Below are 123,276 nucleotides of genomic sequence, written 5' to 3'. Positions count from 1 at the left end.
TCTTTGAGCTTCAGGTACTTGAAGAGCTTGTGCTTCACAGTACTGTCAAGATTAGGTGAAGCCAGCAGAAGAGGGGGCTTTTGAGTCCTTTACACCTTAAGGATTAAAATCACAACTTTACAACTTGGGATGATTCTGCAAGATGAGTCTGTGTCTATTGGGATTTCTGCCTGGAAAATGATGAAACACTATTTCCTGGGCTGTACACCATTTAGCCTGTCCTCAGCCAGCAGAGCACTGGCTGGCTGTGTGTGTTCCACCACGTAATTAGGTGGATGTTCTCACCATCCATGGTGGTGGATGTGAAACCAGCATCTAGTGCTGATTCTGGCTTTCAGGCCACAAGCACTGGCTAAAGAAAAGAGAGTGGTGCATGCAATCCTTAGGGATTGCCTCTAACACCATGTTGGGTCATGGTATTACTTAAAAGTTCCTGTAGCAACAGAATTGTCTAATGCTGCACTCAGATGAGGGAGGTTTCATAAAACAGTGCTGACATTACAAATACAGAAACTGAAGTTCCAGTGTGCCCTGAAAATTGCAGAGGTTTTGAGTAGAGCTGCTGGATTTGGGGCCAGTGTATTAAAAGGTGGGTGACTTTGCCAGCAAACTGATATACAGCGAGCCATGTGGACATGCCTTTACATGCCATGACCAGTGCAATTCATAAGAAGGGGGCCAAGTTGAACCTGGAGTTTTCAGAAACTGTCTGTTTGGCCATGAAGGAGAGAGCTCAGCATGCTGGATCACTTCAGCATGAAGTAAGTTCTAAAGTTTCAGCTTCTCTTTACAGGATGCATGATATCATCTGGCTGCTCACATTGTCCATACTGATCTCCAGTTTCTTGTGATTTCTTGGACTGGTGACAGTGCCCTGTTGCTGACTCCACAGCCTCCATTTATCCTGGCACTTGGCATGGAGTTGGGGATCTGAGAGAAATCATGCCCATGAACTTCATGCTGGAATCCTACATGCCCCAGCTTGTATATTCAGCAATAGCAAAGAGTTGGTATCTTTGGATCCTTGATTCCGTACACAGCCACTTGCTCTGAGGTGTATCATGATGTGCTGCTTGGAAAAATGCATTTTTGTACATTCAGTTCCTCTGTTCAGCTTTCTTTGCTTCAGTTGTGGAACTACAAAAAATGAATTTCTTCAGGTACCTAAATAAGAAAATGGGGAAATGATGCTTGATTTGGATAAGGTCTGTTCTTACTTTCATAGTGCAATGGCTGAGTTGGTCAGTTGAACCAAGCTGTAATTCCTGGCTCTCATAGTGAATGAATTATTACATTTCGTATGGTTTGAGCTGTTCTGCTACCATCTTGTGTCTGACTGACCTGGCACATGAGCACAGAAAGAGTTTGAATGTTTGATTAGAGGACCTCCAAAAGGGGAACACTTATGGAAAACAGCTAAGCTGACCAGAACCTCAGCTTGTCTTGGCATCAGCTGTACTGTGCAGAATCTAAGATTTAGAATCTTCCTCTTAAACTCCTTGGTTTTCTCATTAAATGTGTGAGAGACACTAATCTCTGCTTTCCAGAGCATGAAACTTGATTGTAGGAGAGGAGGTGTTACTGCATGAATGTGTTCATTTTTAGACATATTTTGCTGCAACTTCTTTGCAGTAAAACAAAACAGCTGTAACTGAAGTTTACCCAAAATTCCCGATGAGCCATTTCCAGCTACCCTTCTGCAGGAATGGAGTGCTACAAAGTGTGTTGGGGCGTGGGCAGCTGCACACAGGGTTGGAAGTGGGGAGTGAGGCTGACAGCCAAGCCTCTCCACCTTGGTACAAAGCTGCAATGAATACAGGCAAAGGAAGCGGATCTCTTGCAATGTATGGAGAAATTGGGATGGTGAAACTGGAATTGGCCTAAGATTGTTCCAGAGTTTTCTCTGAGGCACATGAAGACCAGAGTGAGTTTAGGTGGTTTTGGGGGGAGTGACTCTGCATGGCCAAAACCAAATTCTTCTCACCCTCTTGAGGCAATTTTCTGCTAAGCGGTGAGTATGTTGGTCCATACCAGCTCCTTATTTTAGGGATTTGTGATAACATAATACTGAAGGCCTGTAAACCCATGCAATTTTCTGAGTAATTTTAGAAATCTCATATCTTACCAGAAGGAACAGCTGTTTGGGGCTTTCTTGTGCTCCAGTAGCTGAAGTGTGAGGTTGCCTTGAGATAAGATAGTGCTGCTTTTACAGCAATGGGTGAAGAAATGCAAGGATGTAAAATTCCCTGCAGTCCTCTTGGAGGAGGATGAAAGTAGCTGTGGGGGTTTCAGGTTTGTCTGAAGAAGTGGCTTGCTGAACAGAAGCTGGCTTAGATTTGCAGTGGACTTTATTGCTGGTGTGGAAAAGGCTCAGACCACCACTTAAGGAAAATTGGCAGCCTCTTCTTGTCTGTGACTAGAGCAGTCAGCAGGGGTATTCAGCCTTCTCTCTCCTAGGCCCTTTTATATTGGGAACAACATTCAATACACTGCTAGCAATTGTCTACATTGTTGAAACCGAAAATTACAGGCCAAAAATGTTGCCCTGGTGTCTTCTAGTAAGACATTGAATGGTTGCCTTTGTGCTCACCCATTGAGAGCATCTCACTGACTGCTGTCTTCTGTGCTGACCACTGCTGTCCTGTTTCCTTCTGCTCACTCATTTCCTGTCCATCTTCTGTTCTTTCTCTCCATCTTATTCCCCATCCTAAAGAGCCTGTGGACTCTCTGTGTCCAGATGTTGCATAGCCCCATGCACAATGGGGCCCTGTTTCAAGATGGGAGCTCCTAATGCTACCGCGTATTGCTGTTAAAAACCGAGGGCTGTTACAGACAGGGCTGTCAGGGTGGAGGGACTGGGCAGCTCCTGGCTGTTCTTCTAATGGATCTTTCCGGCTTTAGAAGACTCCAATGACATCCTGGTGTGCCGCGCTCCCTTGCCTCAGCTCCGTGCTCCGAAGCCTTGCTGCCCGGCAGCTTTCCTGGCCGAGCCATGCTGCCCCGGCCCTGGGGTGCTCGGGTGCCCCCTCGGTGCGGGGACAGTCGCCCTGCGGCAGCTCTGGTGTCCCGGCAGAGCCCGACTGCGGCTGATGGCCACCAGAGGGGGACCGGCAGCTCCCTTTAACAGTGGCCAACTTCAGCCCTCTCGAAACCGTGCAGTTTGACTCACGATTGTCTGAGTTTGTTGTTTCGATTTTGTTTTATCTTTTTTTTTGTTGTTGTTGTTGTCCAGCAGACCTCTTAATCTAGCGAACAAGTTGGCTGGTAGAGTCTCTTGCTGAGCTTCTAATCCCCAAACTGGGGTGTGTGAGAAGTGAGCATCTAGAGAGCATCTGCTGGTTCTGCACATGTCCCTGTTGCACCATCCCCCTTGCGCTTTTGTTTTCCAACAGGCAACACATTTAAAATGCATGAAATGAAGTTGGATTTACATATGTATTATTAAGCTGCAGCATTCTCTCAGGAGATTCAGCACAAATAGCTTAGTAAGAGTAATGTGCTTAATATGAATAAACACCAGCAGTAACACTAACCAGATTAGATGTGCTCCCTCAGGCTTTGAGACACAGGTTAGTCACCAGTATGTGAGGAGAGAGGGACTTTTAATGTGTGGACCAGGAAAGCAGAATTGAGCTGGTGCACAGAAAGAGCTGATATTCTCTTTTTAGGACTCATTACAGCATAATGGACTTTTTAAAATTAACTGCAGGCACCTCTAGCCTTTCCAGAGAACCTGGGAGAGTGGAAGCTGCGGTGAGTTTAGATGGGTTGCAGTAAGTGACTGGAACAGTGCAGTAGCTCTGGAACAGGAGGGAAAAAGGACCCTGTTACCACCCTCATGGGGGGCACTGTCCTGAGGTGGCCCCTGCACAGGCCAGTGCTTTCCTTGGATACTCTTTGCATCAGGTTGTTTTTGAGTAGAGGTGGCTTGGGCCAGCTAACCTTACACTCAGCAGTCTGTGGTGTCAGTAACCTGTTGGTAGCGCCTTTGGAAAGTGTCTAAGAATGTCTTTCTAGGAGCTGGCTCTGCTGTGCCTCATCCCCTGTGGTTCCTCCTCCTGGGCAGGACTGAGCTTCATTTCAAGTTTGAAGGGGCAGAATGTCAGAGGAGCTGTGTAACAAAGACATTACTGAGGTGAAATGCTCTTGATGCTATGGAGCCAATTCAGGCCTGAAGCTCTGCCCTGGACAGGGCTGCTCCCAGCAGTGCAAGGAGCAGAGGGAAAGGCACCAGGTCAACAATAGGGCTGGAAGGTGGTAAAGAGTCATGGGACTGGTGATACTGGACTCAAGAGGCATCTTTGGATTCTAGTGCAGAAATGCTTCTGGGCTAGAAGGTACCTGGACCTTCTGACTGCATTTCTCAGCAGGATCCCTGATTCTTAAGTGCTCAGTTTAGTGCTGGAGGTTTAGAATTGCATGAGCAGGTAGCCCATGGAGATGGGGAGAGGAGAAGAGTTTGATATGAGGTTATGGTGTGGAAGTTTATAAGAGCCTGAAGGAAACACACCACTTCTCGTGCCTTTGTCTTGTTGAACAAGGTCAAAGTGACAGCCAGCAGGGATTGAAAGGCAAAAAGCACGTGGCTAATCAAAACTGTCTGCCCCACATATATACTGAGGAAAGCCTGAGCTTTCCTGCCTATCCTCCTAGGGGCAGATAAAAGAGTGTGACATGCGTGTGGATAATGAAAACATCCATGGCTAAATAAGATTTAAAGCAAATAAACATTCCTGCTTCAGGGCCAAAACCTGTCTCTGACAGACAGAAGTTAGAAAGGAGGTATTTTTATGCTTTTCTTGAAGCTGTCCACTGTCCTGTGCTGGATGCTGACCAGGAGGAGTGCTTGGTACCTGGTGGCCCTAGGCAGGAAGAAGAAGGTAGAATCTGCTTTAATCCTGTCATATATATTGGGCTAATTAGGCTTGAGTCAATTTAATACACGAGTATGGAGCAGGCATATCCTTCACAAAACTGGGTGTTAATGTCTTTCCAGAAAACCCCCTCCCATCTAGGGGAGGGCCACCCTCAGCATCCTCTAAGAGGGACTACATGGAGAACTGGTTCATCCTCCTGCCCTGTGGTCCCAGTGCAGCACTTACCATGTTCCCAGTGGATGTATCACCAAATATGGTGAGAAGTCTTTGACATGTTTCCAGAGTGTCTAGGAGTCTGCTGTTAGTCAAATTTCAGTATTGTTGCTCTGTTTGCTGGATAGCTTATTTCCTCTTCACTCTCTGAATTGTTGTAGGGGTGTGGGGTGATGACAAAGCCTGAGCCTGGAAGAGAGCTGTGTTGTGGCACTGCATCAGGGAGTCCCACACCTGTGCTCTTACATGTCCTGGTGCTGGCAGATTCATGGCAAGCGGCGTGCACTGCTCCATGAGGCCAGCACCTGCCCCATGCCGTTCTTGAGCTGTGAAGCCTGCTTGCAGATAAAAGAGTACTTTGGTCCTCTGTGCTCCAGCCTAGCACAGGTGTGAGGAGAAGGAGGGTTGTCTCCTGAAGCTCATCCTTGGTGAGCCCCATGGAGAGGTGGGTGCAGCTGTAGTCCTTCTCTGCCTCCTCACCTTCCTGCCTCTCCCTGCATCTCATCCTCTGCCTTTTTCTCTTCCAGTATTGCTCCTTCCACTCTGTTTGCCAACATGGCAGTGGAGAAGACGAAGTACCCTGATGAACTCTGGCTTGGCCTTCTCCCATCTGCCCAGGGAGAGCACTCTCCCCAGTCTTCTCTGCTTTTTGCCTTTCTAATCAGTCATGGTCATTTACCCTGGCACTGTTTGGCAGGGGCTGTACCTTGGCATCATGAGCAGCCAGGGTCAGCTGTCAGCCTCTGAGCCATGAGTCTAATGCAACAGAACAGATGTAGGTATTTTTTCCAAGTTTTTCCTGGGCAGCAGGATTAAAGTCTCTTTTCTCAGCTGGGGTCCCTGGTGTAGTCACTTCCCTCTGTGTTACACAACACCCTATTAAGAAGAACAGCACAAACATGTTCATTGGGATCCCTTCCCCCAACCCTACAGGGCCAAGGAACAAAGGCAAGGGAGGTTTCCAAAGGCTGAGAAGCTGTCTGGTCCAGGAGCCCTGGGATAATCTTGCCCAGCTATGCCCCTGTGAAAGGGCCCTGCCTCTCTCTGCTGTTCTCCATCCTTGTGCTGCCAGAAGTAAGAGGGAACACAGAGGGTGGTGGTGGTGGCTGTAGGCAAACTTGAGTGACTACCAATGCAGGGAGAAACGATTGTGGCAGCAGCATCCCTGCCAGGCCTGGTGTCTGCCCATCCCACTGAACTGGAGGCTTCTGAGAGTGTGTGTGTGTGCATGAGTACCAAGCAAACAACAGCACACGATGAGAAACCCCAAGGGGTTTCTTGGTGCTAGCAAGGCAGAAGAGGAAGGTGCAGTCCATGGTCTAGACTTGCTTGAGTTCAAAGGTGTCATGTCCTGAGACAATCTGTGTCTTCTGATTATAAAAGCACTGAGAGAGCTTGCTGGAAATGGAGGCAGTGTGCTCTCCATAGATGATCCTGAAGTGGCTGGCCACAGAGAGGGACTGCAGGCACCCTTGGTGAGCAGGAGAGGGCTTCCCCAGCAGCCCAAAGGGAGCAGTCAGGTCCATGTGAGCACACAGGATCTGCTGTTTGTGTGCACCAATTACTTGCTTTAGCGACAAAAGACCATAAATGAACAAGAGAGTTAATTAGGTCTGCAGCAGGCGAGGTCTGGAAGCCTGTAGAGCTGAGAAATTTGGAAAGGGCTCAAAGGCTCAGGGGGAGGAGAAGGCCCTGGAGCTCTGGGTAGCAAAGGTTCTGCTGGTTTTTCCCCTCAGAGAGCACCAAGAAAAAACATCTCTGACCTGAAGGATGGTCCCCAGGAGGGAGAGAGACCAGCTCCTGGCAGCATCTGTTTCTTCAGGCCTCCAATGAAGGCCTTAAACAGCTTGTTAATTCACTGCTTTGTACAGCTGCAGACCCTTCATCATTGCAAGCAAGCCTCCAGGCAGCGTGTGCAGTTGTGAGCCAGCTCCTTCACCGTGGCACTCTGTACACTGAGGGATCCAGTGAGCTGTCAGCAGGGCTGGGGGGCACACTGCAGCTGTCTGGCCCATGTCTAGTAAAATACTCACAGCAGGTCCTTTCCATCTGCTTTAGCCCAGGAGTGACCCTTGCAAACCTCCAGTCCCTTGCAGCCGCCTCAGCAGATGGTGGGAAGGCAGATGGAAAGAGAAATCCCTGAAGCTTTAGCAATAGAAAAATCTGACCTTGTGATACCTCTCACCCCACCACCCACAGGTGCTGGGTTCTTGCAGTGCCACCTTAACGCCCTGAGCCATGGTCTCTGTGTTCCTCCTCCCACCCCCTTGGAGCACCTCCTGCTCCCTTCTCTGGACCTCAGTGGAGGCTCTGGATGGCATCCAGCCGGAAGAAAGCCTGCCCTAGCTCTGCAAGCAGTGGGAAGGGGCAGCCATGTTATGAGAGAAGTTCACAGCATGAGGAGATCTGATGTGCTCTAGGTGATGTCTTCTTGGGATCTCAGGGTTTATGATTTGGGGCTGAGGGTGTTCAGCTGTAGTGAATCACTGCAAACCACTTTGAGCAGCTGGTCTTGACTACCCCCTATTGTACCCTGGATGCATAAAATCTGCTTTGGGAGTGGGGCAGAGGGTCCTTTCTCTATCTGCAAATGTGGGGACTGCAGGAGTTCAAGGAGGTGAAATGGGACACTTGGCCTGTGGGAGCAGTGGAAGAAGTTGCAGCTCAGCAAGGGTGCTGGGGACAGCTGAGTTGTGTATTGCCTGCCAGACTGCACCAGCTGCTCTGGAATCAGGACTCAAACCCAGGCTTGGTCACTGTTCCAGACTTTTCCTTCACCTCATTTGTTAGTGCTTCAGATGCAAATTCAGTGGCCGGTATGTGGAGCCTTGGTTGGTTTGCAGGGCTCCTGTCCAGCTGCCCTCATTCAATCTGCTTCCCTGGTGGGCCTGGCTGGATGTGAGCACTGCAAAGGTCTTGGAGGGAATGTGTGCGGCATCCAGGCTATTGTGCTATCACCTAGCTCTCTGTGTAGTGGCAGTGGCTGGCTTGGACAGAGGACAGGCCCTTCCCATAACACCAGCAGTGTCAATCCAAGTACAACACAGAGGTGGAAGGTTTGCTCTGCAGAGGCTGTTCACCCCACCTCACATCAGTACAGCACAGACAGCTCACGAGAGATGACCCTTCTTCCTGCAAAATAGCTTGTGCAAGCAGTGTGGACAAGGAGCAAGAAACAGACTGAAAAGAAATAGCAGGATAATGGAGAAAAGCTTGGAAAGGTCTCCAGGCCTGCAAGTACAAAGATGTCCAGGGGCCGTGTAGAGGGGCTCCACTGTAGTGTTTGGTACCATGCCCAGCCTGAAGCTCTAGCACCATTTAGCAGGCTGGACCAGCCTTGGCCTCAGTCTTGTTTGGCTGGAGGAAGCAGTTGTCATCATGTCCCAAGTACAGTATCATCATTGCTTTTTAATTCCTCCAATGAGGTGTTGCAAACAGATATACATGTGTTGTAACTGTAGTTTGGAATTAGACTTGTCTCTGGGGGCAGGCAGTGATAAGTGTTAAGAGCTGTTTGGTTCCCAAACTGGTGTTTCTGAACTGGTTTCTAACAAGAGCAGAAGGCATAAAGCTGGGGAGAGGCTGTGCTCCCCACCAGAAAAACCCTGTGGTTGGGGAAGGGATGCTAAGCTGGCGATGCCCTCCCAGCAGCTGGGGTTAATAACCACTCTAGGGTCGTTGGAAGTGTTACCTGACAGCTGCTAATTGGGTTTGCCCTTGTTCAGTGCCTGCCCCTGGGGTTTCCTTGGCAGATGCATGGGCAGGTCTGGGTCTGTGGACATGGGACCCCTGTGGGAGGAGGCTGCTGTGATAAATGCCCATTGGTGAAAAAGAGGATAAGGGGTAGGAGGAGAAAGTTGCCAAAGCTTTAACTCCAGTGGGTGCAGAGATTCAGCCTGGTTCAGACCTGCTGGCAGGCAGGGAAGGGTCCTTGGCCAGCCAGGGTGTTAACAAGCCAGAGGTGAGCTTGGGTGAACAGGACATCAGGACATGTTGCATAAGTCAGACTTAAAGTCCCAGAGAAAGACTCCGGGGAGATAAAATGTCTTAAGTGCCATCAGCTCTGCAGAGATAATGAGAACCAGAAAACAGCAGGAGGTAAAATGGCACAGACCTGTAAAAACAGGCTTGTGGGCCTGGGATCATTGTGGCTCTGTTCTGGCTGCAGGGGCTGGAAGGGAGAGTGGCTGTGGGGTAGTCTGGTGTTTATGGAGGGGCTGAAGAGTTAATCCTCCTAAATCTTAGAGGCAATCAACTCTGAAAGAAGAAAGTCTTCCTCCCAAGTGATGCCCCCTGCTCCCCACCCCTGCTTCTTCAGTTGTCTTGAACAGAAAGCAAGAAACCAGGGAAACAGCAAGGGCTGGATCTGCTGTTACTGCGTTTGCATGGTCAGGGAGACCATGGCCTCTCGGCCAGCCTGGGGGTTGAGGGAGCCCCTTGGGACTGGAGCCAGCAAATGAAGCTAAAAGCATGAGTGGGTCCACAGTATCACATCCCTAAGAGGGGCACCTCCACCTCCTCTGATGGTGACCAAACCCATTACAGCAAAGTTGGTGGATGAGCACCTGTGTTAGAGATCAGAAAAGAGTTAACAATGCTGGAACAAATTGCCCAGGGGGGCTGTGGAGCCTCCATCCTTAGAGGGGTTCAAAAACTCAGTTGAATGTGAGTCCAGCATCCTGGCCTGAACTCTGGCCCTTCTCCAGAGGTCACATCCCACCTCAACCAGTCTGTGGGTGTGTGGGAGAGCACCAGGGAATGATCTCCACTACCAGGACAACCTGCTTGCTTGGCTGTGGCTGAGAGTTCATAGCTGGCTGAGGCAAGGACTGCAGGAACTTTTTTCTCCTTACCTCCACTGTGAAACCAGAGTGATGGAGTCCTTCACCACACCCCTGCCTGTGCCAGTCCCTGCAGGGCTATGGTGAGACCTGCAGGGCAGGAGCACTCCAGGGCACAGCAGAGGGCTTTTGGAAGCCATCTCAGCTGGGCCCCACAGTGTAAAACTGACTTGGTTCCACGCTCCCACTGGGAGGCAGGGCTGTAAGGCAGCTGTGGAAGTTAGGCACCACCTGGCTGTCTTTGGCATTAGGCCTGAGCGGGTGAGGGCAGGCTTATTTCACGAAACAGTGATGAAGTATCTGCAGGGGGTTTGTTTTCCTAGCTGCCTCCTTGCTGGTGCCCTGAAGGCCTGTGGTAAAGGACAGATGCTTGCACTTACACCTGTGCCTCAGGTGCGTGCCTTCCTCTGCCCACAAAGTGTTCCCAGGCTTGAGAGAAGCTCTGTGTTGGCTGTGAGATCTCAGGCTGGATTAAGTGGCAAAGGCAAATCCTCAGCTTTGGGAAGAGCACACTTGACCTTTGCCTTTACAGGGTTATGCTCTCCCTTGGGAGGAAGTGTTGGCTCAGCTGCTAAACAAAGTGCTGGCTGTCGTGAGCAGGACCTGCTGCCTCAGGGAGGGAGGGCCTGGGCTGGGGGTCAGATTTATAGTCCGGGGGGAGGAGGAGACAACACACCCATTGACCTATAAGCTTAGAGGTGACCAGCTCAATTTAATGAGAAATGTGAAGTTATGCTGCCTCCTCTCTCAGTAAAAATACACCATCTGGAATGGTCTGGGCAGATGGGCCCACTGGCACATGCAGAAGCAAAAGGGAATTTTGCTTGGCAAGATCCAAATGATATTTTGAATCCCATTACCTTATTTTCCAACCTGTTCTCTGTTATGTCTTGCAGTGCCTCTTAACCTGAATTCCTTCTAGCAACTTTGTAGGTTCTCAAGTCCCATGGAAGAAGTACCAAGTAGCAGAACTGGGCCCTGGCATGGACTGCAGACAATGTTGCATGTGCTCAGTGGTAGGAGCAGCTAAACATGATGCTTCCCCCTAAGCAGTGACCTGTGTACAGCTCTCACATTCATTCAGGTGCTTTCTCCTGCCCTTTGTTCTATGCAATGTGGCTCACTCTAGCACCAGAGGGCCTAGCAAGGTATATGGGCAAACACAGAGTGGGTGTGTGGGGTGGTTTCTTTTCCACTTTCCCCCAAATTTTTAAAACAAACAAATAAAGGCACAGAAATTGACTGAGTGCAAAGCGCCATAGAAATGCATTTGTATCTTCATCACTACAGGTACGCTGTTTGAAGGTTTGGGGTTACCCCTGACATTCACACCTTTCTCTATCCCCAGGCTCCTCCATTAAATCCTCTTGAATTTGGAACCACTTTGAATTAGTGACTCTAAAGAGGTAGTACAATATTACTGAGAGCATGTGAGTTTGGGAGGGAAGATATTTCCTGGGGTGGAGCTGATGGAAGAATCGATGTTTGCCTGTTGAAGATTGCAATGCAAGTTGTTTTCCACTACCGTCTGTATGGCAGATTACCTTTGTCAAGTGAGCAGTTTGCTTTATCTCTCTCTTTGAGTGACCACATTCACACCTTCCTCGGGAGGGGACCTCCGCTGATAACGGACTATTGAATATCAGTGCATGACTGATAAGAACTATAACATCCCATTGTGAGATGCTCCACCCAGAGGGAGGAGCCAAGCACTGCTACCCAGATATAATCCAGGAGTTTTTGACACCAGCACAGCTTTCTCCATGGGATTCCCCAGAGAAACAGCAGCTGCCTCTCCTTCCACTGGATCTTCAGAGAAAGACTACATCCTTCTCTACAGATCCCCCTTGCTCCAACAGAACCACACCTGATACTTCAGAGGACTGCAGCCACATTTTCAATTGGACTACCACCAACATCCTGACCCACAGGGTGTCAGGTTGGGTTCTGACTCTGTCAGTGTTGTTCTAGTTTACTGCATTGTTTATTTTATCCTTTATTTTTTTTCTTTTCCCTATTAAAGAACTGTTATTTCCTGCTCCCATATTTTTGCCTGAGAGCCCCTTAATTTAAAATTTATAGCAATTCGGAGGGGTGGGGAGGGTTTACATTCCCCATTTTCAGGGGAGGCTCAGGGCTTCCTTAGCAGACTCCTGTCTTTCTAAACCAAGACATTGCCCCAGTCTCCAAATAGCTCAGTGGTCTCCAACAGTGCTCAGCCACTATGTTGGAAGAGTTGGTTTCTCTGTCAGGGGTGATGGGAGCCTAGAGTGGTAGTCAGCACTGCAGGACAGGAATGTTGCCTTCACCTGCAGGTGGACTGTCAAACTGGGAGGAGACGAGAGGATTGTTAATCAGTTGCTGATTTTCTTTGGCCCAGACCATCTGGAGATCTTGTGGGAAGCAGCCACCACACTACCAAAGCTCTCCTGCAGGCTGGGGCTAGAGCTACCTCCTGCCCTGTCAGCTTTACAGGTTGTGTGTGTCTCTTGCCTCTGTCACTCACACCCCAAAGTATCAGCTGCGTTTCTCTTGGTGTGGGATGACTGGAAAGAGACCAAAATCTGTAGAGTGTGTTACTGAACACTTATGTGGGAGGTCTGCTGTTAGCACCAGTGTGAGTACTGCACATCTGAGAAACAAATACGATGAGAGGGGCTGCACACATGAAACACTCAGGGCAGTGGGGCCTGTTCCTCCTTTAGATCTGCTTGGTGCTGACAAACCCATTAGTGGCAGCTTGGTGCTGCTGCTGAGCAGGACTTTGCTGGGAGAAAAAGCCCTGGAGCCTGTTGGCAGCTGAACTTTGCACAGGGCCAGGCTGGTGGAGTCAGTTACCCCCTCCCAAACCATATGGTGCAGATTCACAATCAATTTTCTGAGCACGTGGAGATTCTGGGAGACATTTGGCTGCAGTCTAGGCTTCGTGTAGCTGCGTCAGCAGGTTCTGGGGTGGGAAGGGCATGGATTTCTCTTCCCTGTTTCCTTCCTAGAGCCTTGCTGATACAGCTTCCTGGACCACTAGTGACAGGAAGGGGCAGTTCAGTTTCTAGAGGAAGGTGGGAGGGAGGAGAGGCTCAGCCCAACCTGCATGAGGCGTGAGAAGGGCACCAAACCATCCTTGTAGCCCAGCTGCTTCCTCCACTAAAGCGACCAGACGGAGTTTCTGCCGTACTCAGACTGTTTGGAAACATGTTGATAAACTTCCAAATGTCTATTTTACAATCCAGATGTGCTAGTCTTGGCTGTAAACCCTCATCTGAAGAACAGGTGTGCTATAATGTTTCTAGCAGTGGCTCTAAAGCCAGCTGGAGGCTTGAACTGAGCAGGGGCCAAGGGGCTGATGCCATATAGGATATGGATACTAGGGCAGGGACAGGTGAGGCAGAGAGCTGTAGGTCAGCTGTAGTTCACATCAACTCAGAGTCAGACTGTGAGGGAAGAAAGGGACAAGCCAGAATATCCCTCAGCCCCCAGGCTCTGCTTAGCAGCACTGGAGCTGCCACTGAAGAGGCTGCCCTGCTTGTATGGGCAACACAGATGCATCCCTGGGGTGCATTGGCCTTAGTTTGATCTGTCCTAGTAGAGGAGGCACAGGGCTGGAGCTGGCCACCAGGCTCTGTGATTTCTCTTGACATCCCCAGGAGCTCTATGGTCTGGGAGGCACTGCAGGTCAGAGCCCCTCCCTGCTGGCATTGCCATGAGAACTGAAATAAGTGGGGCAGCTGCTTCCTTGGGCCAAACTTCACATGCACTTTTGTCCTGAAAAGCAGGTGCTCCTTCTGGGCTGGGAAAGGTGTCTTGCTGGGCCTGCATCTGGTTTCCGAAAGCTGCGCTGAGGAGAAGCACAGTTCCAGTGGAAGGACTGGTGGCAGCCGTGGGCTGCCAGAGAGGGGCACCAGTTCTCTGGAGTGGGGAGGACAGCCAGCCCTAGGGGCAGGCTGACAGGATGAGGCAGGGCACAAGATGCTGGTACCAAGTCACTCAGTTACACAAGGTGCCTGTGAACTTAGACATGAGGTCTGTGCTCACAGCCTATTGTTCTTCTCCCCAGGTCCCCAAACTTGCTCTCACATGGGATTTTAGCTTCACTGTTACCTCTCAGGGAATTTGTGTAGCCTAAAGCTTTTGTCAGTGATGTTCACACCCTGCAGAGCTCCCACAGATCCAGCCAAACGTGCAGGGAAGAAGAGCCTGACTGAGAGCAACCTGCCATAGGAGCAGCTGCCTTTGCTAAAAGTGGGCAGCAAGGTTGGGGTGACTCAGGCCAGGGGTCCCATCTCCTGGTGGAACAGGAAACCAAAGTGGCATTGAGAGGGATCCCCAGAGACAGCACTTTTCCTGCCACCTGGGGTGGCCCTGGCCATGCCCTGTGCCCAGCCAGGAGCATTCAGCATCCCAGTGTCCCTTACAGTGGGCATAAGGCTAGCTAGTACTGTTGCTTCATTTTCATCTGCTCCCAGATTGCACTCCTGGCTGGGGAAGAACTTTCCTGCCCTGTAGCCCTGCCTGCCTTCCTTCCTCCTGATCCTCTGCAGCAGGAGCTGCCCACAGAGCACCCAGCTTGCACTGACTCAAAGCAGGCAGTTCTGACCTGATGGTGATGATGCAGGGATGTTACCCAGAAATATCAGGAGCTCCCCAGCTCCTTCAGTCCTGCCACCCTCCAGGAGCTTCCCTTGGCTCAAGGATGCAGAGGGCCTGGCTCTGGGAGGGAGGAAGGAGAGGGTCTCTCCCACGTCGATGGTGCCAGCTGCCTTCCTCAGCTGCCACCTCTGCTGTCAGGGCTTGCGAGCCTTCAGAGAAAGCAGGTGGGCCCTGTGCTCTTGGCACTGCCTTGGGCTTGAGCTGTGCAGGTCTTCCTTGCCTGCTTAGATGGGCTGAAACGGGGAAAGTGAGAGGGTGGGAAGGCCTGAAAATGCATGCCAGAGCTGAGCACAGAGGTAATCACCATCACCAGAGAACATTGTCCCTGCTTTTGTCTTTAGCTCCAAACTCCTCTGGGAGAGGTAGGAGAATTATGAATGCCATCTCTTTAATCATGTTATGGACTTCTGTGCCTGGCACGGCCCCTGTCTAGGTGGGAAGTGGATGCTTCCCCATCTCAAGCGCCTTGCATTTCTCAGAAGATTATGACCTGACGTGGTGTGGTAAGAAAGGAGGCTTTGCTCATCTTCTCTGCAGCTGATCTGCATTTATCTCTTTATTAGACTCCCATTCATCATTATTCTTATTTCCTGTAAGAGTGTGGGTCCTTTCTTAAGGCTCTGTGCCACACCTACATGTAGTCACCACCTGACAGTAGTCAGCATGGCGGCTAGTGAGGGAGACTCGTGGAGCTGTGATGTCACCAGAGAGCTGAATTCCCAGCCTGTGAAGTCATAGCTGGGAAATTGGGTACTCAGCCTAATCCCAATAATTACCCAATGGGACTGTAAAGTGTCAATGCCTTAGTCTCCTGCATGATGACTATTTAAGCTGTAACACATGCCACCTAATAATTGCCACTTTTTTCAGTTTCCTAAGATTCACTTATTAATAAGCTATTAAACATCCCCTTGAAATCATTGCATTGTAAAGAGCTGAGGTCACAGCTCACACAGTGATTGCAGTGCCCAAACTGGTAGGAAAGCACCTAAAATCCTGTGATGGGTGTGAGTCCACAATCTCAGGATGGCAGAGTAATCAAACTAATATGCAGATATAACATCACCCCCACCAATCATTCTTATTTCAGGATCTACCATCATCAGTTTTACTCTGTAATGCCAAGCTGAAGAACTTGAAGTCCAAGGTCCTCATGCCCTGGGCAGCCACAATGAGGTTCTTAAGGAAGGAACAGCAACCTGAAAGAAACTAATTGCTTTTTAGGAAGATTGCTTTGGAATCAGAAGTAGGAATGAAACCACTTTAACCACAAACACTCTGTAGAATTCAAAGTTTGATTCAGGTTTGTTTTTTTCTGATCTTTTTGTTGTTAAGAAGTTCAGCATGGGAGGAATTTCTCAGGAAGAGCTGCTTTCTCACAGTCTGGGCATTGCCTGGTTTCTTCTGTCCTCACTGCTGGATCAGCTGATTTGTATCTCTTATATTTTCTACAAGTTGTGGTTTTGTTCAGAAGTGCTGCCTGTGAAGTTGTACCAGACACCAGGAAGGGAAACTTTTCACTTAGGGGAGCACCTCAGGCTCCCTGCATACCCTCAAGCTGCAGTTCCTGCTTCCCTGTTCCCTTCCAGTCTGTGACAGGCTGATGTTCAATAGCTGCTGCAGGAACAGCCTCCTGGCATTGAGACCCCAGTGAAAAGGGGAAGAGAAGGTTGTGGTAATTCACTATCAGGCCACTTTCCACTGTTTTCAGCAGTGCCCTGACCTCCCAAGAAGAGGATCACAACCCATAAAAATGGCAAGATGTTCTGCTTCCTTCTTCCCTTTCCCTTTCCTTCCTTAGTGAGGACAGCTGACAAATGAGTGGTGCAGCTGAAGTCCCCATCTGGCTGATGTCCTGAGCAGGCTTATTCCACAGGGAACATGTGATGGGATGGATTTCCTGGTCAGGGCAGCCTCTGTGCTCTTAGGGCACAATCAGGCTTTCCTGATTTTCAGGCCCCGTTCACTGCCACGTGCAGTTCCAGCCACAGGTATTGAAGAAGCAGAGAGGCCAGAACAGCCTGTTGGGAAGAGGGAAGATTGCAGTCAGATGATTTCAAACAGGACTTCATTAATTATAAATGAACAGACTCCCTTGAGCTGCTGTAGCTCTGCATGAGTCACATTTGAACTGAGCATTCTTTTTTTTCTCCTAAGGAGTTGCCAAACGGGCTCTAAACAGTGTGATGGATAAATAAGGAACCAGCTGTGCTCTGCAGCCAGCCCAGCCAGGGCCTTTCTACAGCAGTAGCCCACAGCAATCTCCTCTCTGCCTCACTCTGCACTCCCATCCCTTGGGTTTTGCCACCTGATCATTCTCTCCAGGTTTCTTTTTCCTAGTGGCACATCTTTGTGTTCTCCTGTAACCTCTTTCTCAGCATGTGGTCTCAGCCCTTGGCAATGCATGGACACATGCTTAGACAACAGCATGCGCAGTAAATCCAGGTGTAGGACACCAGCTGCCTGGTCTGTGCCTCGATCTCAGAGACTGCCCTGGTTAAATGAAAGCAGAAGGAATAGTAAAACCAGCAAGTCTTCAGACAAGGAACTGGACAATTTCTCTTCTGTTTTCTGACAACAAACCACAGCTCACACAGCTCTCAGCTGCCTGCTGGTGGCCTCCTCCCAGGGAGAAGCCAAGATGTCCCCAAGGCTCTGAGGGATGCACCATGAGTGTGTGGAGGAGGCTGAAGGGCCAGGCTGTGTGTCTGGCTGTAGTGCCTTGTCTGTTGGCTGGGAATGTCTACTTCCCTGGGTGCCCATAAATATGGGTGTGCTGAGCTGTGTGTGTCTCATGGCAAAGGCAATGGGGGGACATGCTGTCCATGGAGGGTTTGCTGGCTGTGTTTGCAAATTCAGAAGCTGCTTTTCCTGCCTTTCTGATACCCATGGTTACAGAGATCCTCTCCAGAGATCTCTCTGTATTGCTGCCTTGAAATTGTTTCTCTGTCCATCTCCCCACAGCTGCCATGTTCTCCCTCCTGGTGTGAGATGGCTCTTTTCAGAGAAGCTGTGAGTTCTACCTCTACAAGGCTGTCTCCACACCCTGATTTTTAAGCCAGTGAGCCCAGCCAACCTTCCCCTGCCCTTGAGCCCTGAGCAATGGGAGCACTCCTTCCTCTGTGGGAGCTGCAGGCAGCTTCTGAATCCATGGAATGTGTCCCATCTGCAGTGTGTTACGGGTGTGCTCTCAGCAGAGGAAGAGGCACATGTGGGCTGTGAACCCTTCTGAAGAGGAAGAAAAGGGGCTAATTAATCGAAGCGATACAGTGCCAGGAGCCACATCTGGGGGCCAACTGGCCCTGGAAGCATGGCTCCCAGGTGTTAGCACCCCAAGGGAATTGGGCAGAGCTGGTGTGGACCCAATGGGTGGGGTAATGGAGGTGTGAGGGGGCCTAGCACAGAGGGGGCCCCATCAGCACAGTCTGGAAGAGTCCCTTCTCCCTGTCCTTCGAGAGGGCTCAAGATGATGTGACTTATGCTCGTCCTTCCAGGTCACAGCCCGCTGTGACCCCTCTGCCTTTGGCCCTGTGGCTTTGATGCTCAGCTGCCCAAGCACCCCACCCAGCCTGCCACAGACAGAGCAGGTGAGAAGTGTCATCAATGCAGGCCACACTTGCTCTTCTTCTCTGCAGGGTCTGATGAGCCCCTTGCTTTCTGAACTGGCTGCCTCATTCAGCTCAGTGCCCTGGCCCTAGAAAGCATGGACTTGTAGGAGTGCTGCAACTGTGTCTGCCTTCGGACTCTCTCGGGTGCCATTTCTGTCACCTAGAAGGTCACATGGTGACCCAGAGGTGCCCTGTGCTCCCTGCTGCTGGGGGCTGGGCTCTCACACCCTGCTTGCCAGCTTATTGCCCCATCCTCACTCTGCTGCTGCTGATTTCTCTTCCCAAGTGTGGGCTTGACCTCAGAAGCAAGCAGCCCAACCATCCACACTCTGCCTGGGTGAGTTCCTGAGCAATGAGGTATTTCATGTTTGACTGCTGAGCCCCCACTGTGCTGCATGCTGAAGCCCAACCTGCACTAGGACTCCCCACACCCCATCCTTCCCCTTTTCTCATGGGTTTGGTTTTGGGAATGGCCAAATATGAGCCATGGAGCACCTGCACATAACCCCTGTGCCCTCAGTTCCTTGTGCCAGACAGCCTCAGGTGGGGGGACTGGGGGCACTGCCCTCAGCTGGCCCCTGTTCTGCTGCAGCACTGCCGTGGGATCAAATGGCAGCAGCACATCCCTGAAAAGCTAAGGAGTGTTTGCCTGTGAGAGGCAGCAAGGAGCTCAGTGTCCAGCTCCAGGGGGTTACTGTAAACACAGAGCTAAGCTTATTTGAGGAGGGATGCCAGCTCCCTGGGCCAGGCTCCACCACAGCCAGGGGCAGCTCAAAGAGGTGCCAGGGGGCTGTTGATGGCTCTCTTTGCACATCTCATTGCTCAGCCCCATCAGGGGGCACAAGCCCCTGGAGCCCCACTACCATTGGTGCCCCAAGTGCAGGCTCCTGTGCACATGTTGTCCCCTGGGGATGCTGAAGTCATCTTCTTCTGTGGGGTGATCCAACACCTCTGGGAAGGAGGAATCCAGTTGTACCCCCTGTTCTGGGGTCTCCTGTTCTGCCTTTGAGCACTGCCCTGGCTCTTGGCTGTTTTGTTTACGGCTTTGTTTATGGCATTGATAATTTTCTCATGTCAGGTTTAGGCACAAGCATTCTTTCCACTGCTGCATAAGAAAGTAATTAGGTGAGGATGGAAAGGACATTCTTCTTCCTCAGAACAAAGAAACAAGCCACGGCTGTTAGTGGGCATTGCTTATGACATCCACTGCCATGCAAACCCCTGCCCAAGTGACTGTCCCTGCCCTGACAGGACAGAGAGGTAAACTGATTGCATCCCAGGAAGTGCCAAAGCACCCTCTGAAATTTCTGCCTGCCCTTCAGCTGCCAGCACCAAGGTAAAGCCTGAACCCACTCTGCCCATTATTCTGGTCACACTTGCTCACCTCTGGTTGCCTCCCATCTCCCCCACTTGCCATCCCCAGCCAGAAGGAATGTGGTGAGGTCCTGCTCCATTCCAGACCCAGCATGCTTTCAGGGGGATTCACTCCCTGAGCTTTTGCCCCTTTCCCAGCTCCTCTGCATGCTGGAGGGTAGGCAGCAATGCTCCTATCCCAAGAAGGAGGTGTCTGTGGTCTGAGAGAGTGTAAAAGTCCAGGGGCAATGAGAAGAAGGGAGGTGGAACCACTGGTTTCAAATAGGAGAGGCTTGAGGAGCACAGCTGCTGGAGGCTGGAGAGACAGAACTGAGTGAGCTGGACAGACTCCTCTGCCACAAAGCTGTTGGAAAGCAGACAGCTTGGTGAGGACCAGGGAAGGCAGCACCTGTAGTAGGAGGCTGAAGGGAGAGGAGCATCAGTGGGATGGGGCTGTAACAGGCTGGGGGAGCAGTGGGCACAGAAGAGGAACCAGTAGTCCTATATTGCAGTCACCCCACAGATCAAAAGGAACTAAAGAAATCAGATAAAATCATAGACTGATATGACAATTTGCCTTTTAAACCCAGTGGCTGAGCTGCAGCAGCTGGCTGAAGCAGCTCCTACCCTGCAAGCTGCTGGAAGATGTAAAGGTGCCCCTGAAGGATCACTCTGTGCACACAGAGTTCCTTGTGTTCTCCTGCAGACATCCAGCTGCTGCACTCAGGGTCACCACAGGACCCACTGCAGGCACATAATCCAGTGTACCTCCTTCCTGTGAGCATTTCCAGTGCCCTAATATGTCTCTTTGCATGTAGAGATGCAGCAAGAAGCCTTTAGTCACCCACTAAGGTAACCAGTGCTTCTGTGGGTTGGAATGAGCCCACCCCAAATAAAGGACAGTGTCTGCAGTGCGAGGATTTGCTCCTTACCCAAGATGGCCAAGAGCAGCAGAGATCTGCAGAGATGTGGCAGAGCACAAGGTTAAGCTGATGTGTGTGGCTGAAAAGGGATTTGTGCCCCTGTTCTCCCTCCTGCTACTCTTCTCTCAGTCTTGCTCAGCACATATAAAGCAAAGCAGTCATTTTAAGTCCTCCCTCGACCTTTTGGTGCTCAAGCAGAGGCAAATGGGGGAGAAGGATAGGCATCTACTCTAAGCTCCTGGAATATGTCTCCTGAAAGATCTCTTAAGTTGAAGGACCTGGAGCTTATAGGTGTGTCCTTTTCAAGCCTGAACTTAGACAAGAAGGATTATAAAACCCTGAATGGGTCGAGAGGATCTAAGAGCTCTGGAGCCAGCATGGGACACCCAGCAAGGCTCTTCCCATTGCCGTGCCTTTCTCCTGGCAGATGCGATCCAGAACAGCGAGAGGGCTAGCGGTGCTGATGCAGCTCCAGAAGTCCCCAGATGCTGAGGGGCAGCGGTGTATTCTTCTGGCATCCGTGTTTTCTGCTCCGTGCTCTCAAAGCCGGGGTGGCTCCACCTTTCCTGAGCGCTCCCAGCTGCGGCGGGCCCGGCGGGTCGCTGCGGACCGGGCGGGCTGCGGGGGCTGCACGCCAGTGCCGGGCCGGCGGCGGCCGGGGCTCCCTGGCCAGGCAGGGGTTAAGGCTTCTCTGTTGTAGTTTGTTTCCCTTTGCCAAAGTGGGTGTTGCTGGAATGTCTCCTCTCCTAAGAAGGGGGGCTGAGCCGTGTCCTCTGGAGAGGGGGGATGTCAGCATCAAAAAGACACAAAGGGGGAGGTTTCCAAAAATAAAACCCTCCATCCCCTCCAGGCGCTGCCAGTGCCAGAGGCAGGCGCGAAGGTGCTTGGAGCTGCCTGCGGGAGCGCGGGATCTCGCTGGCAGCCCGGAGAGCAGGACCGGCCGCCCTTCTCCTCTTCCTCCTCCTGCGGGGGCCGCCCGGCAGCCCTCTCCCCAGCTCAGCACTGCTCTCTGCGCCCCCGGCCCCGGTGGGCGGCAAGTCCCGTCGGAGTCCCGGAACGGGATGGGGCGGTGAGCGGGGGCGGAGAGCCGGCGGTCCCCGCTGCCCCGCGCCCGCCGGGGATGCCTGCCGGGCTCTGAGCGCTCCGCACCGCCCGTCTCCCCTCGCCACCGGCTGACACCATGCGGGGCGCTGCCGCCAGCCTCCTCCCGCTCACCTTCGCCGTCCTCCTGGGCTTCGCCCGCTGCCGGCCGGACTCGGCGGCCAGGCTGGAGCCGGGGGCCGGGGGAGCGGCGCGGCTGCGGAGCCGGGGGGCTGCCCTGGGGGCGGCGGGCACGGCGAACGGCCCGTCCCCAGCGTCCCGGTCCCCTCCACCGTCACGGCCCCTCCCCGCAGCCCTCCACGTGGATCGCGGCTCCGCGGCCGCCGCGGGGAGCCCGAGCGGTGCCGACGGCCGGAGGCAGCGTCCCGACCGCGGGCTGCCCGCGCCGCGGGGCCAAGCGGGAGATGCCGGGCTCGGTCCCGGCGCGGGGCAGAGGAACCGGCAGGACTCCTCCCGCCAGCGGCAGGGCAGCGGGCTGAAGGCGCGAGTGGTGCCCCGGGCGAAGGAGCCAAGCGGCAGAGGGAGGATGGCGGGGTAAGTGCTGCGGCCGGGGGGATCCTGCCGGGGGTGCGCAGCGTGAGCCCCGGTGGTCCTGGCGCTGGGAGCCCCGGACGGAGGGGCAGGGTCCCATCCCGCGCCCCGTGTGCTTCCCCTTTTCCATCCCACGGGCGCTCCCGGCGCTGCCACGTCCCCCGCGGGATGGCGGGCAGTGCTCCCCCGGGACCGGGTCCGAGCGGCGCAGTGGGAGCCCGCTGGGTGCTCGCTGTCCTGCGGCGCGTCTGTCCCGCTCTGGCGGCCGCGCCGCTGCAGCCACTCGTGGGTGCCTGTGTGTGTCGGTGTGCACGCAGGCGGGGCGCGTTCCCGAGTGTGCGTGGGCCGCCGGGCCGCCGCCTGCCAGGCGTGGGGCTGCGTGCTTCCGGCGTGCTGGGATGCCGTGCCCTGTGGCAGGCCGGGCTCCGGCCGGCAGCCAGCTGCGCGGCAGCGGCAGCGTCCCCGCTGCCCTCCGGAGCTGCCCTGGGAGGCCTGCACGGTGGGGGACTCCCGAGGGGGATCCAGTATGATTGAGGTGGTGGAGGAGCTGAAGGGGCTTGCTTGGCTCTGCGGGACGGAGCGTGTCTGCTGCCGCTCTTGCTGCAGGTACCTGGCCTCTTGGCTCCTTCCTCCCATAATGGGCCCCTTGTAAGCACTCCACGCCGCAGCTTCCCATGGCTTGAGTTGGCTCAGCCGAAGGAGGCTTCCTATGACTTGCCTGGCAGGGCTGCTTCCAGCTCCAGCCTCTGGCTGCAGCCCTGAGGAGGTGGAGGGGATATCGTATGGCGGAGCCAGCTGCTCCATCGTGAGGGGAGCCTGCCGTTTGTGCAGGGCTGATGGACTCCTCAGCCCGGGGCCCCTTCCTCGGCAGTTCGCCCGCTGCTCCCCCGTGGCTGATGCCCTCGGAGATCAGCTCCTTTGCCACTTGGGCAGGGCTGCCAAACCATCGCGCTGGAGTTTGACCAGCCCGTGTGGTACTGTGTGTGTCTGCTCTTACGTGAGCCTTGCTAGGGGGACTGTGGGGGCAGGCTCTGGGTTACAGCCCTCTGGCATGGGCAGAAATGTCTTCTTCTAACATCTGGTGGGGAGCTTCGCTAGAATACAAAAGGTCTGTCTCTGGGTTTTCTCTCTCCCATACTCATCTCCTTGTAAAGTTTAGAGACAGAAATGTTTTCTGTGCCACTCTGTGTGCTTTCCTTCAACACATCCACAGAAGCACCAAGTTCACTCTACTTCTATTATGTTTGATACATAAAGTATCACTAGCAGCTAGGCATGTAGGTTCTGAGCTTACCCAGCTCATTATCTTGGCTTGTCAGCCACCCAGAGACGGAGTCTTGGGAAGATTCACTTCTGCTCAGTCAGATTTGGAAACATTTTTGGGCTCAGAAAGATTTTATCCTTTCTGCAGTTGGAATGTTGTCAGTGTTGCTTTGGGATCATGTAGCAGTTTGGTTGAATTGGAGTCATCTGATACCCAGCATGTTTGTTTTCAGACTGCAGCTGCCTCTGGTGACAACAGCTGGCCTGTGCTGCTGTCAGGAGCTGAGGGCAGCCCCAAGGTTCACACTGTGCTCGGAAGAGCCCTGAACCTTTTTGCAAGTAGCTTTCATCCCTTAATCCAGAGTGTAAACAGGGACGCTTGGTCCAGCACTTACACAGTTTACCTGTTATTATCTATATCTGAGTGTGCCACTGCCTCCAAGCTCAAAGTAAGGAAGAGCTGTGTCCTAGTGCTGTGTTTCTCATGCAGGCTCTGCTGCACTTTCTGCCTCTGCTCTGCACTGGAAGATCAAAGCTGGGGATACAGAGCTTTCTGCAGTCCCCAAGAGCTTCAGTTCTGCAAAGTCTCTGTAATGGCTTTCTGTCTGTTCTGGACTCCAAAGCATCACTTTGAAGCTTCTCTATAACTTACTGTCTTTGGAGCTTAAGAGGAAGCCTAGCTGAAACAACTGTCCATGAGTAACCTCATGGTGCTGCTCCTCATGGAAAGCTAGCTGCTGCTGCTGCCTCCAGCCACTCTGGGAGCCTCTGCCCTTCCACCTCATCCATCTTCTTACACCCCTTGCTGCACTAGACACATTTTCATCCAGGAAACTCAGGGCCCCTAGAAAACTTCAGTTTGTGATGTTTCATTTTTTGCCAGGTGGGATATTTTCTGTTTTGTTATTTACACTGAACTCCTGCTAGTCTCTGGTATGACAACCTTCATTTTCCCTTACTCAGGTAACTTTGCAGGCACACTAAACCCTAGTACTATTTATTTATACAATTATTTTGGCTAAAAATCACAACTCCTGCATGTGTTGCCTTTCCAGATTCCCAAGTGAGAGCTCTCTGCTGGTACCTTCAGGGGCCCTGCAGAGTTCTGTGGTTGAAAAAACACTTTTATTGGCACTCTGTGTTTTTCTAGATAATTATTTTCTCACCTTGTCTGATAGCTTCATACCCAAGGTTGAGTTTCTTTCCTGGGGACTCTTTGGATGCCATCCTGCTCAGTCTCTCTCTGACCTCTCTGACCTTTTTGCAGGTGTGACTTGTACAAACAATTTCATGAACGCATCCAACTTCAAGACTTGCAAGAGCTGGGTTTTAGTATTTTTCCCAAAAGATTCACTGTGAGGTGACTTTTGATATCCCTACAAACATCACAGAAATTTACTGACTTCTGACACTGAGTGAAGAAAACAGTCCAGCCCTGAAAACAACACTGCTTTGCTCTGCTCAGCTTAACATCCCAGTTTCTCCAGCTCCCCTGACTAGAAGGATTTTCCTCTTGAGTGTTGTGGGGTAGGGTAGCAGTGACACATGCCAGCTGTGACTGTATCTGTGTGCTGGATGCATCCCGAATTTGGGCTGGCCAGTCCTGCTGTGAGGACACTGTGGGCACCTCCCTCTACATCAGTGTCCCTTCGGATGTGTCCCCTCTTGTTCTTCTGCCCCATGGCTGGGAGGGTGGGTCACAGTGATGAGGAAGGTGGATAATGGGAGAGTAATCTGGGGAAGCCTCTAGTTCTGGTACCTGCCTGGACACTTTCAAGGGGCATGTGAAGCTTCCCAGGTAGCAGGCAAAGAGTCCCAGACTCATTCTTTCTCCCTCCCATTTTCTTTTTGGGCATTCTACACCCCAGTCCACATTTTATTGCTGTTGTAGACACCATCTGTGGCTGTGTAATCCTGCTTTACCCAGGCTTTGTGGCATATAGGTTCTTGCTGCAATGTGTTTATAGGATTGCTCAGGAGTGGAGGCAGTTAAATGCTGGTGTGGACTTGGCAGAGAGTTTTCAGTGACTCATCGATGCCAACAGCCTTTTGCTAATGTTCTTCACTGGGTCTGACTGCAAATATTTCATAGGCATTTGGATGAAGTTCACTTTCCTGCAGTAGAAAGGCAGACCTGATGATCTAATGGTCCCTCTGGCCTCCTGTGAGGATGCTGTACATTATCTGAATGGAGTCAGCATATCTGGCAGCACAGAGTTCTGTGTGAAGCTGAAAGATGATGCATAGATTGCTATTAAAATAAGAGGTGGAAAAAAGGCTTCTGAATGCTTCAGAAACAGCATGTGATCATTGCTGTAAAAGCCATGATCTTACTACTGTTTTCTTGTTTTCCTTCCCCCTGCTGCCTGTTATGGTTGCTTGGTCTTGTTTAAGATAACACTGCAAGATCTTGCAGGCTGTTCCCATCCTGGGTACCTCTGCAGCCTGAGTCTGATCCTGTTGGTGGCCTCTGGCTGCAGCAGCAAAGGAGGGGATGAGGGAGTGGCTTGCAGCAGCTCCTTTGCTCAAGTCCAAGGCTGTGCCAGTGCATCCAGTCAGGGCTATGAATGGTTCTTCTGAGCACAGGGAGGCTTCATGGCACTGGCTTCAGCTCTGTGGGGAGTTTCAAGGAGCTGTCTCTCCCAGAAAATGAGCAAGTGGGTGAATAGTGCTTGGGAGCTCCTGTACACCAAGCTCAACATGCCAGGGATTGTACCTGGGCATGGCCTCAGGGTGTACCTGGTACTTGGTGAATAGTGCTTGGGAGCTCCTGTACACCAAGCTCAACATGCCAGGGATTGTACCTGGGCATGGCCTCAGGGTGTACCTGGTACTTGAGGCAGAGGCTGGGGTGTGGATCCAGTGCCCCACTCTGCATTTTCCCAGAAAAGTACTGAGTTGTGCCTTAGGGCTTTCTCTGGTACTGTGGCTGTTTAGCTGTCTGAGCTATTCAGTGCCCTTTCTGTTCAAAAAGGGGGAACTGGCTATTGGAAATGGTCTCTGTCTGCTTTGGTCTGAGCTGGACTGGGAACTATTTTGGAAGGTGCTAAGTAGCCCATGAGCCCTGAAGCAGCACAGTGTTACAAGAAATCAGGCTCCGTGCCTTTGAATGTTCTCAGCAATGTTTCATTTTGCAGGATATGTGCTAGTTGACCTGACCCTTAGGAAGGCAAATACATTATTAAAATCTTCCACTGGTAAGGAGACAGAGATAGGAAATACTGATTGTTTGCTGCAGGCTTGTTTTGGCATCAGTGTTAGGGCTGGGATGAGGGCATCCCATGGAATGTGACCAATATGAGGTTCAGTGGAGCTTCAGTTTGCAAGACCCATGTGAGGACATGTCCTCCCTTCTGCTTTGACAGTTGAGTTTCTTTCCACCTGGGAGAGCTGCTGACCCCTCCACATGCCCATTCATCCTCTGGTCTCCGTGCAGCCCAGGCTGCCCTGGATGAGGGTGTGAGCCATGCTCCCATTTCCTTTCTGCTCTGCTTCCTGTTCCAAGGAGTGGGCGAGCAGGAGAAAACCTGCTCAGGCAGCTGCTGAATGCTTCAAAGTTCCGATCCTGGCTCTGGCTTGTGCCATTGTTAGGTCTCCAGGGGCTCGGTGTGTCACTCACAGCACCCTGCAGCTCCTCTTGCCGGGCAGTTCTGCCCGATGCCTTGGAAGTGCTTGTTCCCTGTGCCATGAGGGGTGACCAGAGGCTGCTCAGTGTCTGCAGGTAGCTCCTCAGGAGACACCCCCATTGTGGTGACACCAGACCTGGAGGGACCCTGCCACTTGTTTGTTCTCCAGAAGCAGCACTGGATGGAGTGGCCAAGGGCTGGGCTTGCCCCACAGGGGCCTCGTGCTTGAGCCACATCTTTGCCTGAAGTGTCTGTGGTGTCATGTGCAGCAGGACAAATGGATGTGGAAGCCACCACTCTCTCTCAAGCACCATCCCACAATGTTGTAAACATGCCATGCTCCTTAAATTTAATGGGATTAATTCTGAATTCTTTGCAAGGCAGTGCAAACCCCATGGTGTTCAAACCAGGCAAATGACAACAAAATACTTGAAGTAGAACCAGAAGTGCTCAAGAATGGGTCCCATGCAGCAAAGCTCCCATAGCTATTTTCTTGCAGCTGATACTCTTGCTTACCTGTGCCTCATGCTCTGTGAGGTCCTGCTCACTAGGCTTTCATCAGAAAATAGCTGTGGTTCTTCTCTACTCTCCAGTGCTACCTACATGTTGTTCCTTCCAGCTGCTCATTTCCAGCGTAGGAGATCCTCCCTGCCTCCATCTGTTCCCATTCTCTCATCCAAGACCTTATGGTAGGAAGGAACATTTCCATCCAGGAAATGTTCTGCCCCTGAGGGCCCCCCTGCCAGGCTGTCCTCCCTCCAGGAGCATTGCCCTGGTTGGTGCTGGCATCAACACCAACCCCTTCCCCTGGGGCTGGCAGCTCATGTCTGGGGTTGGCAGTGACACAGAGTGGCTCTGTTCAGGAGAGATTTGTGCTGAACCCAACAGGGGTTTCATGACTCCAGGAGTGGCCTTGTCTGCTCAGGCTTGGGCCCCTGTCTATTTGAGCCTTGGACCTTTTTTCCTATGACTGCTGGCTTGGTGTTGGCATTGAGAGCAGCTATTTTGCCCACAAGAAACATGATTTTCTGGATAAGTTGAGGTGGGAAAGGGCAAGGGCTTTGCTCACTGAAGAGACTGAATATGACTTATGAGGTGTGTTTCACCTGTGCCAAAGGAAGAATGGGAGCTGTGACGGTCTAAGCAAAGCTGCTTATGTTGCTGCTTGGAGTAGAGTCCCTCTCAGGACCTTAATTATCCAAAGACCTGCTCCAGCTCAATAGTTTTCTCTTTTTGCTGATCAGGACACTTGAAAATGTTTAAGGCTTTGTGAGCTCTTATGCAGTAAATAAAGGAAGGGTTGTTTTTTTTTTTAATGGATGCTTTCTGAGGATGTCTTAAGGAAGAGACTCATACATCTCTTTGAGTTGACAGACAAAATGCTGGAAATTGGTGGTTTTGCCCAGCCAGAGTACATATGAGTTTGTGTTAGAATTACTTTGGCTTGTTCTGCTTGCAGGAAGTTGCACCAAGGGAATTTAAGTGCTTTCTCCCTATAAAAATCTGCCCGGATTAATACAACATTAATCCTGAAGGACTAGGTAACACTTTTAGATGATGTGTCTTCTCAGACCACTTCCCTTTCCCACATGGAGCAATTGTACCTCTGCAGGCAGCTTCATTTGGGAACACCAGAACAATCCTTGGCATACCTGCCACCCACTGTCCTTGGCTCTCCTAAAATGTGAGCCCCACAGCTCGAGCCCTGGCACTTCTGGAGTCCCATCTCAGGCCATGTGGATGCAGGAGTCAGGAGGATGCCAGTTTAGAGCAGGATCTTCCTCTGACCCTGCTGTGTTCATGTTAAAGTCAACCCAGAAGACAAATGTGCATGTTTCTGTGGTTCCTGTAAATTCTGTCAGCAGCTCTGACTGCCTTGTCCAGCATTAGAAATAAACCATACTTTCCACTTCTTTCCCAGAGGATTTCCAGAGCTTTCTGGCTATTTCTAAGTTTCTATCTTTTGACAACTGTTCTTTCTCATCTACCTCAACATGCAAAGGTTACCTATTTCTAAAATCTTCCCTCCATGATGATTAATTCTCTTGGAGAGCACCCTGGAACTTGTTATTCCTTCTCATTATAGACACTTAAATATGATGTGACCAGAGGAAGCAGCATTAGCTGCCTGTTTGGGCATTGCAGAGCACCCCTGAGATGCCCAGCACTGTCTGTGATAGCTGTATGTTGACAGCCATCCCTACCTGAAAACAGACAAGAAAGGAGAGGTGGGGATGATGTCATTTATGTAAGGGCAGTCAAAAAGTAACTGCAGCTAAATCCTGGATTCAACACTCATGGAAATGATTTCAGCATCTTGGAATTAGTGTAGCTCTGTGCACATCAGGTGGACACAAATTTCATAGCACCAGAGAGTCCTCAGTGCCCTGGTTCACTGCACTAGAGACAGATCACAAAGGCAGGACTGGGGTGCTTGCAAAGGGAGAGCAAGCTGGGGAGCATCCCAGAGTGTGGCTTCTGACATGCCATCCCTGCCAGGGCAGGGCTGGGCGATGAACAGCAGCAGGCAGCAGCAGTTAGGTGGAGAATGAAGTGTTCTCCTTGGCTGGAGCAGCTCAGGACATTGGCAGGGGCAAGATACTATGACCAAAGTTGAAATTGGGCCCAATTTACACCCCAATACCATGAAGAACCATGAGATCTTTAATGATCTGTGGCTGCTGGCCTCCAATTGCTCTCAGGAGGAAAATGGTTCCTCTGAGTACTGTGCCAGGAATCCAGTAAAATGCCAGTTCAAAAGGGAGCTCCTCTCTCAGGGATAGCTCACACTGCAGCATTCACAATCCTTGGGGGTTTCTTTTCCAAACACTTAAACAACTCAGCCCTTGTCCCATTGGTTTTGATCTCAGCTGCTGGTCCATCTGGAAGGAAATATCAGATGCTGCAGGAAATAATTTTGTGGGTGACTCAGAGGTGATGGCTGCAGCAAGACCTCAGCTTCCCCCTCTCCTAACCACACTGCTTTGTCTCTCTGCTTAGGCCAAACGTCTGTGGCAGACAGTGTTGCCCAGGATGGACCACAGCTCCAGGCACAAACCGCTGCATCAAACGTGAGTATGACAGTCTCAGCCAGTGCAAGTCTGAGAATGCACCTCTAAAAAGTGCTTGAATACTTCTGTGACCCCACACACTCCCCATGCACTGTGCCAGGGCAGGAGATAAATCCTGGGGTCTGTGGACGCAGTTCCAAAGCCTTGCTGTGGGAATGCCAGGCTATAGGTCAGCTCTTCCTGTCTGCCAGCAAAGCTGGAGTAGAGTAATTATGGTTTTATTTCATTATTGTTATTAGTGTCCATCCATGGCAGGATCTTGTTGGGGCAGGGCATTGCAGGGCCAATTTATGGTGCGCGCTAGCCATGTGTGAGTTTTGAGCCTTGGGCTCCCACTTGTCCTGCTTGGAGCCAAGACGGGTCTGTGAGAGTTCCAGCAGCTGGGAACTGGCAGACTGGGGCAGTGCTCATGTGGGTGAGCATTGCTGATGCTGAGTGGGGAATCAGGGCTGCAAATTATCTGAGTGCTATTAACAAAAGCAATTAATGGGTTTGGCACAAGGGCTGGGATGGGTGGGGCTGGAGCCTGGGGTGCCTAAGATGGCAGTGAGGCGCAGGGAGCTCCTGCAGTGCAAAACTGCCTGGCCAGGACCCTCCTGCCTACCCACAGAGGAAGCATGAAGTGCTCTGCTCACCCAGGCAGCCCTGGTACGGCCCTGTGGGCTGTGGCCATTGTGGGCTCCCTGGTACAGCCCTGGAAGAGAAGATGTTTGGGTAAGCACCAGTGCATTGCCCGCCAGAGACAAGTGAGCTGCCGCCTCCATCCTCAATAGCTCCTCAGCTCTGACCAGCCCCTGTGTGACCCCTGTCCCTGAACAGCAGGACTGCGCCAGCAGCTCATCCGTGGGCTTTGCCAGGCCCTGCTGGCCCCGGGCACCTGCCCGGTCCCGGGGAGGTGCAGGGCTGCCTGTGGCTCCCTGTCAGCTCTGGGGGCAGGAGCGCAGGCCGGGGGGAACGCCCAGCCCAGAACAGCGACAGCATCTGCCTTTACTGTGGCGGCAGCAGCAGCTGCCCAGATGTGAGGCAGGGAAGGAGGCTCAGCTTTGTTTGCCGCGGGATCTCACGGCCGTGCTGGGGTGAGTGCATTAGCGATCCTGTTTGGGAGCAGGGGGCCAAGGGCTGACTCACCTCCCTTCTCCCTCTCCCCCACGCGACAGAAGCCAAACGGTAGAGAGCGTGCTGTGCTGCCAGACAGTGTCTGTAAACACAGCGCGGGCCAGCCGTGGCAGCATCTTTCTCTCATTAGGGATTTTGGTAGGAGCAGTGGATCTGGGCTTGCAGCCACGCAGGCTGCCTGGTGATTGCTCAGGTGCTGAGCCCTTGTTCCCAAGGATTCATTAAAAGGACAGTGTCAACATGATCAGGCCTGACAGTGTCCCCATGACCAGGGACGGGAAAGCTCAGCCAGGACTTCGGTGGAGACTGGTGGTGTGTAAACATAATTTAATTCCCAGCTACCTCCTTCCCTGAGCTTTTCTGGTGGACTTCAAGCTGCTGGAGACATACAGCTGATTTTAAAGCTGCCAAGGCAAGCTGGACAGCCCATCCCCATTAAGTTTCTGCACTGTAATGCTGTTTAATGTCTATTCCCATGGTCTTTGATATGTGGCACATCAAGGAAGTCAGTGGGGTAGAAATGCAGCCAGAGAGAACCTCTTAAGAGTGATGAAACATGTAAGAATTAGTATTCAGGTGTTGGACAGATACTTGGTTTTCAAGGATTTGAGCCTTGAGGTACAGGACAGAGGACATGTCAAATTGTTGCCATAATCTACTTCCTCTCACCTACCAAGGGCGGTGGTTTCTTCCTCACCCATGCTTTTGTAGGCACATTATTCTTTCAGTATCCCTGCATATGACTTAACTCTAGCCTTAGGGAAGTGTCTCTCTGTATGTTTCAGATTTGAGAACCAAAGTTGCAGTGAGGACTTGTAGAATTTTCAGACAGTCTGTGACTGGGAAGATAAAAAGAGAAAATATCTTTCCCTGGAACAACAGCATCTCCTGGGAAAGTGGAAATGAGCTAAGGGAGTTTAGGAGGAAGACCTTGCCTATTTGCAGATATCCCTGTGACCTCTGCCCGCAGGCTGCCAGGTGATCCCATTGAGCTGCATACAGGGGCTGTATGCCGTGAGGCTCCAGAGGTCCTCTCACAGAAGGGGCCTTTAGGGATAGTGAGCTGCATCTGAATGTAGGCCTGAAGGGTTCAACCTCCTGCCTGTTTAACTTTGTTCTGGAGTGAGACTCTGGCCATTATGTTCTTAGTTTGGTGGAGAAGAAACCTGTATGCACAAGTAGCCAGATGCCCCCTTGCACTGCCCACATTTTCGGGGCTGCAGTGGCTGCAGCGTACACTTGTCAGTAATTTAGCTGCTGCCTATTAGCTCATCATGCTCAGCCTCCCCATGTTAGTTTATCAGCCTCCACTTTCATCAGCATTATTCATGATGGTTCTTTGCTGCTTCCAGAGATATTATCCTAGGCTGGGAATGCAGCATGAGCTTTTTTCCTGACATGAATATTTTCAAGTTTAAAAGAAACATTTTTAATCAGTGTGTCAGGAAGGACTAAATAAACTAATGCACTTTCCAATCTTCTACAGATGGTCTTGCAGTTAAGATGGTGAATAAAGGTGCAGGGATTCCAAGCTGAGTCTCTGGCTCTGCTGTGGCCTCACAGCGTGACTTCAGACAGTCCCATTAGCATCCCTGGGGCTTTTCCACATCTGCAAAATGACATTCACATGCCTCTTCATTTGTTTTTCTTCTGAGCGGTGGCTATAGGGTTTTTTGAACCCTGGCTGTTCGTCACTGAAGTTGTGTTTTCTCTCTGTTATTCCTGCATTGCTGTTGGGCTACCTCCCTGTCACTCTGCACAGATCTCACTTGTGGTAAACTGTCCATCCCTTCTGGATGTGCTCCCACAGTCAGAGCTATAAGTTAGAACTGAGCTTAGGTACATAACTTTTCCATGAGAGAGTGGACTGAATAACCCCAGTGGTACAAGTCCTTCAGCACCTTCTCAGTTTTCCTATGGAGACCCTAGCTGATGGACAGGTTCCCCTTTATTTTAAATGGAACTGCACAGGAGCTGCTTACAGTAAAGATCTACATCACTCTCCTAGATGAAAAGCATGAGCAGAGCTTCAGGGACTCAGTTATTGAATGTTACCTTGCATGTCATTGCTCAACCCTGGGCCAGGTGTGCCTGCAGAGCAAAGCAAGGCTGAACTTGGTGGCATTCCCCTCTGGCAGGCCTGGCTGGGTGGTCAGAGTCATGCCACAGTCATCCCTGCTGTGTGACCTTGGTGGGAAAGCTTACCTCATGCACTAAAGACTAGACTTGATCTGTGAGGGCACTGCTAGATGTTCTTGAACAAACTACATTTTCTAGTAGTGATACTTCAGCAGTGCTCCAAGTCTTATTCTTTTATTAAGAGTTTTGAGATGACTATTTTTGTTTCCCCTAATCCCCAGCTCCTGGAAGAGGTGATTACGTGAGACTCCAGTGAGAAGACACGAGTGCCTGTCATCTTTAGAGAAACTGTTTATAGTACCCCAAGCTGGGGAGCAACACCTCAAAGTAACCCCTGAGGTCAGAAAACAGAAAGCAAAGAGAAAGATTTCAAATATATACGTGTATTTTAACCATCTTGTTTCTTCTGCTAATGTTATGGTTTGGGGGGCCTGACTGGTGATTTCACACACTTGTAACTGGCAGTGCTGCCACTGACTGATCTGCTCTCCTTATATTGCATAGCTGAACTGGGTGAAAACCAACAAATTTTAAAGCTCTTTCAGCTTCTCCCTGAGTCTGTAAAGGCAACTAGGAAGGGGATTAATCCTAGAGCTGAAATATTTCAGCTAGGGCAGCTCCCCATTCATCCTGCTTGAAGAGACCAGAAGACTAATCCCATTCCCTTCTTCCTCTTCTCTATGTAAACTGCCTTAGGGGCTTTTTAGAGTGCCTGGTCACTTATCAGCACTTTCCTGCTGAAGGGTACAGTCTAAGGTGACTCTGTTGGTGGGAGAGGTTGTGAGAACTGCTGTGGTTCCAGGTCCCAGCATCGTGGCTCTGCAGTATTTCAGCATGTGAAGTGGTTGTTTTCAATGGCAGGCTTCCTGGGCTGATGGCCTTTGTTAAAAAGCAGGCATTTATTGGGAGATAACAGTAGGGACTGGCAGCTTATTTAAATCACAGCTGAGTTTTGTATTATAAATTACATCAACTTCTGGAGTGCCAGACTTCCCAGAGACGCTTAATTCCTGCCTGACTAGGACCTTGTCCCTGTTCCAGGGACTGCAGTGTTGGCTGATTTATTTTACTGGGAGATTTCATCAAAACCTCTGGCTTTAACCTATACAGCCTTACGTGACTTGGGGTCTCCTTCTCCTTGAGATCTTCCTCTCTTCCTGAGTGTTAACATAGTAATAAACATCACATGAAGCATTCCAGTGAACATATCCTTGATCTAGTTAGGAAAAGCTGATGGCAGGCTAGTTTTGGGATGAGGGAAAAGTTGTGGGGGCTATGCTGCTGTGAAAGGAATTCAAGTGTTGCATAAGGACTTCTCTCACTTGATGACAGCAGGATGATGTGTGGATGGCACACAAGGAACGAGCTGTCTGTATGTTTGTTGTCCAGAAGCAGTGTTTCTCACAGGCACAATTGTATCTCACAGGAGTGGAGAGCACAGCCAGAAGGGGAGGGACATGCTCTTGAAAACCCTGCAGCTGTGTGCAAAGGTGGTGAGATGCCCCTGCAGTCTCCCTGGGGCAATCCTGGGAGAGGCGGTGGCTTCATGGGTTGAAACCCATTCACAGGGTTTCCATGTGGCTGGAGTTTAGTGTTCACCTTGTGTTGTTCAGCAAGGTTTTATTACCCTTTGACCAGCTGGCACCTTCTTTCTTTGAAGGACAACACTGTTTTCCAGTGCCTTTTCAATTACCCTTGCTCAGAACAATGAGCCCAGTTCTACTGAAGCAATCTGTGGATTCCTGGCTGCTGCTGCCTGGGTCATAAACCCAATTTGGCATCTGTTGACTTGGGAAGTGTTAGGGTCCTGTGTATAATTAATAGCACTTTCCTCCCGGGGCGCAAACTGAAGCTGATGTGTTGTAATTAGGAACACACAGGCTCAGAGGTTGATTTAGGCATAAGGTTAATGAACTGTAAGTCCCCATAGCAGTGGAGGAATTTGGGTGACTCCAAAATCAGCTGTGGAAGGAAAGCTGGAAAGCACTGAAGGGGACAGGCCAGGGACACTGTGCAAATCAGACCCCAAAACAGACTAAAGGTAACATGCAATCCCTTGCTTTGTGAATTAGGACCTATTCCTGTCCAGAGCACTCTGGACAGGAATAGGTAATGCGGGCAATGCTGGCAGCCATGTGCTCTCTGAACAGGCCATGCTGCTCATTTCTGAACTTTCTGAAATGAGCCTTGCTGGAGAAGAGCTCTGCAGAGACCAGTGTGGAGAATAGAGGTGACCTTGTGTTAGGGGCTGACAGCAGTTGTAACACCAAGGCTGTGCAGGTCACCTGCCTGTAGAGATGAGATGGGACTGTCCCGGTTGTGCTGCCCCAGCTGGGTGTCACCACCATGGGGCTCAAGTCCTGTGTCCACTAACTGCCTTTCTGTGTCTCCTCAGCTGTCTGCGACCCGCCATGCCAGAACAAGGGCTCCTGCAGCCGCCCCCAGGTCTGTACCTGTCGCTCAGGCTTCCAGGGCTCCCGCTGTGAAGAAGTTGTTCCTGAGCAGGAGTACCACCCGCCTGGTGCCGCTGCTGCTGCCTTCCAGCCCCCCACAGGCTCCCTCCGGAGGAGGACCAGCACAATAGGGCGGGATGCCTCCCCGCACGGGGCTCAGGCGCCCATCCCACGGCACGTCCCAGCTGTGTAAGTCTAACCTGAGTCCCGGCATCATGCTCTGCCCAGCCCTCAGGCAAATAACACCTTGGTCAGCTGGGCCACAGCCTCTGCTTCAGGAGACCAGGCAACTTGGCTCTTGATGAACACTCCTCCATAAGCTGTGGTAGCTGACATAAGGGGCTCAGGTCCTGCTGTCCCTCCAAGGGACTCAGTTTGTTTCCAGCACTTTGTCACAGTTCCCTGGCTACACAGGAATGAGACGGGCTAATGATGATCCCGTGAGGAAGGAGAACTGTGAAGGTCATCAGTTTGCCCTTGTCCTGTTGGTGAATAGCCTTCATGGTAGCAGCAGGGTGGACAGAGGAGTAGTGGGTAAATCTCTTTCCCAAGAGGATATGTTTAGAGCAATATATCCAGGTAGTATCCACAGAAGAGAACATCTGAGGTGTGCTTGTAGGTGCTGGTATTAGCAAAACCATGACCCTCAGAGATGTCTCCTGGCAGACTCTAGCAATTATTGAGCCATTTATTCTGTATTTCTGAGTAATTTTGCTTTGGTTTGGGTCATTTTGGTACTCAGGAGGATGCCTGCATATTGGGTACAGAAGCAAAGGTGTCGCTGCTGGAGCTCAGAGGTCCATGCAGGAGGGAGTGTGAGGAGTGTGTTAAGCTCAGGATGACAACTGTGGCATCATCTGGTCTTTTCAGAGAGGAAGGACCTAGTGCTTCAGTGCACCTGCCTCAGATCAATGCTGAGATGCTCCTGTACCTGAGCTGCCACTGCTTCACAAAACTTTGTGTTTTGTGACATCCTGCTGGAGCTGTAGCTGTTTTTACTGAATGAGGCAGTAAACATGGCAGAGGTGTCTTTCCCTAATAAGCACTGCTACCGTGCCAGCAACTCTTTGGGGATGGAGCATTGAGAGTCGTGCCTGCTACAATAACCCACACATATTATTTGTTTGGGGTTTTTTAGACCATCTCCACTTCTCTGTAAGAGTCCATGAATGTGGGAGCAAATTGTTAGACTGCATCACCCCTAAAGGCCCCTGTGTTTCTTGGAGCAGTTCACTCAATTGCTGGGCCAGAAAGACTGGTTTTGTTGGTAGCCACTAAAGCAGAGAATTTTCTCCTGGCTTCCAGCAGGAGCCCCTCAGTCACAGTCAGGAAGACATTACAGCAAATTACAGGTGCTTAACCAGGATGTAACTTCAGTTTTTCCTTTACCTTCCCTGAACTTTTGGCTTTCTCTGTCAACATCACTTTGAGCTGCCTGAGGAGAGGGCAATTTGGCCTTTGCTTTTCTATTTTCCTGCAGTTGTTTCCAAGGTTCCCATTGCCCCTACAGTAGTGCCTGCCTTTCTGTCTCTTTTGAAGCAGAGGCAATGCACGGGCTGGAGACAATTCTAGACCCTTGGCTGTCAACAAGTTTGGAGAGGCTCAAATGATTGGCAAAGATTTTACTGGCGCCAAGTAGTTCACTGAAGCTGACATATCTTGGTGTCCAAATGGAAGACTATCTGATAGAAACCAAATTCAGGAAAGGCAGAGGTGATGCTGGCAGGGAGAGGTGGGCAAGCCCCTGTCATTGCTGCTCCAAGAGAGGCTTGCTGCCCAAGTGAGCACGCAGCCCTCTCATGTGCCTGTAATCCTGGGCATTGCTGATGAGCTTCCCTGTGGTGATGACCTCCTCCTACCCCTCTGTGCTACCACTCTGTGAGGAGGGCCTGGAGGGGAGGGAGAGCAGAGTCCTTGGAGATACAGCACCTGTTGAAGGCTTTCCCTGTAGGGAACATGACCCCAGGCTCCGCACAGAGGACGGAGGGCTGTGCAGGCACTGGCAGAGCATTCTTGCCCAGTCAGTCAGACATAGCAGCCAGTGATCACTGAGCTGGGATTGCTGAATGCCCAGCTGCCCAACGTACCTTAAATCCTCTGGCACTATCCCAAGGAAACAGGACTCCATGAAGGACAGTGCTCTGCTTTTCCTCCTTATCTGTCCACGAAGGCCATAGGATGTCACCTTCATCCCATGCTTCAGCAAGAGAATCTGACTATTGTCCTTTGCAATGGCCATAGGTAGGACACCAGGACATGTCCACCACTGACTGCCTTCTGGAGATGTCCTGAAGGATTTGCTGAGGCTGCTGTGTGCCTCTCCAAGAGGGAGTTGTCACCACCCCTGAGTGCTGTGCTGCCCAGGCAATGTTTACCAGGCCTGCTTTGCAGGCAGGTGGAGGGCTGCCTGCACCCTGGCACTGGTCTGCATTTAAATGCCTCTCTTCAGCCCCTGGGTGTTCTTCTATAGAATTCAGTCACTTGGATTTTTTCTGTGGTCTGTGGAACTTATAACATGGTGTGGTACTGCATAACTTAAAAGCCTTGTTGCTGTTAGAAGAGTTATTTTCCAAAAGTTTTTGACTGTCCCTTTCAGCATGCCAACTTCTGGGCTAGCTGCAGAGCCTGTAAGAGTGAGCATCTGCAGCCAAAGGCATGGTCTTGGCCATGCCCTCCCATTGCTTCACTTGTTGGTCCCCACCTGATCTCTGGGTGAGTTGGCTCAGTTCAGCAAACCAGCAAAAAAAATGAACACAGCAAAACCAAAGATAATTTTCTGCCAGTTCAGTGGACTAAATTGTCTTATTGGAAGATCATGAGACCAAAAGAATTGGACAGAACTGTAAGTCTAGCAGTGGAGGGGAGGAAAGGAGGGGTGGGAAAGTCACTTCTCTAGGCTGGTTATTTGTCTCATGAAACCACACTCTTAGACTTGTCTGAACTTGCAGTGACAACATCATCTCTTTCCACTGAAGTACTTTCTGTGCTTTTGCATGAAGCTTTCTTCATACAGCTCGGCTGTAGCAGCAAAAGCAAGAAGTTTGTCTTAAAAGAGCTAGGTAGTGGTTGTTCATGTTTGCAGGTATGAGGATTGGTTTTTAGGCTCTGCAAACTCAGAGCTGCATTCACTGGAGTTCAGTTCACTGTCAAGTGTGAGAGGAGCAGCTTGGCTTGTCAGGTCCATGGTCTGCTCCAGGGTGAGGGTGGGTTGTGCTGGTGGACACTGACTTTTTCTAGTCAGCCTGGCGTGATTTCACAGGAGCTGGCTTACTTGTCTGATTTGTCAATGAGGAAGAGGTAGAAGAAGTTCTTGAATGGTTCAGTGGATGGAGGACACTGGTGATTCTAGGTCAGTATTGTGAGAAGACTCTGAGGACAAATACCCAGTCCCCAGCCTCCCTGTACATTTGCTTACAAGCAGGAGTTAAACAAAAGTAGGAGCTTATAGACATCTAAGCCTTGTCTTGCTGTTCCAAGACAGGAACTCAATCCTCATATGAGTAAATTTGCGTTCTCTTTTTGTTTATTTGCATCTATATTGGCTTTACTTGTCTTTGTTTGTACAGAGCTAACTATCAGAAGCTCTGAAGCCATGCACTAGAACAGTACTACATTAGATTCCCTATAAACATGTAACAAAACCCATGGATCCTCCACAGAGATCTGGTCTCTAAGAAGTAATTGGGCTGCTTTTGGTTTCAATTACCAATTGAAGACTCTTCAATTTGAAGTGAGTCTTCAGAGAGAGAGTTAAGAGAGCAGCCAGCTGAATTAGTTAGGAACTGCCTGGACCAAAATTTTCCCCACTTACCTGAGTGATGGGACTGCTTTAAAATTATTTCTTGTCCTTATCTAGTTGGACTTGCTGCTTACCATGACTGTACCTTCATTGTGGGGAGTAACCTGGTCTGGAGGTAGGAAATTTTGGGGAGTCTGTAGGAGCCCATTAAGTGTTGGTGAAGAGCATGACCAGATAGGTGCCTATTTTCATGGTTCTGCTTCTGGTATGTACATGCTTCTGGTTCTCCTTCAGGCCCTCCAGAGCCACAGTAGCCTTCTGTGAGAGCCCAGGAAGCACAGCTGGGACAGCAGAGATGTTACTGTCAGTCTTCTACCCTCAGGTATCTCCTCACCCTTGGTGAGAACTGGCAGCTCCTTGAGCAGCAGGGCTGTACCAGTCATATGCAACTGGTTGTACTGGCTGGTTGGTGTTTTCACCTGTCAGATGTGAGGGCTGGTGAGTGGACCTGTGGGCATTCCCACTGTAGCTGTCATAGACCCTTTTCTGGGTGTGCTGGCAGTCTTGGGAAGATGTGGATTGAAGGTCAGCTTGAATGTTGTCTGAGCACAGGCATCAGTGCTGTGGAGTTACTTGTAGCCCTCAGTATTTCTGTTTGGAGAGGTACTGGGTAAGAACCACTCCATCCTGGGCTGGCCTCCATGGTGTGCATTCTCTCTTCTTCCTGGGACTAAAGAAGAAGATGTATTCGGTCTTACTTGAGCTCAACCCTTGCCCAGGCAAGGACAAGGCTAGGAGAAGGGCAGCTCTGGGTCTGCTTTGCTGACACCAGAGCTGGTGATGCTCCTCCAGCTGTCATCCCTGGAAGTACAGGCTAAGCAATGAGTACCACTTCCCAAGTCCCTTCAGCAGCCTGTGGCTCAGTGCAGATTTGGAGTCAGGTGTCTGAGGGAGCCTGTGGAGACTTGTTAGCTGCTGCAGAAGCTGAGAGGGCCCCATTCTGTGCTGGGTGGAACAGCAAGTGCTCTGGAGAGCAAAATCCTGGGGGTGTTAGAGGCCCTCCCAGCATGGACTAGCTGCAAACCCTCCCTCTTCTTGATCTCAGGCTGAATCTCTGCCTGGAGAAGCAAAGCCCTGATGGATGATTGTGCGGGTGGAGTTGCACCTCAGCCAGAAGCCGAGCTAAATGGAAACAGCTTTGTTTTCCTAAGGCTGGAGTATCAGCAGAATTCATGTTTATTTAGCAGGGAGTGGAGAGGGTTTGTTCCCTTGCCCCTTACCCTCAGGATGGCTGACCAGATGCCTTTGACTCTGGGCAGTGTGTGTGGAGGGTCCTGTTGCTGCCCCTGAGAAGGCCCCTTGTGCCAGGAGTGTTGTGCATAAATCTGTAGCCAGCATCTGTGCAAGGGGGCTGTGCTGCCTGGATGGGAGGTGTGTGCTGGGTGATGGCTGCTTGCAGAGCAAGGCATCCTTCCTCTGGGAAGAGAAGCAGAGATGTCTGGGACCTGCAAAGCATTCCCCCAGTGATGCAGGCAAGGGAAAAGGACATAGCTGTGGTGTAAGGTGCTGAGACATTGTGCAGACAGCTTAATGCAGCTAAGCTCTTGAGGGCAGGGCGCTTCCTCTGAGAGGGTTCTGTTTAGGCAAGGCAGTTGCTGGGAGCTGCCTGGTGTTTTCAGGATGGAAAAGGAAGAAGGCTGAGTTGCAACATGCCTGGCCCAGTGATTTCTGATCTCAGAGTCTCCTCTGCAGCACCCTGGAGGAGACATCTCCTCCCTTCCTGATGAGAGGAAGTGCTGTATGCAGCCCTTGAGGAGCTGTAGCAAGCGCTCCTGGCCTGGGAACACTGGGAACCTCATGCCAGCACGCAGGCTCTGCCAAAATCTCTGTTCTCTCTCCTGGAAGCAAAGGATTAGAACAGCAGGGAGCAAACAGATGGGAGGATCTTGAGTGGGTGGCAGAGGTTGCTGGATGGAGAAAGTGTATTTCCCCGCATTTGAAAATTGTTCTCTTTCATTTGAAAATCCTGTCCTGGTGGTAGTCAAATGTCAAGCATGATCCTTTGCAAAGGGGAGTGGAGCCCATGGATGGATCCAAAGCTGTCTGCCCTGGGGTCACCACTTAAACCACGACATTGAGAACTGTGGCTTGGCAAAATCAGCTTGATGAGCTTGTTGTCATTGAGGACTAGCAGATAGAACAAAAAGTTCACTGCAAGGTCACTTGCTTTTTAAAGACGCTGCTCCAAACAGAGGCAGATTTGTCTTAATTGTTAAAGCAGGATCTGGAGCCTCCTGTCTTGCCAGCTTTGAACTTTCCACATTCATGAGAAAAAGGGGAACTTGCTTACTGCCTTACTTGGGCTGCTGACGAGTGTCCAGGACTGTTTGTCCACCATATGTCTAGCACTAGCAGGAGGTCTGTACTAGCTACATACTTACTGAATGCATCTTTGCTCTTCTGCTCACTTATGACTGTCACTCACTCCACATTTACGAGTGTTACAATTTATTAATATCCGAATATCAGAGAAAAAAAAAAGCCAGCCCTTGATGAGAAGCATCCCCCTGTTTAAGTGCATTCCTGTGGCATAGGCTGTGGCAGCTTTCCCACTTCATTTGGTATGGGACCAGCCCAGGAGATCCATAGTACACAATGTTGAATTCCCGGGTAGAACACCGGTGCCAGCCTTGTGCCACTACAGTGTCTATGCTTGTCACTTGAATGGCATATTTTCTTGGTGCAGATAAGCCCTAACTGCAGCTTTCTAAGGTGCTTCCCTTTGGCAGTATGGTTTTTACAAGGTGGCCAAACATTTACATTCCTTGATCCAAAGCTAACTTTGAGTAGATATCTGAGACATTGTTAAAAAAATTGAAACTAAAAAGCCAGTGCCACTCCGGGTGAGAATATGTGAAAAGGAAAATATGTCACTCAGGACAATGAGATCTCCATAAGCTCCAGATCTAGGCCCCTTTCCTGCTTTGACATAGTCAAAAGGCCTTGGCAAGCTGGATGAGAAGCCTAAAGGAAAAACTCAAGCTACTCAAGAGGAGTGTAAATGCCATTTTTCTTATATTAAAAAACCCCTCCTATTTTTAAATTACATGATATACCTTCTCTAGTCTGGCACCAGATTCAGTTGCTTTATTTTCTAGTGTTTTAAAGCTGTCAGCACCCCTCTGGTTTATATTTTTTATGTATTTACTTTCTGGGGGGTTGCATACCCTTCAGAGCAGCAGGAGAATAGCTGGCTTTCAGGCCCCTTTTCAAAACTCCAAATATGGTCTTTACATTAGACCTGGTTTTTCTGCACCTCCTTGGGAGCCATTCCTATAGCTTAATGCAGCCTTTAGGCAGTTCAAATGCACTTTTCCTTCTAACTGAGAGTGCTGCTACTGTCAGCTCGATCTGAGACTCCATGCAAGACAGCAGGGTGCAGGGCAAATACATTGTACATGTGGTAGGTAAGGTAGTACAGAAAATCCAGTTTATAGCCTATTTTATATACTATACATATATCATTTGGGACATTTATGACAATACAATTTATATAGCAGTTGTATAAAAAAGAAAGTTGTTAGAAGAGCACTAAGGCCACATGATCAAATGCTGAGAAGACTTTTCCTAATGCCTGAATTTGGATTGCCATCTATCTTGCTTTCAGCTTCCTTGTGCCTGTGGATTGCTGCAGTTTCTCATACCTGACTGTGTGTTGCCTTTTTTGGTTTCAACTGGTACTTCACTAAAATCAAAGCTGCTCTCTTTAGTTGCGAATGTTTCACATAAATCACCAGTGCTAGCAGGAAACAAGGGATTAATTGAAGCTGATTTGATACAAGAAGTGGTTGAAATGAAGATCTAAAAGTCTCCATATAAAATCTACTTGTTCTCTTTTCCTTTCTTCAGAAGCATCCGGAGAAATGCTGCCCTGAGTTCTTGGTGCTTGGTGGGATTGGTACCTTGCTCTCCACACCACCTCATTTTTTTTTCCACCTGTGTGAAGGCTCTCATTTAGGCAGAAACTAAACATCTAGGAAGGAATTAAGAAGACATTCAGGCTGGAAAAATCTTATCTGCTGAATTAGTGCTGAAGGAAAAATATCCTCTATGGAAGGAAGAAATCTGGAAGGAGAGGCTAAGATTTTTCAGGGTAGAAGTGAAAAGCAAATTAGTCAATGGAGGGTAATGCATGTGGTGCATACCAGGGACTGACGGTGCTTAGGACCCAAGTCAGATGAGTTTTTTTCCCTGCACACCCTGGGCTCCTGCTCTGAGTCAAGGTATTCTTTATTGCCAGAAAAGATCTTGACAAATTGGAAAGAATTCTGAGGGAGGGAGGGAGCTGAGGGGAACGGTTAACAGACCCACATCTGCAAAACTGAGCCAAGTGTTGGCCTTGGAGGATGAGGAACATACTTGGAGGCTGAGGCTATCAGGATGGGGCAGAGTGTATCAGGTTGCCTGTAGCCTTGGCAGGGTGGCCATGGTAATATTTCAATGGTATGGCTTTCTAAAAAGCAGTGTGCCAAACTATTCCAGGGATGTAATGACAGGTTGATAATGACACTGGAGCTTTGCCTTCTCCATGACTTTGGAGCTCTGCTGTTGCAGAAGTGGAGTCCAGGCGCTGCCAAAGCAGGTGCAGGGCTCCACATCCCTTCTCAATGAGGAGTCTGGGAAACCTGTTCCTCCCTTATAGTCCTTGGTGTGGGTGCTGAGGACTATGTGAGAGAGGTCTAGAGCAGACTGATGGTCACGGTACTCCTGAAGTCACTGGCTTTGCCATCAGGCATCATGCTGACATGGCCAGGAGTGTTCCTGGTTCCCAGACACCCGCTAGCCATTTGGCTAGTGAGCACGTGGAGGGATGGAGCCAGCGCAGAGCAGTACAGACTAAAAATCACTGGGGTGCTCATTCCCTGATCCTCAGCAGGGATGAGACTTCAAGAGTGAATAGCAAAGGTTACATCCCAGCTCAGCTCTCATGGATTGAGTGCTGCAGGTGCAGGAATCCTGTGTGTGGCTGAGGATGGAGCAATGTGAGAAGACCTAACAACACTGAGGTAATAGATCCAAAGGCCAGGACATCCTGCTGGGTGTTTAACCATGATTTTAGCTTAAAATATGTCTTAGATCTACAGCGTTCCCAGGATGAGTGGGAGACCACCTGCTGTAGATGAAAAGCCTTCACTTCTTCAGATGAGAGCACTACACACATCTCTTCACGTTCTTGCTCTCATGCTGTGTGCGTGTGTTCAGCCACAAGCTCCTCACCCCCCTCACATGCCTGGGATGAGAGAGGCATTTCCAGCCCTCTCTGTGTCCTGTGTAGAGCAGTGGGCAGGCAGCTGGCTCCCCCCACTCCCAGGGGTGCATGTGGGTGCGAGGATGAATAGGCTAAAGTGTTTTCTCAGGGCTTTGAAGCTGGCAGCCTAGTGAAGGGGGTGGGTGTTGCTAGTCAACAAGATAGAAATGAAACTCAAATGTGCTTGTTTTCTCACTGTTTTATGGGGGAGATGAGTGACCTCCCTGCAGCCAGTGTTGAGCTTTTCTCTGGCTGATGCCTCTGTAGCAGGTTTCATTAGATGGCAGCCAGGCCCTCAGCTCACAGCTGTTGTGTCTTATGGAAATAGAGGGCTCTTTGAGATGGAGATCTGTGTGCTGTGTACAAGCACAGGTTGATGTGTTGTCCTCTCCTCTTGTATGCCATTGCCCTAAACACAGATCCTTCCCTGCCAGGTAGGACCCTGTACTGGGGAGCGTGGGGAGTAGGAGAGGGGCAGAGGAGGCCTTGCTGTGGTTCGTGGGGGGTTGAACCTCAGTGGGGTGGTCATAGTGTGTGACTGACAGCCCATTGTGTGACTGACAGCCCCTCGTGTGACTGACAGCCCAGCTCTGGCTGTGACAGCAGCTTGTGCCAGGGTTTGTGGTGGAGCACAGGCTGTGGCCATGCGTGATGGCTGCAGTGAGATGGTGACACTGATGGAGACCTGTGTGTGATGCCAGCTGTTAGGATGCTTCTGTGCCTCGAATCACTAAGGTGTGAGACTGCCTGTGTGACTGTGTTTGGCAGCAGTGCTGTGCCTGTTGATTGTGCTGCTCAGCACCAGCCCCTCCATGCAGCAGGGGAGCCAACTGAGGCAGTTTCTCACTGTTTCAGCCCAAAGGAACGTGCAGCTGAGCACCACAGGCCAGCCTGGGCAGTTCTGCCAGAGAGGTGGTAGCTTGCCTGGTCTCCCTCACCATCTAAATTCCTGTTTTAGTCTATGGAATGTTCAAGATATGGCCCAAATATGGCATTTGTAATCAAGTAACCTGGCATGGTTCCTCTGTTGGCTCCACTTGGAGCTCAGAGCAGTTGCAGGCTGCATTTTTATTTTTGGCTTTGGCCTGCACTTCAGCTCTGGAGACAAGCAGATTGCAGACAGCTCTTTATCACATTTGGCATTTGAAAATCATTATTCTGGCCATTTAATGGGTCAGCACTAAGTTCTGATGGATGCACAGTCTGCAGCTCCTGGTGACCACCTGATGCCATGTCCTTGAGCAGGGCATGTTTCTGCAGCCTCGCTGGGCCAGGCAGGTGCTGTTCCCATGCTTGGAGAGTTGGACTTCTTCCAGGGAGTCAGTTGCTCACTGCCTAATACATGAGAGCAAAGAAGAGCATTCAACAGAGTGGCAGGTGGCATGTGTGGCACATGTGGCAAAGGAAGGGCATTTAATGTCAGCAGAGAGCTGTGTGGAGGCATGTGAGCAGCCACTTTGGCTAAGGAGAAAATTGGATCCCGAGAGACTGGTTAAAAAGGACTTGTTAGTTGTTTGTGAGCTTAGAGGGGTTCAGTTACGTATATGGTATCTGGCAATTCCTGAACAGATAAAATTAGAGTTCACGGCCCTCTGTCTCTCTGTTCTAACACAGTACATGGCAGGCTGGGAGCCAGCTAGGATGGCTCTGCAGCACTGGCACTGCTTTGGGGGCCTGAAGAAGGAAGATGCCAAGGTGGTGGTGGTAGAGTCTGAGCTTGGTGGCATGAAGCAGACAACTGGTGACTCTGCTGCCCCATGGACTTGCATATCTGCTGCTACAGTTTGTAGTGAGAGATTCAGAGAAATCTTGGCCAGCCACTGGCACATATGTCAAGTGGAGCAGGCAGCTGGAGTTACCCCCGCAACACGGCACAGGTGAGAGCCCAAAATAAGCCATGTGGGCTCTGTGAGAGCTTCTTCATCACTGTGGTACAGGATAGGGCTGGCACCTGGGTGCTGGACTGACATGACTCTTGGCATGTGCCAGTGACGGAATATAATGTGCATCAGGGAGCCTGACACATGTTCCTGGCCCTGCAGCTCCACTTTGTGAGTGCTGTTTGTGCCCTCCCACACAAAGGGTGTCATCAGTGACACTCTGCCAACAGTAGCTCTAGAGGTCTTGAAGGGGAAGAAAGATTTGGATGACTTGCCCCTTGATGCCCCTGTGATGGTCCAGGTGCCAGTGTCATCTTGCATGGCATCTGGCTGTAGGTGCCTGTGGACCTGGCCCAAAGGCACTGAGCAGTCATTCTTGTGGCTTTCATGGTACATAGATTCTGCTTGGCTCTCCCAAGAGGGTCTTATGCATGTGGAGGCTGGCAACTGCTGCTGTGCAGGAGAACTTCCCTTGCCTTCCATCAAATGCCGGGGAGCGGAACTCCCTCATTTGAATGGGAGGTACCAGGGCTGAAGACACCAGCAGGAGGGACAGCAGGCAGGCTTCAGTGGTATTTCTGCTGCCCCTGGAGATAATAAGCTGAGCCAGGATTTATGGACCTAATGTAGGTGAAGTCAGGTACCTTGTATGGTGTGGCTTTCCCCCTCCTCCCAGAGTCTTAGCAGAGCTGTCTTCCTTGTCATGTTTGTGAGCTAATTGATAATAAACTGGAGTGCTCTCTAAGCAATGCCTCTCCTGTGCCTGAGCCCTGAATCCTTTCTGCCTGCTGAGGAACCTATATGGAATCCAAGAAAGGGGAAGTTTCTGGTTTGCAGTCAATTTACTCCTTTCCAAGGCTGGCTGCTTCTCTTTCCCCCACAGACACAGATGCTGGTGTTAAGGCTGCCCATTCTTCTGTTATGCTTTAGTGGAAAATCAGCAACTGCTGAGCATTACAAAGGGGGAAGTGAATCACTGATTTTGGTCCCTGTGGCCCCAAGCAGGGAGGGCATCTTGCCAGAGGGACAGGCAGATGGACAAGACAGACACCAAGTATATTGTTCAGCATTTAGAATCCAGGGGAGAACCTGCCTGTTGCCCTGGCAGGTTATCAGGGGCTGAGCTGACTCAGTCCCTGTCCTGGCTGAGCCCACTCATGTTGGAAGTGCACATGCAGGCTGCAGTCTGGAGTAGCTGGGGTGCTCTTACCAGTGGCTGCCCTCCATGGAACTCTGCTCCCAGCCCACGGGCAGCACGTGTCCTTTCTGGGTACCTGGAGGCAGCAACTGCATCCCAAGCAGCAAGCTGGTTATATTTGGAGAGATGGAGCTTGTTGGGCCCTGAGATGGGGTTTTCTGGACCCTGGGAAGATAGTTTCTTCTCTGAGAGCTGCTTATCTTCAGATTTGTTTTGGCCAGTGCTATTGTTGCCCTTCTGAGAATTGCTCCTTAGGTCTCAATAGTCGCTGTCATTTCTCCCTGATGTTCAGCATGAACATCAGATTTGTTTCCAGCTGGAAGAGTAAATTTCCAATCCTCATCTCTCCTGCCCTTTCCTTGTCTGGGGTTAGTGCCCCTCCCTGCTGACCACACTGCCCAGGACTCACTCTCTCCACAGTGCCTCAAGCCATCCACCCTGCTGTGGTCTGTCAGGCTTTGGCTGGGGAGAGGGTGAGGCAGGCTGGATGAAAAACCAGTAATACTCTTGTGGTACTTGGCTCTGCATTTCTTTTACACAAATAGCAAAAAACCCCACCGTTTCCCAGCTCACTAGCACTCTGGCCAAAGTCAACAGCTGCACGAAGAGCAGCCGATAGAAGCTAAATCCAGGAAAGACTGAGGTGTTGCTGCTGGGGAGAGGGAAGTGCTTTGAAGAGTTTGCCACCTTTGCCTCCAGCTCCAAGGAGGATGCCTGGTGTTAAGTCACTAAGAGAACAGTTTGCCCACCTGTACTCCCTCTGGCTTTTGCTTACCCAGAGAACTGTGATCACCAGAAGTGATCTGAGATTTGAAAATAGTTTCTATATACAGTGGGTTAGGAAAATAGTATTGTTTTCCACATACCTCAGTCTCAGTGATTTAGACTTGGTTATTGTGACTCTGCTTATCTAATCTTGAAATTGCAGGCTTTAAAAAAACCCTGTGGTTGATTCAGAAAACAGAGGTCTTCCTATCCATCTGTGCAGTTTCTGGGAGTCTGCCAGCTCAGTCCTCAGTGGAGTGACAGGAAATCACTCACCTGCTCTGTTCGGAGAACGGGCACCTTGTAGGTTCATCTGGGACTAGCAGCAGAGCCACGATATCCAGAGCATACAATATTTTTGTACCTTCTCTACACTGCTAAGACTAAAGTAAATGTAGAGCAGGGTGCAAGTAGTACCCAAATTCATTGAAAATAAAAGGTTTACACACGAAATGCTGTGGTGATGTGTGGGATTACTTGCTGAATGAAATACAAGTGTTATTTGGGTCCTGCAGGGATATGTAGCACTAGAATGTAGGGGACTAGACCTCCCTTAGTTCTCTTGACTTCTAGCACGTGTCCTCAGGATTACAGAGAATCCAGGCCATTGACCTGCACCTCAGAATAGGGCTTGTTGGATAGCTTTGAACTCTTGCAGATGTGAGTTAGTCTGTCTGCACAGCTCCCTCCCATCCCAAATCTCTTAATTTTGATAAGCACCCAATACCTATAGGTGTTTCCATGTGAGGGTGACTGAGGTCTCTCAGGTGGACCTTTCAGCTGGTAGAAATCAGCAGGAGCGCTCACACCATGCTCCTGGAAGGAGAACTCTGCTCCCTCTGCCTTCCCTCCTTGCCCCATGTTCTGTCCTGGACCACTGCCTCTGTGAGCTCCAGAGGTGGGGGCTACAGGACAGCCCAGCAGGAGAGGGGTCCTAGGAGTCTGCATGCTGATTTTGCCCTGCAGGCTGTGCCTGACACAGAGAAAGTTGTCAGCAGCTCTGATGGATGAAGAGCAGGCAGTTGTCTGTAAAAGAAGAGACCGCTGCCTCTTTGCAGAGATGTGTGCTGGCCATGTGCCTGGCTGAAGGAGTGGAAGGGAGTGATTCCATGTTGAGGGAGGCTGTAAGACTGAATGAATATGAGGCCCTGGGACTTTTGGTGACTGGAACATAGTGCTTGAAGTGTCAAACTTCTCTGCCTCTTCATTGCCTCTTCTCAAGCAGGTGGAGGCATGGAGCATGGTAACACAAGCTCCACACTGCTGTTTTGGAGCTACCCCATCTGTTTCCCATCCTCACTCTGCCCCCTAGGACAGCCACACAGCTGAGACAACCTGTGGCAGTGCAGATCCCTGGGAACTGGCCAAGCTCTGGCCCTATGTTTATTAGGATCCATCAAGTGGATAGGGATTGCTAATGGCTTCTGATCAGATCTGTACTGCTGTGGTGAGCTCAGGTGTATTTCCTGAGACACTTCAAGCAAGCCAGTCCCTGTCTGCCCAGCATGGACAGACTCTGAAGGTTTGGAGGGAAAAACTCTGTTTTGTTTTCCCTGACCATGAGCCAGCTGCTCAGCATGACAAATTGAGATGGAAAGTGCCTTTTGCCATTGACTTCTGTAGCCCAGGCTTGAATGGTATTACTCAACTCAGTCCACAAATCCCAGTGCTCATCTGCCTAGAATAGAACCAAATAAACAAATTAATTCAAAGCAAATCTGACCCCCCCACCTCCTCCCGACTTCAACTCACGCTGGAATGCTTTGCCAATGAGATCTCAGAAGGATGACTTTTCCTCAAGTGTTGCAAACCATAATGTTCCTACTCTGTTTTTCCTTTGTGAAGTTGGCACTGCCCCTTGTAGTAAGGTCATGTAATCCCTCCTTATTGGGAACTGAAATGCTAATGATTATTTTATTTAAAACCCTTCACATGTTGTTGTTACGGGGTTTTGTGGATTTTGTTACAAAATTTGGTAATCCTGGGAATGACAAGAGATGTTCCTAAAGACAAAGGGTGAAGTTCCTTCAGGCAGTGTGTAGAGCCCAGCCAAGCTCTGCCACTTGCACACAGCATGCTCCCTTTTCTCAAGGGTAGATGTGATGTGTGGGTTTTTAAGCAGAAGAGCTAATATTTCCCTGTGTTATGCTACCTGTCACCTTCACCCAGTGACTCTTCAGATCCCAGGGCCAGCAGTAGGACAGTCACTGGTGTTTGGGGGAATGCACTTCTTTTCCTCAGGGTGCTTCCATCTCTGCAGGAAAAGACCTTGGAGTCCCAGCCATGTTCACCCATAGGACTGTGCTTGGGGTCTCTTGCTGGAGATCAGAGAACAAATGTGCCTGAGCTTCCCAGGCTTGGTAGCTCCTCCCTAGCCTCCCTAGAGTTCCATATGGCTTTTCCTTTGTCACTGACAAAACTAGCAGTAGCACACCAGGTGACAGAGCAGCACATAACAGGCATCAGAAATTCCTTTTCTGGCTGCAGGGCTGAATTAGTAGCTCAGAAATGTGTGAGCAGGCCATGCCTGGCTGCCCTGGCCATCTGGGGTAGGTGGTACTCTGCAGAATCTCAGGGGAGCTTCTGAAAGGGACTGAGGCAGAACTGAAATAAGGTTCACTTCTCTTTAATTATTCTGGCTAGCCTTGCTGATTATTGAAAAACAAGCATTATTTGCTGTCCTCATCTCGATCTTGATTTTAACAAGACAAGAATTATTTTTGTCAGCACACTCTCCTCTCCTGAAGGCATGTATTGGGAGTTTGGGAATCCACCACTGAGGTTTTTGCACAAGGAAGAGATCTGTACTGCTGCAGGTAGGCATGCTTTCTAGTAAGGAATCATTTGGCTTCAGTTTGCAGATGTTGTCAACTCTTTACACCTGGTATTTTGTTCCTGTGGAGAAACCTGTGCCCTCTAATATGAGCACCTCCTCTTTATCCTAAATTGAAGAGATTGAATAGTTTAGGTTTCTTACAGGAAGGCATTTTCACCAGCCCCCCAGTTATTTATGTAATCTTTTTTTCCTGTGTTCTCTCCATATTTTTGACATCCCTTAGAAGATGTGACATATTTTACATCACAGCTAGGATGATAGTATAGCATGTATACACCCTCCTGTGATGAGAACGTGTAGGGAGGCAAAAATACCTCCCTGTTCCTGCAGTGTTTCAATGTCCTAATGTCAGGGCATTGAACTGACAGTTCGTATTTAATTGCTTGTCATTAGCCCTGAAATCTTTTCTGAATTGCTGTTTTCCAGGATCATCTCCAACTATCTGCAGCTGCTGCCTGCATTCCTTCTTCCTAGAAGTGTAATCCTGCATTTGGCTCTATTAAAATCCCATGTTGCTTGGATGTATTTACCCTCCACAGAGATCCAAACTGCTCTGTGTGATTGCTCTGTTCTCATCACAATACACCACATTGCAAATTTTTGTGTCAGCAGCGCACATTATCAATGTCGATTGTATGTTTATTTAGAAATAAAAATATTTATTTCCAGATGAAATTCTTGAATCATGCCAGGCCTCATACTGATCACCCTGGAACCCATCTAATTCCCTCCCCAGTGACAACTACTTCTTGTGTTCTGTTTCACAGCCAGTTTGTTATTAATTTTGCATGTGCCTGATTGACATCATACTGCCTGTTTATTTTTTATTGAAATAGCATAGGCTCTCAGATGGTTGGTGTGCATGTGTCTAATTCTATCAAATTATGAAAATGGACTCCTTTGACAAGAGTGGTTCTTCACAGACCTCCTTGACTCAACATCACTTTGTATTCCTTTTGTTTAGTTCCCAGATAACTGACCTGTGTGTCATCTTTTCCATTGTTCAGGGCTGATTTTGGGCTTGCTGGCTGACAGTTACCTTGTGTGTTGTTCTTGACCTGCTTGAATACCAGCACAGCATGAGCTCCCTTTCCATCTCCCCAGATCTTATTGTTATTCCAAGCTATCCAAGGAATGTCTGCACGGCAGAGCTGCTGTCAGCCAGTTCTCATTGAATCACCCAGTCCTGTTTGGTTTAGAAATTTGCCTTTCCTGTAGACAACTGTAACACATCTCCTGTGCTGACTGTGACAGGGAAGCTGGTAAAAACCACAGAATGGGATAGGCCTCTCTGGGCACTTCAGTGGGAAGTGCCACTCTTTGCCTCAGCCACTTCATCAGAGATGGAGGTGTTGGACAGGGCATGCAGACGAGTTGTCAGTGCTGAGGTTCAGTTACAGAGGCATCCAAGGCTGCGACTTTCAAAGAAACCCAAGGAGCGTGTGGGCAGCCAACTTGTTTTGGCCATTGGCTGTACCAAGCCTTTTTCCTTGCAGGTAGTGCAGGTGAGAGTGAAATGCTTTTGTTGGAAAGCAGAGTACCCTCTTGGAGGCTTAGTGCTGCAGTCAGTAAAAGGAAATGGGAGCAAGTGCAGTAGATCAAGATCTTTAACACAAGGAGCTCTGCCTTGTGGCCTACATGGCTTTATAAAAGTGTGTGTATGAGATGTGACCTTGAGAGCTGGATGGCTTCTCTGTGCTTAGTCCCCCAAGAGTACCAAAAGCCGTAAATGCAGTTAGTGCAGAAAGTTGTAACTGCTCTTACAGACTTCAGTTCTTGGTCATTCTCTCTTGTTTGTGACTCTCATGGGCCAAGTTTTGTGTATTTGCTTGGTCTGGCCTCTTCTCTGACTGTCTTATGGTTTTAGTGCTTGTTTGGGGCTGGGAAGGCAGGTCCTGAGAAAACTCCCACCATAAGAACAAGTGTATTTGGAGCTGCTTATGTTTGCTATGGTCAAGGAACAGACCTTGAGTGTGATGGGCAGGCAGAGGTTCTTCAAGGCAGCCAGAGCATCCCTGTGGAAGGACAGCCTGATGTGATGGTACAGAGAGGGTGTCTTGGTGAATACCGTGTCCTGCCAGGCTCGGGACATGGGGCATTGTTCCTAGAGGGAAACAGTGTGCCATGGTGATGACTGAAAGTAGGAGAGGAGTGGGATCCTGCACAGGTGGATGAATCTCTGTGTCCAGTGGCAGCTCAGGCAGCTTGGCAGTGGAGGTTGCTGCTACATTGGTGGACAGGCACTGTTGGGTTAGTGCAGTCACTTGTGAGGCATATTGGTGCATTTTTTCTCTTCCACAGGATTCAGAGCAGAATTGGCTCTCCTGTCTCCCCTCAGCACACAGGGTCCTCAAGGACTGTGCGGCGCTACCCAGCCAGCAATGGCCAGCTCACCTCTAATGCACTCCCCAACGGGAATGGACACGAGCAGAGCAGACCTGGCCCACACGCTGTTTCCCAGGAGCACACATTGTCTGCAAAAGGTAAGGTCTGTAGGGCTGTCACTCTTTTGGGTCTTCTTGGGGTCATGGGAAAGGGCAACACTGTAACTGGGGTTTCCCAAGAAACCATGGATTCCCAGGACTATGCTGCTCAGTGGAATGAAAAGGGAAGGTCAGCATGGGCATTGCTGGGCTTGGCAAAGAAAGGGGCCCTACTGAAGGAGGACACATCAGGGAAGCAAAATGCTGATGGCTTGAGACAGGAGCCAGAGGATGTAGGAATCCATAAAGTTAGAGGGTTTCAGGTTTGTGGGAAAACAGACAGGCCTCAGTGCAGCAGAGCTATGGATATTGCTGATGCATCTTGTTAAGCTGTAGCAAAGACGTGAGGAATAGAACAATAGAGCTATGTATTAGCGATTCAGAATAACTTTCTAAGTTGCAAAAAGTTTCTATAGCAAGGTTGAAATTATGAATAAGGTTTTATGCTTTGTCTCCTTATAAATGAACAAGCAAGTATTGTTTTAACCCCAGCTACATGTGTTTATGTTGATTAGATAGAATCACTGTCAATATGCTTTCTCTCTGTGTAATTAGCTAAGATGAGTATTTGGTGACTTGTAACAAGTAAGTTTCTTTGGCTTGCTGCCTAGATGTGAACTGTCAAGATCTTTGCATAGGCAAAACTATGTATTATAAAGATTCTGGAAAATAAACGGTTCCGACACATCCACAGTAGTCCCGTCCCGTTCGTGCTTGTATATAAACTGCCAGCGCAGAGGATATGACAATTGCATCTCAGAGATGTTGAACATCACCCCAGCCCCAAAGGGGAATTGCCTCAGTCTGTAGGAATGGTGTCTCCCAGCTCACTCCTCAGTCTGAGCAGCTCTCAAGGTCAGATTGTGCAACCAGCATCTATTTCTTCCCTTTGGCTGCTGCCTTGATGCCTTCTGACATGAGCAGGGATTAGGCCAGGCTGCTGGGACATGCAGATGCTGAGCCCAATGCTTTCCCAGCTAGGACAGATGCCAGTTGTCTTCTGAAGCTTGGTTCCCTCCTGAAGCTGTGATTCCCCGAAGAGGCACCTCAGCCCCTATGAGTAGGGCCATGAACCTGACTTAAACTGTAATCTGAAAGTGGGCATTGAAACAGGGAGCAGGGTGAGCACAGCAAGGGCAACACACGATTGTCCCATTGGAGTGGGATGGAAGGCTCTGGTGTCAAGACAGCTGGTTACGCAACAGTTCTGTCTGTTGACCATTTCTCACAAGTCCCAAAGAGCTCTGAGTGTGATTTCCCATCATATGGCAGGATGGTGAGGGACCAGAAGAGGACCATAGATAGCTGCATGAGGTCATTGTCGCTTGTAGGGTGACAATGGTTTTCTTGAGACCTGATGCTCTCTCTTCTGAATGCCAGTGTGTTTATGTGAGAAGACTTCCAGTGGTTTAAGAGCAGCCAGTCTTCTGGCTACTGATGTGGCTGGAGAAAGAATATTGCTTAAAGTGGAAAAACTCCCTTTATGATGAAGTTAGTGCATGAGTGTCCCTTCACATCTGCTCATTTAGAGTTATGCCACTCTAAATGAGCAGAACATGCTGCTTGCCATTGCTCATGTGTTGACCAACTCTTACAGCTGCTGGAGCAGAAAACAGGCTGGAGTGAGCAGGGGAAAAGAGAGACAGAATCACAGAATTGCAGAGTCAGCTAGGTTGGAAAAGATCTTTAAGATCATTGAGTCGAATCAATGATGTAACACCACTTGTCAGCTAGGCAATGGCACTAAGTGCCACATCCAGTCTTTTCTTAAACACCTCCAGGGACGGTGAGTCCACCAGCTTGGGGAGGGACATAAATCCCTCTTTGCACTGGGAATGCTTTGGAGTTTGAGCTGCGAATGAGAGCTTGAGCTGCAAATAACAGCTCCCCTGGCCTGGAGATGCTGTTTCCACTTAGCACTCTTTTTCTTTTACAGGGGCCAACCTGACAGAGAAGATTAGGAAGATAAAAATTGTCTTCACACCCACCATCTGCAAACAGACGTGCCAGAGTGGGCGCTGCTACAACAGCTGCGAGAAAGGAGACACCACCACTCTCTACAGCCAAGGGGGGCAGGACCACGATCCCAAATCTGGCTTCCGCATCTGTGAGCACCCCCATGTCCTCCACCTACCTTCTTGCCTGTCTCCCCACTCTATCTTCCTGCTTTTCCTGACTCTACAGACCAAGGGCTTGGGCTGCTGTAGGGAGGGGAAGAGATGGCTACTCTCAGCGCCTTGGAAGGTGTCTTCTGGGATCTTTGGGGCTTACTCTCTCTCTGGGGGAGGAAGAGAGACTTTGCCTCATTGCTCTCTTTCCTGGGCAAGCAGATCCTGTTTCCATCTCACCCTGGGTAGAGGGGATGTATGTGTTTGAGTTAGGCCTGCAGCCAAGCCTCACCACCTCCTTCTTCTCAGAGCCAGCTCACTGCTTTAGTTGGCATCCAGTCTTGGGGCTGACTTTCATCACCTAATTTCCTCCTGTTCTCTCCTTTCACTCACGTGGCAGCCAGGAGAGCTGGCTGCAGGTTGCAAACTGTTCTTATAAACAGGGCTTGCTGAAACCACTGCTCACCCTTCAGAGCCACTGGGATTGCTCATCAAGTCACTGGGATATCCAGCTGTGGGTTGGTCACATTGTCGTGGAGCGAGCTGGTGGGAGAAACATGCTGGACTTGCTGGGACTTGTCCTTTGAGTGCCTCTGTATCACTCAAATTCTTCTACTGAGAGAATGAAAAGTCTTGCTGCTGTGGACACTGATGGAAGATTGTGTTCACAGAAATTTCTGCCCAGGTCCCAGTTCAAACATGTGTCTCCTCCCCTTAAAGCGGGTGCTGGACTTGAGCAAATGAGCTTGAAATGGGATGGGTGTTCATCCCCTGGGATGAACCTAACAAGCCATCCAGGAATGTGGAGCAGCAGTGTCTCATACTGAAATGAGTCAGGATAATCTGTCATGGAATCCCATGTGAGATCCCATTGAGAACTGCTCTGGGTTGCTCCAAGCATGATGAGGTCAGAAAGGACATGACTCTGGTTTCATCTGTGCATGCTTTTTCTGAGCCTGTGCAGATGAATTGCTCCTGATTATTTTGTCCCACTCCACGCTTCTCCCACATGAACTGCTGGCAGGGCCAGGGCTGGATGTGAGACAGGCTCTGAGGATGTGGCTCTCTGCCTGTTCTGTCTGCCTCTCCCATCCTGCTGAGTTCCCTTCTGGGCTAGGAGTAAAAACCCTGCCAAGTGGGGAGGGGGTGATGCAGAAGGGAAGAAATTGGGCAGACTTGGCTACATATGGCTGCCACGGCTCCTGACCCACTCGAAGAGGTCCTGCTGTGTCAGCAACACCACCTTGGCAGCTCCCCAGGACATGGGTGCCCCAGCCTGGCTGTGGCCCCAGAGCCCAAGGGAGATTCATCTTATTCAAGCCATGCCTCCAGTTGTGAGCAGAGCTTGGGGAAGATGGTGCTGCCCAGCAGGGACCTGAACCTGCCTCCAGGCTGCAAGTGCTGACCCCAGCCCAGTGCTGGACCTGGTCCTTGGGACATCATGGGGTTAGTGCTGTCCAGGTGCAGCTGCCTGGCATCCCCCAGCTGCCCTTGGCTAGAGCCAGTGTCTCAGTTTCTCCTCTAAGCAGACTCTTGTTGCAGTGTGTTGCAATAGACTCTCTTTGCCTTGCAGACTTCTGTCAGATCCCCTGCCTGAATGGAGGGCGCTGTGTGGGCCGGGATGAATGCTGGTGCCCCTCCAACTCCACGGGGAAGTTTTGCCACCTGCCAGCTCCCTCTTTGGAAAAGAAGCAAGGAGGAAGAGGCCCAAAGACCCCAGCTGACAGCTCCATGAGGCACTCCACATATACCCTGCCCTTGTCCAACCAGCTTGGTGAGCATGGCCAATGGCTCCAGACTCCTCATTTTACTCCTACTTGTGTGCTCCTCAGATCTTTTCTAACAGGCCTGAGGAAGCCACTACCTCCTTGTGCCTGTGGTTTCAGGCCAGGTTGTTAGACAGGAGGTTTCCCTAGTTTCTTGTGGAGATTTTGGTAGGTTTGTCCTCTTTTTAGGCCAGAGAAATATTTTCTCTTAGATGCAGTCTTCCTCTAGATTTCCTGGTGGGCTCAGTCTACCTCTCCTCCCATTTGACTTTGTTCATGATGATACTCTTTTGGTGCCAAATTGTTGCCAGATTGTCACAAATGTGGTGTAAACTCATCTTCCAGCTTCCCTAAACCCTTCTCTGGTGAACGTCCACATCAACCACCCTCCAGAAGCCATTGTGCAAATTCACCAGGTGGCCAGAGTACGGGGTGATGCAGAGGCGTCGGAGGAGAACAGTGTGGAGGCAGTCCTGGTGCCTCGGCTGGCTGCTGTGCCCTGGTACACGTATTCCCATGGGAATGGGAACAGCATTGCCACTGAGAGCAGACAGCAACAGCAGAGAGCCCCAGGGCTGCTCGGGAGGTGCTTTCGGGAGGCTTTCCATGGGCAGGTAAGAGGACATCTTCAAGAATTGGTGTATTTCTTGTTCTGGGGTAGGGGAGCGTTGGCTTTTGGGGTATAGGGAGTGGCTTTATTCTGTGAAGCTGTTCAGCATCAGCATGGGCATCATGCAGGTGCCATGGGCGCAGGCAGCAATGTGTTACTACTTGGGAAGAAAAAATTTCCTTGATTTGATCCAACAGAGAGACCTCACTGCCTTGCCCTGACCAGGCTGTGCCCTGGGGCAGCACAGCCCAGACTTGATGGCTTTCACACACAGTCTGGTTTTAAAAGGGTGCCCTATTTATAGCAACATTTACAGCCATGCTCTGCGATTATTGTAGGAAACGTATAAAACATAGGAAAATTCCTTTCCCTCTCAGACGATAAATGGAAGTCTGATTTCCATGGAACCATGCCTTCCTGGAGAGCTCAACTGGGGCTTGGGAAGCAAATGCACGTGAGGGACTTTCTCACCTCTGTCCCACAGTCATCGTAATTTCTTATTTTGTCTTTCCCCATATGTTTCTCTTGCGTCACTGGAAAAGCATTGGAGGTTTTTGGCACCCACAGGAACACCTGTGAGCTCTCCCAGAGCAGTTTGTGCTCAGAGAGACCCCCAGCCTGGCAGTCGGGGACTCAGCCCTGTCCCCACTGCTCGCCAGCCTTTTTAGGGGGGCTGCTCCCAGTTCCCATCCCATCCTTCAGTCACTCCCATCCAAGTCGTTTCTAGCAGGAAATATTCTTAGCCATTCTCTAGTGCAAAAAGAGAGGAGATCAGGACCTGGGGCTGGAAAAGCCCTGCTTCTCTGTGGAGGGATGGCAGTGCTGCGACCTTAGGAGCAGAGGATGATGACGCACAGAGATGCTTATGGATGCCTGGAAAGGCTGTAAGAGATGCTCTAGGGGCGGCAGGGGGTACCCTTGCTGTGCTCACAGCTCACCCAGCTGGGGTAATGCCGTGCCTGGGAGGGGGTGAGGAGCTGGGCGGGGAGTGCTGCCTCTCCCGCCCGCCTGCCGCGGCCGAGCGCTCGGTATGCAGCGCTGGGCAGGCGGCCACGCGTGCCTGGGCAGGCGCCAGCTCCAGCCTGCGGCCCAGCGGCTCCGCTCCGATGGGGGAGCCTGTAGTCCAGAGGGCCTTGCCGACACTGGGGGGAAAGAGAGACTCGTTCAGCAGAGGAAAGCGCCTGACAACAAGCTCCCTGCCGGGCTGGAGTAGTGCACCCGTTTCACAGGCTAATCAGCCAGGCAAGGGGCTGATTCTGGGGCTTTGCCAGGTGATATAATCTCTGGTTCATCTCTGCTCTGTTTGATGGCCCCTTCCCCTCTGAAGGGTGCAATCAAGGGAGGTTCTGTCTGCACAACTTTTTACTATCTTAATCCACATCCCTGGTACCTCTGTGTCCCAGTACGGAGCTGTGCCAAGAGGGCCGTGCCAGCCTCTGACCCCAGACAGCTGTTCCCTGTGCTGCCTCTGCTGCTGTCCTACCAGCTGGGCACATGTTTCCTCTGCATCCCACAGAAGCCTGATCTGCTCCTCTCTCCGCAGTGCACCAACCCCCTGCCAGGGCTAACCAAGCTGGAGGATTGCTGTGGCAGTGTGGGCCTCTTTTGGGGCATGGACCAGTGCCTGGCCTGTCCCCCCCGGCCAGGTGAGTACTGCTGCTGGCCAGGAGCTGGGACAGCGTGAGGGACAGCCTGCACCCTCGCTGAGCAAAGAAAAAGGGCTGCCTCATGTAGCTGAGGCAGGCAGCAGAGCTGTGGGTCTTGATACATGGCTCTCCTTGGCCCAAGGTCCTCAGGGATAGGCAGCATGTCCCAGGGGAGTGCAGGGTCATGCCAGCTGCTGCCCCAGCCCACCAGGGAACCGTGCTCTGGGTTGGGTGCTGGGCCCAGGCTTGTGTGCCCAGTGGTTCCCACCATGCTAGCTCCGTTCAGAGGGAGAAACGAGAAAAAAGCAGCCATGGTTTTAGGAGGTGCAGTTCTAGGTTGGAGAAGGAGGCTGCAGACTTGGCCCTCTAGAGTTACAGGCTTGCTCTGGGCCCAACACGGGTTTGGCAGGGGCTCTGGAAATAACACTACATCAAACAATTGGCAGGAGCACACCCAGGGTCTGTTCCAGGGGCATGGGCGTCCAGCTCCATTTCTGCTGCACTTGGGAGCTGGACAGACTGATCTAGCAGGAGATGGGGATTCCTCATCTGCTCTGCTCAGGGTGCTTTATGATAAACATGGCCCCTTGAAGCACGGTCACATCCTGTGTTGTGGTGGAGAAGCCATACAGGAGGACTCCTGGCTGGAGAGGGGCAGTCCTGTGGGCACAATGGCTCCAGCATCCAGTGCTGACTGGGTGTGGTGCAGGGCAAGGTGCACTCACCTGGTGGAATGTGGGCAGGGAGCTGCTCACCTCTTCCCTGCCTGTCTGCCTGCCTGCCCCCTTTCATTGCTGCTGCCTGCTCAATCACATCCCTTCACTGGATCAAAGAACTAAAGAAAACAGACCCCATGGTTCAGGAGACTTTGGACTTCTGAAGTACAGTGATCCAAAGTATCAGGTTTTGCAAACAAGTGTGGTACTGGTGACTTCTAGCTCTGCTCAGAGTTTTTCCTGCTCGCTTACACACACATTCCCAAGAGCTGAATTTGTGTCTCATTATCCTCCCTCAATTCGATTCCTACTCAGCCAGGGGTAGGGCTGACTGGAGCCAAATTCCTTGCAATCACAGACGAGGTTGTCAGCATCCTGGAACCCAGTCCAGATCTTAGGAGCTCTGATTGCTGTCATCTTCCCAAGCTTCATGGCTGTGCTGTGGCTTTGGCCATGCTACTTCTTGCCTGACCTTACCCATGTGCCAGCCCCAAAAAAGTCTTGGGCATTTGTGGTATGGGGGTGACCCCAGGGTCTGCAGGTTCAGTGCAGACAAGGAAATGCCCCACACAGGCCTCAGCCCCTCTTCTTTGTCCCTGGCCTTCTTAACCCCAGTCATGGCCTTCTCTTTCCCATTCCACAGCAGTCTCCCTGTTTCTCACCTGTCTTTCTGTCACCCCTCCATTAGAAAGTGGGGGGGGGTGCTTAATACTTCAGTTGGGCTGCAGACTGCTGCAAAAACTCCGCACCTCCTTTCTCTTTCTCCATGCCAGGATGCAAGGTGCTTGCGGAGAATGCAGCCAGAGCTGCAGCAGGGATTTGATCTACTGGACTTGGAGCTTCAAAATGTGTCTAAGTACAGACTTCTAAGATGTGAAAATAGACACAAAATACTCCCATGTGCTCCTTGCAGTCAGCCAACCAAATGCACTTAAGACATGCTCCTAGCTGCCAGCAGGCTCCACAGCTCACAGCTCAGTGCATGCTCTGTGTCCCAGCAGCAGTTGCAACTCAAGGCAAGTTGTCACTGCTGGTTTTCACTGAGTGGAAAGGTGCTTGTTTGGCTTTGTTTTCAGACTAATTCCAGGGTGCTGTGAAAAATGTATCCATGTGGGTCTTTTATATTCCTGTGCCACAAGAAATTCCCTCTGGTTTTGGATGATAAAATTCCTCCTTGGAGACTTAATGGGTCTTATGATTTTGGCAGGAATTCAGGCTAGTTGAAGGAGCCATTTTCATCCTGTTCAATGGTATACAAGTATCTTGCTGCTTTGGCCACCTCTGGTGTAAGGAGCTGTAAGGTAGACATGATGGAGGCAGCTTAAGAGAGCCCGGGATTGTGGAGTGAGAAGCCCAGGTAGATGGCATCCCTTTCTCTGGCATGTTGTCTTCATACATAAGATAGCTGACCCTAGAGTGGAGTCAGCAAAACAGATCTTTCTCAGTGACCTTACTTCTGTAACAGAGCTGCCAAGCACTGTGACCTGTCATTGCCTTGTGCCTTGTCTGCCTGGGTTTCCAGTTCCATGCCAGTGTGAAAGCATTGTTCCATGTACTTCCTGCCTGTAGACCACATCCCACACTCACATTCCTTTTGCCTTCTGGTCTTGCTGGCCTGTATTGTGCTCACTCAAAGTCACTGGGCTGTAGTTCAGTGATGTGGTGTCTCGTGCACAGAGATAACATGTCCAGTGTATGTTTCCAGCTTTCTTCTTAGCATTGTGCTCTTCAGAGACAACTCCTTGCTCTCATGAGTGCCAGGGAAGCATGCAGCAGAGCAGACTTGACAGCATTGGGAATTTAATTCCAGCAACTAGAGACAGAAATGGCAGAAGCTAGTTCAGTGTAAACACTTACAAACGTACAGAAGTGCAGCCAGGCAAGAGCTAGACAAATGGGGAACTTGTTTGGATTGACTGTCTGCCCGAGACACTGATTGTTAGTAGAGTCTGGATACGTCCGGATGTCTCCATCGTCTGCAGCTTTCATGTTTGGTACGTGTTTGTGTGCGGAGAGACATCAGAGAAGATGAATAGGAGGCAGGCATCTGTCCGAGCAAACTTACCATGACCAAGCCTCGCTATTTTTTATGTTTTATGCTCAGCATCAGAAAAGCCAAGGCACTCAGATGCTTTGTCTGCGTCCTAATGAGACCATGTTAAAAACTGAGTTCAAAATTAAAGGTTGACCTAGCCAGGAGTGTCTCTGTAGTGAGTGCTACTTTAGTCTTAGCTATTTCCTTAGGCCATGCTGAGGCTGTGTGGTTTGCTGCTGGGGGGCTGTACATTTTTTTGTATTGTTAAGTGTCACACATTGTTAAGTGTCTTCAGAGAAGCGGGCGCAGAGGTGGGTGTTCCAGCAGGCTATAGTAGAAGTTCCTGGGAGCTCATGCAAGTGAGAACTAAAGATAGGACCCCCATGGCATGTCAGAGTCAGCCTGGGAGAAGGGGGAGAGCCAAGGGCTTGCTCCATGAGCTGTTGGACCAAAGGCTGGTTGTTGCTGATCCATGAGAGAAAGAGATGAGCCAGAGACAGGGCCCTGGAGCGTGGCAGGATGCCTGCATGCTGTCATGCAGCTGCAGTCCTTCAGCTCTGGCCAGAATTTGGTGGATGAAATGTGTAGTGTTGCAAGATAGGATAAATCAGGTGGAGACATTCAGTGACCTTCTGGGTCTTCAGTACTTGGAGAAAGCAATGGAGCACACACTGAAAGGCTAGAACAGAAGGGTAGGGGCAAACAGGAACTGGAAAGTAAAACCTGAAGGAGACTGACAGTAGGAAAAGAGAATTAGAGGCTGATGAAGCAGCTGAAGTAGAAACACGAGGATGTGACTGAAAGGGAACCCAGGAACAAGCACAGTAGCTGAGCAGTGCTGGTGAGGAGCCTGCACTGAAGCAATGTTCTGTCCTGTGGCAAGCTCGGGAGGTGGGGCTAGTAGCAGGTGTACTGCTGGGCACAGCTACTCCTGCTTACCTCCAGACCATGTGTTATTTTGGGGGATACAATGGTCTCTGGAAAGAACATGTTGGAACAATATTAAGAGATGGTCTGTAGAAATTAAACCCAATGACACTGGAGCTACAGGTTGACACATACCCCATTGCAGGTGTGGATTTGGATACTGGTTTTCCCAAAGCCTTGGCCCTTCTCAGGCACATGGGGGTAAAGGAAACTGGTAGCAGAGTTCTGTCCAGAGGGTATCACAGCCCTGCTCTTCTACCTTCTCCCTGTCCGTGAGACCACACACCTCTGGAACCAGCAGCATTCGAGGAAAACCCATATCAGTGAACACCATCTGCACTGCTGCCAGAAGCTACAAGTCTCACCCTTCTGTGCAAATGACAGACTTTCTGGGTTCAGGAATAAACCTGCATTTTCTAGGTCCTGATTTTTCAGTGCCCCCAGTCCCTTATTTCCAGCTACAGTCAGCCTGAGCATGGGCTGGGCTGTGCACCCACTCATTGTGCTCACTGCAGATCTTCCTGGGCTGCTTTCTCTCTTCCTATGGGTTTTAACTGCATTAAGAAACAAGTCTTTGAAGGCTATTGTTTTGTTTTTATTCCCACTCCATGTGTTTTTTCAAGTTTTTTGTCCTAGAGAAAAATCTGAATTTCACTGGAAAGTTGGATCTTGTAATGTCTGGCTTGGCACCCGCAGCACTCCCCTAACAGACCTCCCACTGTGAGAGGGGTGGCAGCTCACCCATGGAGCCGTCATGTCAGAAACGCCAAGTGGCTCTGCAAGCCTCCCCTGTGCTGTGCCTGCAGGCATTGAACAGCCACAGGCAGCCCCTTGGAAGTCAACCCCCTGCTCTGCTCCTGGGAACAGATGGGGTAGGATACAAGGAAAAAATCCCTGGATATATGGGAAGGAGGCTACAGAGGCCACTGTTACCATGTGCTACAGGGAGTCTGTGTGGAACAGTAAAGAAAGGCTGGAGGTGGGGAAAGAAGCTGAAACCTCTGCAAGGTCATGCCAGTACCACAGAAAGCAATGTTTAACCTGGGAAGGCACAGCATTTTCAGGAGTGCTTTGTTCTGCACAGTGCTTATTTTGCTCATCATTCACTTGTTGTAGCAGCACGCAGCAGCACAGTGTTACAAAACTAGGGCTTTTTAGGTACAAGGCATCTTCTTGGAGTTGGAAGCACCTTGGGAGCAGGATAAGGATCTTTCTGTTGAAACAGTAAATGGCAAAAAGGAATTATCAGAGTCTTTTTCCTTCAAGCATCTTTTGCACCTTGAAGATCTTTACTGATCATGAGTAGAGACAGAGGATTGTGTTTTGTATCACACATGTAGCACTGGTGCATGCCCTCCCCACCACTACTATCATAACTCTTGTTGGGGCATTGGAGAAAGTCCTGCTGGAGCCTCCTTACAACAAACCATCCAAAGAGCATTCATGACAGACCTGGACAGAAGGATTTGTCTCTTTCTCTCGTGTCCATTCTGCCTTAGAACTCAGCTGATCCCCACAGCCACAGCCTAACTTCTTGCTGTGGCACCTCTAACACATCTCCAGAGGCTGCTGTAGGGCCCAAACTGCTCTGCACTTCTGCCAGTGAGCTCAGCAGCTCATGTCCCCTGTGCAGTGGAGGCTGATCTCCTCTGCTTCACGCTAAACCAGGCTGAGGCTTGACTGAGTCCACCAGCCCCATTTCTCCAGGTGTCATGAGACCATTCACTCCAGCTCCTTTCACCTCCCAGGACTAGCAGAGGTGCCACAGCGACCCTCAAGGTTTGTCAGTGAGTTGATGTCTTTAGTATGGTAGATAGAAAGAGTCAAAATAAATGGGCTAGCTTTCAGGAAATGGGCATTTCCTCACTTCTCATCTGACCACAGGCTTGCTTCTTCCCCTTTTAACAGAGTGGTATTGTATGGACTAATGTAATGTAATATCTCATCCAACAAACATTGTCTCACTTCACACCCTTGTGCCTACCACCGCTAGAAGTTTTCCACTTCACCATCACCCTGAGCTTCTCCAGACAATGTTTAGGCAGCCAGAGCTGTTGGGTAAAGTCTCTTCTCCTAGGAAGTGATGAAAAATTAGCCTAATTGCTTAAAGACTATCCCACTAGGTGACAAAATACCTCTGCCCAATTTCCATTTATTCATTTCCTTTCATATTATGATCTATTTGAGTATTTTTCTAGCTGGGGACAAGGATGCTGGTGGGAGTCCTGGGCTGTGTCTGTTTCACACTCACCTCCTTTCTGAGCCTGTGAGCTTATTGCATGCATGCTCCTTTGTATGAGCCCCTACTGATCCCTGACAAGGATGCCTGGTACCTGCAGAGCTTGCAGAGAGATAGAGGAAGCCATGAGAGCCAAGAGGGACTCCTAATGTGCAGCTTCCTGGTGACCACATTGGTTTGGCACATTGTCCTCAGGGCTGAAATGCCCAGGAGGCAAGGTTCTGAAATCACACTCTTGAATCAGGAACCAGGGCTCCCTGCCCTCAGCAAGCCTGAAATCTGTCTGCCTGACAGATGCAACTCAGCTGCTCCATCCCTAGCCTTAGGCTCTGGGAGAACCCTTCTTGGAGAGAGTGTAGACAGACACAGGAGACTGGGGCCCCTTCAGCTCTGGATGCAACAGATTTCTGCCCTCTCTGATCATCAGATTAGCTTTTTCCTTTTGGTGGGTTCCAGAGGAATAGCCTCCCAACAGCTGCATGAGAGAAGGTTGGATGCTGATCGCCTTTGCAGGAAACCTAGGTGTCCTAGGTTGTTTTTTTCAGGAGGTTTTGGCCATCTCTGTTGCCCAACCACATCTGAGTGTGTGGAAGGAAATAGTCCTCTACTCAAGAAACCAAGCACAAAGCTGAGAGATAATAGCTTATATCTTCCTGCAGCCACACACTGTCTTCCCTTGTGGACAGATCCTGGCAGCCTCCATCCAATACTACAAAACTCTCTTGGTTCTCCTCTTGGTACAGAGAGATCTGCTCACATTACATTACAATTATTCTTTCCAGGGAACATGGGTTTCTTTGCAGAGTTAAGACGTTTGTCCATAGCTTCACAAGTGATTTGCTGAAGTAGAGAGGTTTCTCCAAACTGGAGTTTGGTAAGTGCTAAGGTGGCACAGACCTGCAACTCATCTGCCCACCACTGGCATTTTCTGCCTTGCCCTCTCCCCAGCAGCATCTGTTGGAGGGATGCTGCAGGATCTGTTTCTCTGCAAACTTTTCAGAGGGGAGCATGGCTCTGACACGTCATCACTGTTTGATCTCCAGCACGCTTGGCTTCTGCTCAGAGGGCTTGCACATAACAATGGTGCTTCATTTGAGTGTCTGTTATCACATTGTGCTGAGGTTGACAGATGCTTCCAAGCACAGTTAATGCCTGTCGGCAGCCTCGAGCCCACAAGCTATGGTGTGGGAGGACCTGAAATCCCACTGGGCTACTCAGCCTGGAGCCCATAAGCCAGAGGTTTCTTTACCTTCCCAGAAGGTTGGAAAGGTACCCTGGGATTCCCAGTATCACCAGGAGCTCCCTCGTCCCTAACATCCAGATATTTGTTAACACCTGCTGCCTACAATTAATGACTAAACTGTAGAAGATAGAAGGATTTTTTTGTCTTTATCCTTCACTCAGTTGCTGAGGATCAATGTACACATGGAAAACCTTGAAGCTTCATTTAATATACCTGAGAAAATCAGGTTTTCTGTTCTCCTTCCTGGTACAGGCTGGTAATGATGTGTTCTCCTGTCTTTTAAGCACCTTTGTCTTAGGAGGCTGGTCTCTAACTTTTGCCTTAGAAGAACTGTCCTAGAATGGCTTTAAATTGCTTTATAGAGTTCAAGTGTTCAGGAGAAAGAGTTATGGACATGCCTGCTCTCTGCTCCCAGAATGTGGTCTTAAACTTTGCAGGCTCTTGCCAAGCATCTCCAGCTGTAAGGATGGTCTCAGTTTGTCCCTGGTTCTTGAAGTTGCAGTGTGTAAGGGATCTGCCAGATCCTTGATATGGCTATTGCCATGGAGGGCGTTCTATGTATGACACCAAGGAGTGAGCTACTGATGCCAGGCAGGAGAAATTAAGAGTGGTTGGAATATGCCCGGGCAGTCTCTTAGCTGTTGCATGCACTCCTTGTTCCCAAGCAAAAGATCCAGAAAATTTACAAGAAACCCCACCCTGGGAAAATCCCAACCTTAGGCAAAGTACCCTTCTTCCTACCCCACCCCACTACATTCTTACTCACTTCCCAACCCATCCACTCAGATTCCCTTTTCCTTGCTCCAAAATTCAGTGCCTAAATTTGACTTCCTAGGAATTTATGGGCCACATTTTACTTACCTTTAAAAAATTTGGAGAGGTTTAATTGTGCGTGTTACAGAACATTTCGAAACCCACAAAACTATTTAAAGCAGAAATCTGAATTTTTCTTTGATGAAAGGGATTGGAGCAGGAAATCACATGCAGTATAAAAAGAAATGTAATAAACAGGGCCTGAGTTGTTATTTCAGCAGCTTGTCAAGGACCTCAGCCATTCCTTTCACTCTGATCTCTTTGTCATGTGCCACCTGGCTATCCAAACTGACCTAGAAGGAGACAAAGTGACATAGTGGTAGATATGAGGCACAGGCAGCACCTCTGGGTCACCAGATTGGCACTTGCCAAGAAGCAGAAGACACTGCATGAATAACGTGGCTGCTCTTACCTTTCCCTCTGCCCTGGGAGTCATCAGAAGCCCACCCAAGGCAGGCCTAGGGACCCTTTCCCCTCTGAAGGAAGGCAGAGAAGGGAGGGCACTGGTGGCTGGCTCTAGTGCCAGTGTCCCACACTGTTTGCTTTTTTCCCCAGCACACCCTGTGATTGAGAATGGACAGGTGGAGTGTCCCCAGGGATACAAGAGGTTGAACCGGAGCCATTGCCAAGGTAAGAATGCTGCTTTCATCCGTCTCTCTCCTTCTCACATCCACTGCTAGAGCTGAAATTATCTACACAAAATACATTTATCTAAATCCCTGGTATAGCTCTGCAAAGAATGTGACTTATAAAAATCTCCATGTTCTCATCAAGAATGAAAGAAAACCAGGTAACACAGGACTATGTGACTGCTGACAAGCACAGTGAGCACACAGCTGGGCCAGTACAAGGAAACTCCCCTGTTAAGTCCTACTGACCCAGTAAGGACCTGTGTTTATGCTCTGTTAAGTGTGAGTGTAAAAACACTTCTTCCATGGTCTGAAGCAACAGAAATTCTGTTTCTTAAAAATATTTGTGAAGGTTATCAGCTTGTTCATTTGTTCATTTACAAGTAGGATAGTGCCAATTTGAATATTTACAAGTGGGAGAGTGCCATAAAAGTGATGCCTTCTGTTCTGACTGTGTCACTTGTTCATGCTGCTAGGCTCCCCTGCCTGCCCCATGCTGACAGGATTGATCCATTTCTCACTTCTGTGGTCCCTCAGTTCCATATTAGGAAGGCACCAATTTCTCCCCTTTTCTCTCTTATTCATGTTTATTTGTCATTTCTTGGACCTGCACTGTGTTTTTCTGTCCTCTGACTAAAGAGGAATTTTATTGTTCCCTTCTCGTGATCCCCGAAAAGCTGAGAGGTGTCATCTCACAGATGCAACAGGGAGCAAACCCAGGGCTGGCAGTCCAATGACTCATCTCTTTTAGCTGGGACTTTCCACCATGCTTACTTAATTAATGATTCAACCTGCCCACATTGTCCTGAGGGAGAACTTTTAACAACATAACAACTATGCAGCTTGGTGCTCAGATCTCATCCCTTATGTGGCCACAGACAGTGCTGTGATTATGAGGAGCTACCCAGAGACATAAAATACAAGTTGGAGGAACAGAGCAGCTGGAGGGACTCGTGTCAGAAAGCAGAGATCTGCAGTGCCTGCTCTGGATTTCTGTCCCCTGTGGATCAGGGAGGAGCAGAGGGAGATGACAGTGTGGATTTGGCTAGGAAGATGTTTTTGCACAGGAAAAAGCATGAACCAGAGATTTGTGCCTCTGGATACTTCTTTGTAAGCTGGACTGGAGAAGTTCTGTTCTTCAGACACTACTGCTTCAAGGTGCTATTCCCATCTCTACTGTTGCAGCAGAACATGTGTCAGGAAGCCTTAGCACCTCACTTCAGGGCCCAGAGTGAGCAATTTGGTGGACAGATGTAGGAGAGGCTACATGGGGTCTTCTTTTGCCAGCCCACGTAGGAGGGGAGACTACCTGGCTTTGTGGGCTATTGTTAAAGAACTGTGACTGGAGGAGGACCCTGGCAGAAGCCCACTTTGCTCTGTTCAGTATGGACAGAAAGGGTTTTCTCTAGTGCCTTCCAGAAGAGGAAGGTACTAGAGGATTTGGCTGCACTACACTGTGCAGCAAAATCCTACTCCTCCTTCCTTCTGCAGATCCCTGTAGCATTGGTACCCCTGATTGACGTAACTTCTGGCCTGGTCTTCATGGCCCCTGTATGTTTCACCTGTGTATGGAGCATCTGGTGGGATGAATGGAGGAGTTTAAGAGCAGGGGACTAGAAAGGACCTCTAGGTCATTAAGTCTGAACTTCAGCTGTCATTGCTGGCTGTGTGCCTCACAAGACAGCCCCCTCCACCAAGTAGTAGTGCTTTGGCTCTGAGGAATAAGGCAATGCTGTGAATGCTGTTCCTGAGTCTTCCACCCCATCCATCTTGAAACAGTCCCTAGAGCACCACTGGGACTGCCCTGTGTGTTTGGCCTAGCATCATGTTGGCATTTCTTGGTCTTGGCAGCTCAGAGCTGTCCTGTGAGCAGTGGGTCCTGAACTCTCTCACTGATGGCTTTCACCTCTTAGCTTGCAGTATATGTTCCTGTGGTTTGTCTCAGGGTGGTGCTGAGGTTGCTCCCAGTCCTGCTGCTCTGTGTTTCATCCAGCTCTTCCTGCTCTGCTTGTGCCTCCTAACACAGCACCTTTCATCAGCATTCTGACTTTTTTGGGCCAAGCTCTTTAGTGAAGATAGAAGGCTACATTATTCCATGAAGACACCTTCCTCCTTACTCTTCATCTGAAAACTGCCCTCAGCTCCCCTTAATGCACTTTTTGCCAATCCCTGTCTTCTCTGGCTTAGCTCATACATTCATACATGCTGCTGTAGGAAAGCCTTTACTGCAGACCAAATGGATGACCCCAATGGTGTTTCCCTAGGATAAACCCAGCTTCCTTCCCAAAGACTGTGTCTGATGAGTGCTGAGTCAGCGGCAGAGGCAGAACTTGAGGCAGGGCTTGAATGTGATGACTTCACACTTGCTCACCCTGTTCTTAGAAGAAGGTACAGTGAGCCACAGCCTGGCCCACCACCCCTCTGCCTCTGGATGGGATCTGTCAATGCCCTCCCTGCATGCTGGCACCGAGTTTCTCAACAAGGATCTTCTGTGGATGATAGCTCTATGGAAGCAGTACCAGGAATCGGGAGAAAGGACAGGACTCACCTTTCCTGGCTTGCAAACAGCCATGATAATAGTGACCCTGACAGAGTGGCTCACCATAGGGGCCACATCTGTTTTCCACAAGGACCAAAAAGCAGAGCAGTCATCAACAAGCCATCCTGCAGCTGCAGCAAGCAAGCTCTGCAGATGTGGGACTAGTGTCACCACAGAGGTCCCCACTGTGCTGCTTGGTGTAGAGGCTGCCTCAGACACCAGCCCAGCTGAGACCCCTTTGGTTCACAGCACCTGAATGGGAGGCATTGCGTAGGGAGTTTAGTTCACCCTCAGCTTCTTCACATCTCACAAGGTTCTCTTCTCTCCACAGATATCAATGAGTGCCTGATGCAGGGCCTCTGCAAAGATGCCGAGTGTATGAACACCCGTGGCAGCTTCCGGTGTACCTGCAAGCCTGGAAGCATGCTAGACCCATCCCGTAGCCATTGCGTCTGTAAGTGCTCCAGGGAACCCCTTAGTCTGGGGAGGGACCTGAGCAGGACCCCATGGCTGAGTGGAAGCCACAGCATGCTTGACATCTCCTTTGAGTGTACCTGAGCTGGGTTGTTCTGCACTTGTGTGCACAATGAGTCCCAGCCATGCATTATCATTCTCCATGGACATTGCATGATCCCTGAAGGGGCTGAAGAGAATGTGCATGTGGTGTGGCAGCAGAGGACACAGGCCCCTGGGATGAGAGAACTCCCACATGAGCTGGATTTTTTGGGGATGACACTGCTGGGGTAAAGGCCCAATGGTTGATGGCCAGGGGGTGTCCTGGAGAGAAGACAGGGCAGCCCTCGGGCAGGCTGGGAGGCACAAGCAGAGAAAGAGCCAGTGGGGAGAGCTGAGTGTTCCCCATTGTCCCTTTGAGAGCTCGGGCACCTCCGGCCCTGACATGCTGTTTGTTTCAGCGGACAAGGCGGTGTCGATGGAGCAGGGGCTGTGCTACCGCTCGGCAGCCGGAGGCGTGTGCACCCTGCCCCTCCCGCACCGCATCACCCAGCAGATCTGCTGCTGCAGCCGCGTCGGCAAGGGCTGGGGCGACAGCTGCCAGGAGTGCCCCACACCCGGCTCAGGTGAGGTGGGCCTGCTTCAGCTCTGCTCTGGTTACACTGGGGGTGGGGTTTGCCTGGACACAGACTGGGGTGGGGGTTTGCCTGGACACAGACAGCTGCAGGACCCAGAGCTGAGCAGCGCAAATGCTGTCCTGGGAGATGGGTACAGAACCCAGGAAGCAGACCTGGATAATACTGGGAAGATGGAGAAGTCCCTGATGGGAAACCACCCTGTACCAGAGGGAGAACACGGCCATGTATGTGCTTGGCTTTATTCAACAGCCCTTTTCTGTCCTACATCTTTTGCTGGGAAGAAAGACAGGTGAGGATGAGTTTGAGTATCTCACCATGGGATTGGGTGGAAGGAAAAGCACAAAAATCCTGAGGGACCGGAAAAATGTTCAGGTGGTTTGTGCAGAATATCTTGAGTGCTGTGCAGAGTGCTCAGTGCTGAGGTACTCCAGGTTTGCTTTTATCTGCTCCCTTGCTCAGCTTAGACCTTCCTGTGGCATGACCTCTTTGTAGCAGTACTGACCATGGGAAAGGATTTCGTTTTGGGGGTCTGGGAATGCCTGTGAGAAACCCACCCTGCTCTGTGAACACATTCCTGACGCTTGAAGCATCCACCCACTGCAATCAAGATGTGTTTCTTTAAGAATTTAACCCTTAGAAATTACAGAAAAGTATAAGACTGGGGAAACTGGCACCCGCACTCACATACATGCCTGCCCATCTTCACTCCTTTATGCCACTGTCCCACTATCATGTCTGGCTATGGTAAGCCAGGTGATCCCTCCACCAGCCTCCAACCTCTGCTTTCTAAAGTTTTGATTTGATTTTCCTTCACAGAGGCCTTCAAGGAAATTTGCCCAGCAGGACATGGCTACACTTACTCCAGCTCTGATATCCGACTGTCAATGAGGAAAGCAGAGACAGAGGAGCTGCCCCTCAGCTTAGAAGAGCAAGGGGAGAACAGCAACTGGACTCTGGACTGGACAGTGAGGAGACAGCAACTGCAGGACAGCCTGCGTGGCAGGATCCTGGAGACATTCCTCTACCCTGGCACCTCAGCAAGACAGGGTAGTGTGGGGTCTCCTGCTTAAAGCTGCTCCATCTGGGCCCCTAGCAAGGGTGGAAAACTTCTCAGGTCCTGTCATATACCATGGATGGACCTCTGGCTGCAAAGGGCTCCCTGCATCAGTATGACTGTAGTGTTCCTGAGGCATGAGGCACTAGGTCTTCAGGTCTTTGGAAAGAAGGTTGAGTATTTCAGGTTCCTGCAACTGCATCTTTGCAGTTGGTGTTGACTGGCCAGGCTGCCTCCACCAGGACCTCAGGCCTGAGTGGCAAGCCTAGGACTCTAGTCCTTGGGCTTCTGTCCAGCCCAGCTGGAGGGCAGTGTGACCAACTCCTTGTGCCAGTATTTGCTGGAGCAGTTGTTTCTGGGGTCTGCACAGTGCCAGGAGCCCAGGTGTGTTGGCTTTGGGAACAGGCTCTTGCAGACAAATGTGAGGGACTGAATGGCAGTGTCTTAGAGGTGGGATGTAGTTAGGGAAGTCAGGGTTTGAGGAGGATGCCTGTATGTCTTCTCTCTACTCAGCATGCACTGTTTCCTTTTCCAGGTGAAATTTCTCCTGCTATGCAGGTGAGTGAAGTTTGTCTTGCTACAGCTCAATACATCTGTGGTAGCTGGATGGGCTGGAAGGGGGATGTCATTCAAATTAACTAAAGAGTGGAGATTTAGATTAGGTATTAGGAAGAAGGTCTTTACTGTGAGGGTGGTGAGACAGTGGAACAGATTGCCCAGAGCAATTGTGGATGCCCCAGCGCAGGAAGTTTTCAAGACCAAATTGGATGGGGCTCTGAGCAACCTGGTCTAGTAGAAGGTGTCCTTACCCATGGCAGGGGGATGGAACTAGATGATCTTTAAGGTCCCTTCCAACCCTAAACATCCTATGATTCTATTCCTGCTTACACTCTTTTACTGTTCAGCCAGGCAGGTATGGGAGTTGTGGCTCCAGCCGTGTCTACACTGCCTCTCACAGGGACTGAAGCTCTAGATGGGAGGGGTTATCCATGATGAACTCAGTCCTAAAGAGTAAAAGGGTGAATTACAGCAAGGATCTATCCCACTATAAAAGGACATCAAGAAGAATTTTGGTTTGACATTCTGGTCTATGCTGCATATTCAAGTTTGCTCTGCTTTCACTAACTTCAGTTAATATCAGCTGTACTTACACAGCTGAGGTGTGGGCACTCACTGTCAGACTGGCCTGGCTGTAGGGCTGATGGGGAGCAGGGTAAGAGGAACTGTTGTAGTCAGCTTTAGGCATGCTTCTCTCATGGAGCCCAGTGCCCTGCTCAAGCCCAGCACACCCTGTGTTGAGGCGGGTGCAGCAGAAACACCACTGGAGCAGTCAGGGCAGGAGTCTCCAACACTGGCGGTGTGAATTCACCCTGTCTGATGGAAGCAGTCTGGGGACTGATTTTCTGCTAGGCTCTCCTAGGGCTGTGTGACTTCATTTGAGTCCCATTTGAAAAATGTGTGCCTCTTGATCCGTGCTGTCAGTAGAGGTTTGGCCATATCTCTCCTGAGCATATCTCTCTGTGCCCTCTTGCTGTATCAGCTCATCCTCAGACATATGCAGCGCCTCTGAGGGAAGGGACAGTGCTGCCATTGTCTCTGCTTCATAAACATGAAGTGACTCGGCTCAAGTACCTGTGAAAAATCTCAAGACAGGGCAGAAATTTGAACCAAAGCTTCCAATATGAAGTCCGGAACTTATATTGTTCAGTTGCCTGTTTTCTTCATCCATTGTGGAAAGCTCCATGGAGCAGGGATTTGGGACTCAGGTTGTGCTCCAGCATTTCCTTTGGCAGCCATAGGTTTGCTTGGAGGGGATGCTGAGAAAGAGCTTCTACCACAAAACACCCTTCTGGTAAGGGACCCCTGCTGAGGCTGGTCAAAGCAGCAGCTGTCCTCAGCCCTCCAGAGCTGCTGGTGACAGGGGCAATATTTACCGTGACTGTATGACCTTCCTGGCCACCTTGAGGAGATGCCTGCCTGGTAGCAGTGCCCTGGTCTCACCTGCACAGCTTCGGGCCACAGCCCCTCTGTGGGTGGCCCTCGGGGCATGGTCTGAAGCTGTTTTGCCCAGGATGACAGGCTCAGGACAGAGCAGCCCTGCCAAATGCACCCAGCTGGGGCAGCTTCTCCTCCTAGGATGGCGGTCTGGGGGAGAAATATGAGGCATGAGGTGGGTGGGAAAATGTCACAGGGGTGCTGCATCCCAGTTCCATGCACACGAATCCTATGTTTCTGTCTCTCAGGGAACTGCTGATGCCACTGCAGAGCCTGCCGTGCGCAGAGGTGAGTGCCAGGCTGGTGGGAGGGCAAGGCACGTGTGGGGAAGAGAATAGGGCAGTGAGGAAAGTGGGGAGACTGCCAGCTCATGCCATGCCCCGAGGCCACCCTTCTCTTCATGGCAGCCCCCAGTGCAGGGCAGGACAGGCTCCAGGCTGGGCTGGCGGTGGGCAGCAGGGAGGACCCCATCACACTGGGTGGCTGATGTGGGGCTATTGGAATGTGGGGAGGTGATGAATATCCAGCAAGGTGAAGGAGGCTGTGTTAAATAATAAGATGATAGAGTTGCAATCACCCTGCAGCCTCTTCTGATGTTCTTTTTTGGTGCTGTGGTTGCCAGGACAGCCAGCACAGGTAAATCTTGGGTTAGCATCTCTGCCTGGGATCAGGTAGCTTGACTTGCCTCTTTTCTTCTTCCACAGCAGAGGAAGAGGAGTTCTGGCATGGTCCTCACCAGCCTGGCCCCACTCCCACCTGGGATGCTGCTGCTCCAACACAGGTGCCAGCAGGTGAGTGTGTGTCCACCGGTCATGGGGATTTCCTGCCACAGCCCCTCTATGCCTGGTACTACAGTGAAATTATGTCCTAAGTTCTGCCCAGGGGCTCTCTCCCTTAACCAGTCTGTTTATCTGCCCACATGCCTCCTTGACTTCCCAAAGAAAAGTCCCTGACCTGCCCACTCTTGTCCCAGCCTGGGCCCAGCTGCTGCCGGCCGTGGGGACTCACAAGAGCGAAGCTGTATGGGAGCAAAGCGCCTGTATCTCTGAGTCCTTCCCCGCCTGCAGCTGCCCTGCCCAGCGCAGCAGTGGCTGCCGAGCAGGACAATCCCACACCCGCTCGGTGGCTCTGGCCCCGTGCCCCGGCCGAGCCGTGCGCTGACTCATCGGGCAGGGGGAGCGCAGGGCAGCCATGTGGCCCCCGGGGCGGCTTGTTTACTGCGCCGGAAACAAGGCCGCTGTTGTTCCAGGCTTGCTCAAGTGTCTGGGAGTGTGGTCCCTGCCCTGCGCCGGGGGCTGGAGCACCTTGGGGAGCGGGCCTGGCGGAGGCACCTTGCTGAGGAATGCATCTTCCTCAATAGCCTTTTGTTTGGGTTGGGCTGCCCCCTCACTCCCCCCACTGGCTTTATGCCGAGGGGTGTGTGGTGCCTCGCTGCCCCTTCACTGCTGCCTGTGCTTGGCATAGCAGGGTGGTGCAAGGCGGGGGGCCCTGCTGTCACCCCACAAGGAACGCCATCACAGGTGTCAGACTCTGCTGCCAGGTCTAGTTTAAGTCATGGGGCCACAGTGCAGGTGAGTATATACGGTACTGGGGCATGCCAGCTCAGGCCACAGGAGCCCCGGGAGGTGACAGGGTCTGCTGTGTCCTCCCTGCTGTCCCGTGGGTGCAGGCTCTCTGAAGGAGAGGAGCAGGCTCAGCATCACTCTCCAAGAAGGGAAAAAGCAGCCTCCTGGTATGGTGCTGGGGACACAAAGCAGGCACTAGATTCCATGCACCCTTTTGGTGCTGCTCCCAACCCTGTGCTCTCTCTTTGCAGGGGTCAGTGGCTGTGCCTCCTCACCCCTTTCCTGTGGAGCTGGTGCTTGTGTTCTGACCCCAGAGGGATATAGCTGCTTGTGCCACCCTGGTTACACCTTGGACCCCAGCCGCCTCCACTGCATTGGTAGGTTGGCAGTTGATGGTTGACTGCTCTGCTTTCTGGGCCTCAGCAGCCCTTCCAGTCCTTCTGGCCATTGGGGGAAGGTCTTCTGGCAGCTCTGCTGAGGCCCTGCCCGCTGCTGCACTGCGGGGCTGGCAGGGGCTGCAAGCAGAAGGTGGTGACTGCTGGTCTTCCTTCCCTGCCTGGTCATAGATGAAGATGAGTGTCTGAAAGACCCTTGTGCTGGAAGAGGTCGCTGCATCAATAGTGTGGGCTCCTATTTCTGCCTTTGCTACTCTGGGTACACCCTGGCTGTTTCGGCGGGCAAGCAAAGCTGTGAGGGTAAGTAGTGTTCACCTGGCACCGAGCTGCCATCTCTCCAGGGCCTCTTTGTTGTCTCAGCCTCATGCTCTCTCATGAGTGTGCACACACACACCTGCACATTCTCCCTTCCCACAGGCCTGCCATAGACAGCTTGATCATGGCAATCACTCTCTCCTGCTTGCTTGGGGATAGGACCTTGCCCATGATGATCCAGGCAGGAATCTGTGATGCCAGCCCTGATCAGTGCTTCATGGCTAGGAGGATGCTAGGGCAGGTGGGGGATAGAGGAGAGCCCCAGCACAGATCACTTGGGTAGAGCCAGCTGCAGGGGGAGCAGGTCCTCTCCTGCACCCAGCCTTCCTGACACTGGTGGGAGGAGACTCAGGACTGTCTCCCTGTGTGTTGCCAGACCGAGATGAATGTGAGCAGCCTTCTGTCTGCCGAGGACAGCAGTGCATCAACACACCTGGCTCCTACCACTGCCAGTGCAAGGAGGGCTTTGCCATGGGCCCCAGAGGACAGTGTGAAGGTAAAACTTGCTGCTCCCAGCAACCCCTGCCCCTCCAACCTACCCTATACATGGCTGAACACTTCCTTTTCTCATCACTCTGTGTCTCCTCCTGTAAGGGAGGTAGGACACTCCCACATTTGTCTGCCCTCTGCTCTCCACAAGGACTGCCTGTCCTCTCCTTTGACTACAGGAGGAACAGGCTTTCCTGGGCAGAGGGAATGGAGTTCTCCCAAAATTCTCTCCCCTCTCTCCATGGAGTTCCCCAATGACCAGCCCATTCCAGCTTCCCATTATGGAAGAACATGCCTATATATTTTCATGCCACCTTGGCTTTGTCACAAAATTGTCATGCTGGCAGGTGGACTGCAGGGAGAGCAGGCTGCAGAGAATCAGGCCACCCATCCCCACTGCATCCCATTCACATGGCAAGACCTGGGCCCTTCAAAGCTTTCACCCTTGCCAATGTATGTTGTGCTTGATCAAAGACTCCCCTTTCTCAGTAGCTCATCTCCATCACAGAGTGGAGGCTATTTTAGGAGGCAGTACAGGAAACAGGGCATGCACAGAATGCTGCTTCCCCCCACACAGCCTCCAGAAAGCACTTGTCTTAAGGACAGCTGAGCTGGAGGTTGCATCCTAATCATAGTTATGAAACGCCCTGATGAGAAGGCCCTGCACAGATGTTCTCTGATCCCTTTCTCTGCCCATGCACATTCCTGGCCTTGGCAACACCCTGCAGCAGTGAGTTTAGCTGCTGACTTATGTCAGCTCTCAGATGTGGGTGTAGGATCCTGAGGGATAGGTGGGGCCGTAAGAGATTTTGTCTAAGCCCCAGCAAACTCATCTCAACTCCTATTGGGTATCACTGTGCCCTGGAGGGAAACTCTGAGGATCCAGCTGGAGAGGACACATTGGAGACTGCTGCACTGTTTACCTTTGGGAGCCTGAAAAAACTGTGTTTCTTGGCAGATGTCAACGAGTGCGTGGATCCCAGCTCTTGCCCCAGTGGGAGATGTGTCAATACACTAGGATCCTACCAATGTGTCAGCTGTGGGGCTGGCTACCGGCCCAGGAATGGAAGATGTATTGGTGAGAAATTTGGGCAGCACCCCTGCCCCCCACGGCAGTGCTCCCTGTAAGCCTCAGAAGGAGCAGGGGCACAGGCCATCATCCTTCTCCTGCCATCAGCCAGCCTGTTTGGCCAGAGCATATTCCACTTGTAGCTTGTGTGGAGGGACTGCCCTGAGCACCCTCCCATGCCATGTTGCCTTCTGCTGTATCACACAGATGTGGATGAGTGTCTCATGGAGGGGACTTGTGCTCATGGACAGTGTGTCAACCTGGATGGCTCCTTCCGCTGCTCCTGCTACCGCGGCTATGAGCTGGCACCTGATGGGAAGAGCTGCCAAGGTACTCAGGACCCATGTGTCCAGACACTCTGAAGTGCCACACACTCAGTCCAGACGGTTCCCTAGGCTCTTCCTAAGCACTTGGCTCTGCCTGAGTCCTGGCCATCATGCTGGCTAGTTCCCCCAGCACATGTGTCCCTGGTCATGGTTGCTCTGCATTTTTTCCTCTTATCCCTTTCTCCCTCATGTGTTTATGCAGACATTGATGAATGCACAGCCTGGGCTCCCTGTCCCTCCAGACTCTGCCTCAATACTGAGGGCTCCTATTCCTGCATGTCTTGTGACGCCGGCTATGCTGTCTCCAGAGATGGCAGCATGTGTGAAGGTATCCCTTCCCCAGGAACAGAGGAGGTGCTGGAGGAAATGAGGGAAGAGACATTGCCACAGCTGGGTTACTGGTGGGGCAGGAGGGCTTCTTTAGCCTCAGGATCCTTTTCCAGCTCTTTAGCTTCCTGTTCAGCAGAGAGCATGGAAGGCTGCGAGCAGATATCACTTGGAGCAGCAGAAAGGTGATTTGTTCACACAGGAAAGGGATGGGGGAAGGACTCATGGACCAGTGATGATCTAGAAGATGCTGACAAAAGCCAGAGGAGTACAGGAGGCCTGGAAACATTGGCAGAGTTGTGTGTCTTTTAGTTCAGAACTGTGTGCATATACATCAAATGTAGGCCTTCAACAGAAGGAGAAACCTTCGGTCCACAGCCCATGGAGAGACTGTGAGCAACCAGGTTTCATCATTTTTCCCAGGCCCTAATATAACTTGGACATGTTTAAAAGGGAAAGCGTAGAATAAGGTCTCTGCTGTGCCAGGTATGCTGGCAGAGACTTAACAGCAGCACTGATTTGTGTTGGTTGCAGTGCTGAGACATGAGAGTGCTCAGTCCCAGCTTTACAGCTCAGCTCTCCCAGCACGAGCAGGAAAACTCCATCTCTGATGGCTGATTGTGGGGGGATATCCTGGTCTTGAGATGGCTTGATGCAAATTCCCTGTTTGGAGCAAGGGAAGGGAAAGGGCAGAGCTGGCAAAAGTATTTGTTTAAAGAATGGCCATGTGCTGAGAATTTATCTCTGGAGCACTGCAGAGCCCTGCAGCCTGCACGTAGCTGGCAAATGTAAGATCTTGCCTTTGATGTGACTCTCAGAAGGATCCCCCTGTAAGGGGGCCTCCAGGAGGGGAGGAGAGGGAAGTTTTCCTCCCTTAATTCTCCTCTGTTTTGATGTCTGAGAAAGCCAGTGTGAAATGAACTTACTTTGCATTTGATTTTTGGGTGTGATGGAAGAGCCGTGGTTTGATGCCTTACATCTGCCCTCCCCTTTTCCCAAGACTCCACATGAGCTGCCCCAGCTCAGCCCCCTTGCCCCAGCCATTTCATGAGGGCATCTTATCAGAATTTGATATTGTTTGGGTCACACTGACCTGATGGCAGGATGGAATGTTCCTCCCTGCCTTGGCTGGTGGCCTTGTCTGTGGATTTAGGTTTCATATTTGAAACATGATAAGGGTTTTGTGATAATTTTTTTGTAAATAAACTAGATTTTGGTTCCTCTCCAGAAGGATTCAATAATACTGCTTCTCGCAACCCTTGGAGAGTGAAAAGCTGGGAATCCTGCCCTAGGGTGGTAGGGAGCAATGTTCTTTGTGCCTGTGGCATGCTCAGTGCTCTGCAAAGGGGCAAGTGTTCCTCCCTACCATCAGGAGCTGCCAGTCTCAGGGCTTTACCTCTTGTCAGTGCAGTGTTCTCCTGTGCTTGCCCCTACCTCAAGGGCTGCAGGCAGTCTGCTGGCATCTTGCAGCCCCCTGTGTGAGGGAAGCTATCCCTCTCTCCTCTGCTGTGAGGAAAATCCTCAGAGTGCCAGCAGATTCTGGCCAAGGCCTGGGAGAGTTGTGTGAGAGAGGGTTTGTGGAGAGCTCTGCAGTTGGGTAAGAGTTGTTGTAGGCCCCTGGACAGCTCTTCCATGAGAAGGACATTGTAGACAAGTCTGGCAAGTGAAAAAGCAGAGCCTTGGAAGGTAGGGCTGGTGCTGCGTTGCTCTGCTGATGTTTGCTCTTGTGCAGTTGGCTGAAGGGAGGATTTGTCAACAACTGTGACTCTGCACTGGCCTCTTGGTGGTTGTTGTATGCAGAGCAGAGTTCTGCTGGAGACAGACACTAGGGTTAGCAGTATCCCTGTGCTCACAGAATCACGGAATGTCTAAGGCTGGAGGGGACCTCTGGAGTTCATCTCATCAACACACTGCTCAAGCAGAGCCACCAACAGTTGTTGGCCCAGGACTACATCCAGATAGTTTTTCAGTATCTCCAAGAAGGGAGACTCCACACTGTCTTTGGGCAACCTAGGCAAGTGCTCTGCCACTGTCACAGGAAGAGTGTTCAGGCAGGACCTCCTGTATTTCAGTTTGTGCCCCTTGCCTTTGGTCCTGTCACTGGGCACCACCGACTTGGTGCTGGGATAGTGTTTTGCTGTTCCCTATGATGGAAGGGAGTGAAGAGTCTGGGCTGCAAGCATCTGCACACCCCAGTGACAGAGAGTCTCTACCCTTGTCTCACTGTGATGACATGGTCTGGGAGGACAGCTCAAACCCACTTTGCAGGCCAGCAGCTGGGTGATGCTTCTGCAGATGGGGATCTTCTCCAGTGGTGGCAAGAGCTGGGCCCTCACTCTATGCTTTGCCCTTCCTCTTGGCAGATCTGGATGAGTGTGAGGACCCTGCTGTCCAGTGCCTGGGGGGAGAGTGCAGAAACACACTGGGCTCCTATGAGTGCCACTGCCAGACTGGCTTTGAGCTCATCAATGGCACCATATGCAAAGGTATGAACCCTATCCATACAGCCCTCTGGGTCCAGGACATACTGGATCCCCCTTCTTTCTCAGCAGGGAGGATGCTGGTGCCAAGGCAAGTGATGCCACCATGCATGGCACATCCATAAGGCTGTAGTCAAATTTGGGCTCACCATGTATAGGGAAGATCTCTATTTCCATGATAAGAAAATAAGGGGCCAGGAGCCCTTTGAGGCCTGCCTGTAAGAGACTGGGAACAGAGAATCCATGTGGCTTTGGTGAAGGATGTACCCCAGGGCTGGGTGCATGGTCCTGATTCTGCTTCCTCTGCAGATGTGAATGAGTGCCTGAATAGTGAGATCTGTAGTCCCAATGGTGAATGTCTCAACAGTCAAGGATCCTACTTCTGCATTTGTGCTCCTGGCTTCTCAAATGTGGCTGGTGGAGTCAGCTGCCAAGGTGAGTTGAAGGGTGGCAGGAACATACCTTAGGTACTGCCCTCTGCTTCCTGCCCTGCTTTGAGATCCAGGCTGATGTTTTTGTCTTGATTTCACAGATGTGGATGAATGTGCAGACAAGTCTCTGTGCTCACAAGGCCAGTGTCTGAACACAGAAGGCTCCTACAGATGTCTGTGTGAAAATGGATTCAAACACTCCCAGGAGACTGATGATTGCGTGGGTGAGAGCTCATTGCTGGGGAGATCAGCCTCCCAGAATTTGAGGGGACGAATGAAGCCAGTGCACGGGGGAGGGCAGTTCTGCTCCCAGCACTCAAAATTGCTGGTGACTTGTAAGGAGGACTAGCACTGGTTCAAGGCCTCTGGCTAGCTGAAGCAGACCCAGGTGCTGCATTGAACAAACAGGGTCCCCATCTGACCATCCTCATCGCCTTGCTCTCCTTCCTGCAGATGTGGATGAGTGTAAAGAATATGGGGATGCCATCTGCGGCACGTGGCGGTGCCAGAACAGCCTGGGCTCCTACCGTTGTATCATGGGCTGCCAGCCTGGCTTCCACTGGACCCCCTTGGGTGACTGCATTGGTGAGTACAGCCCTGCTTTCTCTGCCCCTCACCCTGGCAGGAACAGGGTGCTCGTGGGACATCTCTGCCAGAGGCGCAGGGGAGAAGGAGGAGGAGGAGGAGGAGGAAATGTGTGGCTGGTGGAGAGGCAGATAATGCTGAGAATTTGTTTTCTTGGCTGTGCTGCCTGCTTGCGTCTAGACTTCTCTCTTCCTGGCATCTGGAACAGACACTGCATTGTGCTGCTTTCCGCTTGGGGAGAGTCCTGGGCAGGTTACAGCCATTCCAGGCTTGGGGCTGGACCGCAGCTCCCTGTAAGCTGTGCTTGCTGGGGCCACTGCCAGTCACCTGCCTGGCAGGCCTGGGTGACTGGAAAGGCTGCTGGTACCAGAGCATGCTAGACTAGTGAGTCTGGGTTTGAAGCCCAGGCTCCAGCAGAGAGGAAAGAGCAAAGGGGTTTTTGAGGCTCCCTCCAGCTCAGGGAAGTTTGCAGCAGGGAGGAGCTGCTGCCAGCCACTGGGCTCTGGGCTGCACTAAGACTCAGCACATGGAACTGCTCCTGGCCTTGGGAACCTGGGCTGTGGATGCACAGCTGTTCTGACTGCTCCAAGAAAGTTTCCATGCAGCAGCTGGAGCTTGTAGGCTCTCTGTCCCTTTATACCTCTGCAGGAAACTGCTACCCTCAGCCACTCCTGCCAGTCACCTCCCATACTTCCCACCAATTTCCTATTCCTGCCCTGCCTCTATTGCTCTTTTCACATGGCTTCTTTGTGGCTCTCAGTGTTGCAAGAAGTTTCTCTTAACATGCACACTCATAGGTAATTGGAGCAGCCAGACCTAGTCGCTCACATCAAGGAAATGCCTGTCCCAGTCCCAGATCTTGGGGTCAGAGCCAAAGGGCCTGAGTAGGGGTGTCCTTTGGGAGAAATGGGGACTAGGACAATTCTTGGTTTTGGCTTTGCTGCAGACATTGATGAATGTGCCAATGAGACGCTGTGCGGGAGCCACGGCTTCTGTGAGAACTCGGATGGCTCCTTCCGCTGCCTCTGTGACCGTGGCTATGAGAGCTCACCTTCCGGGCACTACTGCATTGGTGAGTCTGCAGTCAGTAAAGGAGAGCCATCCCTGCTTGGTGATGGCTCCCAGACCACAGACAGGGACTGCTCTCACGCACTGAGAATCACACACATGGACAGGGCAGCTCATGGAGTCAAAACCCCTTCCCTTATCACAGCAGATCTTTGGGATTGCAAAGGACCAGGCTCTGAAAAAGTGAGTGTTTAACAGTGAACATGGAGCCCTATTCTGTCCAGGTGGAAAGGAGGTCCTTGGGGAATGGAGACACTGAAGGTGCTAGAAAGGTACTTTAATGGGTGCCTGTAGAGAACAGGCAGGGTGTATTATAAGGAAGAAAGTTTTCATTGGGAAGACAGGCAGGCGGTGGAACAGTTGCTTGTGATGTTTGCTCAATTGCCATCCTTGGAGATTTTAAAGACCCAAGAAGAAAAAAGCTCTGAGCAACCTGGTGGGATCTTGTAACTGAGTAGGGGGCTGGACTGGAGTCCTCCAAATCTAGATGATTCTGTGATCCAGCAACCCACTGGATTTCAGCAAGCGGGAGTTCAGGCTCTGGATCCACTAAGAGCAGGGCATGAGGCTCCTGCCAGACTTGTGTTGAGCTACAGTGTGAATGTAGTTCTCAGCTCATCCCTAGAAGCTTTTGTCTCCCTACTGCAGGGTAGCTTCATGCTGCAGACCGTGCACAGGCTGCCCATGCAGAGGCAGGGCTCCTGCTGCCCACTGCTGCTCTTTGCTTTGCAGATGTGAATGAGTGTGAGCTGATGGTGGCCGTGTGCGGAACTGCGCTTTGTGAGAATGTGGAGGGATCCTTCCTGTGCCTCTGCCCCAGTGACCACGAGGAGTACGACACAGAGGCAGGGCGGTGCAAGCCCCGAGCTGCTGTGGGTGAGTAGGCAACCATTGGTGGCAGCTAGAGCAGGAGTGTGGTAGCCCTGGCTGGGGTGAGATAAAGATGAGGGGCTGACAGGGCTGTACAAGCCTCCACAGATAATGGGCAAGTTTTAGTCTGGGGAGAGCTCAGAAGCCTGAAAGTGAGGACCTGGGAAAGCCACACTGCTGGTGAGGGGTGTGCTCTGGGACCTCCTAGGTGTGGGATGCTGCGTTGGGGTGCCAAGGACCCCCTCCCATCCCTGCTCTGCTGTTTTCTAGAGGGCTCTGACACACGTGCAGCCCACGTCTCTGACAGCGCAGAGCGCAAGCAGTGCTACTACCACATCAGTGACGTCCGCCTGTGTGACAGCGTCCTGGCCAAGAACATCACCAAGGAGGAGTGCTGCTGTACGGTGGGGGCAGCCTGGGGTGACAACTGTGAGACTTACCCCTGCCCCATCCCAGGCACAGGTAGGACTGTCGCCCCACCACACCAGGCAGGGCCAGTGCTCTGCCTGCCAGCTTCACCTTGATTGCACTAACGAGCTGCTTCTTCTCTTTCCATCTCCTCTTGGCATCTGTATCTTGGTCAGTGGAATACCAAGAGATCTGCCCTCTTGGGAAGGGCTATATTCCCCAGGAAGATCTGCTCTCAGGAAAAGTCTCTTTCACAGGTAGTAGCACCATTTTCTTTCATTTCTTCCAGGGGGAAGAGGGAGAGCAGTATGTAAAACGCTGCATGAAAATGCATTGACAAAACTATCTCCCCAGGCCCATCGTGGGGGATGCTAACATCCTGCTGCTGCTTTCCCCATTCCAGAGAAATCCCAGACTGCCAGTATTGTTGAGCTGGAAGTGCCCCTGCCTCCAGTCCTGCCTTGTTGATGGCGGTCATTCTTTCTTGGTGCAAGTCTCCCATTATGAACCAGGGATGGGGACCACTAAGACACAGCTCTTCCAGTTACTGATTAGATCTCCCAGTGGCCAGCTCACTCAGTCTTTGGCACTTTGCCTCCATGGGGGTTGTGTGCTTAAGATACACATGAATTTGTGAGTGTCCTGCTCACACCATCCCTCCTCCTGCTCTGTCTGGGGGTGCTTCTCCCTCTGCTCCCAAGCATGAGGCCTGTGAGAGGTGGGGGGCTCACTCAGGGACCTGTCAGTGATTTAGGCAAGGTGCTGTGACAGCTTTCTGCAAGTATAGCGCCCAGCACACCTTGCTTCCTGAGACACTTGCCCTCCCTCCATCCCTCTTTCAGACATGGATGAGTGTGAGATATTTGGCTCTGAGTTCTGCCGCAATGGACAGTGTTTGAACACGGTGCCAGGCTACAAGTGCTTCTGCCGTACAGGATACTTCTATGACTCCAGCAGGCTTGAGTGTGTTGGTAAGATGGTCTCAAAGAGCAGTGGGCACCCAACTGCACACGGGGGGACAGCTCTGCTGCTACACCCAGACTTGTCCCTGCTGGGCCAGGTCTAGGTAACAGGCTTCCTGGGACCCTCCTGGGGAACAAGAGAGGAGGGCCTGAGGGCCATGAGGTCCCTGTTTGGGCAGGGAAAGGGTCACATTGCTCATGTCTGCCAGCCTGAAACATTGCCCTGTCCTTCTGTGTGGGCAGATCAGGATGAGTGTCAGAATGAAGTGTACTGCATCAATGGCGAGTGTCTGAACACAGAAGGCTCCTACCACTGTTTCTGCAGCCTTCCTCTTGTGCTGGATGCCACTGGCAACCGGTGTGTGAATTTCTCCAGCAGGGCAGGTGAGCCTGATCCCCCACTGCAGCACACCTTTGCCCCACACATCCTGCCCCGTGGCTGGGTCCTCCCAGAGGAGCAGTGGGTGGGGACTTAGTGCCTGGCTGAGGTGTGTCAGCCCCAGCACAGGGTGCAGTCAGGGCAGGGAGGGGGCAGAAGCTGGGGCACATGGTCATCTCTCTTGGGACAAGATGGACAGGCACTCTTCTGGATGATTTCCATGGCATCCTTTGCTTGTGTCACTCACAGATACCTTGGAGGAGTATGAAATCCACCTGGACGTCTGCTGGCAGACCGTTGCTGACTACATCTGCCAAGACCTGCTGCATGGCCAGCAGACCACGTACACTGAGTGCTGCTGCCGGCTCGTCGAAGCCTGGGGCCAGAACTGTGCACTTTGTCCCCACAGGTCCTCTGGTAAGTTGGGTGGCATGGGCAAGCATCTCCCAGCAGAGGTGGGAATGGGCTGGGCTGACACTTGTCATGCATAAGATCTCTGCACTGCTGGAGCCAGACCAAGGAGTAGGTAACCCCACACACACTTCTCGAGGGCTGAGCTGCACCAGTGGGTAGAATGTGCCTGGAACTGGTTTGCAGCAAGTCCAAGGTATTTGAGGGGAGAGTTGCCCTGTGCATCCCACTGCTTCTGCACACTTCAGGAGGTAGTAGTAGCTGGGGATAGGAGCACCCTGGGAATTGGGGTTCTTGCTGCTCAAGAACCTGCTGGCCCCAGACTTCTTGACAATCAACAAACTATAGAGCTGCAGCTTTGGAGGGCACTGAAGGCAGGTCTGGCTCAGCTGACCCAGTGGGGATGCACACCCTCTGGCCATATAGTGGACCTTGAGCCAGGCTGCACTGACCCTTCCTTTTCCTCACCACCTGCAGCTGATTTTGCTTTCCTGTGTAATGGGGCCAGTGAAGACAGTGAGAGAGGGGGTGAGCTCCGAGAAAGACCTAGGTATGAGTACGGACCGGGCTTGGAAGACCCCCACTATGGCCTTCCCAGCCCCTACTACAACTACCTGGAGTCTGAGTACGGAAGCCCCGAGGCCGGTTTCCCTCGGAGGGTACCCAGCAGTGAGTTTCGTGGCAGCCCTCTCCACCATGGCCCAGCGCGGTCTCCACCCCGCTACCTGCCCGGCCAAACTGGTGAGTACTGGAGACACAGCAGTGCCTCCCCACCCAGGCTGTGTCCATGGGGACTGACTGCCTCGTAGTTCCCACCCTGGCCGGGCTGCTCCAGGCTTGGAGCAAGCTCTGCTCCTGGCTGTTGTGTGTCACTCCTGAATCAGTCCTGGTCAGTCACTGTCTTGCTGCATGCCCGATATTCCCTGTGTGACTGGGCTGGGTCTGACCCCGCCTTGCCGCCCTCCAGGTCTCTACGAGGGCTTCGAGGGGCTGCAGGCGGAGGAGTGCGGGATCCTCAACGGCTGCGAGAACGGGCGCTGCGTGCGCGTCCCGGAGGGATACACCTGCGACTGCTTCGACGGCTTCCAGCTGGACATGACCCGCATGGCCTGCGTGGGTGAGTGAGGCCCCGCGTCCCCTGGCCGCGGCTGCTCCCTGCCGGTGCCGGCCGGGACGGCAGCAGGAGCACTCCCGCTCTTCCGATTCCTTCCCATACGGCTGGGAGGGCCCTCGTGGAAGCTCCGCCGGCCACTTTCTGCTGGCAGCTAGGTAAGAGCAGCTCGGGGCATCACCGAGAGTGGCTGATGTCTCTTGTCTTCTCATGCCACTCTTGTACATCACAAGCCATGGTTACTGTGATTAATGTCCTCTACATTTGCCACTGCCCTGGTGAAATTCCTCACTTTCCACCCTGCCCTATGAGACATGGTTTCTAAATTTTGTCTCTGCATTTCCTCTAAATCCCTATGCCATGTCTCCATCCTTTTCACTTCTATGTCTCCGAGCCAGCTGAGACCTCAGGCACTCATCAGAGCAGATGAAGACACTCCCTTTTTCCTTAGGCACAGCACTTATTCCAACTCAGGGCATCCTTACTGTACAAAACGATGGTGCAGCTTCTTCATACAGAACCCATGGTCTGTACCACCCCAAATGCAGCTGTGCAAACGGCAGCCTGAGATGTTGCTCCGTCTTCTGCATTTGTGCACTGTTTTCCTTTCATTGGCCATAATGCTTTGCATTTGCCTTCAATGAATTTTGTCTGGTTGAATTTGGACTGCTACTATATCAGAGTAAGTCTGAACCCTGCAAAGTGCTTGCAGTCTAGTGTCACACACAGATATTTTATAAGCATGGGGATTCTTCCTTTGTCTACGTTAATGACAACATTTGCTTGGAGTAGGGGGAAGGACAGACCACTGCAGTCTGTGCTTTAAAGGGTTTTTGTTGTAACAGCCAGGTATTTCTAATGGTCTTTGGAGTGCAGCTGTGTGGTCCATTGTGCAATTGCCAGTTTAATCTAGAGAGTATTTTCTCAATCTGTTTGAGTGTGTCATGTGAGAGTGTGTTGAAATCCTCACCATGGCCAAGGCACATCATATCCACCACTTCTCCCTTATCTGACAGGCCAGTTATCAGGTCAGGGAAGAGAACCAGATCGGCTTAACGTAATCAGGCCTTAACTGATCTGCACCAGCTATTTAATGGTCTTGTTATTCTTTAAAGGGTTATGACCTAATCACTCACAAACCTGAACTGCTTAGGGGTGAGCAGACTATAATTCTGGATTTTCCCTTCCCTGTTTTTGAAGATGGTTATGAGATTTACCTTTTGTTGCTTTTCTGAGGCCTCCTTTATGCTCCCATCTCAGAGAGAACTGTCAACTTTTAAGGGACTGCAGGCAGCATTAGCACATGAATTTGCATTGCCACAAACCTTTATGGATGTAACTGCTTTATATCTGATTGTTGAACCTCTCCATCACAGTGTGACCTTTCTCTCCTGTGCTCCTGCACCCTTGTTTAAACATTTCAAACATGGTCTGTGCCCTGTCTGATCACCATGAGTGTTTTTATGATGGCTGGAACAAAATCCGTGTTAGCTGCTCCAGCCAGCTCAACTGGCTTTTGTTTTCTCTGTTGATAAGAAATAGACTGACATTCCCCATTGTTTCCTGCTAACATATTTATGGAGCCTTTGCTTGTTGCCTTTTCTATCCTGAACTAACTAGCCCTCATTTTACACTGCAGCCTGGTTTTTTCCTTTCAGTTCTCCTGCTTGATTCTTAGTCATCACCATGTTTTTACCTTGCTGACTTCAGGCCTTTAGAATATTCCTGCAGCTGCTGCAGCACTTCTCCTCTCACTTCCCTATGGCAACAGCTTACCCATGCCCTGAAAGTGGGCTGTTTGTCCCCACCCCTGCCCAAGTGGGCAAACTCCAGGACTTGGTGCAGACTGCTAGCAACACTATGCTGTTGCTTCTGGCTTTTGGGTCTCTCTGGGCTAAAGTGTCCTTCTTTCATTTCTCCTCTTGATTTGGTGGCCAGACCAGCCTGTCTGCTATTTCAGCTTTTACTTTCCCTTGCTTCTGAGGCTGCAAAGCACATCTCCCTCCCTTGATGTGCCTGACTTCTCCTTGGGCTTTCCAGCAACCCATCCTGTTCATAGCAATGTCTGATCCTGAGGTTTAGTGTGAATCCACAATGTTAGTTCGGCAGTTGGTTTGGCTGTGTGTGAAGTCTACCTTGTTCCTCAAGTTCTCTCTTCTCATGTTTCCCCTCTCCATCTTCCTCCTGTGACTGCTGTGCTTTCTCTTACCTCTCTTAAAATTTTGTTTCCAGCATCCCTCCCTGGGGTTGCACTTCTCTTTCTTTGTTAAATGGCCCCCTCCACCCCTATGCTAGAGATAATCTAAGGCCCCTGGGGTGGCAGAGCACTTTGGTCCTCCCAGGGTCCATTGGCTACCACTGGGACCTTCTTTCTCCCTTGGGTGGCCAGCTGAACCCATCAGCTGCTCCCCACTCCCTGCTGATCAGTGGGGGTTGAGTCTAGCATTTGTGGTCAGAGGGGTTGGGCCTGCCTTGGTAGGTGGGGATTTGGGCTGTTTGCACCTGTGGGTGTAAACAATGGTTCTGGGGTTGTATGTGGGTGCTCTGTCCTGCTTGTGGCCCCACCACAAGTGGGTGTATCTCAGGCAGAGTGTTGGGTGAGTACATGTAGCAGAGCAGACCTGTCACAGTAGGGCAGCTGCTGTAGGTCTCACGTGCACACTCCAGCCTGACAAACTGGCCAACTGAGCCCTTTGGCACAGTTTTGTGGTTAATAAAATAAGCTGTTGTTTGTGCAGCACGAAGTCCCTCTGTGTTTTGGTCCTGGAGGTGATAACCGGCCTCTCAGGGCCACCATCATTTGCCTGGTTGACCTTGTTGGATCAGAAAAGGACATTTTCCAAGGCTAGAAGTGGCCTTTTCCCCAGATCTTAGGCTATTATAACTTGTCAGCCAAAAGCTGCTAACCAGGGGGTGTCACCAGCTGCAGTGCATGGAGGGGCTCTTGTCTGGTGTACATGGGGCAGGGTTCAGTACTGTGCTGAAGGACATTGAGGATGCCACCCTTGGATACTACAGATGCTCTGCAGATATGCTGAGGGCGTGGGAGGCTGCTGGGGTCTTTGTGGACATCCTGAAGGTACTGGCTGGGAGACAGGGCAGGCAGAACCTGTGTGGGAGGGCCAGGGGGGACAGCAGGGGCACAAGGAGATGGCTGTGGGCTGGGACTACTCACTGTGCCACCAGCTCAGTCCAATCCTTCTCCTTGCAGATATCAACGAGTGTGAGGAAGTGGGCAACCCTGAGCCCCTGTGCCGAGGTGGCACCTGCGAGAACACAGAGGGCTCCTACCACTGCCAGTGCTTGCCAGGCTACGTGGCCCTGGCCCGGTCACACCACTGCGTGCCCCAGACAGCCCAGAACCCAGCAGCTGCGTAGCTGTAGGAGAGCAGGGGTGAGGCTGCTCCCCTGCACACGGCTCTGGGACCTGGGAGCACAGAGAAAGGCCTCCCACAGCTGTGGGTGCTTCGAGGCTCTTTGTTCCTTCACCTTCGAAGTGCACAGCTTCCCCACCACCCCTCTCTATAGGTCAGGGCTGAGCTCCCAGCCTCTGCACCCCTCTTGGCCCTGCCAGCCCCTGCTCTTCCTGCAGCAGAGCCCACCCTAGCCCTTAGCACCTGTCACAATGCCCTGTGTCATGGAGGCTCACAGGACACCTTCCCTTGCCACACAGCCCTTGCCTGTCCCCCTCACCCTGCCAAGAAAGGGGGTTCACCTCCCTGCCACTGCTGCACTGACCTAGTGACAAGCCTTACCCACACCGCGGGTGCTGGCCCCACTCCTTGTGAAGCGTCCAGCCCCTGGGCCAGAGCTTGAGATGGGGGTTCCACCCCAGCTTTCTAGAGCTGCTGCCTAACCTTGGGGCGTGGGAAAGAGGCCTGAGGGGCCCCAGGGCCAGCTCTTCCTGTGGCCTTTAGCCATATACTTTGTGCCCCATGCTAGCTGGGCAGGGGGAGGGGAAGCAGGTCCAGCTTCCTTTCTGTAAAGTTGTTGGTGGTTATTTTTTTTAACTGAATCTGCTGGAAACTTCTCTCATGTTGTTAAATAAAACATTTATTTTGGGCCCCTGTGGCTCAAGACACTGGGGCTTGTCAGACCTATGCTTGTCTTGCCTCTGCCAAGGGCACAGCCATCCCACTTGTAAGCCAATTCTTGGCCCTCTCAGCTGGCACATGGCCTCCTCCTGCTCCCAAACCGGAGTAGGAAGCTTTGCCAGGCCAAATCCCCAGCCCAGCACCAGTGGCAGGAGCCAACTCCAGTCCCTGCAGACAGCAGAAGTTATAGCTGTTCACACCCTGCCTTATTCTCGCACAAGGGAGCTGCAGCTCCCACATGAGAAGGTATAGCTTACTGCAGTTGGTAAGGGCTCTCTGGCAGGTCTGGCAGTTGTTTTTCCAGCCTGGAGCCCTCAGTATGAAGACCTTTACCTATGCTGCAGCAAGCAAGGCTATGCTCTATGCCACCACCTCTTCAGGGAGCCTTTGCACAATTTCAAGCCTGCATAGGACTAGCAAAGCAGGAGCACAGCCAGACATTGCCAGCTGGATACCGGCAACAGAGATGTTTGGCTGCTTCCAGGTTACCCACACTTAGGCCAGCATACCACCTCTATTCATGCCTTCAGCTAAGAAGAGCAACTGAATCCCAACTAGAAGATGCCCAGCCACTCTGCATTTCCTCCTGATCCTCTTCACTCATAGAATACAACACAAGCAGATTTTGTCTAGCCTTTATTAAAAGGAAAGTTATAAAAAGAGATTCAGGAGCTCACAGCAGCTCCAAGTTAGTAATAGTGCAAAACATTGGTTAGAGAAAGAATCATCCCTGCAGAGACACTGAACACCATTTGGCTTTGCATCCACAAAACGGAAGTTTCCCCAGCTGGAGTCCTGCTGGCTTGAGCAGAAGCCCAGGATATAGCAGGCTGTCAGCTCAGGGAAAGACTCCTCTCCTTCCCTCTGCTTCACTGCATGGATAGCAAATGCAGGTCCTGGGGGCGTCCCAGTCACAACAGAGCAGGAGAAACATGGGAGGGTGGATGCAGCTGGCATTCTAGAAGAGGCACTGAAGGGTTATCAGGTAGCTCAGACAATAGCCAGGTTCATCACTGAGAAATTCCTTTGTGAGGACAAACAGCTCCATGTCTAACAGATAAAGTGCCTCTGCAGAGCGGCTGGAGGATGATGCTCAGTCACTCCTGCAGCAGACACTGCTGCCCTTTGAGCTGCTAGGAAAACACCCCAGGGGTGTCACCTAAACACAGTAAGAGCACTCAGCCAGGGCTATCTTGCAAGGAACACAGTGCTGGCTGCTCAGAGGCTGCAGAGCTCTGAAGGAAGCAGTAAGAAATGTTTATTATATAAAAGAATTTGGCCTGTGTTGTTTCCAGTTTTCCCCTCCCCAAACCCTACTAATAGCAGAGCTCCTCAGCTGGTAATCTGCACTGGTATCTTCCAACAGAACAACATCTGGTCCTGGTCATCTACCAGCTCCCACTTCACAATCAGTTTAATCTGAAAGAGAGAGAAGTAGAGGGAAATAAGAACATTCGGGAAATCTTAAGGCAAGGGGCATCGGGAGAAAAGTTATCACTTGTGTGGAACAAAGAGGTCCTGGGAGCTCTGCACAGAGGACAGAGCTGGGGCCTTGCCCTTGTGTGCAGTGCAGTGGGCCACGCTCATGCACTGATTCCTGGAGCACTATCTGTGGATGGAGAGCACCCAGTTACATGACACAGGAAACCTCCACACACTTGAATTCCCAATCCCTGCAAAAGTAGAGTGGAAGCACCCTGCAACATCCCTAGCTGAAGTGCACTCCAGAGTCAAGCACACCTAGTCTGGGAACATTCAGCTGCAGGCAGCAGGCTCTGGTGGGAAGCATGGTGAGGAAGATACTGGAGCAGCTGAAGCCACTTCTCAGCAGCTGGAGCTAGGCTGCTTCCTTTGCTGGGCCTGTCCCAAAGTGGGAACTCGAAACTAGGGTCATACAGCAAAAAGAACACCACACTGTGTATGGAGTCTACTCTGTCTCACCAGAGCAGAACAAGATGTTTTCCCTTAAAGGCAGGTGGTGAGACTACTCCAGTATAGGTGGTAGCTGAGAAGCTGACCAGCTGCCTGCATACTTACACTGGGGTACTCGCTCTTCACAGGCAGTTTATTCAGGTAGCTGTAGGAATGGCCCTTCTGAATGGGGCACTGGATCCCAGACTTGCATCCATCAGGCTCAGGAATAGGGAAGGGTATGTCCACGTGCAGCATCTCCCCGTACACCCTTGCTTTACTGCCCTGGCTCTCGATCTCTGCAAAACACAGAAAACACACGTGTACCACACGTGCCCTTCACACACCCCAGAGGCTGCAAGAACACAACTAAGGCATAGTCTCCCTCCACCCAGATCCTTCTCCATCTGCCCTTCTCCCCTCCCAGCAGTGGGACACAGAGGGGATCCCCTGCCCCTGCCCACTCCCGCTGGGGATGTGCTCCTTACTGCTGGCGAAGGTGACGTTGATGCTGTAGGATGTCCCCTTGTGGAGCAGGCAGGGCTGAGTGGGGCAGGGGCTCACGTTCACCTCCTGGATGCTGCCGTCTATAGAACCTGCAAGGAAGAGTCGGGATTACCGGGCCGCCTCCGCGGGCTGCTCTCCTCCCGCTGCCCCGCGGGCCGGAGCCACTCACCGCAGTCAACGAAGCGGAGGGGCTCGGCCAGGGCAGTGGCGGCGGCGCCCAGCGCCAGGAGCAGGGCGAGCGGGGAGGGCACCATGGCGGTAGCGGCAGCGGGCACGGCGGCGGGCACGACAGCGGCGGGCACGACAGCGGCGGCGGCGGCTCCGCGGTGTCACATGAGCGCGGCGGCCCCGCCCGCCGGTCAGCTGGGGCGGGCCCCGCCCGCGGGGCCGGGCCGGAGCCGCCGAGAGATCCCGGGGGGGCCGGGGGGAGGAACCGCCCGCCGCCGGGGCCGAGGGCAAGGCTGCAGCCGGGAAAAGGGCGGTGGGAGCCCGTCGTGACAGGGGACGAGAGGACCGCCCGGGAGTGGTGGTGGTGTGATGGAACTACAGCCCTTGGACAGGCGGACTGACACCGTCTCCAAAAGCGCTGCCACTGGACATGCCCACTCCCGGGCTGTCCTGGGACAGTCAGTGTCAAAGGCAGCAGCCGGAGGACAGGCTCAGATACAGGCAGTGCCATGGACCGGGAAGCTCTTTTGCTGCCCCCGCTGAAAGGGGATAAAACAACGCCCACAAAGCTGCTGTGGTAGACTCGTCCGTGGCCTTGTTCATACGTATCCCATACCTCCTGTTCTGCGTGTTGAAAGCTGTTTGCGTAACACGAGTGCCAAGAATTACATCTGCTGAGTACCTGGCGTGTCTGCCGCCTTTCACAGAGCACACACATGCCAGTTCTGGTTCTCAAACTCGTGAATTGCTAGAGACTCCCTGCTTTGTGCTGTGGATGCCAAGGCAAACCAGATGACGCTTCAGAAAGCATTTGACCCAAACTGACGTTTACAACTTTTCACCAATTTCACATGGTAGCAAATTTAAGCCTTTCTGGGATCATGTCAGAATACAGTAGAGAGGCACATGAATGCTGACTTGGTAGGAACGTGGCAGGGCTGACACAGCGTCCCCACTTCAGACCTCTGTCCCAGTGAGGTGTCTGCCTGCTCAGCTGCAGCTGCACAGCCCAGTGACTCAGAGGTGGCACCTCACGCTTTGCTCAGGCCCTCTGCAATGGGTGTCACATCAGAAAGGGGTGTGGGGCTTTTTAATGGTTATTTTTTTAGATTTCAACTAAGCATTCCGTTTCAAGACACATGCATAGCAGGATACTTACCAAAGCTCTATTTAAAAAAAACAAAAACAAAACAAAACAAAAACCCAAACCAACCAACCAAACAAACAAAAACCCCCAAAAACCAAAAAACCACCCTCAAAAAACCCCTGCTGAGACTAAGCCATATTTAACACTACCTAGCACACTTTATAACTGACCCAGATAAAGGCTTTTCCTTGTGCATGGAAAGCATGCCCTTCAAAAGGCTTCCCTTATCCACATCCTTCAAGTCTTACAGATGGTAAACAAAGCTGCCTATCTGACTGCTGGTAACAGAACTGCTGTCAAGTCAGAGCAACACCATAAAGTGCCGTCACACATTCACAGGATAAGCAGTCCTTGGAATTTGCTTGGGAGCAAATTCCACAGTCCAAAATCAGGATGCCTTCCTGTGAAACAACTTACCAGGTATCTTTGCTTCACAGATGCTTCTACACAATGGCAGTGACTATGTACATACAAGTCAACACACATTTCAAAGGCTTTGAACTAAAAATCATTGCATCTAGGATCCAAATTAACATTTTCACAGAAAATGTTTCCCTCCCTGCACACCAAAATGGAGTAGTAAAAAGCCTAAAAAGTGTATGTCTGTAAATCTACAGCCAAGGCCTTTACCAAAGAAAGAAGCAGAAACCTTCTGCCCAAGGTTTTTAGCTGATATCAAACATTACTATGGTGTCAGTTTTGCAATAACATTACTAAAGCCTTAATTCCCCAGGGTAGCATAAGCATCTTGGGCCAAACAGACCTTGCTTTTAGGCACATGCCCCCTGTGACATCTGATAATAGGCATAAGCCTCCAGGTTCCCTTGGAGCCAAAAATTGCTTAAGAAAGATTCAAATCAACTTCAGGCGGATCTCATTATTTTGCGGATGGAGGTCCTTTCAGATTACCAACATCACAGGGAGCTTATGCTGCACTGCAGAAACACCAGTGGAAAAGGCTAAGAAAGCTAGCAGACAAATTCTCTCCAGCAAGACTGATACTGGACTTGCTAAATTTTGTAGTTCAACCAATTCTATTACACGAGGATAAAGCCTGAAGCTCCACTTCATCAGCCATCTACACCTGATTAATCCAAATCCCTCCAACAGCACAGCACTTGCAGCTCAGTAAACAGATGTGCTTGCAGGCACTACAGTGGCAGCGAAATAAGCAGGCAGGTTCTCAAGAAAATCCACATACAGAGACTAATCAATTTAACTGTTCTTTCAGCCAGAACATGTTCCTTTTGCTACAGATCGTCAGAACTCACATTTAAATTCATCACATCCACTCTTGCATTCAACACCATGCCAGAGGTTTTATTATCACCAGTTTCTGAAGCACTGAAACAAGTTTCATTTCCCTTCAAAATAGATAAAAGATTGTTTTAGCATCATATTGCAGAGGAGAAATGAGCAAAATAGCTAGAAAATTCAACTCTCAGATAAATCTCTTCAATACAGTGTGCTTAAAGAGAGCTAAAGGAACTCCCCAAACCAAGACACCACAAACCAGAATAAGAACAGAAAATCAAAACACAAACTTAAAAACAGATTATGTCTACCTATCAGAAACAAGATGACAAAAAATTATGAGAATCCAAGAAGGAAGAAAAACTAGATTGTAACTTCATGAAAAAAAACCAACTAACCATCCCTGTACCACATAGGTGACTGAAGGAAAAAATGGCCAGTGATAAGATGCAAGGGAATAGCTGTTCTCCTTAGTTAGCCCCCACCTCTCCTTGTCACATTAAAAAGTTGTCCCTAGAACATGAGTCTCTCCTCAGCAGAGCAAATTATTAATTATATTAACTGTGAGTGATGTTAGTTGGCCTTTTCCTCGTTCTTTCAGTCTGCAGTAATCACTTCAGCAAAGTCTCAAAGACCCTTGAAGCTGCTTGCCACACTTCTGTCACTTAACACCTTTCTGTCACTTTACCACAGTAAAAATGAAGGCAACTCCAAAATAAGTGTCTGTTTTTTGGGGCTACATCCATTCTCCAAAAGGTGTTCACAGTGAATACAGCCACAACATGGAGAAATGCAGCAAGATTAGTCTAATACACCCTACAGGAGTGAGAAAGAAAGCTAATGCAATATGGAAAGAAATCAGGCATGATGCTTCTGCGTCTTTTCTCTGAGGAGGTTTTCATTCCTTCCCCCAAAGTTGTCAGCTTTTGGGATGCCACACTGATAATAATCGAGAAACACTCCAATATGTTTTTATTTAAACATTCAGTGTTCCACTATGCCTAATGAGGATTCATAACTATTGCAGGTGCCTGCATTAATACCAGTCCTGCTGGGACCCTGCCTGCAGTACTTTCCTGCTTTACCCTAGCATCATTAGAGCTAACCCGAGAGTAGGCAAAATTAAACAGCTCAGACCAGTCTTTATTTACATGCTCAGGGTGGAACAAAAAGCAAAACCCCGTTGTTACAGAAGAATCACTTTGCTTGGAGCAGGAGGGTGAGAAAGCAAACTGTGACAAGGTCCTGAAGTCCTCTGACGGTAAATCACCCCCTCCTGCTGGGATGACAGGTTTTCTTCCACCAGTCTTTCACACAGTCACTGTATGACTCTCCACAGGCCTGGCTAGGGCTGAGGAACAGGATTCCTCCCCCAGAAGCACATGAGGAACAAAGAGATAAACACTCTTTTAACCAAAAGCGCTCCGTGATCGACCGGCTAGGCCACTGTCACACGGCAAACGAGCAGGAGGAGCTGAAACCACCGTGGGAGGGCAGCGAGCCCCAGGCGGCCGTAGGGGCCTGCCTGCAGCCGTGGGGGGCCTCGGGGGCCGGGGCCTCCTCCCGCCCTCGCTGCGGCGGGAGGCGCGGGACGGTGTGGGTGTGAGAGCGCCGGGCAAGCGCTCCAACTGGGGACGACTGGCCTCCAGCAGATAAAAGAAGAGCAAAGCGGAAAAGCCGGAATCAGGGAGAAACCCTAAAAAACCCCTGTGTTTGCTCTTCAGCCTACTCAACTCCCCTGCGGCGGCACCTTGACCCTTCTCTGGGTTCTAATCAGGATAACTTTACGGCTAACCCCGGGACAAGCATGCGCGGACGGACAGCGCTCGCTGCTTGTTTTATTACTCTTCACTGCTTCATGGCTGCAAACGCCCCTAATAGCGAACAGCAGCTTCGTGCCTTTGAGCGCCTGTAACGCGTTTCCCCAAGCTGACGGCGAGCACTGCCCGCGAAGGGGGACAGGCACCGCCACGGCCGCCCCCGTGCCGCCCCGCTGTGGGCGCGGCCGCTCCCGCCCGCCGCGGCCGCACTTCCGCCATGGCGGCGGGGCGGGGCTGGGCCGGCATGGCGGCACCGGCGGCGGTGCGGCGGTGGTGGGTGTTGGCGCTGGGCGGCCGGACGAGGTACCGTTCCCTTGGGCACTCGGCCCCTTGGACCCTCCCTCTGGGACACAGAACGTCCCCGCTGCGCCACAGGGGGTGGTGGCTGCAGGGGCCGGGCCCGCCGCCCGCTCCGGCGGCGCGGACCCCTCTGAGGCGCCCCCTCTCCCTTCTTCCCGAGGCAGCCGCTGCTCCGCTCCACCGTGCCCAGGCCGAGTGCTGCCCAGGCCCCCGGGCGGCCTTGCCCGCCCCGCTGGCTCCCTGCTGCGCTGGGCGTCGTCCTTCTCCGAACCGGGCCCGACGGAGAGCGGCCCCAGCGAAGGACAGATCTTCCTCAGCGAGAGCTGCGTGAAGGTGGGGACTCTGGGAGCGGTCTGGTGTTTCTGGGAGGGTTTCCACCCTGCCTGCCCTGCCGTCACACAGAGGAGACGTTTGACTGTTCACTACTTTATTCAGCAGAACTTTTAATCCTCTTCCTTTTATTTATGTGCAGAGGCTGCTGGAGATTGCAGAAGGATCAGAGTTTCTCAGGCTGCAGGTTGAAGGAGGTGGCTGCTCTGGCTTCCAGTACAAATTTTCCTTGGACACAGTTATCAATCCCGATGACAGGCAAGGACAAAGGGACATTTTGGTGGTCAGGTGTTAGTGTTCTTGGCAAAAATGGCAGGAGGGGTATGTGTGAGATGATAGTGTCTTGCATTGGAGGGAAGAAGCCTGTGAGACAAGGAGCATGCTGAGGTTGTGCTTTTCTGTAAGGTCTTTGGCACAGTTAGTGGTTAAATATGCTGCTTTTTTTTTTTGCAGGGTGTTTGAACAAGGTGGTGCCCGTGTGGTTGTGGATGTGGACAGCCTGGCCTTTGTGAAAGGATCCATGGTGGATTTCAGCCAAGAGCTGATCCGAAGCTCCTTCCAGGTGGTGAGCAACCCCCAGGCAGAGAAGGGTTGCTCATGTGGAACTTCCTTCTCTATCAAAATCTGACTGGACTTACCATGGATGGACACTGTTTGCAGACACTTTTGGCAGAGGGTTTATGTTTGTTCCTTTCTCTGCTGCTCCCTCTCATCTCCCTTACCCTGTTACACAGCTGTTACAAAATACTGCAGCTGTGTGTGTGTTTGCACTGAGTCTGTCTCCAAGACTTACTGGCCTTCCCTTCAGAAATGATGCAGTAACCATGAACACGCACAGAGGAGCATCTTCAGCACCTTGTGAACCACTGGCTAGGTGGTGCTGACTGGCCTGCCCTGTCCTGATTATGGAACTACTTAACTGTCTCTGCAAGAGAAGGCTGTATATATATGTGTGTGTGTTTATTGAAAGGTCTTACTAAAAAAAGTCTGTGAGGTTGATTGGTATTGCTTGTGCATTTACATGTGTGTAGAATCTGGGTCCTTTCAGGCTAGTGTTGTTTATTCCTTACCTTCCAAGCAAATGGGACTTGGAGTCTTTCTCACATGTACTGCTGACTCTCCACTGCCCAGCTTACAGTGGGCTTTTCCAGATGATTTTCTTTTTTCTTGCTGAACAGCATTCTCTTGGTCCCAGGAACCTGTGGTGGCTTTGCTATAAGTTCCTGGGATGATGGTTTTTACTTGTTCAGAGTAAGTGAAACCAAAAAAAATTGAGGTCGGGAGAATTAATATCTTGTGTTTTTTATACATAAAAAGAAGAAAAATCTTTATATATATATATAAAGTACATAGCTCTCTATGCTTCAGTGCTATTTAAGCCTGACTTGGAATTTTAGGTCGTACAGGCTCTCAGGTTTCACAGTGTGGTTGCTGCCTGCTCTTGCCAGCAGGAAGGGAGGTTGAGGTGATAGAGGAGAGCAGGAGTACTGCCTAAGGATTCACAAGTCCTTTTGACTTACAGTTGTCTGGGAAGCTTTTCCATAACTTGGTTTATCATTTAGTCTCTGTCTAACATTCATGGTTTAATGAAAGACTGGAACTCCACTCCTTTCTAAGACTCCACAGAATGGGAAGTCTAGAAGTTTCCAGAATAACATCCTTTCGATTAGTCATTTTCTATAGTTTTTTATCTGCCACTAGATGTCTTTTAAGTCAGTGATTCACCTGCTTCTGGATGAAAGGAGAGATGGGGAAGCTATTTTTGTTCCCTCTTTTGTGTTTTATCTGATCATAACCAAATTGTTTAAGACTTGAGTCTTTCACGTGAGTGTGGGAGCACTGCATGACTTTGGTCTCAAGGGGACTGCCTGTGGCAAACGAACTTTTCTAGACCATGCCACAGGGATTTTTTGTTAAGGTTCCTAAAAGCCTTTTAAAGCTATTTAGCAGTGCCTATGTTCAGCTCTGGTTTGCCTGTTTATTTCTAGTGCTCAGAGCTGATAGCCAGCTAGTTTCAATTTCATCAGCAGATGTTACAGGAGCTCATATATGATCTGCTCTGACTTTGTCACCTGGGGATGCACATGGATAAGATGTGGAGCAGTGGCTCTTTCAGTTTAGCCCTTTCCATTTCCGGTAGCCAACAACATCTGCCTAGTTATGTTGGTGTCAGAGACAGCTGTCACATTTTGTGAAAGGGACTAAAAGAATGTGGTTAAAAGATTTGTCTAAACCCCTTCCAAGGTATTTTAACCCTATCTTTATGCTCCCAGATCCTGAAGGTGGTGTCAGCCAGATCTGCCTTTGAGAAGTGTAAGAACTTAAAGCTTGTGTAGGAAGAATACATTAGACAAATTCAATTTCTTTCAGCTGGGATAGCTATAAGTAGGCCAGAGGAGTTGCTTTCTGAACCAGGAAGATCCATTCTTGATCCATTTCACACAGACTGACCTAGGTCAAGTCTCTTGAGATCTTTTATGGGAAATAAAAGTGCAGCAGTAGTGCTGGAGAGGTAGCAAACCAGCAGCTACCAAGGCTTTTCTTCCCTGGCCTAAAGCCAGCCTTCAGCCCCTGTAAAGATGCAGGCTTCATCTTGGATTGCTGTTCTTGCTGAATGTAAATGTGCCGTGTCTGTTCAGCCTAGCCAGGTTCCTACACTTGCTCTGTGCTGATGCAGTAGATGGAGCAGGTGGTGTCCACGTGGGTGCTGCCCCTTGCAGAGGGTCTGTCTCTCGCTCCAGGGGGCTGTGCAGAGCACCAGCCTTTGGTACCCACCAGTATCACCTGCAGCGTTGCTGTGCAGCTGGCATGAGTGCCGTGCTCTGCCCGCGGTTCTGGCAGTACTGCTCTGACTGCACTAGGTGGACCCCTTTCTCCTTGGGACTCGCTGCCCTGGACATACACAGGCATTCTGGCGTGAGGCTGGATCTGCTCCACGGAGGACCTAAGCAAGAGCAAAAGTTTCTTTGCAGCTGTCTGTTTTGGAGGCAGGCTGGTATTGCTGCAGTGTGGTCTTTAGATCAGAGAAACTGCTAGGAGCCAGAGGGGTTCCAGCCCATACACCATGTTGCCCTTGGCTTCCTAGACCTGCTTCTTGGGAGAAGGTGTAACCTAGTGGCAAAAGCTAATGGTTTTCCAGTTCCCATTAGGGAATGGGTGCAAAGGCCTGTCTGTCACCTCCAGAGTTGTCCTGCCTCTTTAGAAGTCTTGCAGTACATCAGAACTTCTGTCAATGTTGGGAAGTCAGCAAAGGGGCTCTTGTTGACACAGGGTTGCAAAGGTGATCTTGGTGCATTTTGGCTGTGTAGGCAGAAAAGCTAGGTCTTGGTTCCTCCTGAAAAAGCCTAACCTGTCAAGTTTTGTGCACTGAATAGGTGGCAAAGATGGCACCACACCGTAGCCTGTGCCGCAAGACTTGTAGTGCCAAGAGAAGGACACAGAAGATTAGACAGGGAATTTGATGCTGCCTGGACCACGAGGGGCTGCCAGGATTTGTCTGCAGGAGGTCTGCAGTGTGGGAATAGTTGGGAGCCCTTGTACTGAACCACTGAGAAGAAGCTGAAGGAGCTGGAGGTGCTGCCTTCATGCCAAATGAGAAACTGCAGTGGAAAATCTTTCTCTGCTCCCACATGAAGAAGGAGGATTCTCTCAGTTCACCCACCTGACAAGGAGTGAATGATCAAGAAAGATATTTATGGAAACCTTAAGATGAAACTTCAAGGGAAAAGGGCACAATCCTCAGTGTCACTGACAAGAAGGTAGAAGATGGAATAGAAATTCTCCCTTTGGTGATAGCTTCTGGGAGCTCTGTAGAGACTTGTTAGTAGATGACCAGCATATCCTCAGCCTATGACTGGCTCTGTTCTTCAGATTCAGTATCTGTCTATCTATCTGTCTTTACTGAAAGTCCCACTTCAAGGCCTCAAGCCAGCCAGTGGTAGGGAAATAGGAGATCTTAGTTATCCCCTTTTTTGTGGTTTAGGGATATGCATGACTGCTGTGCTTTATGTTGGTGGGCCCCTGTGTGGTATCATTTACTACAAAGAGCATTCTGAGGTGAGTAGCCACAATAGGAGCAATGGCCAACCTAAGGTGACTGTTAGGGGAATAGCAGTCCATCTCACCCACAAATTTTCATCTGTAAAATTTCACTAATGTCAGACCTTTCTCTTGTGTCATTATACATCTGTATAGAGCTGTCAGGAAGACAGCTGAGGTTATGGAACCAGTACCCTATGGATGACACCCACTGGGACTTCTGCTTCTCCCACACAGTAGTGTCATTTCTTGCCACTTTAAGGGCTTGTCTGAATCCAGCACCTGGGGGAGGAATCATTGAACAGTGGAGGAGGCAGTAATGGGAAGGCAGAAATGCATGAAAGAAGGTTTCTCTTGTCTGTTTCCCACGCTGGGAAGGCACATGCTTTGTACTAAGACTGCCTTCCACCTTACAAACATTTCAAACATCTGGTGGCAGCTGCAAGTAAAAATCAGAGTTTTTAAAATTGAGTTTTTACAGTGTGAACAGTTCCACTGTTCACACTGTAAGCTAGGACTGGTCAGTGGAGTTTATTGTATTATAGGATGTCCTAAGTTGGAAGGGACCCCCAAGGATCATTGAGTCCTACTCCTGGCCGCACACAGGATAGCCCCAAGAGTCACATGTACCTGAGAGCATTGTCCAAATGCTTCTTGAACTCTGGCAGGCTTGGTCCTGTAATCATTTCCCCATGGAGCCTAATCCAGTCTCAGTCGCCCTCTGGACGAAGAATCTCTTCCTAATATCTAACCTAAACCTCCCCTGACACAGCTTCATGCTGTTTCCTTGGGTCCTATCACTGATCACAAAGGAGATCAGTGTCTACCACTCCGCCTCACTAGGAAGTTGTAACTGCAGTGAGGTCTCCCCTCAGTCTCCTCCAGGCTGAAACTGTGCTCTATTTCCTGATGAGCTGCTACAACATATGCTCAAGGACTGAACCAAACATTGCCTCCACAAGCAACCACCATCAAACTCATTAGCAGGGAGCATGACAGCATGTGCAGTGTTTTGATACTCCCTTTGCCTGTTTTCATGCACACCAGCCAAAGCTCTGATCATGCTTCTCTGGAATGGGCCATAGCTGCCAGAGAGACTGGCAGTAGAGGAAGGGATAGCCTTGTGTAATGGTGTGTTTGATTCAACTGTCAGCCAGCCTGGATAAAGAACCACCATTCAAGGACACAGAGCATTTGCGAGAATAAACTGCAGCCACCTGTATTGTATCAGACTTGTATTTGGAAAGCTCTTTATTGGCTTATTTTTCTTTTTTTTTTCCTTTTTTTTCTTCCTTTTTTTTCTTTTTTATTTTTTCCTTTTTTCTGTTTTTTTTTTCCTTTTTTTTCTTTTTGTTTTTTCTTTTTTTTTTTTTTTTTTTTTTTTATTTTAAAATTTTCTTCTTCTTTTTGTTTCTTTTGGGGTTTTTTTAGAGGATGAATCCTCGAACCAAATGCCATTAGGGGCTAGGTAGAGGATTAATGGTGCAGTTCAGATCCTGTTGGGTTCTAAGGAATATGTTTGCTCTGCATGGTTTCCAGGATTAGGCTGGAACTGGCTTTGATCTGTGCAGATACCTGCCCAGGAAGCAGCTGAGTAGATCATGAACTTTGGGTTGGTTTAGTATCCAGCTGTGGACAGAAATACTGTGTGAGTCAGCTGAAGCTGTTCATGACATTGTGATGGGCCATTACACCAAGGCTGTGATTCTGCAGCCCGTGGGGAGCAGTTTGTGTGCAGTGCTTCCTGCCACTGGCCTTCCCAGAATTTGTATGGCTCTTAATATCTCCTGCTTGAGCAATAAGAGTTTATGGTCCTAGTCTTTGTTGTTGATTAGAACCCAAGTTTGTGCCCCTGTTTTAATCAGTGCTCATTTACCTTTGGCATCCTTCAGAGGAACAGAATGGTATGTCTTTCAGTTGCCATGGAAACAGTGAGACTAAATGCACATTTCCATGGCAACCTGCCATTATCTTCAGCTCTATCTGTGGGTCTCATTTTCTGACCATGGGGGTGGGGTGGTGAAAATGGAACTTCATCTCTTAAAAAAATTTAAAAAATAAAGAAAGATGCTACCAACACCATCATCACCACCCCCTTTCCTCCTCTGACTCAGGCTTGGGGCTGAGAGAGGCCCATACCTGCTGCCATCATGCCATACACCAAGGCTCCAAGGTATTCTCTTCAGCTCCTTCTCTTCCTCACCCTCTAAAAATAGATACATTCAGAACAATTTGATGACAATGTTCCAGCACTTCTCTGAATTCTTTGTTTCCTCAACTAATGTTCCTAGCAAAGGCCCTTGAAGTTAATTGAACTTTCCAACAGGTTCCAAAGGTCAAAGTGTCCCAGCTTCTTTTGCTCCAAAGGGCCAAGGGTTAATTACAGGGTCTAAGACTCCAAGGAGAAGAAGCTTTTGTCTGCTGTGACTGGAGGCACCAGGGCACATCACATTAACCTCGGAAGTGAGAGATGTTCTTGCAAGGGGGCAGCTTTGACTGTGCAGGAGGCAGCACCCATCAGAGAGTTGGGGATGAAAGGCAAAGCTTCTCTGTTTTGTGTGTGACTCAGGGGATACAGGGCAGAGAAAACAGGTATATGCTTATGATGTATCTAGCAGTCCACCACCCAGAAGTGCTTTTGGCCACTGCTAAAATTTCTGCCTCCCCCAGACACTGAGTCAGGAAAAGTACAAAATCTGCTGTACTTTGAGCAATTGCACACAGCTGTTCCTTAAGCCTGCTTTCATTATTCTTGTTCTAGCTGGCTTGACCTTTAGCTAATTCCTTTTATTCATGGTCTAATCTTGGTTACTGAGGGAAAAAGCTTGTGTCTTGCACAGTTCTAGCCTGATGCAATAGTTATCTGGGGAGAGGATGTGGTAGAGCTCTCCTTCTACATCTGCCCCACTAGTCTTTACCATATGCTGAAGCAGAGGATGATAAAGCTCTGTCCATTCAGAAGTCAGCATGGAGAGAGAGATGATCTTCACAACAGGTCTGCCAGTTAAGGCAGGTGCTGCTCAAGCACAGTTTTCCTTGCTGTAACAGATCATACATGACAAAGAGCTGTCACAGTCAGCCTGGGTTTGTGCTGTTTGATCAAGGGAAGAACAAAGACCAGTGAGTCCTCTACATTGCTGACCTTGCAGGATTTCACCCTGGAAAGATTACTGCCTGTTCACATTGCCAGTGTTTGGCTGGGAACTATTTCTTGAAAGCACTGAGAATGTTCTCTAAGCTGTGGGGACCTCCTTAGGTGCTGAGCACTGGACAAACTCTGTGTGGTTTGCATGGACAGCAGCTAGCTGGAGGATGTGCTGCTGGACCAGGCTGGCTTGGCCCCATGACATGCCAAGGCAGAGGGTACAGAGAAGGTTTTGCTGTACATGCTCTGTCTGCTGTGGGGAGCTAACCTGCTGTGCAACAGCCTGAAAGCAGATACAGCCTCCTCCTGCTGAGGGCTGCTGCGGGCTGCTGAGTTTGTGCTGTGGGCTAGGACCTCCAGGTTTCTGTGCTGGCTCAGTCCTAGCCCTGCAGCTATGGTGCAGAGCCACACAGGCAGGGTGGCTTTAGGTGCTTCCCCTCCTCTCAAGCAGGCACTGAGGGAGTGACAGGGCCCCCTGTTCAGCTTCTCCTTGGCATCCTGTGCTGTGTCCAGCTGAGCAGGTTTGGCAGGCTGCGTGGCAGGCTTCCCTTCACCTCCCTGCCTGTCCATGCATGATTGCCACAAACTTCAGACATGGAAGATTTACATTAATATAGAAACTTTAGAGGGAAGAGCTAAAGCATTTGGGAAAAAAAATCAGTGGCTGCCTTTGGTGACAAAGGCAGAAGTAATGGGGCAATGCTATTGTTAGTAGAACTTTATCTACCAATGTCTGCAAAAGCTTAGCGGGGAGCAGGAAAGCAGTAGGACCATGTGGCAGATACCTTGGCCTCTTAATAAAATGCTTCCCCCTGCTGCCAATGTCCTATGTTCCCTGACAACGGGCACAGGCAGAAATAGGTATGCCATGGTGAAAGAATTTACTTAATCCTCTTCAAGCTAAGCAAAAATGTATCAGTGAAGAGCCGATTCACAGGGCAGAGCTGAATTGCATGAAAGAAAATTGTGTCTGCAAATCAAATAGAGCTCAAAGGATTGTGAGAGAGCAAAGGCAAAACAGGATGGTTTGGGAGAAGGAGGAATAGCCCAGAGAGATGCTTAGGGGTGGAAAGCAACAGGAGGTATATGCTAAGCCTCCCCCAGCTCTGCTGTGGAAACAGTCTGGTGGGTGGATGAACCTCTCAGAAAGTGGGAGGGCACTTAGAGCTGTCCAGATATTGTAAGAGGCAAAAGAACCTATTAATAGCCGTGAGACTTTGAGAAGACAAGAACTGGTGAAGGGTTGGTGTACAGTTCAAGTAGACAAAAATGAAGGGGATGGAGGAACAAAGAGTAGGCAGGTGGACCAAGGGAATGAAAGGCCTGAGGAGAGCGTGTGCCTGTGCCTGCTGGGCACCTGTCACCCCAAGACACAGCTGTTGGGGGTGCCAGGTCCATGAAGTCACTTACCTGCTCTTCTTTGCATTAGCTGAACTTTGAATGGCAACAGTCTGTGCAGAAGGACCATCAGCAAACTGAAACTGCCAAAGTCTCAGAGTGAAAACCTGCCAAAGGACTGGAACGTTGCCTGCTTTTCAAGAGCTGGGCTCCACTGGCCTGGAGAAAAGGCAGTAGATCTGAAAAGCAAGGGTCCACAGAGCCTTGGTGATTGTTTTATATATTAGGAACAAGGGCTAGTTCTCAAAAGCAGTAAAGACTCCTGTTGTAAGGATTTGAGGGCCGGACCTCTGCTGCTTGAGAATGCCTACTTCTGCAGTATCCTGGGCTTTGTGTGTTGATGTCCTTTTTATCTGTGCTGGATGAGATAATTTTACAGGGCAGATGAGACTGTTCAGTTTGGGAGACTTTGTGAAGACTGAGCCCTGGGGATGGACAAGGAGGTCCCAGCTCTCCTGGCGGTGCTCCAAACACCAAGTAGCTCAGCAGAACAGCTTATTGAAAGAGTTGTTTGTCCTAAGACAAAAGGAGGGCACACTTTGCACAGCATGTTCGATGCTGGGCACAGAGAGGTGTCAATTCCTGCCTGAGCTCCTGACTTACTGATCAGATGTGAAGGGCTTGCTACACACCAGCCTGCAAGCTACCTCTTGCCCAGAGGGACCTGATTGCATCCTCCCAAGGAAGCTGATTTATGTAACTTCTTTTGGAGTCTGTGCTCCTTTTGTCCCCTCTCCTCTTGTTCGTGTTTTTCAGATACATTTGATTTATACATGCTCATTCCCTTCCTCACAGGAATGAGTTTTGGTGCGTGTCAGTTGCGTGAGAGAGAAATTTATAGAGCAAGCTGCAGAGGAAAGCAGCTGGGATCTTTCTTAGGAGAGCCGCAGTCGTTAATTATAGGAGTCTAACTAAACCTCAGCTCAGGCAAGAAGCATTTTCCAGATCTCCCTGTTTTCTTTTGTACCTTCCTGCACAAGTTGTCACATCAAAGTCAGGATTCAGGAACGACTGAAAACAACACCCACCTTTTTACATAAAAAAGGGATGCTGAGTGCCAGGGAGCAGCTCCCTTTCTGGCTCCCTCTTCTCACAAACTGGTGTGAGGGGCACTGCACCATTCCTCAACAAGGGCTGCAGACAGCATTTGTCTGTCCCTTGGGCTTGGTCACACCTCTTCACTGCCTCAGGCAGCATGGTGATTCAGCTGCTACCTTACTAAAGTCTCTCAGGTCTGCTCTAAACACCTGCTTTCTCTCTCCAGCTCAATTCTGTGCAGGCAGGCCTGTTCCTTGGGACAGCAGGTTCCCCAAGAGTACATTCTATTAGCAGAGTCACTGTAGAGCTGGGGAGCTGAGTCCCCGACATCTTCACGTGTGCATCGCTGGCAGAGCCAGCAGCCCTGCAAAGGATTTTCTCTGTATAAATTTACCCCAGGGGAAGAGAGGGAGGAGACATAACCTGGACATCCTTAAAAACCTAATAATTCCTATGCGTGTGCCTCTCTGATATGGTTTTGGCTGATGATCCCAGTACAGGCCATGCTATTCAGAGACTGCCTACAGAGATAGCTTGTCTTAACTTTGCCAACATGACCTTTGCTCATGTCACCTCATGATCTGTAATGCTGAGATAAGAGTATCAGCAGGAGTCTGCTTTAACAGCTAAGAGATACTAGAAGGAAAGAACTGAGAACATGCCTAGGGTAGATAAAGCTGGTTTGGGGTCTTTGACAAAGAAAGTTGTTACATGTTTTCCTCAGAGTTTCATAGGGCTGCCAGGACACATGGGTGTCCAACCAAGGGCACTGTCATCAGAAGCTGATTTTGGTGCCCCAGGTGGATGTTCATGGCCTTTTGCTGGGGCTTGGACAGGGACAGAAAGAAAGGGAGGCACTGGCTCACTAATTAAGAGGCATTCTCTCTCTGCTGTCTTTCTGCTGCTCAAAGGAGAAGGCAGAACCTGTGCCTGATGAGAGCCTCTCACCCGTGCTGAGACCCCTCTTAAAAGCTGCTTAACATTAAAAAAAATGAGAAAGAAAAAAATTCTGTGAGCACTTTGATAGTCCTCACAAGAAAGTCAAACAGAAGAGCCTTTGAGCTGCACATATGAAAACCTCTGTATATTGGTAGGGGAAGAAAGGCTGGTGAAGCTGAAATCTGGCAACAGTTCCCAGCTGGTGAGGGAGGTGCTTTTCTGCCGCAAGCTCCTGTCATGACTGATGCAGAGACAGAGAGAGGAAAAGCACAGAATCCTCTGTAGGCAATAACTAGCACCTCAGCCCCCATCCCGGGGTGTCAGTGGGATGGGGAGGCCGAGCCAGTGCTCATCCTCTCCCTTCTTGCAGGGGCTTGGCCCTGGGCTCCCCCCAGAGAAGCACCCAGTCTGCCACATCCAGCCTCCTCCTATGGGACCCCTTCCCACTGCGGGAGCCTCCCAGCCAGGCAGCTTTCCCCTGCTTCTCATCCTCCCGGGTTTCCATAGCAATCGGTGGTGGCAGCTGTGCGGGGAAGTCAATGGAGGGAAATGAGGCTTCATCCTGTCCTGGGCCAGCTGAAGGCTGGGAGAACAGGACCATCCTGATGCTTCTGATGAAGGTAGCAACACCCAGGCTGCCCCAGTTCACTCCCAGCCAGGCCAGGCACAAGAATGTGGTGGGAATCCACAGGTCCCAGGACTCTGCGGGGCAGGTTTTGGGGGACTGCATGCACCCCAGAGCCAAGCCCACACACACCCTGCCCTGCTAGAAAGCTACTGATACAGAACTGATGCCACACCTGATTTTTTGTCTTCTTTCATAGCCTCCATGTCTTTCACTCCTCAGCCTGCACCATTTTTTCACCCTTGGCACATTGTCAATCAGTGAGGTCAGAAATTAATCTTTAGCTTTAATGGAAAACACTTTGGAGGGAGACAGGGAGAGTGGAGAAGCACAGGCAGCCTTGACAGCAGCATTTTCATTTCCAGCATGGCGCAACAGGGCAGTAGAGTAAAACCTCAGGGAGGGACAACAGGGGGGGAAAATGGGTATTCAACACAGTGCTCCAGCACAAAGAGAAGGAGTATCCTGGGCAAGCTCCCTGTACTCTTGGCTCCATGGGGAGACTAAATTTCATCATCTGCTAACCCATCCCTATTCCTCTATACACAGATAGGAAGAAGGAGGAGACCTGTCCATTCAAACCAAATGGAAAACTTGAGGGGTTACTTGCAAAAAATAAAACTAAAATGTCAATTTGAACCCCAAATATTTCATATTATTTAGCTTTAAAAAATGATTAAAAGGTAGGTTAGTTTTGAAATACAACTGTCATATTGAAAGCAAGCCAAGCTACTTCATTTGTTAAATGTCCAAACATAATGTTTTGACATTTTCAGGAAAAAAGAAATTCCATACATTTTCAGATAAATCTTGCCACAAATGTGTCTGAAAACTTGGGCATCCTGAAAACTGCATTTTGAGGCGAACTTCGTATGTGCCAAGCATGTTTCACATGTTCCTGGGCACAACCCAGGCATCTGAAGCACAGCAGTACTGGGCAAACCCCAGAGAGCTGCACAGGGAGCAGAGCTGCTTGACACAATTTGGGCAGGTTCCATTAGTGCCCAGGGCAGCTCCATGTGGCTGCCTAATGGTTCCCCCCTGACCCAGCTCCCACCAGCACTTCTCTGCCTGCAGTAGGAAGCGTGGCACAGCTACTCACAGGGTGATGTGCCTGCTCCTGCCTTTGGCCCGAGCCTTAGCTCTGCTGTGGAGGTGAAATTGGGGGCCCTGATTATTTTTAGCATTTGATAGTGGGGAAAGGAACTATAAATAAGCTAGAACCATCCTTCAATTGTTCATGCAGCATGGGGAAGGAAACACAGAGGTTTCTGGCATAATCATGTTCATAATCAAGGGGACCCTTGGAGAGCTTGAATGCAAGATTTATAGACTGGAGAGAGGGGAGCAGGCACAGATACCAAATGCTGTGTCCTGTGCAGCCTGTTGAGAGATTTATGTGCTTTTCAGCAGCAAGATTAGATGTCAAGAGGAGATTACCATTTACAACACAGTGTACCAGTGCACACTGAGACCTCTGCTCTCACTCAGCACCTCTGGGCCGGGCACCAGCTGTGGTACAGCTTTGACTGCCCACACACTTCTCAGCAATTCCCACCCCTGGCCTCAGCAGGTTAGAGAGGCTCAGGGCACAGGTCTGGCAGGGGACTTCACAGTTGCCCATGCCAGACAGGGCTGGGCTGTCTGGGGCTTATTTTGAGCTCAATAACACAGACCTTTACAAGATACATCCTTGAGCTGGGAGGGTGACAAAAGCTGTGCCAGGCAGAACCCTCTACCTTATTTCATGGCTTACATAGCTTAAAGCTTGCCTGTCACTATAACCTGTTCTGGCACACCGTGAGACCTGAGAATCTCTGACCTATTTCCATGAATTCAGCATTTTCCTATCTTCACTGCTCCTTCTCCTGCAGCCTGGAGGTGGGAAAGAGAGGCTTGCTGGAGGAAGTGTGAGGAAAATACATCTGCAAAGGTAAGAGAGAAAAAAGCAAGCAGCAGTTGTGACTTGAGCTGCCTGCAAATCCCTAGAGGGACTGAAGGAAAGCATCTCCACTGCTGAAAGCATCTCCACTGAAGCAGCTCTCTCCTGAGAATGCCTTGTGTCACTGCAACAGGCTTGACACTAGCACTCCTAGACCAGAGCCCTGAGGACCTCTCAGCCCTGACAGCTGCCAGAGACATTTACCTTAAGCCAAAGCAGGTTTCAGGGTTAACATCCTTCCCCTCAGGGGGGCTGAAAACATTCCCCGGAGCCTGATTCCTTCAAATTAGGCCATACATAGCAGCAACAGATGGTGATAAAATTTTGTCTCGGGGCACAGGTCTTCTCTGCATATATTCCTGCTTTAATACCAAATAGCTCCAGAAATAAAGCTGTTTCCTGCCTGCAGCCAAGGCCAAGGCTCCTTGCAGCAGCCAAGGACCATGGATAGGTACAAGACAGCCCCTGTGGCAGCTGTGTAGTCCAGAGCAGACAGATGGAGCTGCACTCCCTCCCTGCCTTGCTCCCAGCACCACTGCCTGCAAGCTTTTCAGAAGAGAATTCAGTTGTTCTGACATTTAGAATACATTAAAAATCGTTACAGGTTCTTCTGGAACATTTTAGAAGGTGAAGCTATTGATTTAAAAACTCAACACCAGTTTTGTAAGAGATTTGAAACCTTCCTGATTTCCACCTGTGAACACCAGTGCCTGGCCCTGGCTGACAGCAGGAGTACATTTATCACACTGCCCTCTGTCCCTGTTTCGTCTCTGCCCTATGCCTTGTGCAGGGTTTTGTGACAGAGCACTCAACTCCCCAAAAGCTTCTCAGTATATGAAGGGTGCTTGGTCTCTTCCATTTTGTGGATCAGCTAGGGACTGGTGTATTTTGAGGCCAAAAAACAGCACCATGTGAACCTGCTGCCCTTTGCTGCCTGGTGTTGGGAGCATTTTGGATGCTCGTGGATCCCAAGGACATGCCACCTTAGCCAAACCGCTCCTATTTCCTTCATAAGGATTGTCCCTAATGCAGGATGCAACACTGCCAATGTTTCCTAGTTGCACAGTCCAGCTTACACTGCGGCAGGCTAGAATATTTTTTTTAATTTGGTATATATAAACAATATTAAAATCTATTAAAAATTTTATTTACAGCTCACAGAAACATGCCTGTAGACACTGGCCTCAAAGGAGGGGTGCTAAACTCCATGACCTGAGGAATGGTGTTGTGAAGACTGACGGCACTGTCTGCATGACAAGTGTTTGTGCTATCAGGAAACAAGTGGCCTGGTCCTCAGGGCTCCACATGTCTCCTCCTCCTCTGTCCCCACTCAGACGACCCTGTGTTCAAGGAGCAACTTCACACCTGCTGTCATTTATATCTCCTCCTGACTTTGCTGCCTCAGTCTCAGATGCCACTTCCCTCAGCTCAGTGTAGCATCCTGCTCTGGCTCATTATGCTGATGGCAATCAATAACTTCACTGGATTCACTCCAAGTACAGGCAAAGGTCCTTCTCTTCATGCCTCCTGTTCATACCTGCACACTCACCTACTCCAGCTTTGGTTGCAGAGTTGGAGAGCTGCCCAAATTTTCCCCACTTGAGCTTTGCCCTGTTGGATGCCAGGATGGATGCCTGTTGGATGCCAGGACTACTGAGACCAATTTGGTCCTGGCCAGCTGGCCTCTCTGGGTCATGACGGACATCCAGACACCCATGGACTTGCTGCATACCTTGGACCACTGCTGAGGACAGAGATGCTCAAGCACATGTGCCCCTGCCATGACATGATTTGTGTTCTGGCCCATGTGCAGAGCTCGCTGTGCTGTGACACAGCCCATTTCACATGGTCTGTGGCAGCAAGACAGCCAGAAAGCAGCAGGGACTTCAGTTCCAAGAGAATTAGGCAATACATCTAGTAAAGACATTTTGTCATGCAGAGGTGTGAAAGTATCACAAAAGTGCTACACATCTGACACAGGGTGACACCAAGCTTAAACACACGCATGTGCTATGATGGCTTCAGCCTGACTTTGATTTTCTTTTCCAGTCTGGGTGTTTTGCACTTAGGATGAAAGAGCAGAGGCGATGAGGTGCCAGGTACCACCAGCACAGGCAGCAAGGGCCTGGGAACCCTCTGCCCTCCAGGTGCTGAGCAGAGGATGAGCATCTCACACTGCCCCAAGCCCTCATGTTGTGTTTACTGCCAGCTGGCATGATGCCTTCCTGGCTGAGCTCCTCAGCATCCCTGAGCTCCTCAGTGTCCCCATGCACTCTGGGAGCAGGCAGGTCCCTCCTGTGGTGACATTAATGCAGCAAACTGCAGCAGTGCTTAGCCCCTCAAACTTCTTTCTCTGTCAGCAGAAGTGAAATGAAATTGCCTCTGCTGCTGGCTCTGGAGCAAGCTCATATCTCCTAGCCCTTAATCAGGGCAGATATGAAATTTCTTATCTGTTGAGTAAAACGGTGCTGCACTTCAATCCATCCAATTATTTTTTCCAATAAGTGTGAGTGAGGGGGCTGGCAGGGCCAGCTGTGGGAACTTGTACTGTCAGCAGTGTGCTGGCAGTGAAGGGGCCCTGCCTTGGCAGGCACTTCAACCACACAGGATCAGCTAAAAACATCCCAAAACACTCATTCTCCTGGGTCCTGTGACCCAGAAAAGGGCCTGGGGTGGGGTGTTGTGGGGGCAGGATGGCAGGCAGGTGCTCTGAGGCTTGTTGCCCACTAAGGTGATTTCCAGGAATCCCCCCACCACGTGGCCACAGCGTGGTGTCTCTCTCCCTTTGGCCTGGAGAGTGGGCACTGCAGGCTGTGGGCACTCTGCTTGGCACTTGAAAAGCAGAGATAACAGGTTCTCTGTCAAACATCAGTCTGTCTTCAAGGCCAGCAGAACTGCCACTGAAGACCTACCCAGAGGAGACCCATCCATCTCCAAGAGGATGGCTGTGCTCAGCCCCAGAGCCTGGGGATCACCTCTAGTGAGCACTCAGCTGAGACCACGGAGGCCAGCCCAACAGAGACAGCAAAAGTCAATGGCAGTGAAGCAACTTTCCCATCCTGGATCAGAGCTGAACCCTTTCCAACAGCATGGAATGCCTGGGTCACCCAGCTCAAGCATTTTTCCATTCCCAGGAGGGCAACTATCTACCTTTTCTTTGTTGCCTCTTGGAAGTCAGCCATAGTGTGGTTAGGTGTGAAGGAGGATCAGAAAAGCTGACCTTATCACATGTAGCATTGATTTGTGGGCATCTGGAAACTCCAGACAGGGATGTGGGCACAGAGAAAAGGAGGAAAAAAATGGGACCAACCAGAAGGTGGGAGAAGGGGTGCAGGAGTCCTGCAGTAAGAAGAAAAGGGAGATGAGTCAGAGAAAGAGGTCTTGTAGGAGAAGACCAGGCAAGGTAGCATAAGAGAAATAAAAATGAGACAAATGGAATTATCACAGAAGAGTCCTCCCTGCACCATCCTGCTTGCAGTCGCACTGAGAAGCAGGTCTAACATCACTTTACTCAATGTGGCAAAGACTGCAGCCTCCTGCCATTTCCCTTGTAGCTGTCCCTGCACCTCAAGGCACTAGCTGGGTGGGAGTAAGGCCTCCCTTCTCTGGCACTCCTCTGCAGGCTGAGCAAGCCCTCAGGAGGGGTACCCAGAACTTGGGCTCTGCAGCACTGAGGCTAAAGACAGGCTCAGGGACAGCACTGTCAGCCACTGCCTGGGCTTGGGTGCTCCTTGAGGGTCCTTAGGTGCTCAGAGCAGCTCCAGTCAGATTTTGCTTCCCTTCATCTTGCACCTCACTGTTACATTTGTCTGGCACCTCCCTGTTCCCCCAAGTCCTCTGCATTGCTGCTCCCACTTCCCCAACCAGTGCTCCCCATCCCAGTGGCTGTGCCAAAGCCAGTCCTGGGCTCTGGTCCCCAGCTCCTCTAGCCCTTTTGGGATCAGGGTGCTAGTCCTCTCTGCAGTCTTATGGATCCCTCACAGAACCTTGCTGGACCCAAATAATTCAAACAGTAACCAAAGTCCCTCTTTTGGGGAGGGGGGAGCAGGCACCAGCCTCAGCAGCTTTTGCTGGAGCTCTGTATCTCCTAACAGAGTGATGATGGAGGCTTCAGGGGGCTGGAAACGCTGGGAATCCCCTGCAGCAGTAGTTCCTATGGCAAGCACCTTTACAGACAGACCTCCACATCAGCAGCAGAACGAGGATGTTCAAATGGAATAATGGAATAAAGGAAACAGTTCCTGATAGTCATGCTGCCCTTCCCAAGCCATCAGACTGTGCTGCTTCACCAGGTCCATGCAGTTGCCTGCAAAGATGAGCAGCACTGGGGAAGTAGAAATCAAGCCTCAGCTTCATGAGATGACAGCTAAATTTTACCCCAACTTTCCAATAATGACAATATAGAGTCATAATAATTTAATGCAGTTCAGCAGTTAACATGCATACCATCCCCAGTTAATTGGGAAAGTGTTCTGCAAGCTTCTGCATTAGGAAGAGAAGAAAGAGAAGCTCATTCAAGGCAGAGAAAGTTGATCTCTATCTAACTGATAAAAATAGCAATTGACCATTTTTTTTCTCTAATCTTCTGAATTTCTGACTTTGAGTGTAACAAGGAGTCTTTCCTTTCCAACTGAGATTGTGGGAAAGGCTTTGGGAGAAAAACCTGCCATCTTTGCTCTCTGAAATAAGACAAGAGGGTAGGAACTCAGACACGTATCTGCCCCAGATGAGTGTCTCCAGTGTTAGAGTCAGCCCCGTCAGTGAAACCCCTATTTCATATCTGTTGCTTTCAAGGACCATGAGAACAAGTACCAGGAGATCACCCTGGAAAGGTAGCCTTGTTCCTGAGAAAAGCAAAGCTGGGTGATGCAGACTTTTGCCATGGTGGTACTGATTCTCGCCATTTTCTAAAATGTTTTCTCTATTTACATGTTAGTTGCAAAGTGGATTTGCTCTTGAATCCTCTGACTGAGCAGCAGGGGAATTAATACAACAAAAATGTGACCATGTAGAGCAGTTCTCCACTGACCTCTCAGCCTTCCTCTGATGGTAGGCTTTGAGTCTGAACAGGATTAATTTGGTTTCCTTTCCCATTAAAGAGGGCAGCTCCAGCTCACCCCCTGCCCACCAACAGCAGAGCTGAGCTTTTACTCTGTGTCCCACCTAATGCTGCAGACACTGCCTGGATGAAAAAAGGCTGCAGAAAATCTAATTTTAGGGAATAGGTGGCTCCTGATTTTCTGTGGTGAAACTTCAGCCAAGGGTACTCACTCAGAGCCAGGGTCGTGCATCATCCCCAATCTTTTAATACTTGTGGGCACTTCACTAAAGCACCTCACAGGGATGAAGGATTTTCTAAAAGGAGGATATAAGTGCTAAAATCTGTCTTTAATATTTGGACGTGGCTGTTTGAATCACAAATGGACTTCATCACTTTTTTCCTCTCTTTCTTTTTTTTCTTCCAATTACTTTGTGACACATTTTTAAAGCAAAAACACCCATGTACACAAGAGAGCAATTCAATACCTTGAAACCTTAGGCTAGTTTCCCTTGTGGAAGAGCACTTTACATCCTGTGCACTGGCTTTGTTTCAGACAGAAACCCCATATTCGTTATGAAAGTAATCAAACAGCTATGAACTGCTTTGACCCAGAGAAAACAGACACAAAGTGATGGAAACAGCCCATCCCCTGTGACACCAACCCCTAAAAAGATCTAAAACACATGCATCCTTCCAAAGTGTCTCTTTCTCAGCAGTTGCTGGTAAAGGTCCTTCTGACATGACATTTCAAACAATTGCATTTTAGAGCAGCCCAGCTCAAGAGCACTCTAGGGATAAGTCAGTCTGGGCTCTGGTTTAAATAATGCATGTGCAGGTGACCTCCTCTTTGCCAGCCTGGCAGTGCTGTGTGTGTGATGGCCCCTTGATGCTTCTGGCAGGGCATCCTCCTCCGAAAGAATTGAGGACACAGCATAAGAGTGTCTTTATCATCAGGGAAAATGGCATGCCGAGAACTGCGGTCCTAAATTTTGAAAAGGAGGCTTAACAAGAAAGAATTCTTTTTCATTAAAAAAAAAGAAAAGGAAAAAGGATGTGGCTAGTAGCCATTCCTAGGTAATTCTCAGATTAGGAAGCCTATGGGTCTAATGCTGTACGCTGAGACCTCTCCTGCTGTGCTTAGAGGCTATTCAAGCCTAACACGCATTCTTCCAAAAATTGGATGCTGACATGGTGGACAGCTCCAGCACACTGGCTGTCATTATCTCTCACCAACCAAAAAGTCTTTGGCAAGGCAGCCAGGGCTTCCTCCTGCCAGCAGCAGGGCACAGCAGTCAGATCAGAAATGGTTCATTCTCCAGCAGTGATGCTGGAGAGCTGAGACCCACATCCCATCCTGGTCGAGGGGATGATCCCCCCCAGGTCTCCAGGAACATTGTTCATGGGCAGGAGCTGTACTCCTCCTCCTGTTTGCCAGCAAATGGGGGTTTTGGGAAATGCTAACCCCTGACTTGTCACTTTGACAGCAATGTTTTCTTGATAGCCTGTCGACTGCTGATAATAGCAACATCCTCACGCTTAGGAACACTAATCCCAGCATAATAAATCCCATGTTCCTGTCTCAGGTTGAGTGGTGGAGAGATGAAATTGGGTCATTGCTGCTGCAGATTTGTCAGTGGAGTTGGGGGCACATTCAGCTGAGAGCTGGTGTCTTGTGAAGGCCTAATCCCCAGCTCTGATGGGCCTTGCAAACATCCCTGCCACTGATGAGCTGCTGGGCTGGGGCAGTGAGCTGTGTGAATGTCTGACAGCAGAAAGCAGAGGGGAAACAACAAATATCAGTGTCCTCTGCTGCGAGCACTGAGGAGGGGCTGCATCTTCAGTTGCCATGATGGATGATCAGGAAGCACCGAGTGTGGTGCAGACTGCTTTGTAAAGCAGATCCAGGTAATGCTCTGCACACCCCAGGGAAGTGGTGTCAGGAAAGGACAGGTCCAGCACTGGGGGTAGAGGTAGAGACAGGAAAGCAGGTGAAGAAATCCCTGCTCTGCCACCTGCACTACAGAGTCACAGGGGAAGCAGTGCCATGAAATACAACCTGGTCATGTACATCTCCACAAAACTGGGGACTTCGCAAGGATTCAGGGTAATTCTGCTTTGGAGAGGCAATGACTTTGATTAGAAACATCTCCCAGAGTAAGTTGTGTCCTACCAGCTGGGCCCCTTTGCCTGTTAAGAGTTCCACTAGAGTACAAGGTAAATCAGTGAGTGAGAAGATGCCCATGGACACAAAAAGCAATTTTCTGAGAGATGAGAGTGCGTTTTCAGGGCAAGAGAGACAATTAGTCCAACCAGCCCTGGAGATTCAGCACCAATCCTAATCAGGTCATCTGTTGCTGCTGCAGAACCCAGATGTAAAAGTGTCTGGGCTAATGTGTCCCACCTTAACCTAGCCCCAGCTTCAGACAACCATTTCTCCTACACTGGTCCACTCCGGGCTGGCAAGGGTTAAATTATTTTTTTTTTTTTGTTACATGACAGATGTGTCTTTTTCTACTTGCCATAGCATGCTTCAGAAGAAATCCAGAAATCACACAGTCTCTTATGGTCTGTACGGACTTTGAATTTTATGGGCTCTGATCTATAATAAGGGCTCAGAATTAGAGAGCTGCTCCCACTGTGCGTAGCGACTATTTCTGCTCCTTATAATTGTTTCCTGTGCCCCATGATGTCCATGACTGAGTTCATATCAGACAACAAGCAATAAATGTATCATCCCAGGGAGAGAAGTGGGGTGAAAAAACTAGAGCTTTGGGTGTGCAACCTTGAAGAAAAAGAATGGGCTGGGTTATAGCTTCATACCAAATAAATATAGCTTGTACCAAATCAAAGAACTGCAATACAAGATAGCCTCAGAGCTGTAAGAACAATGGAAAGGCCCATACATTCAGGAGAATTACCTCTTTTTTATGTATTGGTGCAAGTGGCAAGGATTTCAGCAGCACAAAGCTGTGCTAAGCCTAGAAAGAAGACCCCATGGAGTGAGCAGCATGGGTCTGTGCTTGATGTTTAAAGCTTTGAGAGGCTGGACAAGAATAAACGGCTAGAGCCTGACAGATACTAAATAAGGGTCCTGAGAGCCTGGCTTCATCCAGTCCCTGTGTGAAGAGCTGTAGCTTTTGGATTCACAAGCAGAAGTATCAATTTATCAACTTTTTATAGAGAATTTGATCTATCTGAATGAAGCCACTGAGCCTCCAAATTCCAGTGTTTGCTTTTATTCCAGAAATGCAAGTTGTTTGGATACACTCTTTTTTTTTTTTTCACTGATACACAAAAGAAAACCTGTGGTTTTTTTAAATTTCTCCCTACAAATATCAGGTGAAGCTAGCATGGTTTGTATCACGTGGTTGAACCAGCACTGACCTGCTTTTTTGAGTTGGCCCTCTTGAGAAGACATTACATTTCTCACTCATTATTGCAAACGGGCAGAAATGTTGGATCTAGGTGTCTGTCCCTGGCTGGGTATCACATCCTTGGGCCGCTGCCATGAGGATGACCCACTGTGAAGGTAACCCTCTGTCCTCATGTCACACTGTGCCCTTGTGGAGAGCTGTGCATGCTTTCCACAGAGGAAAGAAAACAGAGGACTGGTCTCTGTGCTCCTCAGAACCAACACAAGAACAACCACTGGCTTTGTGGATCTCACACGTAGTGGCCAAGTGCCCAGTGGCGCTGAAAGAGGAGTGGTGGGGAGACACTGAAACAAGGAGGCCACCACTTTCAGTGTGGTGGCCTCCTGGACCGGGTCAAGAAGTTTTCTTTCCATCTACTAAAGGCACTTGCTGCAAGGTGTGTCTGACTCAGCCAAAAGAGCCCTGGGTGTCAGCAGGCTTCAGTTTGTAGCACTCAACTTGGAAGCTGTTATGAAGACAAATGGTACACGTCACATCAAATCAGCACCTTAGCAGCTAGCAGTGGCTTCGCAAAGATTTGTTCAAACAATGAAGTGAGCCCTGTGTTCTTCAGAAGGAAGAGCATCTGTTCATGAATGCTTGACTAATTTCTCATTATCTTATCGAAACAGCTTTTACCACTGGAAAAGCAGCTCCAGCATGGCTAATGTTCAGCCAACAGTTGGTTACCTGCTTGATTTACTGGGATCATCAAGAATGACACATGCAATATAAGGACAGGTGCAGGTATTTCAAGAGGAGGGGCAGCCAAAAAGCACTTGAAGAAGAGAGGTGGCTAAAATCCCCTCCTTTAAAGGAAAACAGGATGAACAGGAGCAGAGCTGGTGGCTCTGTGGGCCTGGCCTGCAGCTACGGCCAAGGTGAGATGATGGGCTGGGTTTGTCCAGGGACTGCTTGGATCAACTTCCAATAAATCTATCTCTTCCCTGGGGTCTGGGTAATGAGAAGGTGAGAGTTTCTGTGAGGCTATGTGAGCTATGTCTGCCTCTCATGGCATTTGCTATGCCAGGGTCATATCCATTGCTGTGTTCATTTGCTCTGTCAGGTCCCCTGCTGAAGGGCTGCTGCCCTCAGCTTTCTCCAGCAGGCAGTGTGCTGCCAGCCTTGGCATGGGCTCCCAGCGAGTCAGCCCTCTGCCACCTCAGCAGCAAGCTGGAGGCAGAAGGGTGTCAAGGTTTAGGCTGAATTTCACATTGCAGATTCCAGATTTGCAGTGAAAAGTTTGCTACTGCTCCCACTGGGAGAGTCAAGCTCAGCTATGGTTGCTCCCTGGGGCCAGGGCCCTCGAGTGATATTTTCCATCACAGCATAAAGGGAAAGCACTCTGCCTGTGTCCCTCTCATTCATTACAGAACCCAATGATTTGTTTCAACTTCTCCATCTGTGTCACAGAGATAAAGGAATTTGCCTATCACTGCAGAGCACTTGGCGATGGCTGGGTGGAAAGCACTCTGAAGCCAGCCCTCACCTTGCTCCAGCTGTAATATCACAGCTTCCCAAAGGGGCTCAGCCAGGGGAGATGGCCCTTTCTGACAACCTTCGTCAATTTTGCATCTTCTGGCACGATGTGGA

The 123,276-nt window shown here is 50.5% G+C and overlaps 3 protein-coding genes across 6 annotated transcripts; 2 read left to right on the top strand and 1 right to left on the bottom strand.

Moving 5' to 3' along the window:
* Positions 1-21,500: 21,500 nt before the first annotated feature.
* On the top strand, positions 21,501-92,659 carry LTBP2 (latent transforming growth factor beta binding protein 2). 4 transcript variants are annotated; one of them, XM_030949841.1, is made up of 35 exons: positions 21,501-22,097; positions 29,984-30,054; positions 35,705-35,951; positions 53,790-53,971; positions 55,908-56,078; positions 57,653-57,853; positions 58,191-58,459; positions 59,999-60,101; positions 68,630-68,704; positions 71,574-71,696; positions 72,157-72,321; positions 73,150-73,380; positions 73,923-73,945; positions 75,631-75,670; positions 76,090-76,173; positions 77,199-77,324; positions 77,514-77,642; positions 78,034-78,153; positions 79,105-79,224; positions 79,423-79,545; positions 79,744-79,869; positions 82,232-82,354; positions 82,658-82,783; positions 82,881-83,003; positions 83,233-83,364; positions 84,311-84,436; positions 85,165-85,308; positions 85,573-85,764; positions 85,887-85,967; positions 86,553-86,681; positions 86,916-87,056; positions 87,301-87,468; positions 87,940-88,203; positions 88,430-88,579; positions 91,785-92,659. In XM_030949841.1, exons 1-35 carry the CDS (start codon positions 21,643-21,645, stop codon positions 91,949-91,951), a joined length of 5,250 nt encoding a protein of 1,749 aa, XP_030805701.1. In that variant the 5' UTR covers positions 21,501-21,642; the 3' UTR covers positions 91,952-92,659. The 4 variants fall into 4 exon arrangements, with proteins under 4 accessions (XP_030805701.1, XP_030805700.1, XP_030805702.1 ...); XM_030949840.1 differs by having other exon boundaries at positions 76,087-76,173; XM_030949842.1 differs by lacking the exon at positions 78,034-78,153 and having other exon boundaries at positions 76,087-76,173.
* A 631-nt stretch (positions 92,660-93,290) lies between these two features.
* NPC2 (NPC intracellular cholesterol transporter 2) lies at positions 93,291-95,425 on the bottom strand. The gene is made up of 4 exons (XM_030949654.1): positions 95,255-95,425; positions 95,067-95,174; positions 94,705-94,877; positions 93,291-94,086 (listed from the first exon to the last, which is right to left on the bottom strand). The coding sequence occupies exons 1-4, from the start codon at positions 95,337-95,339 to the stop codon at positions 94,000-94,002; spliced, it is 453 nt and encodes a 150-aa protein (XP_030805514.1). The 5' UTR covers positions 95,340-95,425; the 3' UTR covers positions 93,291-93,999.
* A 4,255-nt stretch (positions 95,426-99,680) lies between these two features.
* Positions 99,681-101,103, top strand: ISCA2 (iron-sulfur cluster assembly 2). Its single transcript, XM_030949776.1, has 4 exons — positions 99,681-99,777; positions 99,939-100,107; positions 100,247-100,362; positions 100,558-101,103. Exons 1-4 carry the CDS (start codon positions 99,692-99,694, stop codon positions 100,730-100,732), a joined length of 546 nt encoding a protein of 181 aa, XP_030805636.1. The 5' UTR covers positions 99,681-99,691; the 3' UTR covers positions 100,733-101,103.
* The last annotated feature ends 22,173 nt before the right edge of the window (positions 101,104-123,276 follow it).

This window comes from Camarhynchus parvulus, chromosome 5 (genome assembly GCF_901933205.1).
Source record: "Camarhynchus parvulus chromosome 5, STF_HiC, whole genome shotgun sequence".
Lineage (NCBI taxonomy): Eukaryota > Metazoa > Chordata > Aves > Passeriformes > Thraupidae > Camarhynchus > Camarhynchus parvulus.
Note: the sequence above shows the minus strand (reverse complement) of the source record. Positions and strands in the feature narration are given on the sequence as shown.

Excerpts from the sequence above, each read along its gene's own strand:
- ISCA2 (XM_030949776.1), top strand. The coding sequence starts at position 99,692 with ATGGCGGCGGGGCGGGGCTGGGCCGGCATGGCGGCACCGGCGGCGGTG. Across the intron at positions 100,108-100,246 it reads TCAGCGAGAGCTGCGTGAAG|AGGCTGCTGGAGATTGCAGA; the intron begins GTGGGGACTCTG and ends ATTTATGTGCAG. Across the intron at positions 100,363-100,557 it reads GTTATCAATCCCGATGACAG|GGTGTTTGAACAAGGTGGTG; the intron begins GCAAGGACAAAG and ends TTTTTTTTGCAG.
- NPC2 (XM_030949654.1), bottom strand. The coding sequence starts at position 95,339 with ATGGTGCCCTCCCCGCTCGCCCTGCTCCTGGCGCTGGGCGCCGCCGCC. Across the intron at positions 95,175-95,254 it reads CCTCCGCTTCGTTGACTGCG|GTTCTATAGACGGCAGCATC; the intron begins GTGAGTGGCTCC and ends TCTTCCTTGCAG. Across the intron at positions 94,087-94,704 it reads TGAAGAGCGAGTACCCCAGT|ATTAAACTGATTGTGAAGTG; the intron begins GTAAGTATGCAG and ends TCTCTCTTTCAG.
- LTBP2 (XM_030949840.1), top strand. The coding sequence starts at position 21,643 with ATGCGGGGCGCTGCCGCCAGCCTCCTCCCGCTCACCTTCGCCGTCCTC. Across the intron at positions 57,854-58,190 it reads GCCCTTGTCCAACCAGCTTG|CTTCCCTAAACCCTTCTCTG; the intron begins GTGAGCATGGCC and ends CTCATCTTCCAG. Across the intron at positions 72,322-73,149 it reads GTGCCCCACACCCGGCTCAG|AGGCCTTCAAGGAAATTTGC; the intron begins GTGAGGTGGGCC and ends TTTCCTTCACAG.